Source organism: Salmo salar, chromosome ssa02, assembly GCF_905237065.1.
Source record: "Salmo salar chromosome ssa02, Ssal_v3.1, whole genome shotgun sequence".
Taxonomy (NCBI): domain Eukaryota; kingdom Metazoa; phylum Chordata; class Actinopteri; order Salmoniformes; family Salmonidae; genus Salmo; species Salmo salar.
The window spans coordinates 61,549,278-61,675,412 of NC_059443.1; the positions used below are offsets into that span (position 1 = coordinate 61,549,278).

General features: G+C 42.7%; 6 protein-coding genes across 12 annotated transcripts; 5 read left to right on the forward strand and 1 right to left on the reverse strand.

The window, feature by feature from the left end:
• Nucleotides 1-7,883: 7,883 nt before the first annotated feature.
• LOC106588752 (fibroblast growth factor 8b) lies at nt 7,884-13,349 on the forward strand. Its single transcript, XM_014178096.2, has 5 exons — nt 7,884-8,634; nt 8,764-8,800; nt 9,518-9,707; nt 11,925-12,031; nt 12,396-13,349. The coding sequence occupies exons 1-5, from the start codon at nt 8,576-8,578 to the stop codon at nt 12,687-12,689; spliced, it is 687 nt and encodes a 228-aa protein (XP_014033571.1). The 5' UTR covers nt 7,884-8,575; the 3' UTR covers nt 12,690-13,349.
• Nucleotides 13,350-15,404: 2,055 nt separating this feature from the next.
• On the reverse strand, nt 15,405-17,941 carry dpcd (deleted in primary ciliary dyskinesia homolog (mouse)). The gene is given in 6 exon segments (NM_001146513.1): nt 15,405-16,003; nt 16,473-16,575; nt 16,945-17,078; nt 17,294-17,418; nt 17,540-17,620; nt 17,854-17,941. Coding segments are annotated over 6 exon segments (612 nt in total). The 5' UTR covers nt 17,918-17,941; the 3' UTR covers nt 15,405-15,898.
• A 226-nt stretch (nt 17,942-18,167) lies between these two features.
• Nucleotides 18,168-26,140, forward strand: LOC106588764 (DNA polymerase lambda). 2 transcript variants are annotated; one of them, XM_014178118.2, is made up of 7 exons: nt 18,168-18,311; nt 18,469-18,890; nt 18,990-19,316; nt 20,671-20,844; nt 21,054-21,182; nt 25,101-25,269; nt 25,567-26,140. In XM_014178118.2, exons 1-7 carry the CDS (start codon nt 18,266-18,268, stop codon nt 25,899-25,901), a joined length of 1,602 nt encoding a protein of 533 aa, XP_014033593.2. In that variant the 5' UTR covers nt 18,168-18,265; the 3' UTR covers nt 25,902-26,140. The 2 variants fall into 2 exon arrangements, with proteins under 2 accessions (XP_014033593.2, XP_014033602.2); XM_014178127.2 differs by lacking the exon at nt 20,671-20,844.
• Nucleotides 26,141-26,596: 456 nt separating this feature from the next.
• Nucleotides 26,597-48,672, forward strand: LOC106588769 (WW domain binding protein 1-like). Its single transcript, XM_014178143.2, has 4 exons — nt 26,597-26,879; nt 40,016-40,118; nt 44,279-44,440; nt 45,155-48,672. The coding sequence occupies exons 1-4, from the start codon at nt 26,793-26,795 to the stop codon at nt 45,970-45,972; spliced, it is 1,170 nt and encodes a 389-aa protein (XP_014033618.2). The 5' UTR covers nt 26,597-26,792; the 3' UTR covers nt 45,973-48,672.
• Nucleotides 48,673-50,262: 1,590 nt separating this feature from the next.
• Nucleotides 50,263-59,499, forward strand: as3mt (arsenite methyltransferase). 2 transcript variants are annotated; one of them, XM_014178198.2, is made up of 11 exons: nt 50,263-50,400; nt 50,731-50,782; nt 51,556-51,716; nt 51,928-52,078; nt 53,923-54,059; nt 54,181-54,250; nt 54,567-54,648; nt 54,783-54,914; nt 55,099-55,238; nt 55,645-55,767; nt 57,694-59,499. In XM_014178198.2, exons 1-11 carry the CDS (start codon nt 50,375-50,377, stop codon nt 57,796-57,798), a joined length of 1,179 nt encoding a protein of 392 aa, XP_014033673.2. In that variant the 5' UTR covers nt 50,263-50,374; the 3' UTR covers nt 57,799-59,499. The 2 variants fall into 2 exon arrangements, with proteins under 2 accessions (XP_014033673.2, XP_014033682.2); XM_014178207.2 differs by having other exon boundaries at nt 51,556-51,683.
• A 2,546-nt stretch (nt 59,500-62,045) lies between these two features.
• On the forward strand, nt 62,046-120,230 carry LOC106588670 (metal transporter CNNM2). 5 transcript variants are annotated; one of them, XM_014177888.2, is made up of 8 exons: nt 62,050-63,863; nt 107,849-107,992; nt 108,413-108,550; nt 110,027-110,196; nt 112,909-113,002; nt 113,666-113,728; nt 115,450-115,628; nt 119,906-120,230. In XM_014177888.2, exons 1-8 carry the CDS (start codon nt 62,372-62,374, stop codon nt 120,158-120,160), a joined length of 2,535 nt encoding a protein of 844 aa, XP_014033363.2. In that variant the 5' UTR covers nt 62,050-62,371; the 3' UTR covers nt 120,161-120,230. The 5 variants fall into 5 exon arrangements, 4 of the variants coding, with proteins under 4 accessions (XP_045563153.1, XP_014033363.2, XP_014033380.2 ...); XM_014177898.2 differs by lacking the exon at nt 113,666-113,728 and adding an exon at nt 113,514-113,573 and having other exon boundaries at nt 62,051-63,863; nt 119,906-120,229; XM_045707197.1 differs by lacking the exon at nt 119,906-120,230 and having other exon boundaries at nt 62,046-63,863; nt 113,514-113,728.
• Nucleotides 120,231-126,135: the final 5,905 nt, after the last annotated feature.

The window sequence follows — 126,135 nt, forward strand, 5'->3', positions numbered from 1 at the left end:
TGTCTCTGATTGGGGATCATACTTAGGCAGCCTTTTTCCACCTTTAGTTTGTGGGATCTTGTTTTTGTACTGTTGCTTTCCAGCCCTACAGAACTGTTGCATTTCGTTTTTTTTGTATTTGTCGTTTTTTCGGTGTCATCAATAAAAGTAAGATGTAAGCCTACCGCGCTGCACCTTGGCCCGATCCTTCCATCGACGAACGTAACTGTAACGCCCTGGCCATAGAGAGGGGTTTTTTGTTCTTTATTTTGGTTAGGCCAGGGTGTTACATTGGGTGGGCGTTCTATGTTCTGTTTCTATGTGTTTGTATTTCTTTGTTTTGGGCCGTGTGTGGCTCCCAAATCAGGCACAGCTGAAGTTCGTTGTTGTTGATTGGGAGTCACACATAAGTGCATATTTTTCCGTTGGGGTTTTGTGGGTAATTGTTTCTGTTAGTGTTTGCACCTGACAGGACTGTTGGCTGTCGGTTTTCTCTTTTCTTGTTTTTGTATAGTGTTCACGTTGTTCTATTAAATTCTAATGATGAACACATCCTCTGCTGCACCTTGGTCTACTTCCACAGACAGCCGTTACAGAATTACCCACCAAACCAGGACCAAGCAGCGGAGGAGGAAGGAGCAACAGGAGAACAGCTTGATGGACTCGTGGACATGGGAACAGATACTGGACGGAGAGGGACCATGGACTCAGGCTGGGGAGTATCGCCTCCCGCAGTGGGAGATTGAAGCGGCGAGAGTGGAGAGGCAATATTATGAGGAGAGAGAGCGCAACGAGCACGAGAGGCAGCCCCAATAATTTTTTTGGGGGGGGCACACGGGACAGTCGGCGGAGCCGAGGTCGGAACCAGAGCCAGTCGGGTTGACATTGGAGGTGAGCGAGGGGTACGAGGCAGAGACTGTGAAGGAGTTAATGGGGAAATTAAAGGAGAGAGAGATGAGAGAGCTGCAAGTTTGGTGCATAAGGCACGGCATTCGCCCTACGGAGCGTCGTGGAAATGATGTCACCTGAGGCAGCTCTCCATACTCGTTCTGAGGTGCGTGCTGGTTGTCTGGTGAAGACTGTGCCTGCGCCCAGAAACAGGCCTCCTGCATGTCTTCCCAGCCCTGCACGTCCTGTGCCTACGCCCAGAACCAGGCCTCCTGCATGTCTTCCCATTTCCCATCCTGGTCAAGCCCTTGCCTCCTCCACGGACAAGTCCTCCAGTGGGTCTCCCCATCCTGGTCAAGCCCGTGCCTCCTCCACTGACCAGTCCTCCAGTGGGTCTCCCTATCCTGGTCAAGCCCGTGCCTCCTCCATGGACCAGTCCTCCAGTGGGTCTCCTCATCCTGGTCAAGCCTGTGCCTCCTCCAAGGACCAGTCCTCCGGTGGATCCCTCCACCCTGGTCTCTCCTGTGCCGCCTCATCAGACCAGGCCTCCAGCGGGTCTCCCCAGCCTGGTGAGTCCAGGGCCTGCGCCCAGAGCCAGGCCTCCTTCATGTCTCCCCAGCCTGGTGAATCCTGAGCCGGATCTGCCCGAGTGGCCCACCGTGCCGGATCTGCCAGAGTGGCCCGCCGTGCCGGATCTGCCGGAGTGGCCCGCCGTGCCGGATCTGCCGGAGTGGCCCGCCGTGCCGGATCTGCCGGAGTGGCCCGCCGTGCCGGATCTGCCGGAGTGGCCCGCCGTGCCGGATCTGCTGGAGTGGCCCGCCTGTCCTCCGGAGCTGCCGGAGTGGCCCACCTGTCCTCCGGAGCTGCCGGAGTGGCCCGTCTGTCCTTCGGAGCTGCCGGAGTGGCCCATCTGCCCGGATCAGCCGGAGTGGCCCGTCTGCCCGGATCAGCCATCGCCGCCCGCCAGCCGGGCGCGCCAGGGTCATCCGCCAGCCGGGCGCAGCCATCGCCGCCCGCCAGCCGGGCACAGCCATCGCCGCAGCAAGCGCCGCCCGCCAGCCGGGCGCAACAAGCGCCGTCCGCCAGCCGGGCGCAACAAGGGTCGCCCGCCAGACCTTCGGCGCGGCCAGGTGCGCCACCTAAGAGGGCGACGCCAAGGGTGGGGCAGAGGCTACGTCCCGCACCTGAGCCGCCGCCGTAAGAGGGCCCACCCAGACCCTCCCCTTCAGTGTCAGGTTTTGCGGCCGGAGTCGGCACCTTGGGGGGGTACTGTAACGCCCTGGCCATAGAGAGGGGTTTTTTGTTCTTTATTTTGGTTAGGCCAGGGTGTTACATTGGGTGGGCGTTCTATGTTCTGTTTCTATGTGTTTGTATTTCTTTGTTTTGGGCCGTGTGTGGCTCCCAAATCAGGCACAGCTGAAGTTCGTTGTTGTTGATTGGGAGTCACACATAAGTGCATGTTTTTCCGTTGGGGTTTTGTGGGTAATTGTTCCTGTTAGTGTTTGCACCTGACAGGACTGTTGGCTGTCGGTTTTCTCTTTTCTTGTTTTTGTATAGTGTTCACATTGTTCTATTAAATTCTAATGATGAACACATCCTCTGCTGCACCTTGGTCTACTTCCACAGACAGCCGTTACAGTAACACCATCAGTGTTTCATAGGCTTTGTCCCAAATGGCACCCTGTTCCCTATGTAGTGCACTACTTTTGACGAGTGCCCTATGGTCCCTGGTTGAAAGTATTGGACTATATAGGGAATAGGGTGCGTTTGGGAGGCAGGCACTGAGTTGGAAAACACAGCCCAGGAACAAAGTGGCTGAAGCGTTCCAGGTGCAAACTCTCTTGTTGGAGTATCCCTCTGGAACTTATAAGGCAGGTACATTTTCACCCTCTAAATCCCTAACATTGGCCAGAATGACTGATTTACTGCAAACAATTTGACTGAAATTCAGATAATTATACTTTTGACACTTGAACAGCTGTTGAGCTTGTTGAGCTGTTGAGCGTACAAAAAGTCCCACATTATTCACAGGTCTAAGGAGAAAGCAGGTCTAAAAGTAGCAAGTAAAGGACTTATGATTGGTCCTTTTCTGACATTGTGGAAATTACAGTAGAACATGTTTTATTGGTATGGCAATTAGCATGTTATGATGCCAGCCATATTGAAAGAGGTTAAATGGGTCTGTCTAGATCATTGAGATGCTCTTAAGTGACCTGAGGTGTTATAGTTCTTATGGGGTGTACTTGGTTTTCTGGGGTTTCCCAAAACACAATTACTTTGTTATTAACCACATTGGTGTTATGTTCTTACCATACAGTATACACTACCGTTCAAACGTTTGGGGTCACTTAGAAATGTCCTTGTTTTTGAAAGAAAAGCACATTTTCTTTGTCCATTAAAATAACATGAAATGTACAGTACAGTGTAGACATTGTTAATGTTGTAAATGACTATTGTAGCTGGAAACGGTTGATTTTTAATGGAATATCTACATACAGAGGCCAATTATCAGCAACCATCACTCCTGTGTTCCAATGGCACGCTGTGTTAGCTAATCAAAGTTTAGCATTTTAAAAGGCTAATTGATCATTAGAAAAACATTTTACAATTATGTTAGCACAGCTGAAAACTGTTGTACTGATTAAAGAAGCAATAAAACTGGCCTTTAGACTAGTTGAGTATCTGGAGCATCAGCATTTGTGGGTTTGATTACAGGCTCAAAACGGCCAGAAACAAATAACTTTCTTCTGAAACTCGTCAGTCTATTCTTGTTCTGAGAAATGAAGGCTATTCCATGCGAGAAATTTCCAAGAAACTGAAGATCTCGTACAATGCTGTGTACTAATCCCTTCACAGAACAGCGCAAACTGGCTCTAACCAGAATAGAAAGAGGAGTGGGAGGCCCCGGTGCACAACTGAGCAAGAGGACAAGTACATTAGAGTGTCTAGTTTGAGAAACAGACGCCTCACAAGTCCTCAGCTGGCAGCTTCATTAAATAGTACCCGCAAAACACCAGTCTCAATGTCAACAGTGAAGAGTCGACTCCGGGATGCTGGCCTTTGCAAAGAAGGAGTTGCAACGAAAAAGCCATATCTCAGACTGGCCAAAAAAAGAAAAGATTAAGATGGGCAAAAGAACACAGACACTGGACAGAGGAACTCTGCCTAGAAGGCCAGCATCCCGGAGTCGCCTCTTCACTGTTGAAGTTGAGACTGGTGTTTTGCGAGTACTATTTAATCAATTAGCCTTTTAAAATTATAAACTTGGATTACCTAACACAAAATGCCATTCGAACACAGGAGTGATGGTTGCTGATAATGGGACTCTGTAAGCCTATGTAGATATTCCATAAAAAATCTGCCGTTTCCAGCTACAATAGTCATTTACAACATTAACAATGTCTACAATGTCTAACAATGTCTACACAATTTGATGTTATTTTACTGGATTAAAAAATGTGCTTTTCTTTCAAAAACAAGGACATTTCTAAGTGACCACAAACTTTTGAACGGTAGTGTATATTATATATATTATATATCTAAAATGAAAAACAGTAGATCAAGGTTGGTCCAATGGGGCCATGAAAACACTACTAACCTCCAGTATGAAACAACCACTAACCTGCAGTATGAAACAACCACTAACATTCAGTATGAAACAACCACTAACCTCCAGTATGAAACAATCTTAACCTGCAGTATGAAACAACCACTAACCTCCAGTATGAAACAACCACTAACGTGAGGTAAGAAACAACCAATAACCTCCAGTGTGAAACAACCACTAACCTCCAGTAAGAAACAACCTATAACCTGCAGTATGAAACAAAATCTAACCTCCAGTATGATACAACCACTAACCTCAAGTATGAAACAACCACCAACATTCAGTATGAAACAACCACTAACCTCCAGTTTGAAACAACCACTAACCTGCAGTATGAAACAACTTCTAACCTGCAGTATGAAACAACCACTAACCTCAAGAATGAAAGAACCACCAACATTCAGTATGAAACAACCCCTAACCTCCAGTATGAAACAACCACTAAACTGCAGTATGAAACAACCACTAACCTGCTGTATGAAACAACCACTAACCTCCAGTATGAAACAACCACTAACCTCCAGTGTGAAACAACCTCAAACCTCCAGTATGAAACAACCACTAACCTCCAGTATGAAACAACCACTAAACTGCAGTATGAAACAACCACTAACCTCTAGTATGAAACAACCACTAACCTCCTTTAGCAAACAATCTCTAAACTGCAGTATGAAACAACAACTAAGCTCTAGTATGAAACAACCACTAACCTCCTTTAGCAAACAATCTCTAAACTGCTGTATGAACCAACCACTAACCTCCAGTATGAAACAACCACTAACCTCCAGTATGAAACAATCTATAAACTGCAGTATGAAACAACCACTAACCTCCAGTATGAAACAACCACCAACATTCAGTATGAAACAACCACTAACCTCCAGTATGAAACAACCACTAAACTGCAGTATGAAACAACCACCAAACTGAAGTATGAAACAACCTCAAACCTGCAGTATGAAACAACCACTATCCTGCAGTATGAAACAACCACTATCCTCCAGTATGAAACAACCACTAACCTCCACTTTGAAACAACAACTAACCTGCAGTATGAAACAACCACTAACCTGCAGTATGAAACAATCTCTAACCTGCAGTATGAAACAACCACTATCCTCCAGTATGAAACAACCACTAACGTCCACTTTGAAACAACAACTAACCTCCAGTATGAAACAATCTATAAACTGCAGTATGAAACAACCACTAACCTCCAGTATGAAACAACCACCAACATTCAGTATGAAACAACCACTAACCTCCAGTATGAAACAACCACTAACCTCCAGTATGAAACAACCACCAACATTCAGTATGAAACAACCACTAACCTCCAGTATGAAACAACCACTAAACTGCAGTATGAAACAACCACCAAACTGAAGTATGAAACAACCTCAAACCTGCAGTATGAAACAACCACTATCCTGCAGTATGAAACAACCACTATCCTCCAGTATGAAACAACCACTAACCTCCACTTTGAAACAACAACTAACCTGCAGTATGAAACAACCACTAACCTGCAGTATGAAACAACAACTAACCTCCAGTATGAAACAATCTATAAACTGCAGTATGAAACAACCACTAACCTCCAGTATGAAACAACCACCAACATTCAGTATGAAACAACCACTAACCTCCAGTATGAAACAACCACTAACCTCCAGTATGAAACAACCACCAACATTCAGTATGAAACAACCACTAACCTCCAGTATGAAACAATCTATAAACTGCCGTATGAAACAACCACTAACCTCCAGTATGAAACAACCACTAAACTGCAGTATGAAACAACCACCAAACTGAAGTATGAAACAACCTCAAACCTGCAGTATGAAACAACCACTATCCTGCAGTATGAAACAACCACTATCCTCTAGTATGAAACAACCACTAATCTCCACTTTGAAACAACAACTAACCTGCAGTATGAAACAATCTCTAACCTGCAGTATGAAACAACCACTATCCTCCAGTATGAAACAACCACTAACCTCCACTTTGAAACAACAACTAACCTCCAGTATGAAACAATCTATAAACTGCAGTATGAAACAACCACTAACCTCCAGTATGAAACAACCACCAACATTCAGTATGAAACAACCACTAACCTCCAGTATGAAACAACCACTAACCTCCAGTATGAAACAACCACCAACATTCAGTATGAAACAACCACTAACCTCCAGTATGAAACAATCTATAAACTGCAGTATGAAACAACCACTAACCTCCAGTATGAAACAACCACCAACATTCAGTATGAAACAACCACTAACCTCCAGTATGAAACAACCACTAACCTCCAGTATGAAACAACCACCAACATTCAGTATGAAACAACCACTAACCTCCAGTATGAAACAATCTATAAACTGCCGTATGAAACAACCACCAACAGTCAGTATGAAACAACCACCAACATTCAGTATGAAACAACCACTAAACTGCAGTATGAAACAACCACTAAACTGCAGTATGAAACAACCACTAACCTGCAGTATGAAACAATCTCTAACCTGCAGTATGAAACAACCACTATCCTCCAGTATGAAACAACCACTAACCTGCAGTATGAAACAATCTCTAACCTGCAGTATGAAACAACCACTATCCTCCAGTATGAAACAACCACTAACCTCCACTTTGAAACAACAACTAACCTGCAGTATGAAACAACCACTAACCTCCAGTATGAAACAACCACTAACCTCCACTTTGAAACAACAACTAACCTGCAGTATGAAACAACCACTAACCTCCAGTAAGAAACAACCACTAACCTGCAGTAAGAAACAACCCCTAACCTCCAGTAAGAAACAACCACTAACCTGCAGTAAGAAACAACCACTAACCTGCAGTAAGAAACAACCACTAACCTGCAGTAAGAAACAACCACTAACCTGCAGTAGGGGAAGAGGTAAATGCTGCTGTATATTTTCTTAAGTAGATTCCAGGGAACATAGGCTTGCTTTCTTTGCTATTCTGTTGTGTGATGCAGTAGGGCCAATATCTACATGAAATTAATATTTGTATTTAACTTTTATTCATGGTTTATTGGAAATGAATTAGTTGATTGATTAGTTGACAAATAACAATTAATAGGTTTTTATCGTGATTGTTCATGTTTTATACTATTAAGAATTGAGCTGAAACATTCATGTTTGATAACTTGTGAAATCGGGAACAATCCCAACACTGGAAGTAGCCTAATAAGCCTAGTCAGTGAAAAACCTCATCATGGTCAGGTGTCAATCAATACATGCCACTTTCAGTCCTCCTCAGCCTGTTACTATCTCCCACCAAAGGCTCCGCCTGCTCTCTGCAAGGATATTGCCTTTCTCGCAAGTGAAAGTATTTAAATGATGAGGGCAGGAGCCGCTGTATTCTGAAGTAAACGGGACCACAAGAAACACACGTGTGGGAGGTTGACATTGGAGCCCCGCTATACCGACCACGTAACAGCGTTTCTTTGAGAAGCAAACATCACCAGTGGCTACAAAAAAAATAGAACTATACATTTTGCAACCATTTTTTATTCATATCTATGCAAGATTCCTTTTTTTTATTGAATGGAGATGCATCTCCTCGCTGTCGCGCGTAAAATATGCATACAAATAGGCTAATCTCCATGCGCGTAATAATTCCATCCCACCAGTGCATTTGGATGTATTACAATTCCACGAAAGCAACCGGGATATACATTATCTCTACTAAGCAACATCAAAGAAGACCTTGAATTCTGCAGAGGAGGGATGATTGACACGAGAGGGAATTGACCGACTTGTGGAATAACGGTGGTCGCTTGATCACAGTGCGATCTCTATCCCTGGGACTTGTAATTCTGGATGGCCCCCTGAACGTCTTTAAATCGTCCCGGAACGTTTTATTGTGAATACTGTCAATGAGTGAATGTGAATCCTACCTGGAACATTGGACCGAACCTTCAGTTGTTTCTGGATCTCCATCGTCGGGCTATCCATTTATAAGTTGTAACAGAAGGGAGATAAAATCCAAGCTGAAATTCCCGCTGGGAAGAACTGTTATTTCCCAGAGAACTCATGTGGAATTGGAATAGTGGAATTCATGAAGAAATATTTGACTTATTTCAATATGAGGCTTAGAACATCGAGATTAGGCTACCTGTGAGTTATTATACTACTGAACTGTTAAGATTTAAGGAATTGGCTATATAGACCTACACAGTTACTTGACATATTTGGAAATGTATATGAAACATAAACATTATTCTTTTTTTCTTTTTTATGTTTCAGGTTACTTCAGTTCTTAGCGCTGTGTTTTTACACACAGGTACCAACTTGCATGCATTTTTATGAAGTTTGCAGCGCAATGGGCATACAATAACATTTCATAGCCCCTTAAAAAGATTTCAGTCCATCAATGCAACTAATTATACCCATTTACAAGCGTTTTTATCCTTATTGATATTAATCCAATTCGTTTGCATATCTGCAGTAAATGTGTAATAACAATGAAAACATTTTATTATGAGCCCTAAGAAGTTGGCAACAAGTCAAACATCTTGAAAAGACGTAAACGCGAGCCTAAAAGGTAATTGTTAAAACATATGGGGATGGCGTATGGCTGAATTGAAAAATAATCGTTAAGGGATATAGCTAAGGGAGATGGGGGTGAAAGATCATTCGTGGTAAAACAACCTATCATAGGCATGTCATCTCGAGTGAGGACAGCGGACTCGCTGCGTGCATCTCCCCAAACACTCACCGTGCAAGGGCACTTTTTCTCTTCTAAAAGCCATGTGCCCGCGATTCCCTTTGAAATGCCTATAGCCCAAGCCCATATGAAAAGCATATGATTGGTGTTCTTTGAAATATATAAATATGTTTTGGTTGGAAAATAACTTGATCTGCTTCTCATTCATTTAGACTGAACATCAATTAGCATTAAATATCAGTTCGGCTATGCTCTCTCATTGATGCTTTTATTTTATACTTCAATGCTTTTATTCATGCTTTTTTTATTGTATGTGTTTTTCTTGTTTGATAGAACACAGTGCAGTCCCACTCCCCACCTCCTAATTTCAAGCACCATGTGAACGAGCAGTGCCGGTTGTCTGACCGGATGAGCCGCCGGTTGATTCGGACCTACCAGCTCTACAGCCGGACCAGCGGCAAACATGTCCAGGTTCTGGGCAATAAGAAAGTGAATGCCATGGGCGACGACGGAGCTGTGCACGGTAAGAAACGAATAAATCACCCCCAGCATGAAATGGGAGCCTTCAAGTAGGCCTAGGCATCTTCGTAATAATTGTAGGATTTAACAGGCCTAGGCCTATTCCAGATTTTGTAATTACTTAAATCTACTTATGGACACGTCAATTTAAAAGTCATGTAGACCTATTGGAGAAGAAAATTAGGTATATTATGAAAATGTTACCATTTAAAAAGCAAACAGTTCTATTTAGCATGGAGAAGTCTAGGTTTGAGTAGGCGGCGGGAGGGAGAAAATGCATTCGAAATGGATTATATAGTATTGTTCTGGACTGGGATTCTCGGGAGAAACCCACTCAGAATATCTGGTAAACACATCAGATCTCGTCTTACTTTCTACCTTCTTAACATTTACTGAGTAGCTTACCCTCTCAGAAGCGGTTGAAAGAAAGAAATATGACTTCCAATTTTCATAACCTTGAGATGCCATATTTTTTACCCAAAGTTATTTGAGGCGAATGTGTTTTTGTTTAATTCTGTCCCCCATTGGTTTTTGATGGACACATGTCAATGAATATTCAAATACCGTAATATTTAAATGTTATAAATATACACTAGCTCTCTCAAGTCCATCCTTTGAACAAAACATAAATTCAATCATATCTGCTTAAACATACCAAAAAAAGTACGACATTTTTACACGCGATTTAGTGGTTTAAAATATCAGTAACTGATTGACATTTGCCACGAGAATGACAAAAATGTGATAAATGTCATTGATAAAACAGATTTGTTTTAACTCACTTATCCAGAGTGGTGCTGAATGGCCCTTAGAGACAATGCATTGTTTTTGGAAGGGTTTGGGTAAACTGCATTTCTGCCAAGTGTAATAATTAGCACAACATTTCTCAGTGCAAATTCATCGCACGGTTTCATCCACATGAAGTTAAAAAGTTGTATTTCTCAACAGTGGTGGTCTAGACGTATTCATTCACTATTTAAAAAAAGTGCTATCTAGACCCATAAAAGGTTATTCGGATGTCCCCGTAGGAGAACACTTTGAAGAACCCTTTTTGGTTGCAGATTGAATCCTTTCGGGTTCCATGTAGAACCCTTTCTACAGAGGTTTCTAGATGGAACCCAAAATGGTTCTACCTGGAACCAAAAGGGGTTATCCTATGGGGACAGATAAAGAACCCTTTTAGAACAAGTTTTTCTTAGAGTATAGCCTATGGACAAAGTGTACAATATAGACAGCTGTTTTGATGAAATCTATGAGAGGTTGGGAATTTTTTCTCCCCACAAGGAAAAGATTGTCTTCAATTTAAAGGGAGCAAATTCCTGTCACCAAAGTCTTTTTTTGGTCTGTCTAGCCATCTTTCCACCACAACCATCTATTTCTCCCTATGCCTGCTGCCTGCTTTTTGGAGTGTCATTTAATGAGGAATTTTCATTGCTTTACAACTCAATGTATGACTCGGTTTATAAAGAGCGGTGAAGTCAGCATCTTCATTTTATCCCCTTTTCTCTCTCTGTTCTTCTTTCTTCATCTCCCTCAAACACACACACACACCTCGCCTTGGCTCGAGCGTGCATGTCCTAAGTGGGTGTCACTCTTGTAGCAGGCCCAAATTTGACCACTGCTCGGTGCTTTTGTGGCTGTGTCGCTGACCGCTATGTTCTCTCACTCCCTTGTTCCTCCTTCCCCACCATCATCTAAGTGGAGCGTAGCGCGGCATTTTATAGCTGTTCAATGACAATGGCTCAGTGCGAAGTCAAAGCCACTTGCTGCTATTCTAAAAGACTTCAGTGTTTTTTGCCAATGTTTCGAATTTAATTTATGTTTGAAGGTTTTGCCATATTCAATAATTTTCTTTCCGCTGCATGCAAGGTTGATGCCATGATAACGAGTAGTACAACTCTGCTAAAGTCATTATAATATAATACATCACTTTTGGTTATTAGATCGAGGTTAAATGTAGTCCTCTGAACCCTTCATTACAATAACTTAACACCCTTTCTGATGTCATCACGTCAATACTACATAGTCTCACAGTCTTCAAGTTCAATTCAGTCTCAAATGATACCACTATTGGATTCTTTTTCACAAGGGTTTTAGCTCAAAGTTACGAATGCATGCATATCGTGTTCACAAAATAGAATAACCTCATAAGCTTGAGAACCATTGTGCATTATCTGAGCTGAATAAAGTTAAGAATATTATGTGTTTTATGTTTTTCTAGCCAAACTTGTGGTGGAGACGGACACGTTTGGTAGTCGTATTCGGATCAAAGGGGCAAAGACTGGCTACTACATCTGCATGAACAAGACGGGGAAATTGATTGGCAAGGTAAATATTAGATTTATTTATTAATCCTTTATTTAGGGAAGTCACATTAAAATGTACATCTCTTTTCATGTGAGCCCTGGAGGTCGGTTGAGTTCAATAAGTTATGTCATCATTTTGACTGTGACCATGAATACAACGTTTCAGGGAAAAGTCATGTCTGTCCTGTGTAAGGTTCTTCACTTGAGTTATGACCAGAAAAGCCCTTGTAGGGAGTTGGACATGATTTGGAAAGAAACATGAAGGATTGATAGGATATTTACTTGTCAAAACAATATTTTAACATCCTCAGAGACTGACCCCCTAAATCATTCCGTCATTCCGTCTCTCACCCTCACCCTCACCCCCTCCTCTCTCTCTCTAACAGCGGAAGGGTCGCGGCAAAGACTGCATCTTCACAGAGATCGTTCTGGAGAACAACTACACTGCTCTCCAGAACGCTAAATATGAGGGCTGGTACATGGCCTTCACACGTAAAGGAAGGCCCCGCAAGGCCTCCAGGACCAAGCAACACCAGAGGGAGGCCCACTTCATGAAACGCCAGCCCAAGGGCCACCTCCTGGGTGACACCCAGCCCTTTGATGTCCTCCCCCTCCCTGTGGTCCCCTTCCACCCTCGGAGGACTAAACATACCCATCACCACAGCTCAGGGGCCCACTGAGGAAAGAACAGACGAAGAAGAAGAGGAAGCATAGGGAGGGAGGGGAATACACCAAACAAAAATACCACTACCACATTTCTGCTCCTTGCAAGGAGTCCTTCTGTTATGTTTTGTACTGGATTGTGTCTAAAACAATGAGTAGGCTATCTAATCTGCTACGTCAGACCGAGGTTTATTCGTAGGAAAGAGTTTTTATAACCAGAGGACGATTTTAGTGCTCAAGCACTCGATGAGATTTGAATGAATGAAAGGACATCTTGGGCTTAGTGATAACCCTACTCAGCTATAAAGAGAGGATGTTATGAGAGAGAAATAATGAATACACATTACATGGCAGCTATCTTTGGATCATCATGTGGTTGCATCAACTAATTAACAGTGAATACATGTAAAACACATTATTTTGCATTTAGGAGGCCATTTTCGTTCATTTTCGTTAGTCTGTTTTCTACATATTTGAATATATTTTTAATTGGAAGATTTGTAAAATACTTTTAAATGATGGAAATATTTATTGTAGAGTGTATATTAAAATCACAAAAGAATTTTGAGTCAATGCGCCGTTTCTAACCATTTTTCTAGCTGGGTCACTTTGGGGTCCCAAAGGTTCTAACGTTGACAAAAAAACTGGAGACCCAGATAACTGAGGGGCAATATCTGTGACAGGCTACTGCAATTCAATGTGCTCAGCAAGTGAGACTTGGGCCTGAATAGTTGGGGCTATGCATTAAAAGCAGATGAGGTCAGCCCACAATTTTGTTCTCGAGACAAAGGTTACCACCATGTAGTTGCATTTCTCACGATCACACACCGTAACCCTGTGATCAAATGGGCCCTTTGTGGCCCTCATATAAAAGGACATGTTATACAATAGTGGGTTCGAATAATAACACGAGGAGGGGTCAGTTATCAAAAAGAAGCTAGTCTCACAGGAGGGAGGGAGGGAGGGAGGGAGGGAGGGAGGGAGGGAGGGAGGGAGGGAGGGAGGGAGGGAGGGAGGGAGGGAAGCGAAAGAGCACTAGGGCTCAGTGTGGCAAAATGTGGCACCGGCTGAAAGAGGGGGAATGGCTGGGAAGAGGCATTCGGGAATGAAAGGACGTGGCAGAAAGAAACCCTCCTCTCTTTCCCAGGAGCAACTGAGCATGACCGGCAGAGGCCAAATGACAGGGGGAAGAAGACCCGGTCGGCCTGGCCGCACAACAGAATCGGAAGACCCGGTCGGCCTGGCTGCACCACAGAATCTGATGACGGGGAAGAAGACCCGGTCGGCCTGGCTGCACAACAGAATCAGAGCAGCCCCTCTCTCTCTCTCTCTATTCCCTTCCTCTCTTTTTCTCACTGTTTGAAGTCTGGATGTCCTATTGGTTGTTTGCTAAAGGTCGGATTCCAAATATGAGGAATGTTTTTTCAGTATAGCTAAGCGCCAAGCGCCACCAGCTTTGAGGACTTGCAAACAAATGAACAACTAAAAGCTGTGATTAAAAAGGTTCAATAAATCTGAAAGGATAAAAACTCTGAACTTTTAGTGTTTTTATTGTTACTCCTATTGAGAAATGAATGGCTATCCTCATGGCTCAATGGCTACTAGGACCCATCATGCACTTTAATTGAAGCATTATCCTGCTCTGCCAAATGAGAAAAGACAGCAGTGTACGCAAATCACCCTCCAAATGGTCGTTTAATTCCGTGTCCAACATTTTATTTGGACAACACAAAGTCAAAGCAATCCAACAGCAACTCTTGATTTGAGAAAATAGTTGAGAATTTTTTTCTCAGATCTTGTGCTTTGGTTGGATCTGGTTCCCAAATCCCATGACATATCTCCTCCCCTTTAGGAAGTACGCAAAGCACAATAGTGAGTGACCTGTGGTTTAGTCGCCGTGTTTAGCCCTTGTACTGCTCACTTGGTTAGGCACATAGAGTCCCAGAAATGCAAAGAATCACCACTAGGTATTTAAATGGAATTGTTCCTTTTTTGCAGCATTGTTTTCTTTTCATGCAGCATCTATGTTTCATTTTGAACTGCTCTAGGTAAGCTTCTATACAATAACACATTGTGTTAAAAAGTAAATCAGTAAAATTTCACTTCAGTTTTCATTTCATTCAATCAAACTTTGATGGTCAAACCTCAGTCATATTAGCTTAGTCAGATATAATGTCTTGTTACTCATCTCCCTAGAGTTTGATGGTCAAAGTTATCAAGCATTCAGTCAGATAACGTTTCTCATTGTGGCTCAGTGTGGTACTCGATTTACAAAAGAGCCTACAACCTTTTTCCACTTTGCAGTAATTCAGTACTACTGTCATGCAAGAACCTATATTTACAAAGAAGCATACGACTTGTTCACTTCCTAGTAATATAGTGCTTCTGTCATCCAAGCTCCATACCTCTCCTTGGCTATCCCCAGTCTTGGGGTTTGCGAGAGGATTTGTTGGAGGACTCTGGGCCAGTAAAGTCACCCCCTGGAGGACAGGGCCAGGCTCAGGGGACCAGTAAGACCTGCTAGTACTGGCTAGCTCGGCCATAATGGCTTTCAGGGTGGCCTACTCTGGGCTGCACAATCATGAGCATAAGGGTATTCAGTTAACACAAATGGGACGTGCTTGTAAGGGCGACCCCGTCGAGAACAGTGTGTGTGTGTTTGTGTGTGTGGAAAGAATAGGGAAAAGGCATTGTGTGTTAAAGTGTTTTACAAGGGAAGGAGACCAAGAATTGTGGGAGCAGGATGAACTCTCTGCGTTTGGAGTATTTTAACAACTAAGAGTTTGCATAGTTAAGGGAAAGGAGAGATGTAAAGACAGTTGTTAACAATCTTATGGAATTGTATTCATCTTGAAAGGACAACAACGCGTATTAAACCCAATAAGTGTTCGTATCTCGACAACAACGATTCAGAACTTTTTACAGAACAGCAGTGGCATTTCTCAAATATCTTTTTGACAGAACAATTGTAAGTGTTCTATCAAAAACGAACAAGTTTAAACAAGTAACTATGTCTGTAATTCACTGTCTCAATTCAACATCCCCCCGCCCGACCGCAATAAACACAATGGAAAGTATGGACAAGGCACTGTGCAAAAATTTTCCAATAGTGGAATCCCATTGAGAACCAGAAATCAGAGTAGAAAAAAATACAGGATACTGCATCACCAGTGCAAATCAAAAATGACTTGTTTGAGTGACATCCCCTCAGATCCACACTGGGACTTCATTGAGTTTTGCAGTCGACGTCCCCTTCATTGGTTCCCTTCAGTTTCTTCACCTCCTGGAGTAGCTCGTGCTCAATGGTTAATATCTCCTTGGGCTTCTTGTACTTGAAAGGAAAGACAGAATATGTCATTACCTCTATAGAAACCCCTTTCCCTTCCATGTACATCCTGTAGTATAATGTTTGGCCTGAAGTGGGATAACACAGAGGCTTCTTATTCCCTACATAGTACACTACTTTCGACCAGTCAGGCTCAAATGTAGTGCACTATATAGGGAATAGGGTGCCAATTTTAACAAACACAAGGAATAGGAAATCGAATAGTACAGAGGAACCGATTATGATAGGTATACACATAAAGTAACGGTCAATCTCTTCATCAGATACTTAGTAGGCTATCCTAATGTTTGTTCTAAGTAATTCAATGATTCCCTTGAGTTTATAGGCGTGTTCTGATACAAGTGAGACGAATACAAAAATATAGTTTCAATCTAGAGATTAAAATCACCCAAGGTGGGATTTGAGAAGTACTGTAGTTGGTTTGTTTGTTGTTGTTGTTGTCAGGAGTACTTACACTGACAATTAACGTGTTATTGGCATGGGTGAAGTTGAGCGCGGAACTATCCAATGGCAGCTGGCTTCGGTCCAGATCAGGAACATTAAACTTCTTGTAGTACCTGCAAAGGATAACACACCGCAGTGAGAAAAGGGTTTCTTGAAGGCAAGAGATCAATATTTTTGTCAACAGTGCCACCTATAGGAGAGCCAGCCTCACTTACATTGCGGAACTGTAACAAGCACTGACAAAAGAAAATAAAGGAAAATATAGGAGGCCTTCTCCATTGTGAAGATGTTACAACTGTAGAAATTATATAGACTTTGAATGTGGTATCAATTTTCAGGGACCTGTAGTTAACGATATCTGAAGTGATATAGGCCTAGCAGTTTATCAGTAGATTTCTAAGAAGGGGAAACATATCAACTGTATGCTTAACTATTAAAGCCATTTTGGCATGAGAATGGAATAGAGGCTATTCGGATGTTACTTTTTGTTATTTGTTCGTATGATGCAGCATCGTTGATCAGGCTCCACTGAAATGTTGTAGACCTCTTTGGGGTACGGAAGGTTCCGGACTCTCCACAGGAAACTGGTCTTTGTGTCTTTGCGCATAAATACAGGCTGAGGAAATACAACAGAGCATTGTACTGTTAATTGCATACTGTTTATTGATGATTCATTTAATAGTAAAATGATGAAAATGAAGTTCATTCCACGATTGTAAAAGTATTAGTTGACACATTTGGATCAGTACTGATGGTGATACTAGAATCAATTAGCAATTTAGATCATGGCCTGAAATATAACAGATGTAAATATTGTATAATACACCTCACGTTTGAACAGTTTTCCTTGATAACATCTGATTCCAAACAGGCTACAGTAGATGGGACTGGCTCTCCAACTTCTATCTCCCATGGTCCCTGTCCCTTCAAGGTGCTTTTTGAACGCCACTTCCGTACTGCAAAGAAAGAATACATGTAACTAACAACAGCTGAGAGTGGAAATAATATAATGCACAGGAAGCAATGTAGCTAATGCAGGATACTTTTTAGAAGATGTCTAATCTGAAACAAGCTTACCAATGAGCTCATCTGTTGTCAAGTCATATTCTTCTGCCATTTCTTTCCCATCTGTAAAGAGATAGTGTATCTTCCTTTTCCCTGGAAAGAGGTTTGCAAAGCATTAATATAAATGCATTTAAATGTGAACTAGCAAGCTTTCATCTTTGCTAAACAGATTTTCTAGGCAAAGTGAAGGTTAGTGTTAGTTAGCGGCTAATGCTAGCGAGCTTATAATTGACACTGAAGTCTTACTAGTTGAATGCAAGGGTAAATGTTGTGATACAAAACACAATAATGATGATAACTTGCCTACACCTCTCTGTTTCACTCACCATCGTGTATTAAAGCGGTTTTCGTGGATGCTTTTAGGAGATCTGACCAGCTCTGCACAGCCATATTGCAAAAAACGGATACTTCCTAAAACATCACGTGTAGCCACGGCAACGGAGGTCATCGTGAAACGTATAATTCATTTTTCCTTTTTTTAAACTCCATAATCTGTCAAAAACATGTTTACATTTACTCAATAAATAATACATACTTTTGTACAATATTTTCTCGAAAAATATGTAACTTTGTCGTGCAAGAACTAAAAATAGGTATATAACGAACCGGAAGTTAAATTATTTTAAACCATCTGCATTGTCACATTGGTTTGTGTTTTGGTCGTCGAAAGGGGTAAAACATACGGAATTATGAAAGCTTTCCCCAAAGTGAAGAGAGCAGGGGCACGTGAGGGAAAGGATGCCCCCCCACCAAAGAGGAAGTCTGATGAAACTACCTGTTACAGGTGTGGGCCGTGTTTGAGAGCATCAAATTCGTAATGCATTTTGGGCAAATTGTGACTGATTGACAGATCTACAAATAATAATGATTTTATAACAGTAGATCAGTCGATGTTGAACAAGCCCTGTGTGTAAAACTACTTTTTCACAATCCCATTTCAGGGAGTGCTTTCCAGGGCGTCACCGTACACGTATTACCAGCCGGCATCGGGAGCGCCAGATGTCAGATCTTCCAGAGACAGATTGTCCAGAATGGAGGCCAAACTGAGAGTTCCCTCTGTCCCACAGTCACCCATGTAGTAGTGGATGACAGTATGGACTGTGACAGGGCTCTCAGGCTGCTCAAAGTGGACAGGCTGCCCTCTGCAGTTTATCTGTTGAAGTGCACCTGGCTTAGCACCTGCATCAGTGAGCAGAGACTGCTGGATACAGCAGACTACAGCCTACTCAACCCAGACAAAGACATGGAAACTACAAAGGACGGTGTCAAAGAAGACGTGCTCGACAGTATCCCACTCCCAGCCACACAGGACATGAAGCAGCCGATCTTTGATGAAACAAAACCAGATGAGTCAACAGAGACTGTAGGTTGACGACCACATAACCATTAACCATAACCCTGTCACTGCATGATAGCTTCTTCTGGCCCTAATCATACACTTCATTACTTCATGTATCCATAGGTCCAAGACACTAAAGATGACTTCAAAGACGAATATGGCGTCTCCCAGAGCGATCTGGAGGCTCTGATCAGTGGCTTGCACCCCAAGGACGAGACCCCCAGTACCGCCACTGCCCACTCAGACCCCCAACAGAAGCCTCTCTCAGGGAAGTGGGTGTGTGCCCAGTCCTCCCAGTCCAAGGTTGACAACCACAACAAGCACATCACAGATAAACTGGAGGTGCTGGCCAAGGCCTACACGCACCAGGGGGACAGATGGAGAGCACTGGGCTACTCCAAAGCTGTCAACGCCCTCAAGAGCTACCACAGGCCTATCACGTCCTATGAGGTAGTTTATTTAGTCCCATATCTGCATAGTTGGTGATTATGGTCGGTCATTTTGTATTTGTGTCAGCATAATTCATTCCTGTCTCTCGATTCGCACTATTGCAAACATTGTGAAATGTGGCTGATAGGTTGGTTAGTTGGTTGGTTTACGCAACTGCATCCCTGTTATTGACAAGATGGATGCATAAATCGTGTATTGATGGATGCATAAATTGATTGCTGGTGATTCAATTTCAGGTGGCCTGAAAGGAGTCCTTAAAGGCCCAGTGCAGTAAAAATTCTGTTTTACTGTGTTTTGTATCATATTGTACGACAGCTGATGAAGCCATTGAGGAAATGCTTCCTTTTAAATCAATGAAAGCTGCGTGTTGCATCAAGCTCAAGAAACGCGTTCATTCTAAATTGAAATAATGAGAAATAGTTGATTATTGTTGCATATGGCCTCAGCTATACACCGATGGTTATTTTACATAGATTTATGAAGTCAAGAAGCTGCTACTACTAGCTAGCTAGCTACATTGACTATCTAGCAACTTGGAAAATTAGAGGATCATTTAGTACAACCACTAGTACCTGCAAAAAACTGGGCCAAAACTATTGTACTTATGCATAATCAATTAATATGGTATAGTACAGTAGGAAAAATATAATACAGACACTCCCCATCTGCTCCTCTCCGCTCTCAAAACAACGTGCTCTGTGTAGCAAGTAAAACGTCACTTTGACGAGATGCTGATGGAAAAGCAACGTGACGTGTATGGTAGAGTTAAAGTGTGACAATGTGACCAATGTTATTTCCTGATAGTTGCTTCATTTGTTGAAAACACAATCTACACAGGACCTTCTAATCAGCATGTTTTTCATGGTTTGACAAGTTTTTTTAATAAGGTTGTGCTGCTGAGTACCGGCGGGGGGAGGCCTGGAGAAGGCTAGTGCCCCCCCCGTTTGAACTTAGAGATTTTTGTGTTTTTTTAACACTTGTAACTTCCATTTCTTGCAATATAAATACAAAAATTATAGCAATTAAAGTAACAAAAATAAAATATGCTGGTAAATTAGTTTCAGCTTGGTAAATTAGTTAGTAGACCAGTAACAGAGTTCCAAACCTCTCTGCCAATAACAGCTAGTTTTCTGTTTTTCCCTCCCCACGGTGACAGTCCTTGCTAAATTCTTGCTTCCGCAAATTAGTTTTTTGCTTAAAAGCAATTTTTGAATATTTTTGACCATTTGAATGGAAAACTATTACAGTAAGGTACATCATTTTTATCCAGAAAGATTTGATATTAGTATAAAAATGGCTGCAGTGGGCCTTTTAACTCCTTGTAATTTACTAAACCATGCCTGTCAAATTTCAGGAGGCCTGTAAGATCCAGGGCATTGGCAAGAAGATGGCTGACAAGGTCATGGAGATCATGGAGAGTGGGCACCTCCGTAAGATAGATCACTTGGGAGAGGCAGTGCCAGTACTGGAGATGTTCACCAATATTTGGGGGGCAGGGGCCAAGACTGCCCAGCTTTGGTACACACAGGTTAGATGGATTGATCTTAGAGTCACACAGTCAGTCTCTCTGTCTGTGTGTGTCTCTCTTTCTCGCTCTCTGATTTTGCATGCAACACAGCTATGACTGCGTAAGATTTGTTATTTTTGTATTGTGGAGTGTGCAGTTATTTTAGTGTTTGATAGTGTGATACAAATCGATTTGACATGAGCTAAAAAAATATATATTTTCCATCTTAGGGGTTCTGCACTTTGGAGGACATCTGCACTAAGGCCAATCTGAACCACAACCAAATAATTGGACTCAAACACTACGACGACTTTCTGGACCGGATGCCCAGAGAAGAGGCAGCCGCCATTGAAAAAACGGTAACACATCTCCCTCTTATTGTCTCAAGCACCCACATTAAAGGTCAATCAATGTTAAAATGTAACATTCCAACATTATATTAGTTATAGACTAAACAGGCCTCTTCTTCCCACTTCATCTAGTGGGGTTAAGAGAGTTTCTTTAGAAAAGTGTCTCCAGTCCAGTACTCTAACCCCCTTGCGAACAAGAGATCTTGTAAAGTGAAATGCTACGGGACCTCAAAGCCAAGTTCAGATGTTTTAAGTTTGCCTTGGCCCCTAAGCAGACTGTCAGTCCAGTCCTCCTAGCCTGGTCTGTGTGTGATGGAGAAAGCAGACATCCCACTCTCTGTCAGAGTCCTGCCGGCCGCATCCCTAAGGGGGGGAACTCACTCTTAGAAACTTGGCGCATCATATGTCAGCAGATACCAGGGCTGTGTTTCATTCCAGAAAGGTGTTTCCTCCCCCTCTGCCTCCGTTCACTCCCTTTCATGGATCTGAGAAAGCTGGGTGGGTGTAAAGCAAAAAACTCACCTAGATTACGCCCATAAAGATAGAGGACTCATCATGGATATAACCCGTTTTAGCATGGACACTGCCATTGAGGGCTTCCACCACTTTAAAGTAATCAACTGCGTGGGGACTCCTATGAGTTGGGAGCAATCAGCCAATGAAGAAGAAGAAAATGGACTACTTGAAAATGGAGATAGCTCCATACTGTCGCATGTATAATGGCACAGATACAAAGATGAGACCTCTATCTAGCTATGATTCCGCCTTATTGCTTTCACCTGTCCAGTCCTATCAGATCTGTGAAGGGGAGGGAACATAATCGTGGAATGAAACGCTGCCCTGGTCACTGGGAGCACCGGGTACAAAGCCAGTTGTTTTCATATAGTATTACTTGGATTTCCCTGTTGCTTTCGTGGCTGCCAGACATAAAGTGCAGATTAGAAAGATGACTATAGCATGTGTCCTTCTGACTTGTGGCTTGTCAAAATAATATGTAGTGTCGTCAAAATGTATCTGGCCTGCCTGAATACAGTTAATGCTTACCTGTTGACCGGCAAGGCTTTATGAAAATACACCATTTTCTTTTCTAATTTCAAGTAGGTAATATAAATAAAATTTGAGGACATGTCTTGAAGATTCAACACGCGTACAACATGTTATTTTGAGTCCAAATATGAACGAGAAACAAACCAACCTTTCTGTTATAATGAAGGCCCCTGAGAGAACATTACTGGGGAAAACTTTGAAACAGTCTAGAACCCATAACCATTCATTATAAATACATTGTATGCAAACTGGTCTGGGATCCAAGCTGAATTGCTCTTTTTCACAGTTGTTTTTTAACGGAGACTATAGTGAAACACAATAGTGTATCAGAAAAACAATAGGGAAACAGCGATTCAATTTGGATTCCCAGGCTATCCCACCCCACCACAGATTTGACTGTATTTCAAACAAACAAAATGTCCCTGTCCTGTTGTAAATGTTTAGGTGAGAGAGCCCCCACCATATATTGTATCCCAAACGGTAACATTATTCACTGTATGTGAAACAAAGTTAATTCAGTGTGGTCTAGAGTTGGGCGACTATATATGATTAAATTGAATATTGTGCTATTTGACATTGATGATATCATGATGTGCAAGACTATACTCTAATTGAGCTTTACAAATCAAAACTGTGCCATTTTCAGTTAGGTTGTATCAATATGTTGAAAATGTAGTCTAAATGAATGAATTAAGCCTTATTGTTTTTGCCATACAATGAATATTTAATGAGAATGCGACTACAATATCATAAATAAGCACAAAAATGGCCCAGTCTGGAATGATTTAGTCATTAACCCTTTACACTTGCGGGAATTGGCCTATATGGATAGGGCTAAATTGAAATGCTTCTTACAGAAGGAATATGAAAAGCACATTCATAACCATGGTAGCAATTGAAAGGGAACAGTTTGGAGTTAATGGGAAAATGATTAGACCAAAGGTGAGAACACAGCAGTTCACCTGACACAAGACTGAATCCAAACATTACACTGTTGATTTTATGTGCATTTTACATTTACTGTACTTTTCACCACATTTATTGATAACAAATCTGAAAATACTCTGGATACATACTCTAACATGATAACACTATTCCTGAAAAATGTGCGGTAGGTGCAACATAAGACAAAAACATGACAATGGTTTGAGTTAGTCCTCTAACTGGTGTCTCCAAGTGGACACACACCTGTCCAAAGTGTACACAGTTCCTCAGTCATTTCTATGCATTTTTATGACTCGAAGAAGTCTTCAACTCTAAGGTACTTTTTTTTAACCTCTCCTAGCTGTAACATTGGGAAACGAGAGCAAGCACACTTGTAGTTGTTTCGTTTTAAAACACAACCTTGCATTCCCGCCATCACACAATTATTGTTGCTGTTTACACAATCCCAAAACAGTCCATGCTTTATAAATCACAGTCTGGGTCAGGTGGGCATGATTTGAAAGCTTGTTCTATTGGCAACATGACTAGCTAAGTTATAAGTTAGGCTTTCACCAGGTCATTCAGAGAAACGGATTGGAATTTTGGTGCGCATAGAAAGGAGTCATGAGTGCTTTCAGGTTGCAAATTATCTTCACAATAAACAAACACAGGCTCATTCTGTTCAGAACAACCCAGGGTATGACCCCATGTCATCTTGTAACTGTACATCAAACAGTGATCATAAACGCTGACACTGTGTATGCCATGAGTTTCATGATATGGAGATGTGAAGTGCACATTTGGACTCACGGGTCTTTGGCTTGCTTGTGTGACATCAAAGTGGTATTTATTATAATAATCCTCATCGTCTCATCTTTCAAAGTACATAGAGTCCTCTTAACTTACAGCATTTCCCTCACTAAGGGAACAAAAAAATAGCAAACGTTGCCCTAGTACTGGGAGAGATGGGGGCAACTTCTTAACGCGCGCGGTGCTCAAGTTCAGAACGGCTGTCAGTCCAAACCCATACAACGCTGTGAAGCGCAGAGCCTGAGCTCTGACGTCATGTATAGTTACTGTACAGCTACTACGTCCCAATTTAGGCGCTTATTAGTGCCCAAATCTGCCATTTTCAACACGTATTCGGGTACAGGTACAAGTGTAAAGGGCTACCAACTCAAAACAATTATTGGATATCGCAAACTGTAACTTTGTTCCTCTCCTGTTGTACATGTGAAGGAGGCAGCCCTGTAATTCCATGACAAACTGTAACATATCCCTGTCCTTTTCTACTGTATAGGTGAAGGAGGCAGCCCTGTTATTCCATGACAAACTAACATATCCCTGTCCTTTTCTACTGTATAGGTGAAGGAGGCAGCCCTGTTATTCCATGACAAACTGAACATATCCCTGTCCTTTTCTACTGTATAGGTGAAGGAGGCAGCCCTGTAATTCCATGACAAACTAACATATCCCTGTCCTTTTCTACTGTATAGGTGAAGGAGGCAGCCCTGTAATTCCATGACAAACTGTAACATATCCCTGTCCTTTTCTACTGTATAGGTGGAGGCAGCCCTGTTATTCCATGACAAACTGTAACATATCCCTGTCCTTTTCTACTGTATAGGTGAAGGAGGCAGCCCTGTTATTCCATGACAAACTGTAACATATCCCTGTCCTTTTCTACTGTATAGGTGAAGGAGGCAGCCCTGTTATTCCATGACATACTAACATATCCCTGTCCTTTTCTACTGTATAGGTGAAGGAGGCAGCCCTGTTATTCCATGACAAGCTAACATATCCCTGTCCTTTTCTACTGTATAGGTGAAGGAGGCAGCCCTGTTATTCCATGACATACTAACATATCCCTGTCCTTTTCTACTGTATAGGTGAAGGAGGCAGCCCTGTTATTCCATGACAAACTGTAACATATCCCTGTCCTTTTCTACTGTATAGGTGAAGGAGGCAGCTCAGTTTCTGGACCCTGGCCTGTTGGCCATGGCCTGTGGTTCGTACCGCCAGGGGAAGGACACGTGTGGAGATGTTGACGTCCTCATCTCTCACCCAGACGGGAAGTCCCGCCGGGGTGTCTTTAGCAAAGTGTTACAGAGCCTCCACCAGAGCGGTAGGAGGACACGTCCAAATACAGGACATTTGATTTATTAACTGTCGGTGAATTCCCAACCAATTATAGCTACATTAAGTTTTTTTTCTCTCTTGTATAGACAATTCATCTTCTTTCACAATGATATTATTCATCGTTTATTTGAAATCTAAAGTATTTATTAGTGGGATAAGCTAAGGGCTGGATCATAATTCACTAGGCATGATCGTTGTGTTTTCTGTTTCAAAACATTTTGCTACGGTGTGCCCTAATGAATGCGACCCGATTCTTGTTCTTTTTTTCTTTTTTATTATTCAGGCTTCCTGGCGGACGACCTAGTGAGCCATGAGGAGAGTGGCGAGCAGAAGAAGTACATGGGTGTGTGTCGTCTGCCAGGACCTGGCCGACTCCACCGCCGCCTCGACATCATCATGGCGCCCTACGGCGAGTTAGCCTGCTCCCTCATGTACTTCACCGGCTTGGCACAGTTTAACCGCTCTATGAGGGCATTGGCCAAGACAAAACACATCAGCCTATCAGAGCACTCATTGAACAGCGACATGTTGAGACAAGGATGTTTGAAGGTGTATGAGAAGGATGTCTTCACCCATCTGGGAATACCTTTCAGGGAACCTCAGGAAAGAGACTGGTGACTGTTGATGTTTTTAACACTGGTGGTATGAGTCGATGCATAAGTTATATCTTTACAGAAAAATTATGATGTGGTGATAGTGGTGAGGTGAAGATCATGCTTATGTGATTTTAGACTTGAATTGTATGATAATCTAATTTTACAGCAGGAAAAACACTTAAGATGCATGGTGAATGCTTGGTATGTTTTTATGAAGATAATGGTGATTACAGAAATATTAAACACTACTTTTAACAATCACTTAGGTAATCCTTGTTTTTACAACTTTGTTGTGTTTATTATTGGTTTATTACTATAACGAATTGATTATTAAACCGCTGTTCTTTTTCATTAATGCCTGTCCTCGCTCTCAAATATTATTGGCTGAGGTAAGCTCTTTTTGCTTCACCATAGGTCAGCCTGCAAAGTGAGTGGTGGTGAGCAACGCAACTCAACACCCATCATATTTAAATGGACGTAGGCATATTGGCAGTTAATTTGCTACATTTATGGAATCATTCCTCTAAAACTGTCTGGCAAACACACATACAGTGCAGATAAATTCTTCACATTCATTGTTTTACACAATATCTTATCACAGCACTGGCAAACCAAACCATGGTCAAACAACTCCCTAATTCCCTGACCAACATGGCTGATCTTTGGACGATCACAAGAAGGTTCAACCCATTCTAGTATTCCAATTCTACGCTCGGTGTACCCCGGGCCAGATTCATCGAATTCGCTCAATGTGCCTCCTTGACATCAAATTACGCCGTAGCAAGGATGCAGCGCATGCGTGGTCTTTCAGTACGTCCGGTAGAGCAGTAAACTAGTTGGACATTTCGCTAAGTTTTGTGAAGTGAACAACAAACGTCTACGCTTATGTTTTTACACGAGTCCGGTCGGAGGAATGAACGAGATTTTAGGTGTGGGTCTTAAAATGGGATTGTTTTTGCACGTTGTCGCTGTCAGCCCCTCCGACGCGACATTAGACGAGGTAAGATTTGGACTCAAGTCTGCCAGGATTTGTTGATGGTTCGGGTCGTGCATGTTGTTTATTTGGGTAGCTAGTAAAGTTGCATATACGGCTAGCTACTTTGTTAGGTAGTTAGTTATTAATGTGGCCAGCTGTTACCTATACGTTTGCTGGCTAACTAGTCTCGGTTGGGTATATTGAGTATAACTTTAACTTCTAAGTTCGACCGCTGTAACTAGCTTTAGCTATCTTGCTAGCTAGCTAGTTTTTCAGTCAGCTATTTAGTTGGCATGACAGGCACTTAGCCATATTGCTAGCTAGCGTTGACGGAAATCGACAAAGTATGTGCTGCTTTAGTAACTACTAACGTTAGCTACATGGCTACTGTTGGTCACTAACCTTAACCTGAGTGTTAAGCAAACTTCTCTAGCCGCACCCATTGACAGCTGTCTAATTAAATCTTTGACAGTTATCAAATATCTGGCCACGTACTAGCACAGCATTATCATCCTACAAGCCAACAAGTCAGTAGCTGTCTTATTAAAAACAATGATTAGTTGATGTTTTGTTATATATTTGCATCGAAACTGAAACTGCAAGTGCTGTTTATAAAAGGGTTGGCTGTTGAAACGAAAATGATGCGCGTGCATCGATGTGATTGGAATCTGTGCGTTAATGATTCTGAACAGCCAGCTAGCGAGTAACAATGAGGGGATTCGGTTAATCTGGCACGGGTATGCTTGTTTTGCACAATGTGAAAGTTGATTGTATTGGTTTTAGAACCGGGCTGCCTCCCGAGCATGAGCCAGGTGCTCCAGTCAAAGCTCACTGTGAAGTCGGCTCAAATAAACGGCTTAATTATGCACGTGGTGAGATTGCGTTTTACATGCGAAAGTGTTCGCTTTTGATACATATATTTTTTATCTGCCTTCCCAATGAAAACTCGTTTTTAAGTTTAAACATATTTTATGGGAAAGAGGTATGTTTCTGGACGATTCACCATGACCGAGCAGCGCAGATTACTATTCCATTTGAGAAATATTCAATTTGCCCGTTCACGTCACCGGCCATAAACCGGTGCCCAGTGGCTCAGCATAATCGAATCCACCCAATCACAAGAAGCTACAGTGAAGGGAATCGTGAGTGTCTCGTTTCAGCTAGTGTTGTCTTGTTTTCATGTCAATGCTAATATGTACAAAACAATGCTTGCTAGCTAACCAACAACTGTAACGATGTATTTGAGAGAAGTGCTCATTGTGCAAATGCATTTATTTTCCAATTAACATGCCCCATAGTTGCGCACGCGTCGATTTTGTTGCTAAACAAGCAACCTGTCTGTACTGTAATTCACTTTATGGAATACACTGAAATTGTTGACGGGGATTCATCATCGTTCATGTCCCTGTAGTCATTAATACAAGAGGTTATCAGTGAAACAGATTAGCTATCGCTGGTCTTAATTCGCAGGTTGACGTTTATTGGGATGAGGCAGAACTGAGCTATTTCCGCTAGATGGGCCATCTGCAAAGGCAAAATTGTAACAATTCCTGAAAACAAAAATGTGTATGACTTTGTGGCTGTGCCAGCTAGTTACCACTCTGCAGAGCTGCCTCCAGAACAAGATTCATATCGAAAAACGCTAACCTGCTCTTGTCGTGCTTTCAAGACAACTGGAAATGCTGGGGGAAAAACGAGGTGAAATCATGACGTCAGTGATCTTCAGGTCGGAAAGTCAGAGCTCTAGAAAGATGCCAAGTTGGATGACCATTCAAAAAGATTTTTCCCAGTTGGAGCTCTTTTTTGTTGTTGTTCCCATTTGTCTTGAACACACTGAAGTTGGACATTTTAGAGTTCCCAGTTGTTTTGAACCTGGCTTAAATTCAGTCCGTCATGACACACAAAGTACCCCCTCCTATACAAGAGCATTGTATGCATTTTGTTATCATTAGATAATGAAAGATATCCCTGCAAAAGGTTCAGATAATTATTACTACCAGTAAAGTTATTTAAGTTATGGCCCATTTTATACAAAGAAACTGATATAGAAGCCAATCACAGCACTCCTTTTGGGTAATTCTCACAACTGACATTCGACCCCAAAAATATTAAATATTCATGTTTATATTTTTCAAATTTATATAATGTGAACATTTTAATTAAAGTACCACTCATATTACAGAGCAGGCGGTAAAGCTTTGACACCAATTTTTCCTTTGTAGTGCAGATGAAACATTATGGAGTCTTACAGAAGGCCTGGGTAATACCAAAATGTCACATGTTCCAACTTCAATTCATTATTTCTCAATTATGCTTTAAGATAAAATATCTTCCTAATATTGAGTTGCGCACCCCTCCCCCCTCCTTTTCCCTCAGCACAGCCTCAGTTCGTCTGGGCATGGACTCTACAAGGTGTCAAAAGCGTTCCACAGGGATGCTGGCCCATGTTGACTCCAATGCTTCCCACAGTTGTGTCAAGTTGGCTGGATGTCCTTGATACACACAGGAAACTGTCGAGTGAGAAACAAATGCAGCATTGTTGCAGTTCTTGACACAAACCGGTGCGCCTGGCACCTACTACCACACCCCGTTCAAAGGCACTTCAATCTTTTGTCTTGCCCGTTCAACCTCTGAATTGCACACATACACAATCCATGTCTCAAATGTCTCCAGGCTTAAAAGTCCTTCAACCTGTCTCCTCCCATTTTATCTACACTGATTTTAAGTGGATTTAACAAGTGACATCAATAAGAGATCATAGCTTTCACCTGGATTCACCTGGTCAGTCGGTCATGGAAAGTGTTCTTAGTGTTTTGTATAGTCATCTATATCAACAATCCTTCCTCTAAAGGACCCTTCTATGGATAACATTTTGTGAAAATCAAAAAAATCATGGTCCTGTTTTGTGAGGAATCACCCACAAGTCTAAAGTTCATTTAACAATGTTTTTCTTTATTTCTAGGAAGGGGGCTACAGCCCCTCGCAGATATCTGAACGTTCTCCCTGTTTGCTGCTACATCATTGACTTTCATTTTGTATCTGGCATCTTGCCTTAGTTCTGGGTGACTGAATATGGTCACCAGTTGCTGAGTGGAGGAGCCAATGTTAATCCCAATGTCTTGTTTAACCTCTGGATTTGTCCAGTTCTGTTTGAGCGAAATATTGAGTGACACAATACATTGATTGCATTGTCCTACTTGGTTTTGGCCTAGGCCTACATCAGTGACCCTCATTTTTCAAACTCCCAAACTGACCAGGTATCAAACCCAGGTTGTCCGTACATTGCATTTCAAGACTGCATTAGCCCCCTGTGCTACAGCTTAGACGTGTAGCCTAATATCTGTCTGCAAAGACAAGACTTCAGATCTCTTACAAGGTGGTTACTCTTCACGTGGGAGTATTGTTGGCGAACCATTAACCACAAATAGGCTAGTTTCCTGAGCACGTCCTCTTTTCCCTTTGAAAAGTAGTGCTGAGTGTGTGTGGTGGGCAAGAATGTTGTTTTTGTTGTCACCACTGTTCTGTTCAGCACTAACTGTCCAACCTTGAACTTTCTTCAGAACATATCTCTTCTAGAACACTTGCTGTACAGTCCCCTTGCCAGTCAGCTCTGTGTCGGTATTGAATCTGCAAAATAGGAAGTGAACTATGCCAGGGTTCTACACTAACTTTTTCCAGCTACCACCTTTTTCAGTTGGTGGCACCAGCACACGATTTAGTCACACCAAACTTTTAATAAAAAAATTATAAAAAAGATAATGGACAATGAATGAATGACCTGGCCGGTGTCCCATAATGACTGCGTTCTGTACAGAACCAGGCTAAAAATGACTAGTCATCTTTTAAATTAGTATGCCCTTGTTCTTTGATGTAGATAGATTTACTGTAACAGCAAAGAAAAGAGAATTAAAATATAATGCTAAATGTATTTATTGCAGATTTCAAAGTGCCATGTGTTCTGCGAAATCATCTAGAGGGCAGAATTTGGAAAAACGATACTTTAACCTCTTGAGGATACCCTAGGATAGGGGGCGCCACAGCGCATTTTGAAAAAAAAATCGTTCCCATTTTCAACGGCCTACTAATCAAACTCAGAAGATAGGGCATGCATATACTTATTATATATGGATAGAAAACACTCTAAAGTTTCTAAAACTGTTTGAATGGTGTCTGTGAGTATAACAGAACTCATTTGGCAGGCAAAACCCTGAGACATTTTCTGACAGGAAGTGGATACCTGATGTGTTGTATTGAGTTCTAACCTATCCCATTGCAAAACACAGGGGTTTAGGAATATTTTGGCACTTCCTATTGCTTCCACTAGATGTCGCCAGTCCTTTCACAGTGGTTTGAGCCTTATAGAGTCAAAACTCAGTGAATGACAGGAGTTTGAAATTGGTCACAGGGGATGGGCCATCACCATTATGACGCCGGCGGCCATGTCTGCCCCCACCTTTGGAAACGGTTTTAAAGGCAATGAATGCATCCCCCTCGAATCTTATTGGCTCTCTTGGTGTTAGTGGCCCTGAACATTTATTTTATACAACGTTTGACATGTTTGAACGAACCTACATGCGCGAGGATTGCTTTCAGTATGAAGTGCAGAGCTGCGTTTGGAGAGAGCCATAGGACGCGCTACCAACATCAGGCTAATGGAACGTGAAGTATGGACTTTTTGACCGAAAATACATCTGTTGTGGACCTGGGATGCTTTCTGATGAAGACAACTAAAGGTAGGCGATTATTGACAATATTATTGAAGATGATATGGTTCATACTGTTGCATCCAAGATGGCGCCGAGCACTGTATATTAGCTGATTTTCTGAGTATCGCATCTCCTTTTATCGCAAAGTGTGATTACCCAGTAAAGTTAATTTAAAATCTGGTATGACGGGTGTTCTCAAGAGATATTCATCTATAAATGTTAGATTGACAATATACATTTAAAAAAATCGTTATAGTATAGCAATTTATTGAAACGTAGCATTGTTTACCGGGACGCTTTTGAGGGGAAATTAGGTAGTCAACGTCAGACAGAGATGTAAAATGCTGTTTTTATATATAAATATGACCTTTATTGAACAAAAGAATGCATGCATTGTATAACATGATGTCCTAGGGGTGCCATCTGATGAAGTTTGTAAAAGGTTAGTGCTACATTTAGCTGTTTATTGATAATATGTGATGGAAGTGGTTGGTCGGGAAAATGGCTATGAAGCTGCTTTTTACGATGGACTCATCTAATATAATCTAATGATTTGCTTTTCCTGTAAAACCTTTTTGAAATCGGACGACGTGGGTCGATTCAGGAGAGGTGTATCTATAAAAAAAAAAAAAAAATATTTTTAATTTTTGTAAAAAATTATGATAATTTTTTAATGCTAATTGGCGATATGATTTTTCGCTGGATTTTGATCCCGCTAACGGGATCAGATGCTCAAGAGGTTTTAAACTGTTCCAAAACGATATCACGGTAAAAAAAAGTACATTTGATGTTCAAAATCCACAATTCTTTAAACATATTTGCGGACCAATGTTGAGAGAATTTTTTTAATTTAGATTTTTGTGAAGTTACCCTTTTAATTCAGGTGCTTACCAGCCAGCCAGTTGTGTTTGGCTAGCTGTGTTTCTGCAGCGCACTTGTGATGTTTTCAAAACAAATGGCCACTGGATTGATGCAAATAATCATGATTCTGCCAAGAAGGCATAGGCTACTTTGTAGTTAGCTTTTAATTGTCTTTCCATCTACCGTAAATTCCGGACTATAAGCCGCAACTTTTTTCCCAGGCTTTGAACCTCGCGGCTTAAACAATGACGCGGCTAATATATGGATTTTTCCCGCTTTCAATTAAAAAAAAAAAAACATTCTGTGAAGTGCTCAGTTTTTTGGCGGCATGAAGCTTTCGTTAGACCAATGAAATTGCCGAATGGGTTAAGGTCAAACAACTTTTTTGTTTACGGTTTCGATTAAATCGAGCGCTCTCAAACTTCCCATCATTCTTATTACGGTAGTCATTTTGTCACCCTTATCATAGCAAAGGCATAGAGAAATGCATATGATGCAGCTTTCAAGTTGAAGGCGATTGATCTGGCTGTTGGAAAAGGAAATAGAGCTGCTGCACGGGAGCTTGGTCTTAATGAGTCGATGATAAGACGTTGGAAACAGCAGCGTGAGGAATTGACTCAGTGCAAAAAGACAACTAAAGCTTACTACTAATTTTTTATTTTTTGTTGCAAGCCGTGTTTCGTTAAAGCCTATTTATTTTTGTTACAAGCCGTGTTTCGTTAAAACCTGTGTAAAGTTCATTTGTTTCAATGTACCGGTAGGCACCTGCGGCTTATAGACATGTGCGGCTTATTTATGTTCAAAATAATATATATTTTTTTAATTCAGTGGGTGCGGCTTATATTCAGGTGCGCTTAATAGTACGGAAATTACAGTACTCGAAAAACGGTAAGGGCATCATTAGCATCGCTAACGGCTACATAAAGTGGTAGACATATAGGTCCGACACGTACCACACACAGCAGGGCTCGACATTCAGGTAAATTTGCCAGTGGAACACCGGACCAATGCCAACTGAAAGCTACTGACCCAAATTAGAGAAATACCGACACGGGTCATGATCTGACAGGAAATCAAATGTTAAGTGCATCATTTCAATAGCAGCTGATTTTCATTCATTTTCGGCCTGAGCAAGTAGCCTATACAGGGTTCATACAGACAAATTCAATGACTTTTTCCAAGCACTTAAAGCTGCAATATGTAATAGAAATATGAGTTAAAGATCCCTCATTGAAAGCAAGTCTAAGAAGCGTTAGATCGGTTTTATGTGCGCTATTTCTTTGCTTCCCGTTTTAAGTTTTGTTCTTGTCTCTTTTACTTTCAGTTTTGTACACCAGCTTGAAACAGCTGAAAATATATTTTTGGTTATGGAAAATATTTTTCACAATGGTTTAGAATGTACAAGATTTCTCTACACTATACTTCTGTCACATAAACTGAATTTAGGTGAACTATTAGAATTTTAGCAACCAGGACATGCCAGAGTGATTTCTACGTAGTGCATCTTTAAATAAGAAATGTGAAGGACCTACATTTTATATTTAATTGTTGTAATGGCTTGTAGAAAAACATTTGTGCAATACCACTTTTTTAAGAATGATGAATTTATTTAAAGGCCTTGTGCATTGACATTTGGATTATTTTTACCTTCTAAAATATGTCAAAATAATGTGGGTTTTGCCTGACTAAATAGACATGTTCCCGACACACACGCTAATGAAGTCTGGCTGAAATCAACTACCATAACTTCAATGACTTTTCAAGGACCAAAGAGCATAGACATAGGGCTCTCCAACTCTGTTCCTGGAGAGCTACTGTAGATTTTCACTCCAACTCTGTTCCTGGAGAGCTACTGTAGATTTTCACTCCAACTCTGTTCCTGGAGAGCTACTGTAGATTTTCACTCCAACTCTGTTCCTGGAGAGCTACTGTAGATTTTCACTCCAACCCTAATCTACCGCACCTGATTGGAATAATTAGCTGGTTGATTAACTGAATCTGGTGAGTTACCTGGAATTGGAGTGAAAACATATAGAAGGGTAGCTCTCCAGGAACAGGGTTGGAGTGAAAACCTATAGGAGAGTAGCTCTCCAGGAACAGGGTTGGAGAGTCTTGCTCTAGAGGAAATATCTGATTTCTAAAGGCAGACTATTCCATGGTGACTGAATTGCACATGGCAAATATTCAACCAAGACTTTGAACTTTTTAAATGCCTGGTTTGCATACCCATTCTTGCCTTAGCATTTACTGGTAGATATCATAACTTGGAACATCTTTCTTACTGCTTTCCTACCCATACCGCTGTCGGTCTTGGCTCCACGCAACGACCAGCAATTTGAGCTCCGCAAGCTCCCTGCCCGACAGATTATCTATGGGTTATATGTGTGCAGCGTGTGTGTGGTAAGTAATCAACATATCGAACAAACGGCTTCGGAAATCCATCTGTTTTTTTTATATAGATCAATTATATAGCCTAGATCAAAATAGCATTATAAAAAAAGAATCACTGGCCCAAGCAAGCCACTGAGAGGGCTTCCTAATCCTCCCCTGTATGTCAAGCCCTGATACACAGACTGGGGCATTCCTGTGCCATTGTTGCCTCTTCAGAAAGTTGTTATATTTTTGGTCAACTGCACATTACTGTTTGAATAAATCATGATGATAAAAAATAATCTAATAGTGAACCTAATACTAAGGTTACCTGTCATGCAGCTTACGTGAGCAATCCATGATTCTATTGCAGGCCTAAGAAAGATGCACTTGGATTTTCTTTTTCATTCAAGACATTTTGTAGTTTTTAGCGATGGGCCTACTAAGAATTTGAAACGAACATGCTTCTTTGCATGAAAAGGTAGAGATCCTCCATAAATAATTTAGCTTAGACACTAGTATACAGCATCAATAGTCTGTCAGTATGGCAGGCTTTGTGCATATTCATGCCAGATCAAATGCTATATCATATGCACACGGTCAAGAATCCACTTAGCTACTTTTTAGCAGCTGTCCAAGAGAAAGAAATGTTCTGATAGTCAAGCAGTGACGCCGGAGTGTTCTTGTATGTCTGGTTGTTTCAGCACCTTCTCATTATGGTCGGTTTTACTTTTAATTAATCTCTATTATGCCTGTAGGCTCTGGCAGAGTTAGTAACACAATCCACCTGTCCCTAATCTTCTACTGTAGTACGAGAAGGGACGGTTGTTCCATCCTGCAGCTGCCTATTGTCGAAGGCTGAGAGACTGAGGAATCTTGTCTGTCGAGATTCTTTGTTGGGTCAATGTCTTGTCTGATACGTCTCCTAGGCAATAGAAAATTCAGACGCCCCAAAAAACGTAACTCTTCATCTCTTAACCTAGGCCTTTTCATCGCTTAACCTAGGCCTTTTCATCGCTTAACCTAGGCCTTTTCATCGCTTAACCTAGGCCTTTTCATCGCTTAACCTAGGCCTTTTCATCGCTTAACCTAGGCCTTTTCATCGCTTAACCTAGGCCTTTTCATCGCTTAACCTAGGCCTTTTCATCGCTTAACCTAGGCCTTTTCATCGCTTAACCTAGGCCTTTTCATCGCTTAACCTAGGCTTAGGCAATTTGTTGTCCAAATAGTATTCTTACATGGATTTGGCTTTAGTTTTTGTTTCTAGGCCTAGCCTATCGTGCTAACTGGACTGGATCCAACATCCTAGCACAAATACAACAAGTAACAAAAACATCACGTCATAGGCCTAAGGGTTATATCTTTGCACTTTGGTTCTCGACAACAGCCCCGAGGCTGGGAGCCAGGGAGTTCTTGATCTCCTCTAAAGCCAAGGGTCTCTGACCCGAGACTATTGTGTAATCTCCTCAGTGCAAGTTATTTCAGAACTGGAAATGCCTCCAAACCAAACAGTAGCCTAGTTTCTCTGCAGTTTGTTTTGTGATGGGCTTATGCCATGTCATACAATGTAGTTGTATGGTGTAAACTATTTGTGGGAGGTTGTTAAAAAGATACACTGCAGAAATGCTCCAGGCTTGCCTAGTGGAAATGCATTGTGTGTGTGTGTGTGTGTGTGTGTGTGTGTGTGTGTGTGTGTGTGTGTGTGTGTGTGTGTGTGTGTGTGTGTGTGAGTGAAGTTGATCTGTGGCTGGGTTTCACTATTCCTGTGTTTATAACTGTCCTCACACGGACACACACACTCCGCCTGCCGTTTTGAATACAGAGGGTGCTCCACTCTTCATTACCATGCAGTCCTCTACTCTGGCTGGCAGCTCACACTCCACTGCCGCTTGGACATTTCCTTAGAGAAATCATTGTCCCCTATTTTGCTTGGTGTGTGTGTGTGCGCACTTTCACTTCTTTCATCTGTGGACTGGAAGGATAACGACCCTTGAGTTGAAAGGACTTGCGTTCCTTGGGATTTAAGAATTTTGGACCGCTATGCCTCTCCAGCTGGAAAGGAAACGGGTATAGAAAACCTCGACTAACATTTCTCCTCAGGATTTAATCCATAATCTAATCTTTAAGATAATGTGTAGCCTGGTAGGGGTTGCCTGCTAAATCAATATACAATCTGAAGCAGTTTTTGATTAGAGGCTTCCTTGGCTGTCTTCCTTGTCTGGTTTCTGTTTTTTAGTTCATTCTTTATCAACGGCTATTCCTGCTGTCCCCTTGGAAAGTACAAACTGATTGATTGAAGGATAACGTGTGTATTGACACTGAATTTAAGTGTGTCTTTTGCTCTATCAGGTTCAAAGCTTCTGATGTAGGCTAACAGGCTAGTTCCTGTTTGACTGGAGGCATATTTAGGCCGTCATCTACGCAAACAGAAGCAGCTTGTCGCTGTACATTGTGTTTCTCTTGACTAGACTAACTTGGTGTGTTTGTTCCAGGGTGGGCCATGCCTGTCTGTCCACTCTGTTGTACTGAATGTTGTATGAGGCTGAGGCTACTAGCGCCTCCCCAGTCTACAGCTTGTGGTGCGTGCCCAGGTGTTCCACGTTATAATCCAAGTAATGAGTGATGAGAAAATCTGAGCCGTAGACATTCTAGCAGCTTAGCACCCATGTATAAGAGGGATGATTGAGAGGTTCAATACTACCACTTATGTCTGGACCTAGTTCTTCCAGACCCTATAGGCTACATTCAACACTAGTAATCAGTTATTGATCTATTTTTTTATTTTTTTTTATTTTTTTTTGACTTATTTCATTATTTTTTTATTCTGGTCAGGTACAGTATCTGTGAGTGCTGATAAAGTGACCTTGCCTAAACGCTAGAGGGCAACATGTAAATATGAGTGATCACTAGACTACCAACCGTCTGAACATCTTGATATAGGCTATAGGCTATACTAACTAGTTTTTAATCAGTTGTTTGATGAATAAATGTATTTGTTATTCAGGTCCCATACAGTATCTGTGAGTGTAGTACTCAGGTGACCTAGGTCTAATCCCCAGAGCAATTTCTGCAGAGATAAACATTTGTAGAATATTTACATGGAGTAGCTCAACTGCTGTATGTTGTGATCTTATAGTTGATGTTTCAGTCAGTGTTCCATAATGTTATCATGAGTTGAAGGTGCTACACACAGGCTTTATTTCTGCATTGGAATTTCAGAAGGTGTGTGTGTGTGCGTGTGTGTGTGTGTGTGTGTGTGTGCGTGCAGTAATAGTGGAATGATAGTGTTTCACAGTATTACTTACCCGCCAGTGTTGTGATCAGCTGTGATATTCACCCATTGATTTCTCCCGCGGAGCGACATCGATTGTCAAAATAGGAAAGCTGTTTTGACTTTGTGGCTATGTTATTTAGTGGAAATGGAGTCAAGTGTCCAATGTAGAAGTCACTATTTTCCTGGTTGCTAAAATTCTACACTGTTCTCTCTTTCAGTTTGTGAGAAAACAAGCACTGAAAAGTGTAGGGAATGTACAATCTAAATCGCTTTGAAATATATTTTCAACAACAAAATATATACACTGAAGAAAAATATGAACACGACATGTAAAGTGTTAATCCCATGTTTCATGAGTTGAAATTAAAGAGCCCAGACATGTTCCATAAACACAAAAAGCTTATTTCTCTAACATTTTGTGCACAAATTTGTTTACATGCCTGTTAGTGAGCGTTTCTCCTTTGCCAAGATAATCCATCCACCTGACAGGTGTGGCATATCAAGAAGCTGATTAAACAGCATGGTCATTACACAGGTGCACCTTGTGCTGGGGACAATAAAACAGCACTCTAAAATGTGCAGTTTTGTCACACAACACAATGCCACAGATGTCTGAAGTTTTGAGGGCGTGTGCAAGTGGCATGCTAACTGCAGGCATGTCCACCAGAGCTGTTGCCAAATAATTGAATGTTCATTTCTCCACCAGAAGTCACCTCCAATGTTGTTTTAGAGAATTAGGCAGTATGTCCAACTAGCCTCACAACTGCAGATTACTTGTTTAGTGTTGTGTGGGCAAATGGTTTTCTGATGTCAATGTTGTGAACAGAGTTCCCCATGGTGGGGTTATGGTGTGGGCAGGCATAAGCTACGGACAACCAACACTTGCATTTCATCGATGGCAGTTTAATAGCACACAGATACCGTGACGAGATCCTGAGGCCCATTGCCATTCATCTGCTGCCATCACCACATGTTTCAGCATGATAATGCACGGCCCCATGTCGCAAGGATCTGTACACAATTCCTGGAAGCTGAAAATGTCGTAGTTCTTCCATGGCCTGCATATTCACCAGATATGTCAGCCTTTGAGCATGTTTGGGATGCTCTGGATCAACGTGTACGACAGCTTGTTCCAGTTCCCGCCAATATGTATCAATGTTGCACAGCCATTGAAGAAGAGTGGGACAACATTCCACAGGCCACAATCAACAGCCTGGTCAACTCTATGTGAAGGAGATGTCTCACTGCGTGAGGCAGATGGTGGTCACACACAGCAGATACTGACTTTTTAATGCAGTCCCTACCTTTTTTTTTGTCATCTGTGACTAACCGATGCATATCTGTATTCCCAGTCATGTGAAATCCATAGATTAGGGCGTAGTAAATTTTATTTGAATTGACTGATTTCCTCATATGAACTGTAACTTAGTAAAATCTTTGACCTTTTACCATATTGTGATTATTATTTTTTTTTTTTTAAGATATATATTTTTTGTTGTTGTTCAGTATAGTTTTTCCAGCTGTTTGCAGCTGGTGGACCAAAACTGAAAGTAAAACGCTCGAGCGCGAGTCCCCGCCATGTTACAAGAGAAGGGGATGAGGGGGAGATTTGTTTTGAATGCAGCCTAGTGATGTTGCGATACACCTAGCTTCCACATAGGGAAGAAATTCTGAGGAATTCTAGGGGTAGCATCTTTTATTAAGATGCTGACTAACAAAAATTAACATCAGTATTTGAGTGGCGGGTGCTGGGTCATATTCACTAGGCAACAGACGGAAGAAAATAGACTGAAACGGCAAGCGACTACCTGGGCTTGTCCGATATGAAATGCTTATTTCCGTTGTCCATTGCAAAGGTTTCGCTACGTTGTGACTTAATGAACACGACCCAGGTGGTGGATATACGGTTTTACACTCCTGTTATTGACTTGTCTCTTCTTGTCTTCCAGAGCCTACTGCACTGTGAGGGGCTGAACAACCAGAGCTATGTCTGTGAATCGGGACACTGCTGTGGGGAGTCAGAGTGCTGCAGTTACTACTATGAACTCTGGTGTAAGCGCTCTCTATCTATCTCTCTCTCTCTCTATGCTACGCTATCACACACACCCACACACATGCTCTCTCAGTTTCACTCTCATTCTCCCGCTCTGAAATATATTAGCATTTTAGTCATACAGCAGTGCACCCTCACATTCACCTGTACACGTGAACAGTGGTGGAGAAAGTACCCAGTACATGTTCTGAATGCACACCGCACATTTTTCAAAAAGGCAGATCAGTTCTGACACTGGTTTAAAGCTTATTTACTGAACTAGGACCTTCCTCCCCATTCCAGGAGTTAGGTCCTCTGCATATCACTTCCTCCCCATCCCAGGAGTTAGGTCCTCTGCATATCACTTCCTCCTCCTCCCCATCCCAGGAGTTAGGTCCTCTGCATATCACTTCCTCCTCCTCCCTCATCCCAGGAGTTAGGTCCTCTGCATATCACTTCCTCCTCCTCCCTCATCCCAGGAGTTAGGTCCTCTGCATATCACTTCCTCCTCCTCCCTCATCCCAGGAGTTAGGTCCTCTGCATATCACTTCCTCCTCCTCCCTCATCCCAGGAGTTTGGTCCACTGCATATCACTTCCTCCTCCTCCCTCATCCCAGGAGTTAGGTCCTCTGCATATCACTTCCTCCTCCTCCCTCATCCCAGGAGTTAGGTCCACTGCATATCACTTCCTCCTCCTCCCTCATCCCAGGAGTTAGGTCCTCTGCATATCACATCCTCCTCCTCCCTCATCCCAGGAGTTAGGTCCTCTGCATATCACTTCCTCCTCCCCATTCCAGGAGTTAGGTCCTCTGCATATCACTTCCTCCTCCCCATCCCAGGAGTTAGGTCCTCTGCATATCACTTCCTCCTCCTCCCCATCCCAGGAGTTAGGTCCTCTGCATATCACTTCCTCCTCCTCCCTCATCCCAGGAGTTAGGTCCTCTGCATATCACTTCCTCCTCCTCCCTCATCCCAGGAGTTAGGTCCTCTGCATATCACTTCCTCCTCCTCCCTCATCCCAGGAGTTAGGTCCTCTGCATATCACTTCCTCCTCCTCCCTCATCCCAGGAGTTTGGTCCACTGCATATCACTTCCTCCTCCTCCCTCATCCCAGGAGTTAGGTCCACTGCATATCACTTCCTCCTCCTCCCTCATCCCAGGAGTTAGGTCCTCTGCATATCACATCCTCCTCCTCCCTCATCCCAGGAGTTAGGTCCTCTGCATATCACTTCCTCCTCCCCATTCCAGGAGTTAGGTCCTCTGCATATCACTTCCTCCTCCCCATCCCAGGAGTTAGGTCCTCTGCATATCACTTCCTCCTCCTCCCCATCCCAGGAGTTAGGTCCTCTGCATATCACTTCCTCCTCCTCCCTCATCCCAGGAGTTAGGTCCTCTGCATATCACTTCCTCCTCCTCCCTCATCCCAGGAGTTAGGTCCTCTGCATATCACTTCCTCCTCCTCCCTCATCCCAGGAGTTAGGTCCTCTGCATATCACTTCCTCCTCCTCCCTCATCCCAGGAGTTAGGTCCTCTGCATATCACTTCCTCCTCCTCCCTCATCCCAGGAGTTAGGTCCTCTGCATATCACTTCCTCCTCCTCCCTCATCCCAGGAGTTAGGTCCTCTGCATATCACTTCCTCCTCCTCCCTCATCCCAGGAGTTAGGTCCTCTGCATATCACTTCCTCCTCCTCCTCCCCATCCCAGGAGTTAGGTCCTCTGCATATCACTTCCTCCTCCTCCCCATCCCAGGAGTTAGGTCCACTGCATATCACTTCCTCCTCCTCCCTCATCCCAGGAGTTAGGTCCACTGCATATCACTTCCTCCTCATCCCCATCCCAGGAGTTAGGTCCTCTGCATATCACTTCCTCCTCCTCCCCATCCCAGGAGTTAGGTCCTCTGCATATCACTTCCTCCTCCTCCCCATCCCAGGAGTTAGGTCCACTGCATATCACTTCCTCCTCCTCCCTCATCCCATTAGTTAGGTCCACTGCATATCACTTCCCCCTCATCCCAGGAGTTAGGTCCTCTGCATATCACTTCCTCCTCCTCCCTCATCCCAGGAGTTAGGTCCTCTGCATATCACTTCCTCCTCCTCCCTCATCCCAGGAGTTAGGTCCACTGCATATCACTTCCTCCTCCTCCCTCATCCCAGGTGTTAGGTCCACTGCATATCACTTCCTCCTCCTCCCAGGAGTTAGGTCCACTGCATATCACTTCCTCCTCCTCCCAGGAGTTAGGTCCACTGCATATCACTTCCTCCTCCTCCCAGGAGTTAGGTCCACTGCATATCACTTCCTCCTCCTCCCCATCCCAGGAGTTAGGTCCTCTGCATATCACTTCCTCCTCCTCCCTCATCCCAGGAGTTAGGTCCTCTGCATATCACTTCCTCCCCATCCCAGGAGTTAGGTCCACTGCATATCACTTCCTCCTCCTCCCCATCCCAGGAGTTAGGTCCTCTGCATATCACTTCCTCCTCCTCCCCCATCCCAGGAGTTAGGTCCTCTGCATATCACTTCCTCCTCCCTCATCCCAGGAGTTAGGTCCACTGCATATCACTTCCTCCTCCTCCCTCATCCCAGGAGTTAGGTCCACTGCATATCACTTCCTCCTCCTCCCCATCCCAGGAGTTAGGTCCACTGCATATCACTTCCTCCTCATCCCATTAGTTAGGTCCACTGCATATCACTTCCCCCCTCATCCCAGGAGTTAGGTCCTCTGCATATCACTTCCTCCTCCTCCCTCATCCCAGGAGTTAGGTCCACTGCATATCACTTCCTCCTCCTCCCTCATCCCAGGAGTTAGGTCCACTGCATATCACTTCCTCCTCCTCCCAGGAGTTAGGTCCACTGCATATCACTTCCTCCTCCTCCCAGGAGTTAGGTCCACTGCATATCACTTCCTCCTCCTCCCAGGAGTTAGGTCCACTGCATATCACTTCCCCCTCATCCCAGGAGTTAGGTCCACTGCATATCACTTCCTCTTCATCCCAGGAGTTAGGTCCACTGCATATCACTTCCTCCTCATCCCAGGAGTTAGGTCCACTGCATATCACTTCCTCCTCATCCCAGGAGTTAGGTCCACTGCATATCACTTCCTCCTCATCCCAGGAGTTAGGTCCACTGCATATCACTTCCTCCTCCCCATCCCAGGAGTTAGGTCCTCTGCATATCACTTCCTCCTCCCCATCCCAGGAGTTAGGTCCTCTGCATATCACTTCCTCCTCCCCATCCCAGGAGTTAGGTCCTCTGCATATCACTTCCTCCTCCCCATCCCAGGAGTTAGGTCCTCTGCATATCACTTCCTCCTCCCCATCCCAGGAGTTAGGTCCTCTGCATATCACTTCCTCCTCCTCCCCATCCCAGGAGTTAGGTCCTCTGCATATCACTTCCTCCTCCTCCCCATCCCAGGAGTTAGGTCCTCTGCATATCACTTCCTCCTCCTCCCCATCCCAGGATTTAGGTCCTCTGCATATCACCTCCTCCTCCTCCCCATCCCAGGAGTTAGGTCCTCTGCATATCACTTCCTCTTCCTCCCCATCCCAGGAGTTAGGTCCACTGCATATCACTTCCTCCTCCTCCCTCATCCCAGGAGTTAGGTCCACTGCATATCACTTCCTCCTCATCCCAGGAGTTAGGTCCACTGCATATCACTTCCTCTTCCTCCACATCCCAGGAGTTAGGTCCTATGCATATCACTTCCTCTTCCTCCCCATCCCAGGAGTTAGGTCCTCTGCATATCTCTTGTTGCCATGATGAATGAGCTACAACGTGAACTGTGAACTCAGATTGGGATGTAGAATACCAATCGACACCATGGTACACTGTTCATACCAAAAGTTCCAATGCAGTTACATCCTTGCTATGGAACAACGTTTAGAACAAACCTGGAGGGTTGTTGGCCAATATCTATGGCTCTGCCTCCACGTTGTTACTGTGTAGTGGTGCACTATATCTCTCTATTGCATTCACTAGCAATTTGTCATTACTGGCATTCACTGTACAGGCACTAGATTTTTACAGTAGTAATGTACTGTAGCTCTCTGTTGCTTTCAAAAACAATTTGTCACTCCTTCCATTCAGCAGTACTTTTCCAGTAGTTTCACCATAGCGATATGAATAACACGTATTAACACATGTCTATGTTTCACAGTCTATCTACTGTGTCTCTGTCTCCGGCAGGGTTCTGGCTGGTGTGGGTCATCATCTTCATCCTGAGCTGCTGCTGCGTGTGTCACCACCGGCGCACCAAGCACCGGCTGCAGCAGCAGCAGCGCCAGCACGAGATCAACCTCATCGCCTACCGCGAGGCGCACAACTACACCTCCGTTCCGTTCTACTTCAGTAAGAGTCCCGCCTGTCAGAGCTCCCGTGTGGCGCAACATGAGAGAGCGCCGTGTTCTGTACACAGCGTCAGACTGGTGGTAGTCCATCATTGATGTCGTTAACATCATATTGCGTTATTGGACGGTGTGCTGCCCGTATTAACCGTGGCATGGTGTGATACAGCTTAGGAGGAGCTGCGCAGATGCACAGCGTTATGCTGGTAGTAGTCAACAAACATGGCATTATTGCGCAATGCCCTTCTACTTCAGTCCCATCTTTACCGTGGCGCAATGAAACACGAGAGCACTAAAGCTTCATACATACTCAACTTCAGTCTCAGGAGTTCTCTCCTTCTGCCTTTCTGTCTGACTACATTGCATTGTTATTCCCCAGTGCTGTAGCTTACTCAAACATTGCACCTTGGGTGAATTTTTTTGTGGTTATCCCTCTCAGCTAGGGGGGATATTTCTCAATGGCAATTATTGCATCAAACTGAGAGTTTAGTCACTGACTGGCAGCGCTACCTTGACTCAACTCCAGTCCTTTGTTTGAACTAGGTGTTGCAGTTTTGTTTTGGTGTGGGGTGAAACACAGCCCTGTTTCATGCCCCAGATGGCAGGAACCCTTAACCACCGGGTCTTGGTTTAATGCCAATGTTGCAACATGTTTTCCTTGCAATCATTTTCAGTTAATCCTAACTGTCCTTTGTGTCCCTCTCTTCTTCACTTCCAGGGTTTCTTCCAAATTCCCTCCTACCTGACTATGAGGAGGTGGTGAACCGCCCTCCCACCCCTCCCCCTCCCTACAGTGTCTTCCATACAGCCAGCCCCCTGCCCACGGACCCACAGGACGGACTGGGACACTGCCCGACCATCCAGACCACTCCGGTCCCCCCAGTGTCCGACACCCTCTGCTCCAGGCCGATCCTGGAAGAGCCCCACCGCACTGGGGCTCCCACCATTGGCTACAACAGACACAAGGCAGACAATAAGCCTCAGGAGCCCCAGGATGGTGGACCAGGGCTAGGGCCCCAGGATGGTGGACCAGGGCTAGGGCCCCAGCAGGCCTCTACAGAGGAGCCTGGAAGCCCAGAGAAGAATTGCAAGGAGCCTCTGTTACTCGGGGACCTAGGGGGGCCCGAGAGCGGTGCCCAGGAGGACAAAGATAATAGGGGGGCCCTTGGGCGGCGGCGCCGTTTCACTGGTGACTCGGGTATCGAGGTGTGCGTATGTGACCGTGGTGGTAGTACCCGTATTGGGAGCCAGGAGGGCAAGGAGCTGAGGGAGAAGGATAGCCTGATGGGGGAGCAGGAAGGAGGAGACTTCTGCGACGGATGCGGTCACCCCGCTCCGGGAGTGGAAGAGGGGCAGGCCCTAGCCCTGGATGGACCCGAAAGTAGGTCGGAGTGCGGGTCGGCGACAGGGTCCAACTCCCCGCCACCACCCGCCATGACGCAACCCACCCAGCCCCCGGTGTGCCTGCTCCTCCACACCATCAATGAGCTTGAGGGGCCCCCTCACCATGGCAACAGCACAGAGCCCCAGGGCTGAGCTACGCTAAGCTAAAGCACATCTTCACCGAGGAGGGAGAGGGAACCAGGAGTGGGAGTCAAGACTTTAGTGTGTGTGTGACTGTCTGAGATCGTGTGTGTGTGTGTGTGAGAAGAGTAGGAAGTTGTATTTTATCCCAGAGTCTGGACTTAAAGGCCTGATGTTGATAGCTAAAGCCCCTTTGGCATACTGTAATGGTGGCCTTAACTGCAATGTACAAGGAAACACCAACCTGCCTACAGACTGCTAACGGCATAAATGTCCTCCTTTGTCTGTCTTTACCAAGAGGAGGCGAAAGGAGATTGTGTTAAGACTTGTGCAAGCTGGGGGAGATTGATAGTCTGGTCAGTGGATGCTAACCTGACGTTTGGTGCGACTGCAGTATAGTGTAAATACACACTGGTGCAACTCTAGTCTGGTCCCAGATCAGTTTGTGCTGTCTTGCCAACTCCTATGCTCAGTGTACCAAGCTGGTGAAAATCACCGCAGCTACTTCCTGTGTCTGTTCACAGGAAGGAACATCCTGGACAAATACGCTGAAGAGGTACAGGAACATTGTCAAGCAGTGCAGTGTGGATCGTCATGGCGACGATGTGTGCTTATGTAATGTGATAGTCCCAGTCGGTATGTAATAGAACGTGGTGGCCCTGCCTGCCTGTGGGGAAAACAACCCATGGTTACTTTGGTTACCCCATTGGCTCACAGCAAAAACTTGACCTTTTTCCAAAAGCTATTTTCTTGTCTGCTTGTTTTAGTCAATTACAAAAATACATTTAAGAAAAGTACAATGTGTGGAAAGATTACTATTCAACTTTGCCTGCTCCTGAGCGTTCTCACTACTTAGAAAAATGTAATGTTGTTGGCGCTTCCCTCGTTTTCATGACAGCACTAATGTTAACCGGGTGAGTGTGTGCTAGCTAGCTACCAACCAGAACAGGACTCTCCAACCCTGTTCCTTGGTGAGCTATCCTCATGTAGGTTTTCACTCCCAACCCTGTTCCTTGGTGAGCTATCCTCCTGTAGGTTTTCACTCCCAACCCCAGTTGTAACTAATCTGATTGGGTTTATAAACAGCTCATTTTTTAGAATCAGGTGTGCTAGATTAGGGTTGGAGTGAACCCACAGGACGATAGCTCTCCAGGAACAGGATTGGAGAGCCCTGAACCAGAACATTAAGCTAGCCAACGCAAACAAACGGACTAGCTATAAAGCTACAAGTAGTGAGTGGAGTTCCAAACGGACTGTACTAAGCAAGTTAAATGTCTTACCTGTGATAAAATATTTTCCACACACGTAGCTAAAGTGTAGCCTACTTTGACACCGGGTCCCCACAATTTCTCACTCTTCCACACCGAATAGCCTGAAGCCACAGGGCTCTTCTCGCTGGCTCTATTTCCGTAGGTCGAGATTTTTGACCTAGTTACATTTGTATAACAAAAAATGTACTACGAAGTTGGCTCTTTTACAGTCGGGGTCAATGGGGAAAGAACGTTTGTTTTCCCCAATTGGTGGGCGTTGTCGAGGGCAATTAATTCTAATTACATGAATACTGACTCAGAGTATACTGTACAGGAAGAGCCTGATGCAAAACACTGCTTCGCATAAGACCTTTAGCCTTATGGTTTTTACTCTCCTACAACCCTGTTTTCACAGAGACCCAAGTGCATTAACACGTTTCGTGTGACACAATAATATTTTTATTTTGCACATAAATATATGTAACTAATAAGGGAGACAAAGAAATGAATCAAACATTAAAAAAAGTTCTATCTGCAAATCCTGTCTTTTTTTTTTTCCCCCCTCATTTTTATTTTACATTGAATCAGTTAATATTTGTTTTGTAAAGGATGGTTTTCTAATGTGTCGTTGAGATGAATTCTACATGGATAAAAACACAACACTTACCACATTCAGTATGGGCCTCTATCGGTGTCTAGGACGTGATTGGTTCCTCTCAGAGATATTGATTACATGATTGTATTGTGCATCTCTGAGAAACTGTCATGTTTGCGATAGCTCGCAATGATTGTGCATTAGTGAAACTTACAGGTCCGTAGGAGAAACGGGTACAAAAAAAAAAAACGTTTAGTTACGAGAACCAAGCTATCATAAGTGCTTTTTATAGGCCTATTATGCATTAGGTATAAACAAATAGAATATTCTATAATTGTGGTACAACAAAGGTAAACTTGTGCATTTTGGACGGATGTCTTTGTCAACTCGTAATGAAATTGTAAAGCTTTTGATCGACATATTGGAAAGTTGTGTATTATAATATCATACAACGCATTTCTGAACCAAACGAGCTACTTTTAAATCTGTCATAGCAAATTGTCAGTCTACAATCATTAGTTTTTTTTTAGTTAGTGAATGATTCATTTCTATTTTATTTTAATAAATAACTTACTATTGTTTTGTTGAGTATAGAATTGTTTTACTCTTGAAACATTCAATCTCCTTCAATCACCTTCAATCAATCAAAAGAAGGTGAAGATACAGGGAACTCAATGCACAGATTAAGTGACCTATTGAATGAGGTGACAATATTGTATTGTGAATAATGGACATCATGCCAAAGATATTATGCTGTTTCCACACGGGATGTAAGGTGGTTGTGCACATTTTCAGTCTTTTGTTCGTAAGCCATTTTTATTACAGCAGCGAAATCGACACATGTTCAATAAATGTAAACCAGAAAAACTTTTTGTAATTTTGTGTTTTTTGTTTGTGTTCCACACATGCTGAATTGATAAATGATTTGAAAGCTGCGTTTTAATCAAATGGATGAGGGAAGGTGAGTTGAAAATCAGTGCTATAAGAAATGATACTATCTGTAACATATGTATCATTTGTTCCGTTAACCCTGCTGTTGTGTTAGTTAATTCTGTGTTGCCGGTCCAAAATGACCGCCCCATTATAGCTGATTTGTAAATCCATAATAATACATATTTTATCACCTAATGTTGTGTTAGATCTTTTAATCAACTTAAGTTCTTGTGAACATTACCAGTTTTGAACTTCTACTTGCTATTTATGGCCTGTAGGCCTCATTGACCTGAGCTCATACAACTAAGCTTTTTATTACTCAAAAACCAATGTATGGATTATTTTGACTATAACAAATACTCAGATGAAACATATTGTGCTATTTATCACATCAACTGGTGGTAGATTAGTTTCTGGATCACACCAGCCAAATCAAGAGACCCACGTATGCTTTGACGTCTGTCTGGTCTACCTCCTTCCAGTTGTCTTTGTAAATGCGCCTCCCCTCCAACTTGGTCATGTTCATCACTATAGTTTCCATTGACTCTGTCAGGAACAGTTCGAAGCAGGATTTTTATGTCATCAACCCGGGATATGGCGTATCTTGTTGGCCCTGGGGTCATCCTGATAACATTTTCAGCTGACCTCTCCTCTCAGGTGGGGATGAAGACCAGGACAAATTCCCATTCTTTGACCGGAATGTAATAACCTCAGCAGGGCCCTCTTCCTCATCACTAGATTGTTCCACATCGGTTGTCTCTTGGTCTGGATCATATTCTGTGTTGTCTTCAACTTCTGACACGTCCTCCTCTAATGCATCTTCACTGTCAGTTTCCTTGCCGCTCTCCAGTGTCATGATCAAGAGCCTAACATGCAGGATATCGTTTGGTCATTGTGCTGCCACAGAATGAATTGTGAGCAGGGCCTCAAAAAAGCTTTATATGCCAGAGCTGCGAGAAATGTTCTATATATTATTGAAACAATGTTGCGATTGTTTGTGAGAATGCCAACTGGTGTGGTTCCCGTGGGGGAAAGATTCTATTGGGGAAAGGTTCCTGTGGGGGTTGCCATGGAAGCCAAGAAGGGGAGTTGAGCTGTGTGTGTGTGTGTGTGTGTGTGTGTGTGTGTGTGTGTGTGTGTGTGTCTCAAACACACATGCATGTGGGGGTCTGGGAGAGGAAGTGTGTCCATCTGATGAATGGGCATGTGCCTGAACTCAATTTTATACACCAATTGTAGTCTCACACATTTATTTCTAATGACTGGTCATTTCTGACCAGGAACACCAAAAAGTTAAATAAAACACCCAAAGTGTATTGAAAATCATCTAAATGTATTTTGTGTGTTCAGATGCCCTGTGTGGACAAAGTCATGGAATCTTATGACAATCAGATTCCATTACATTTTTTCAGAGAGAGAGAACTTGTAAATTGGTCCAATTCGACCAGAACACAACAGGAGTGTTAAAACCAGTTGTAACATTTTATTTTGAAAGAGACTTTTAATTTGAAGGATAGGGGGCGGTACAGAGAACCAGGAAGTTAACATTTTGTTATGACAGGTCATGTAAAATGAACTTTGAGTCCAATGTTTGTTTTATTAGACTTACGTAATAATTAGGGTCATTTGGACCACAATGGCTGAATGCAAGAAAGAACACGGGTAAGCTTCCACTAGTGTCAGTTGTAGATGTGTTGTTCAACTTGTTGGCCATGCCCCTCGCGGTGTCATTTCTTTCTACAATTGTAGTCACACTATCCAGCCAGCATATGCTACAATTTTTCATATTGTACAAAGTGAAAGACCAAACTGTTTCCCACGACTCGTTACAATCGCGACATCGTTACAATGGCCTATCGTGACAATATACTTGCAGGTTACTGTAACAAGGTCTTGTTTGACATGTTTGTCTTGACAATGTTTTTTTCTGTTGTGAAAATGTCTGTCCGTTAATTTAACTATAGCTAAATGGCATGTCTTACATTTTTATAGGGAATGTGGGAAAGGCTGTTTCGTTGATTCAGTGATTCATGTGGATGTCAAGGTATGACAAAGTTAAAGTATAATTTTGTTAGTACATTTTACATATATTTGTAGCCCATTGCTGACTAGTACAGTAGGTTTCTGCACTGAGTGTACAAAACATTAGGCTCACCTGCTCTTTCCATGACATAGACTGACCAAGTGAATCCAGGTGAAAGCTATGATCCCTTATTGATGTCAGTTGTTAAATCCACTTCAATCAGTGTAGCTGAAGGGAAGGAGACAAGTTAGAGAAGGATATTTAAGCCTTGATAATATTGTGACTTGGATTGTGTGCCATTCAGAGGGTGTTTGTTTAAACGGGGTATGGTAGTAGGTGCCAGGCGCACCGGTTTGAGTGTCAAAAACTGCAACGCTGCTGGGTTTTTCACGCTCAACAGTTTCCTGTGTGTATCAAGAATGGTCCACCACCCAAAGGACATCCAGACAACTTGACACAACTGTGGGAAGAATTGGAGTCAACATGGGCCAGCATCCATGTGGAACGCTTTTGACACCTTATAGAGCCATGCTCTGACGAATTGAGGCTGTTCTGAGGGAAAAGGGGGTGCAATGCAATATTAGGAAGGTGTTCCTAATGTGTTGGACATTCATCACAGTATGTCCAGGCAGTATGCTTATGGCTCCTGATAGCCTAGTTGAATTAATTGTTGAACATTAAGTTGAACATTAACCTGAGATTGATCATCGTGGAATGAGATGCAGCCAAGTAAAAAATGTGTAAGACTTTCATCATAAATCTTGATACAGTTGGTATTTTTAACCTTCCCTCAGGACTACTATGGGAAGACCCTGAAGAAAACGTCTGACCTGAAGAGTAATGCCTGCTTAGCCCCGTCTCAGGCCATCCCAGCCTTCATCCTCAAGGCTCTGAAGAAGATCCATCCTGAAGTCACAGCCAAGTGGGTTCACTGTTGTAACATTGTACTTACAATGTAATTACATTTTGATAACATCAGTGAGTCATTTTCACACAGTTGCATGTCTGTGTCTTTCTGTCTCTGTCGGTCTGTGTCTGCCTGCTTGCCTGTAGATTGTTAAGGATACGATTGTTGTGAATAAGATTGTTGAATCATCCATGAATAACTGTGATACTTGATTCAATACACTCACCATGTAGCCCTTGACCTGCTGTTGTTCTGTCAGGTACTATGGGTGTGGGCTGGTGGTCCCAGAGTGTCTGGAGGGCTGCAGACTGCTGGACCTGGGCAGTGGCAGTGGGCGAGACTGCTACATGCTCAGCCAACTGGTCGGGGAGAAGGGCCACGTCACAGGCATCGACATGACTGAGGATCAGGTACACAACAGTGTGCTGTGGTGGTGACCATTCAATTAAAATGTTTTTAATATCATAAGGGGCAATTGCTGAACACAACACTTTGTGTTGCTTGTTTACAGTGCCTTGCAAAGGTATTCATCCATTTGGCATTTTTCCTATTTTGTTGCATTACAACCTGTAATTTAAATGGATTTTTATTTGGATTTCATGTAATGGACATACACAAAATAGTTCAAATTGGTGAAGTGAAATGTAAAAAATTACTTGTTACAAAAAATTCCAAAAAATAAAAAATGGAAAAGTGGTGTGTGCATATGTATTCACCCACTTTGCTATGAAGCCCCTCAATAAGATCTGGTGCAACCAATTGCCTTCAGAAGTCACATAATTAGTTAAATAAAGTCCACCTGTGTGCAATCTAAGTGTCACATGATCTGTCACATGATCTCAGTCTATTTACACCTGTTCTGAAAGGCCCCAGAGTCTGCAACACCATTAAGCAAGGGGAACCACCAAGGAAGCGCCACTATGAAGACCAAGGAGCTCTCCAAACAGGCCAGGGACACAGTTGTGGAGAAGTACAGATCAGGGTTGGGTTATAAAAAAATATATGAAACTTTGAACATCCCACAGAGCACCATTAAATCCATTATTAAAAAATGGAAAGAATATGGCACCACAACAAACCTGCCAAAAGAGGGCCGCCCACCAAAACTCACAGACCAGGCAAGGAGGACATTAATCAGAGAGGCAACAAAGAGACCAAAGACAACCCTGAAGGAGCTTCAAAGCTCCACAGCAGAGATTGGAGTATCTGTCCATAGGACCACTTTAAGCTGTACACTCCACAGGGCTGGGCTTTATGGAAGAGTGGCCAGAGAAAAGCCATTGCTTAAAGAAAAAAAATAAGCAAGCACGTTTGGTGTTCGCCAAAAGGCATTTGGGAGACTCCCCAAATATATGGAAGAAGGTACTCTGGTCAGATGAGACTAAAATTGAGCTTTTTGGCCATCAAGGAAAACGCTATGTCTGGTGCAAACCCAACACCTCTCATCACCCCGAGAACATCATCCCCACAGTGAAGCATGGTGGTGGCAGAATCATGCTACGGGGATGTTTTTCATCGGCAGGGACTGGGAAACTGGTCAGAATTGAAGGAATGATGGATGGCGCTAAATACAGGGAAATTCTTGAGGGAAACCTGTTTCAGTCTTCCAGAGATTTGAGACTGGGACTGAGGTTCACATTTCAGCAGGACAATGATCCTAAGCATACTGCTAAAGCAACACTCGAGTGGTTTAAGGGGAAACATTTAAATGTCTTGGAATGGCCTAGTCAAAGCCCAGACCTTAATCCAATTGAGAATCTGTGGTATGACTTAAAGATTGCTGTATACCAGTGGAACCCATCCAACTTGAAGGAGCTGGAGCAGTTTTGCCTTGAAGAATGGGCAAAAATCCCAGTGGATAGATGTGCCAAGCTAATAGAGACATACCCCAAGATACGTGCAGCTGTAATTGCTGCAAAATGTGGCTTTACAATGAATTGACTGGGGGTGTGAATAGTTATGCACGCTCAAGTTTTCTGTTTTTTTTTGTCTTATTTCTTGTTTGTTTCACAAGAAAAAATATTTTGCATCTTCAAAGTGGTAGGCATGTTGTGTAAATCAAATGATACAAACCCCCCCAAAAATACATTTTAATTCCAGGTTGTAAGGCAACAAAATAGGAGAAATGCCAAGGGGGGTGAATACTTTCGCAAGCCACTGTATGTATGTGCAAGCCAAATTCCCCTTTTTTTCTGTTCTTGTTTTGGAGTGCTGTTTCGGTCCTGGGAACACATACGTTTTTCTTTCTTTATAGCTTGAGGTTGCCAGAAAGTACGTGGACCACCACACGCAGGAGTTTGGATACGAGAAGCCCAACGTGGACTTTGTTCAGGGCTACATCGAGGCTCTAAAGGAGGCTGGACTCAAGGAGAACTCCTTTGATATCATCATGTAAGATGCCATTGTTGGTTGTTTGTTTACCCTTGAAAGATTACAGTTCATTTTTACAGTAATATCATAGTGATTAGAGTACGGTGAGGGTTCATTATTTGCCCCTTTTGTTGTGCGACAGATCCAACTGTGTGGTGAATTTGTCCCCAGACAAGAGAAAAGTATTGAGTGATGCTTACCGCGTGCTGAAGGTACACTGTGTGCTATACTATATCATGTACAAATCAGGTAATTACAACCAACAAAACTTCAATGAACCCTTTCAAGCTTGTAAGGGAGGTCCATGTCATGTTCCAGTCCTTAGAAGTAAAATGCTGTTACTGTACTTAAACGTGTCAGTAAAAAGTAATTAAGAAAGAGAATCCTTGCTTGGTAACATTGAAACGCAGAAGACACATTTCAGTTGACTGCATCGTTGTACAACTGACTAGGTATCCTCCTTTCCCTTTCTTTCACTTCTTCTAAGCGTGCATACTAAAGATGTTTGCTACTTTCTCTGGTCGTCAGGATGGAGGAGAGCTGTACTTCAGTGATGTCTATAGTAGCAGTAAGCTCTCCGATGAGATCAAGAATAACAAAGTCCTGTGGGGTATGTATGTCTACTAAGCAGCTTCTGTATTACATTTCACACTGTTTTAGACTGGTTCTAGCTGCTATTTATATGTGTAGTACCATCAACAGTTAATGACCTAGGTGAACTGTAGATGTTAATGCTGTCGTTAGGGGAGTGTTTAGGCGGAGCGCTTTGGTGGGAGGACCTAGTGCGATTGGCTCAGGAGGTGGGATTCAGCCCCCCGCGGTTGGTCACGGCCAATGTCATCACCGTGGACAACATGGAACTGGAGGCCATCCTAGGTGAGATGTGTTGACTCGTCTTAAACATGAGACGGTGACATTTTTCCCATCAGCTCTTAACCATATAAGTTACCATATAGCGGTTACATTGTTATAACATACTGGGTCTATAGCATTGATACATGGGACCCCACATTTTTAAGATTGACTGTTCAAAACGTTGATATTTCCTCTGGAATTACAGGTGACTACAAGTTTGTCTCTGCCACCTACCGTCTCTTCAAGATCCCCAAAATCTCTAACAAAGGCTCTCTGGTCATATACAATGGCAACATCACTGGTTTTGAGGAGAGTCTGGAGTTTGACTCTCAGTACACGTTCAAGGTTTGTACAAGATACTGTTTTGTGTTTTTCTGCCAAATGGAGTTAGGCTTTGCTCCTCTCCAATATGAGTATGTTTGTGTTGTATGGGGAAGTTAAAAGCAGAGCAGAAAACACATTTCCCATGTAACAGTTTGGCAAATAGATATTGGATCATATTGATCCTAGATCTGTGCCCGGTGTGTTTTCCACGGGAGTGTGTTTTTCCACGGGAGTGTGTTTTCCACGGGACTGTGTTTTCCACGGCAGTGTGTTTTCCACGGCAGTGTGTTTTCCACGGGAGTGTGTTTTCCACGGGACTGTGTTTTCCACGGCAGTGTGTTTTCCACGGCAGTGTGTTTTCCACGGCAGTGTGTTTTCCACGGGAGTGTGTTATACGCAGTGAGTAATATTTGTGTGTCTCACCCAGGTGGATGAGGTAGTGGAGGTGGATGGAGAGGTGGCCAGCATCCTCAGCCACTCCAGGTTTGCTGAGGAGTTCACTTTCCAACCGCCCGGGTTACCTGCTGGATGTAGTGTAAGGAAACCCAAGGTTTGTACCAATACCAGGACAATTGCACCTAATGTGTCATAATACTCTGAGTTTTAGATGTGGTTGCAGGGTGTGTGTATAAATGTCATGATGTGTGTGTATAAAGTTCATGACGCATCCACTGACACCGTCCCACTGTGAATTCCAAATTGACCCCTAGCCCCTACGCATGCACACAGACACACACACACACACACACACACACACACACACACACACACACACACACCAAGGTCAAGCAGATGTGCTGCAGTCACAACTAGGCTGCGTTAAAGTCCTGCTGGGAACCTTTAACCAGGAAGGAATGCATGTCCTCCCGTCAGCCAATGGAATGTCTCAATGTCTTCTTATCATGGTCCCTCATGGTCACTGAAACCACACACACACATTAGCGCAAGCACAAAACACACACACACTGAGGACTATATTTGGTTTGATTATGTTTCCTACAATTTGAATCTTTTCATACTCCCTACACATTCTTCAGGCTGTGGGTGTTCAGTTTAGCCTTGGTCGTAAGGAGGCTGAGGCTGGTTGAGGTCTCAACCAGGTTGTATTCTCGTGACAAGTTTTACAATTCTTTATACACAGTATTATAACCGCATCATAATGCATTACACCTGTTGTCTCTCAGTAAAGGGTTACCAGTAGCTTTGAGACACAACATCAGTAGTCTGTGTATTGGTTGGACTCCCTGAGTTGTGCATCGTTCTGGTGGTTGGCGACGGACAATAACCATTCCACATTATAGCCGGATTCACCTACAACAAAACGGTTTCCTGTCAACAAAAGCATATGTATAATCTCCAGGAACTCTACTTACCAGACATAAAGTGAAATGTGTCCCTCGCTATCAAATAAACATCTGAATCCAACTTTTGTCCAAACCGCATCATATTCCTGCTGTGTGAACAGTGGTAGATTTCGTGGGAGGAAGTCTTGTGTGAAGGGAGGGGTCAAACTTGGAAGGAATATGGTGCGGTTCGAGTAAAAGTTGTATTCTGATGTTTATTTGATAGCGAGGGACTTATTGCACTTTATGTTTGGTAAGTAGAGTTCCTAGTGATTATACCTATGCTTTTGTTGACTGGAATTTTACGGGGGTGTAGCTGGCTATAATGTGGAATGGTTATTTTCTGTCGCCAACCACCAGAACGACAACTCAGGGAGTCCAACCAGTACACAGACTACTGATGTTGTGTCCCAAAGCTACTGGTAACCCTTTACTGAGAGACAACAGGTGTTGTGTCCCAAAGCTAGTTACCAGGTACTTTATTTAGTTTGCTCCTAACTCTAGTTTAGATTATTATTATCTCTACCTTTTACACTCTCTGTTGCAAGTGAACTCAAAGGGCAAACCGATCTGGGCCTGTATCCACAAAGCATCTCAGTGTAGTAGTGCTGATCTAGGATCTGTCCATATAATCTTATCTTATAATGACCTAAAAGGCAAAAACTGATCCTAGATCAGCATTCCTCCTCTGAGATGCTTTGTGGATACGGGCCCAGGTCATGATCTCATGCCGTAATAAACTGTATGGAAAGTATGTACAGCATCTACAAGCTACAGCTTCAGGCAAACGGTGAAAAGATAAACTAATGGCAGATAAAAAACATATTGCATAGTCACAAATACCGATCCAGGGTAGCTGACAGCAGTTGCATAATATGACTCAACATGGAGCTTGATATGTAATGTGATTCATATTATTGAAATGGTATTTCTCTGTAATTAACTTCAAATATTGCTGAATTGACTGGAGGTTATATGGAATGGACCCTAACCTTGTAAGATAGTAGAGTTATTATCATATAAGGTTCTTACATAACGCACTACCATGACGTTGTGTAAATATGGCATGCAGTGTTTTTCAGTGATTTTCCAGGGAAACCCTGTGCTGTCTGTCATGCTGTGTGTCATTGCAGGTGGGCACGGTGAATCCCTTTGAACTGGTGCTGCAGCTGGGGAGTGCAACTGTCTCTTCTGCCACAGGGGGGTGCTGTGGTGCAGAGTCATCCTTTTGCAAGTGATGGGGTAGCCAAGATATGAGAGAGACACAGAGAATGATTTTACTGTGTATGAATGAACAATAATTGTAATTCATGTCAAACTATGGATTTTTGTCAAGCCTTAAGTTAGGCTCATGTGTTAATTGTATAACTGTGTGAATATTATCATAATCCAAACACATTTCCGGCAGTGAAGAAGTGGTCAGCGTGTCTCTCTTTAATGAAGTTGGCCTTAGATTTCAAGATGGGTGTGTGGGAGAGAAATGCAAAAAATATATCCACGGCAGTGGAGGCTGGTGTGAGGAGCTATTGGACGATGTGCTCATTCTAATGGCAGAAATGGAATGGAACGGTATCAAACATCGCTAATATGGAAACTACGCTTGACTCCGTTCCATTAATACCATTCCAGCCATTACAATGAGCCCGTCCTTCTATATCTCCTTCTACTAGCCTCCACTGATCCACAGGGGAAAGCACACTCGGGATATCAGTTATATTCTTAGTATTTTCATTTCATTCATAAACACCCAAAGTTTCGACTAGGTATTTTTCAAGGGTGTGCTTTGTGAGGAAACTCCTGCAGTCTGTATTCATACAAGTTCAAGTGAACAACGGGTGGCAACAATTAGTCATTTCAATTAGACAATTGGTTAGCAATCAAGTCTCAATTGACAATATATTTCTATATTTCTATAAGGTATACATATTAGACAACACATTTAGACAGAATCATAGGTCAACATGATATACACTGAGTGTACAAAACATTAAGAACAGCTTCCTAATATTGAGTTGCATCCTAACAGCCTCAATTCATTTCGGCATGGACTCTACAAGGTGTTGAAGGCGATCTACAGGGATGCTGGCCCATGTTGACTTCAATGCTTCCCACCATTGTATCAAGTTTCTACTTGTGTGCATGTACTGACATGTATGTGTAACTGATAGACTCATACACCATACATGTTAATGTTCTTAAATGTATGTAAATTGTATTTTGTCTGTAATGTCTTTTTCATTGTCTGTCAGACCCCAGTAAGACTACCTGTCGCCATTGGCTATTTGGGATCCTAAAAAATCAACATCAAATCAAGTTAGCTGGATGTCCTTTGGGTGGTGGATCATTATTGATACACACAGGAAACTGTTGAGTGTGAAAAACCACCATACTTGCAGTTCTTGACACAAATCGGTGTGCCTGGCACCTACTACCATACCCCGTCCAAAGGCATCTTGTATTGCCCATTCACCCTCTGAATGGCACACATACACAATCCATGTCTCAAGGCTTAAAAATCCTTCTCTAACTTGTCTCCTCCCCTTCATCTCCACTGATTGAAGTGGATTTAACAAGTGACAATAAGGGGTCATAGCTTTCATCTGGATTCTATGTCAAGGATGGGAAACTTTGACTCATCATGAGGGGCTGCAGTGGCTAGTGGGTCTGCATCACAGGAGGTTGGTGGCACCTTCATTGGGGAGGACAGGCTCGTGGTAATGACTGGAGTAGAATCAGTGGAATGGTATCAAACACATGGTTTCCAGGTGTTTGATGCCATTCCATTTGCTCCTATGAGCAGTATTCCACTCAACAGCCTCCACTGGTCTGCATACCCACATCCATAACCCCCTCCCCACCTTTCGGGCAAAACATTTTATCAGCCCCATTCATGAGAGCTGAAGATAAAAAAATTAAATAAAAAATGTTTTTGAAGTTAATTTCCTGCAATTCTGCACGTTTTGCCATTGGGCGTAGAGAACACGTTGCCGTGAACGTATTGCAATTTTAGAACTAATTTCATGTAATTCTACTCATTTTGTCATGGGGTGGAGAGAAATTTGAAGTTTTACAGCTAATTTCCTGCTATTCTACACATGTTGTCATAGGGTGGGGCAAATGTTTAGCTGATGATCAATGTGCCCCACGCCGGTTAGTAATTCGACCATGCTTACAACACGTTTAGATAGCTGGCCACTAGACTCATTTAACAATCAAACAAACGGAGCTGACATGGGGTAAGTGAGTGACTGCTGATGCACAACCAAATGTCGAAATTGCACCTTGTGTGTTCTATTATTCTAACTCTCAACAGTATGTTGAGACCCCGACTGAGTTCTTTTTTTTAAACAGTTCCGCAGGCCTACAAAAGGGCCGCATGCAGCCAGTTGCACGTCCCTGGTCTATTTCATTGGAAGAGCAGGTGTTCATAATATTTTGTAAACCATTTTATCAAATAAAATAACATTGTATTGGTCGCATACAAATATTTAGCAGATGTTATTGCTGGTGTAGCGAAATGCTCCCATGACTTGTGCAAAGGCCAAACAATATTGATACAAATAAATCTAAACAAAACATGGCTGTGATACAGTAGGCTAAATGTTTTTTAAATCCAAAAGAGATCGACTTCCTCATTACGTCCTTAGGGGAGACAGTGTCCAGGTAGTGGATCAAGAAGCATTATCGTTTTACTAGTTTTACCATTAGCCAGTTCTTGAGAATTTGTAGGAACTGCTCATCCATATCTGTATGTGAGACAAACACTGCTGCTTTGTCCTCCCGCTTCCAGGAACAGGGATACAAGGACACCTGGATAAAGACGGCCTACAATCGGGCAAAAGACACAGAGAGATCAATTGCTGAGGCATGCACAAAATTGAGAAAAAAATATTTGTGTGTTTTCACTTCTACCTTTACACCGCTCTTTAGCAATTATGAACATTTTAAATAAACATTGGCACATATTGACGTCTGATTCCAAATTAAAATATGTAGGCTATTCAAAGACCCACCCCTGTTCGCCTATAGGAGAGCACGCGTTCTCAGAGATGCACTGCTCCAATCAGATGTGGGTGCGCGTCTACAGCCCAACTGCGCACTGTTGGACACAGTCCCTGCTACAACTACATCCACTGTCATAACACCTATAGACTAGTTAGCTGACAACGTCTAGCTGACAACGTCTAGAAAACTTTGCGCGCGCTTCAAAGGCGCAGAAGTCCATGTGTTGTTATGGTTCTGGATGGCCAGATAGCTAGCAAAAATGACAAGACACTGCCCTGTGGTGAATTGTAAGTGGCTCGTTTCTGCTAGTTGTTTCTTGTTCTTGATACCAGGTATTTTTGTTGTTGTTGGTTATCTGACTGTCACCTCAATGCTGACATGGCTACAATTGGCTATCTACCTAACCAACAACTGTAACAATGTATTTGAGAGATAACAAGTGTTCATGGAGAAACTGTATTTATGTTTTCAATAAATATTGGCGACTAACTGTAGTTTACACGTTGTCAACAATCTAAGCCAACCCTGTCGGTTTTCCCCCATAGTTGTGCAGGCGTCGGTTTTGTTGATAAACAACCAGCCCCTGAAGAGCACGGAAATATTCCATCACCCAAAAACAGGGGGAAAAAACATATCTGTAGTAGAAACATATGTGCTTCATCTGATGTTGTTTATTTGCTTTGTTCCATGTTCTGATATGTCAGGCAGAATAGGCCTATTATCCATGAGTTGACGTCTGTGCCTTTGTCATCATAATCCCCGATTGGACAGATAATGACTCGTCTACCTCAATGTGATATTGTAATACTATCCTACCTATCCCTCCGTTTTTAAAATGATGTCCAATGCCTACTTTGTGAAAGTAGCCCATTGAAATGTGATTCATGCATAACACCGCATCATGCGTGGGCTAAATTGCCTATTAATGATGGGTGATTAATTCATGAATTTGCACACTTTGTATGATATACCGAATTATGTTCACACCAGAACATTGTAGGCTACAGTATTCAAAATAAAATGTCTTATACATGCGTCTAGGCATTTTGCGTAATTATCTGTTTATTAGGCTAATATTACGCATGGTAATTACTGTACGTTTTGTCTATCTATATCATTTCCAATGCCTATCATGCATTTGTATTGGTTTGGTTGGTCAACCAACCCCCCCTACAATTAGGCTTTGCAGATCATCTTTAAATAGCCTACAAGACATACCATACCCTAAGCTAAAAAATGCATTGTGATTGCTTGTTTGGTCATCTTAAGGAACTCATCTAAAATGCACAAAGAATGTCACAGAGCCTAAAAGCATGCATTCCATTCAGCCCGCTGAATCAACTCTCTCCCTCTACCTCTCGCTCTCCTCTGCAATGGAGAGAACATTGCATAATGACGCACCATTCACTCCCCTCAGATAAATCAAATATTATGGATCTACCCACCAATTCATTATTTATTGGTTGCCTCTGAAATCCATCTGAAAAAGTCACGAGGAAAGTGTCTTGGGCTTTTTTTGCGTGAGGTGCGCTTGTTTTGGAATTTCATTCGTTGGAGCTGCGGCGAAAACTCCGCCCCCGTCCAACTGCCGCACTGGATTGGGTGCTACCGTCGTCTGTCTCCGGGACATCAGGGGAGGCACGAGTTCGCTCTAGGAGTAATCAGTTTCGGACTCGTAGTGGAACCAAGCGCTTGGGTCCCCGATGCTGCACAAATCACGGCGACCCCCGGTGGAGATGAAGGCGGACTCCGATTGGCTCTGATTTTTAAAAGCCCTTTTCATTCAGGAGGTTGCCCATTATCAACATGGCTGAGCCGTCGGCCCCAGTACCCTTTGCAAAAATGGCGTCACTTAGCCGGGTTCGAGCTCTGACGATGATTTTCTTAACTGTCAGCGGTTGTTTGGTCACCTCGATAAGTGGCAAGGAAGGAGGGGTAGAGTCGGACACGGTTATCATCGGGCTCCGGTTGGAGGACACGGACGACATTTCCTTTATGGATAGGGGCTACCTACGGGTAAGTGAACGGTCTCGTGTCAAATTGAGGGTCTACGGGCAAAACATAAACAACGAGACCTGGTCCAAAATTGCATTTACGGAACACGAGCAGATCCGACCAGCCGGGGACATCGACAGCTTGTCGGGGGACAACGGGAGCAAAGAGGATACGTCCGCGCATCCCTGCGGTATCAGGACCTCGGATATAATCATCTTGCCCAACATCATTCTAAGTCGCAGAACGTCGGGAGTAGTTGAAATCGAGGTCAAACCCCTTCGAAAAACCGAGAGGAGTAAATCTTATTACCTGTGCATCGCCACCTCAACACCTGCCCACCACGCCGCCGGCCTGCACGACCCATGGACCGAAAACACCTGGATTTACCACGACGGAGATGACACTAAAGTGATAGTTGTGGAGGAGAAGAGGTTTCTGCTTCCCTTCTGGCTTCAAGTCATCTTTATTTCCATGTTGCTGTGTCTGTCAGGCATGTTCAGCGGGTTGAACTTAGGACTGATGGCACTGGACCCAATGGAGCTCCAAATCGTACAGAATTGTGGCACAGAGATGGAGAAGAATTATGCCAAAAAGATAGAGCCAGTTAGGAGCCAAGGGAATTACCTGCTTTGCTCACTTCTCCTAGGCAACGTGCTCGTGAATACAACTCTAACTATCTTATTTGATGATATTGCAGGTTCTGGGCTGATAGCTGTGGTGATGTCAACTATTGGAATTGTCATCTTTGGAGAGATTGTCCCTCAAGCCATATGCTCAAGACATGGCCTTGCCGTTGGAGCCAACACCATTTTCCTCACCAAGTTTTTCATGCTGCTCACCTTCCCCGCGTCATACCCAGTGAGCAAACTTCTAGATTACCTTTTGGGCCAAGAGATAGGCACTGTGTACAACCGCGAGAAGCTTTTGGAGATGCTCCGAGTCACGGATCCGTACAATGATCTGGTCAAAGAGGAGTTGAACATCATTCAGGGCGCCTTGGAGCTACGGACTAAGACTGTGGAGGACGTGATGACCCCGCTAAGAGATTGTTTTATGATTCCAGGTGATGCTATCCTCGACTTCAACACCATGTCTGAAATCATGGAGAGCGGCTACACGCGCATCCCCGTGTTCGAGGGCGAGAGGTCCAACATTGTGGATCTATTGTTCGTGAAGGACCTGGCGTTTGTCGACCCAGATGATTCTACGCCGCTGAAAACCATCACTAAGTTTTACAGCCATCAGCTGCATTTTGTGTTCAATGACACCAGGCTGGATGCCATGCTGGAGGAGTTCAAGAAAGGTGAGAGGGGTTTCATTTTTTTATTGGCTCGACTCTATCCTGTCAATCAAATGATCATGCCATTTCAAGAGAAATGTGGGATGACTGTTCCATCATGGCTTTCATTTGGCATGTCTATCATCGGAACACAGACTGATTATATAGTAACCTGGAGAGACAAGTGTTGCTATGCATTAGTAAGCAGTAAAATTCACTGTATTACATCTCCACTGTAGATTTCTATTCATGTCAACGTATTTATGGCATTTTATAGTTAGGGAAAACATCACAATCTTCAATCAGGAGGTATTTGCCTCTGGGAACAACACTGTCCCAGTTCCAAAGCTGTATGTATAATGTCACACACTTGACATAATAATATCCAGGTCAGATCCCCTACTATGATAATACTATGACATCATAGAGAGCTCAAAGACCATTTCCCTCTGGAAGATGATCAAGTAATGTGTGTCTTACTGTCTAATAACAGATTACTGTCATTTAAAACTTGACTGAGACACATGAATGACCTCATAGCGCAGATGGCCTGCTGTCCTTGATGGTGTCTCCTTGATGCCCCAAGTGTCTCAAGTGTGTAAACAAAGATGTTAAGCCGAAAACCGACTTTCAGGAAGATGGAGTGTGGCGTTGCTCCATCAGGAAGGGTGTCACAAAAAATCCCAGATACAATAAAAAAAAAAGAGGTGAGGTGGGGTGGGGTGGGGAGGAATGGCATCCTAAAGTAGCTGGCTGCCATTCCTTGCCAGGTATGTAAGAGCGCAGTTGTTGTCACCTCTTGGGTCATTTCCTGCAAAGAAAAGGTGGAGAGGGGGAATGTTCATGTTATCTTTCACCATCACTTCCATTCCTCGTTAATGTTCACACAGTTCCCCCTCTCTCTCTCTCTCTCTCTCTCTCTCTCTCTCTCTCTCTCTCTCTCTCTCTCTCTCTCCACCCCTCTCCCCCTCTCTGGTTTGTGACTTGCATTAGGAAATTCATTCATGGGAATGGTAAAACCGCGTCAGTGCTAAGGTTATCAGGTGGGGGCATCTTGTTTGAGAACCTGCTTAAATCCCCTCCTCTCCCTACTCTAAGTTGTGTGCATTGCCTCTGAATGATGGTGGTGATAACTCCCTTCGTCCTGCCCACTAGAATGCAGTCGTGTGATTAATGAATAACTCCTCTCTCTTAACACCCACGGAGTTAGACTTTATGACATAGTTACTCACTTTGTAAAGTTTTCGTTTTAATGTGAGTTTTGGTTTCGTCACAGTCTGACAGTGACAATCACACCTGTCTGTTGATAGCAGGAACGATATACGTTTTGATCAGGCAGCTTCTGTGCACACGGTTGTTACATCATTACGGTTGTTACATCATTACGGTTGTTACGTCATTACGGTTGTTACGTCATTACGGTTGTTACATCATTACGGTCGGTTGTTACATCATTACGGTTGTTACATCATTACGGTTGTTACATCATTACGGTTGTTACATCATTACGGTTGTTACGTCATTACGGTTGTTACGTCATTACGGTTGTTACATCATTACGGTCGGTTGTTACATCATTACGGTTGTTACGTCATTACGGTTGTTACATCATTACGGTTGTTACATCATTGTTACATCATTACGGTTGTTACATCATTACGGTTGTTACGTCATTACGGTTGTTACATCATTACGGTTGTTACATCATTACGGTTGTTACGTCATTACGGTTGTTACATCATTACGGTTGTTACGTCATTACGGTTGTTACATCATTACGGTTGTTACATCATTACGGTTGTTACATCATTACGGTTGTTACGTCATTACGGTTGTTACATCATTACGGTCGGTTGTTACATCATTACGGTTGTTACATCATTACGGTTGTTACATCATTACGGTTGTTTCGTCATTACGGTTGTTACATCATTACGGTCAGTTGTTACATCATTACGGTTGTTACATCATTACGGTTTTTACATCATTACGGTTGTTACATCATTACGGTTTTTACATCATTACGGTTGTTACCTTGGCGTGATCCTGGACAACACCCTGTCGTTCTCCACTAACATCAAGGCGGTGACCCGATCCTGTAGGTTCATGCTCTACAACATTCGCAGAGTACGACCCTGCCTCACACAGGAAGCGGCGCAGGTCCTAATCCAGGCACTTGTCATCTCCCGTCTGGATTACTGCAACTCGCTGTTGGCTGGGCTCCCTGCCTGTGCCATTAAACCCCTACAACTCATCCAGAACGCCGCAGCCCGTCTGGTGTTCAACCTTCCCAAGTTCTCTCACGTCACCCCGCTCCTCCGCTCTCTCCACTGGCTTCCAGTTGAAGCTCGCGTCCGCTACAAGACCATGGTGATTGCCTACGGAGCTGTGAAGGGAACGGCACCTCCATACCTTCAGGCTCTGATCAGGCCCTACACCCAAACAAGGGCACTGCGTTCATCCACCACTGGCCTGCTGGCCCCCCTACCTCTGAGGAAGCACAGTTCCCGCTCAGCCCAGTCAAAACTGTTCGCTGCTCTGGCACCCCAATGGTGGAACAAGCTCCCTCACGACGCCAGGACAGCGGAGTCAATCACCACCTTCCGGAGACACCTGAAACCCCACCTCTTTAAGGAATACCTAGGATAGGATAAAGTAATCCTTCTAACCCCCCCCCCTTAAAAGATTTAGATGCACTATTGTAAAGTGGTTGTTCCACTGGATATCATAAGGTGAATGCACCATTTTGTAAGTCGCTCTGGATAAGAGCGTCTGCTAAATGACTTAAATGTAATGTAAATGTTACGTCATTACGGTTGTTACATCATTACGGTTGTTACATCATTATGGTGGTTACATCATTACGGTTTTTACATCATTATGGTGGTTACATCATTACATCATTACGGTTGTTACATCATTACGGTTTTTACATCATTATGGTGGTTACATCATTACAGTTGTTAAATCATTATGGTGGTTACATCATTACATTTTTTACATCATTACGGTTGTTACATCATTACATTTTTTACATCATTACGGTTGTTACATCATTACGGTTTTTACATCATTATGGTTGTTACATCATTACGGTTGTTACATCATTCCGGTTGTTACATCATTACGGTTGTTACATCATTACGGTTGTTACATCATTACGGTTGTTACATCATTACGGTTGTTACATCATTACAAGGCTTAAAAAAGACTACTTACACTTTGTGGCCTATCATACTTAACTTTAAGACTGGTTGTGACCATGGTCATCTAGTCAATATGACTATGATTTCACTGAACTATAATGTCAATTAGGCATTTTATATTCATTATTCAATCGCTAGTGTTTGTTTTGGTTTATTGTAAAATCCGATTAATGAGAAGTAAATTAATGGAAAAAAATAATTGTGCTTGTCAAAGTAGCCTTGTTTGAAGGCTAATGTATAATATGTTACATATTATGCATATTCATTAATTTGGTCACATTAATTTGAAGGTTTCTGTCAGTGTTGAAAATCTTTACAGAAACCATGGTGTGATTACTTCAAATTAGGTTTCTATTAATATAGTGGACAACGGTATGCATTTGCATTGCGTAATGGATTCATTAATACATGGATATGATTAGTCGACTAGAAGGTGGTCAGAACAGAACAGCAGCTGCATTGATAATCTTATCTATTATAGGATATTGCTGACCTATGGCCAGTCCTTTAGACATCATCAGGTATCCCAGAACATGACCCATAAAACCCCCATTATCTACCACCACAGCTCTCATTCACTAAAGCTAACGGCCTGGCTCTTTTGCCTTCAGTTTTAAATACCAGCTTTACACAGCTGAAAATGCTATATTTTTTCTTATGGAAAATATATTTCACATCGGTTTAGATGGTACAGTGATTCTCTACACGATTCTTGCTTGTTTTGTCACAAACTGAAATTAGCCGAACTATTAGAATTATAGCAACCAGGAAATGGTGGAGCGATTTCTGCATAGTGCATCTTTAAGAACGGGAAGCATAGAAATTGTGCACATAGAACATATCTACCACTTCTTAGACTTGCTTTCAATGAGAATAACAGATCTATAACTCCTATTTCTGGGTGAATTTGGTTGGCTCACCAAAAAAGTTATATATTGCAGTTTTAAAGTTCTATATATAACCTTTTTGTAGATTGTACATATAGGTAAGGTACGTCAGACTAAACCCTAGTCCTCCTGGTTCCAGCCTCCCAGCAAGGCCACGAGGCCAGGTGCCAGTGCGGTCTTTGGGTTCCTGTTCTTGGCTCTGCTCCAGAGGGAACTCGCCTTCCTTCCGTCCAACCTCTGGAGCGGTTGTAAATCCTGAGGAAGGGAGGTCAAAGTTTCTCGTCAATCTGCCTCTAGTCACGGCACCACACTCGGTTCAAAGTGCTTTGTATTGTAAGTCATTGTTAATTAATTTGACTGCCTCTTGTGGAGCTGGTTGCTGCACAGCCGTCTGAAGTTGGGTTGAAGTAAGAAAGAAAAAAGCCTCCCACCACATCTGCCCCAACAGCTACATACTTTAGAGATACACTGGGTGGAGAAAACATTAGGAACACCTGCTCTTTCCATGGCATAGACTGACCAGGTGAATCCAGGTGAAAGCTATGATCCCTTACTGATGTCACTTGTTAAATCCACTTCAATCAGTGTAGATGAAGGAGAGGAGACAGGTTAAAGAAGGATTTTTAAACCTTGAGACAATTGAGACATGGATTGTGTATGTGTGCCATTCAGAGGGTGAATGGGCAAGACAAAAGGTTTAAATGCCTTTGAACGGGGTATGGTAGTAGGTGCCAGGCACACCGGTTTGTGTCAAGAACTCCACCGTTGCTGGGTTTTTCACGCTCAACAGTTTCCCGTGTGTATCAAGAATGGTCCACCATCCAGAGGACATCCAGCCAACTTGACACAACTGCGGGAAGCATTGGAGTCAACATGGGCCAGCATCCCTGTGGAACACTTTTGACACATTGTAGAGTCCATGCCCAGACGAACTGAGGTGTTCTGAGGATGGGGGGTGGGGGGGTGCGCAACACAATCTTAGGAAGGTGTTCCTAATGTTTGGTATACTCAGTGTAAAGCACATGAAAAGCGTAATTGGTTTTACTTTTGATCTCAGGTTTTTGAGCATTCTGAATTAGCCGTTTCTTGCTGGCTCTGTTTGTGGTTGAAGAGGATGCTTTCACTTTCTGCACTGCAACTGTAAAGTAAACCAGCTTCCACCTGAAGAGTGAGAAGGAGCACAAGAAACTCAAAAAGCCAGTGGTGACGTTTCTTAATACTATGCCCCCATGCTAAGGTTCAGGTTGGTGGCTTGACCTAAGCCACTATCGTCATCCTAGACCTTTAAATCGAGACAGACAACCCCTTGCAAACTTCTGAACCCCTTTGTTAGTTTCTGTTGGATTGCAACAATTTGTGACAATTAGCGACTAGTAGTGACACTTAGTGACAGTGACAATTAGCGACAATTAGAGACTGCTAGCCATACAGGAGATTAGGTGGTCAAGCAGCAGGAGTAGTGTGTTAATGAGTGGGTCAACGTGTGCCCTTTGGGATGAACCCATGTAGCACATACAGAATGGGGCCATTCACACTCATGTCCAGTCTTGTTTTTTGAACGAATGAATGTCACTCACTTGTTGCACCCCCTTTAAGTTTTACTAGTCTTATGTTGTCATATTTCATAAACACGTGACATATTTACAAAGGTAGATCGAGGTTTGTCTTCTGCTTGTGTTTTGAATCACACACACAAAATAGTAAGAATAAATCCAACTTAATGTTTCTCAAAATGTAAGATATTTCATATGAGGATAACCAAAGATAGAGAAAATGTATGTATTTAACTAATCAAAAGTCTGGTTTTATTCTACTTGCATTTCCTATCTCAAATCAAATCAAATGTTATTTCTCACATACACATGGTTAGCAGATGTTAATGCGAGTGTAGCGAAATGCTTGTGCTTCTAGTTCCGACCAAGCAGTAATATCTAACAAGTAATCTACCAATTTCACAACAACTACCTTATAGACACAAGTGTAAAGGAATGAATAAGAATATGTACATATAAATATATGAATGAGTGATGGTATAGAACGGCATAGGCAAGATGCAGTAGATGGTATAGAGTACAGTATATACATATGAGATGAGTAATGTAGGGTATGAAAACATTATATAAAGTGGTATTGTTTAAAGTGGCTAGTGATACATTTAATTACATCAAGATGGTAAGATGCAGTAGATGGTATAGAGTACAGTATATACATATGAGATGAGTAATGTAGGGTTTGAAAACATTATATAAAGTGGCATTGTTTAAAGTGGCTAGTGATACATTTATTACATTAATTTTTCCATTATTAAAGTGGCTAGAGTTGAGTCAGCATGTTGGCAGCAGCCACTCAATGTTAGTGATGGCTGTTTAACAGTCTGATGGCCTTGAGATAAAAGCTGTTTTTCAGTCTCTCGGTCCCAGCTTTGATGCACCTGTACTGACCTCGTCTTCTGAATGGTAGCGGGGTGAACAGGCAGTGGCTCGGGTGGTTGTTGTCCTTGATGATCTTTTTGGCCTTCCTGTGACATCGGGTGGTGTAGGTGTCCTGGAGGGCAGGTAGTTTGCCCCCGGTGATGCGTTGTGCAGACCTCACTACCCTCTGGAGAGCATTACGGTTATGGGCGGAGCAGCTGCCGTACCAGGCGGTGATACAGCCCGACAGGATGCTCTCGATTGTGAATCTGTAAAAGTTTGTGAGTGTTTTTGGTGACAAGCCGAATTTCTTCAGCCTCCTGAGGTTGAAGAGGCTCTGCTGTGCCTTCTTCACCACACTGTCTGTGTGGGTGGACCATTTCAGTTTGTCCGTGATGTGTACGCCGAGGAACTTAAAACTTTCCACTCTCTCCACTACTGTCCCGTCAATGTGGAAAGGGGGGTGCTCCCTCTGCTGTTTCCTGAAGTCCACGATCATCTCTTTTGTTTTGTTGACGTTGAGTGTGAGGTTATTTTCCTGACACCACACTCCGAGGGCCCTCACCTCCTCCCTGTAGGCCGTCTTGTCGTTGTTGGTAATCAAGCCTACCACTGTAGTGTCGTCTGCAAACTTGATGATTGAGTTGGAGGTGTGCATGGCCACGCAGTCGTGGGTGAACAGGGAGTACAGGAGAGGGCTGAGAACGCACCCTTGTGGGGCCCCAGTGTTGAGGATCAGCGGGGTGGAGATGTTGTTACCTACCCTCACCACCTGGGGGCGGCCCGTCAGGAAGTCCAGGACCCAGTTGCACAGGGCGGGGTCGAGACCCAGGGTCTTGAGCTTAATGATGAGTTTGGAGGGTACTAGGGTGTTAAATGCTGAGCTGTAATCGATGAACAGCATTCTTACATAGGTATTCCTCTTGTCCAGATGGGTTAGGGCAGTATGCAGTGTGATTGCGATTGCGTCGTCTGTGGACCTATTGGGGCGGTAAGCAAATTGAAGTGGGTCTAGGGTGTCAGGTAGGGTGGAGGTGATATGGTCCTTGACTAGTCTTTCAAAGCACTTCATTATGACGGAAGTGAGTGCTATGGGGCGGTAGTCATTTAGCTCAGCTACCTTAGCTTTCTTTGGAACAGGAACAATGGTGGCCCTCTTGAAGCATGTGGGAACAGCAGACTGGGATAAGGATTGATTGAATATGTCCGTAAACACACCAGCCAGCTGGTCTGCGCATGCTCTGAGGACGCGGCCGGGGATGCCGTCTGGGCCTGCAGCCTTGCGAGGGTTAACACGTTTAAATGTTTTACTCACGTTGGCTGCAGTGAAGGAGAGCCCACAGGTTTGGTATCGGGCCGTGTCAGTGGCACTGATTGTCCTCAAAGCGAGCAAAGAAGTTGTTTAGTCTGTCTGGGAGCAAGACATCGTGGACGGGACTGGTTTTTCTTTTGTAGTCCATGATTGATTGTAGAACCTGTCACTTACCTCTCGTGTCTGAGCCGTTGAATTGCGACTCCACTTTGTCTCTATACTGACGCTTAGCTTAGCTTGCTTAGCTTCCCACGTGGCTCAGTTTTTAGAGGATTGTGGGTAATTCAACATTTGAGATTTTATGATTATTTTACACAATGTTGTATGCATGTTTGAAGAAAGAAATGTATACTTCTATATTAGTATTAAGCAACTTGTTATGCCATGAGGTGTAATGGATAATAATGAACAGATATCAAATTTGTCAGGCAATATTACGTTCAATAATGAAACTTTTTACGGTAGAGGCAAATACAGTATCCTGCAATGTTTGATGCAGTGTAACCCCCATGCCTGCCATAATTCTGCACTAAACAGAACTTGAAACATCAAAAATAGTGTTTTCAACCTTTTCCGGAAGTGACCCCAGCCCCTGGCAAGGTGTTGCACAATGCTTGATCAATTGGTGTTACAACACACTGTGTCATGTTTCAAAACATCTCAGGTTGATGTGTTTCAATACCCCAGAAAAGTTAAGGTTTTGTCTCCTTTGAGTTGGTGGCAGCACAGTTGCCACTAGTTTTGGTATTACAAAGCACTTCATTTTAACGGTGTACTAGAGACTACATGAGCCCTGGCACGTATTGAACTAGTTCGCCCCTTTCCTGCAATATAGGCCAATCTATGCTTAATTCAGATTCAGCAGCCTCCACAGCCGCCTTTCTCCTTCCTTTTTGTCTTAAAGTGAAACTAACCTAGTTGATATTTAAGTATTTTAACACTTTCAGGGATATTTCTTCAGCGGACGCTTTTCGAATTCATATCATTTCACAAAAGTGGTTTTTCAATTCTCGGCAGCAAATAAAGCTGTGCTTGAGTGTTTGTTCACCTGGTAACAGTCCTTGTGCTTATAATGCCGAAGTAAGAGGTGGGATTAAATGGCATCATGTTGGCAGTTGGACAGGAAGGGCTCCTGGTGAGGGATACCCCTTTGAACACAGTGTGACTTTTCCTTCAAGACTCTTTACTTTATCTATTGATTACATGCTTCACCTTAATGTGGATTGGTTGTCTCGGTTTTAGTCACTCGTGTCTCACTAAACAAGAGTTCATTTTACCTCAGTTTTTTTTCTATGCAACTCAAACTAGGCATGTTTTGGCAGGCTTGAAGTGTTCAATGAAAGCATAGAACATACTGTAGCTAAATGATCGGTTTGAAGTAGTTCTGAGAATCAGACCTCGGTTCAAATACTTTTTGTTGTTTTAGTACTTTGAGTGTTTTCTTTAGCCTGCCTGGAGTGCCAGATTGGCATGGTTTGCAGTTATTGTGACTACTCTGTTGAACACAGGTCTGTTGAGAATAAATACACTTCTGTGATCAGTTTGTTTGAGCCGGTTGTGTTAAAAGCCAGGCTTTTCAAATGGCCTACATTCCTCAAATTCTAGTATAACATGGAGTAGACTTTTTAAAGGCCAGGTGCAGTCAAAAACTTGAGTTTCCTGTGTTTTATATCATTTTGAAAACGATGATAATGCCCTTTTAGTCGTAGAGCTGTTTCAATAGACCGCCTGAAATTTCATCCTGTTCTAGGGGATGGAGTTTTGACCTGCCTGGTGACATCGCCATGCGGTAAATTGGTTAAAAGACCAATAAGAAAGATAGTTCCAAACCTCTCTGCCAATAACAGCTAGTTTTCAGTTTTCCCCTCCCTGCCCAGACCACTCCCAGACAGTCCTAGCAAAATTCTTTCTTGAAAAACTTTTGCCCATTTGAATTGGAAATCTCTTACAGTAAGGTGCTTAGTTGTTAGACAGAAATCATTTGATGTTGAGATAAAATTGCATTGGACCTTTAAAACTGATTAGCAGTGTCACTGTTGAGGAGTATGGATCCAGCTTCCAGCCTCAGTGTGTTTCTGACTGCAACGTCTGTCTGATCTGCTATCACAACTTGTCTTCTTCATGTGTTTGAACACATCTTAAATGACTTCTCGTATTACAGTATTAAGGGCAGACGCAAACTCATACATTTACCGCTATTTTGTGTAGTCACGATTAATTGCGCTCTTTCCTAAAAAGCCATCCTTACCCAGAAGGCACTTGAGTATTGTTCCATTGTTGTTCCGTTGAAATATGTCAGTTGTTACTTAATGTCATTAATTACACAATAAGGTATTACTACTGTTCTTGTGATCCACGCATATAAACAGTCGTTAATCGGTCGTTAACCTGTGAAATTTGGCATGGGTTGAAAAAGCGTGATACTCCAAATTCGTCCTACTTGGCAGGCCTGTATTAGAAGCTGAGTTAGAAAATGAACATAATGCTTTAGCACTTCCGTACAGTACCTCCGCCGGCTCTTGAGAACGGTGGCGTACTCCCGTTGGAGATTCACCAATAGGAAATAATAGACAAGGGTATGATATGGCATATCTCATTTCCTCACCTGCTTATCCTGAAGGACTGGATAGATGCAGGCAATATGGCAGAGCCATACCGTTCCTGCCACAAACCAACTGAACTGAACCCGCGGTTGTCTATGTTCAAATGCCTTTTGATCCTAGCCTCTGTTGCACTTCCTCAAGATGTGGTCAATCCTCAAAATATTAGGGTTCTGCTTCTGTTCATTCCATTTCTTTTGATGCTGATGCATCAATGGAATTATTTTTATGGGATTGTAAGAGTCCGTCTCATGAATCAGACATTGTTCCTGTGTAGTGAACGGGGGTATTGAAACAGGTTTAAAAAAAAAAATAATGTCAGTAGCTTTGCTGTGGAACGTTTTAAAGTTGGCTTTTGAAATGAGCTCAGAGAAGTCTGGAATTGTAGTCTGGTCGGAGTAAGGCTAACTCTTTGATTTCATTGAGCTGGCATAATGGCAGTGCTACTTGCGTTCCGTACAACTCGGCCAGAACAAATATCGTTTCACAGATGCAGCTAGTTATTTTGACCAGCAAAGTGTAATGATACTGTTTCTGTCTGTAGTCTCTTGAATGCTATTAAAATGAAACAGAAACTGAATTAGCAGTTGTAATTCCTTCTAATACGAATAATTGTGTAAAAGGCAAAGTCGTGTGGTAATGTGAGGTCATGATGACAGTGTGTTGGGCACACCACACATGCATCATGGAATTTGGCTCTTGTGATTCATATCCGTAGGTCCAGTAAGCTTGGTTTTGTCTTACCAAGCTCATGACATGAATTCCAGTAATGTAGCTTATTATAAAGTCTGAGCGCATGTTATTCCCAGAAGTGTGACTTTAGCGGTTGTGAGTCTGATGATATGTAGGCTTATCAAGGAAGCCTACTTCCCACAGAAGGTGGATAGGCCGTTGTACAGAGAAAATTATTATATTACGCAAATCAAACCCTTACAGGCAGTCTCTCTCTCCAGTGCTTTCGGAAAGTATTCAGACCCCTTGACTCTTTCCACATTTTGTTACTTTACAGCCCTATTCTAAAATGGATTTAAGAAAAACATTTCCTCAGCAATCTACACACAAAACCCCATAATGACAAAGCGAAAATAGGTTTTTATACATTTTTGCAAATGTATTAAAAATAAAAAAACAGATACCTTATTTAAATAAGTATTCAGACCCTTTGCTATGAGACTTCGAAATTGAGCTCAGGTGCATCCTGTTTCAATTGATCACCCTTAAGATGTTTCTACAACTTGATTGGAGTCCACCTGTGTTAAATTCAATTGATTGGACATGATTGAGGTCCCACAGTTGACAGTGCATGTCAGAGCAAAAACCCGAGCCATGAGGTCAAAGGTATTATCCGTAGAGCTCTGAGACAGGATTGTGTCGAGGCACAGATCTGGGGAAGGGTACCAAAACATTTCTGCAGCATTGAAGGTCCCCAAAAATGCAGTGGCCTCCATCATTCTTAAATGGAAGAAGTTTGGAACCACCAAGACACTTTCTAGAGCTGGCCGCCCAGGCAAACTGAGCAATCAGGAGAGAAGGGCCTTGGTCAGAGAGATGAACAAGAACCCGATGGTCACTCTGACAGAGCTCTAAAGTTCTTCTGTGGAGATGGGAGAACCTTCCAGAAGGACAAACATCTCTGCAGCCCTCCACCAATCAGGCCTTTATGGTAGAGTGGCCAGACAGAAGCCAATCCTCAGTAAAAGGCACATGACAGCCCGCTTGGAGTTTGCCAAAAGGCACCTAAAGACTCTCAGACAATGAGAAACAAGATTCTCTGGTCTGATGAAACCAATATTGGCCTGAATTCCTAGCATCACATCTGAAGGAAACCTGGCACCATCCCTACGGTGAAGCATGGTGGTGTCAGCATCATGCTGTGGGGATGTTTTTCCTGCGGCAGGGACTGGGAGACTAGTCAGGATCAATGCAAATATGAACGGAGCAAAGTACAGAAAGATCCTTGATGAAAACCTGCTGCAGAGCCCTCAGGACCTCAGACTGGGGTGAAGGTTCAACGACCCTAAGCACACAGCCAAGACAACGCAGGAGTGGCTTCGGGACAAGTCTCTGAATGTCCTTGAGTGGCCCAGCCAGAGCCCGGACTTGAACCCGATTGAACATCTCTGGAGAGAACTGAAAATAGCTGTGCAGCAACGCTCCCCATCCAACCCGACAGAGCTTGAGAGGGTCTGCAGAGAAGAATGGGAGAAATTCCCCAAATACAGTTGTGCCAAGCTTGTAGCGTCATACCCAAGAACACTCAAGGCTGTAATTGCTGCCAAAGGTGCTTCAACTGAGTAAAGGGTCTGAATACTTATGTAAATGTGATATTTCAGTTTACATTTTTAAATTAAGTAGCAACACTTTCTAAAAACCTGTTTTTGCTTTGTCATTATGGGTTATTGTGTGTAGATTGATGAGGGAAAAAAACTATTGAATACATTTTAGAATATGGCTGTAATGTAAGAAAATGTGGCACTGTATATGTTTCGATACATTTTTTCATCATAATCAGGGTGGAAGCTTCAACAGGCTTTATAGACTTAGAGGTTCAAGTAGAGAAGAAAATTCCATCAGGAAGGTCCCCACCTTCCCACTAACCAGTGGTTTGTCACCATCTACTACTACCTTGACTTGTACTATGTACACTATTAAAAAAAAAGGTGCTGTCTAGGACCTTAAAGTGTTCTTTGGCTGTCCCCATAGGAGAACCCCTTTGAAGAACCCTTTTGGGTTGCATGTTGAACCCTTTCTACAGAGGGTTCTACATGGAACCCAAAAGGCTTCTACCTGGAACCAAAAAGGGTTCGCCGAATAACCCTTTTGGAACCCTTTTTCTAAGAGTGTACCCAGTGGGTCATTAGTTAAGCAGAACTAGGGTTGTTGAGGTGGGACTCCCTAGTAATGATAATACTGCTGTTTGCAGACGTTTACATACGTATGTCTATCCCAAACCTTTGCTTTCTGAATCCGGTGACATCCCGGACGAGCCCCCAATTGATGTTTACTATTTCTGTAATGCAAACCTTGTTTCTGCACAATGTGTACCACAGACACTGTCTGTGTTTGGTCTACTGTTGGAGCTTTGTTTTTGCTCATAGACCAATACCAAGCCCCTCTGTCCTCTGTCCTTACAGCCTACGTCATACCATGGCTATATTGTTTGTGTGGATTGCATTACGGCCCAGTCAATGTTTCCAGAACCCGTACAGTTTTCTGCTTCAGGATCTACATTTTGGATTCTTGATATTGTGGATCTAGTACCGGATCAAATGGCTTGATCCTGCCCTGAGAGAAATGTCTCTGGGATTTTTTTTGGGCGGGGAAATGTTTTTGTGCCCTAGATTATACCATCGCCTAATGTTTCTCTTGGGAGGAAAGATGTGGACGTGTTTGTGGTTATGAATAACCATGTGGTTATGGCTTGAAGATATTATCATTATGGCAGGTTAGATTTTACCCCATCATTATCAAAGAAGGCAAAGTCTATGATGGTGATTATTATCATGTACTATCACCTTTATGGAATTGTAACACTTTGAATAACATTTGATTCTGATCTCAGTTGGTTTTGTGGTGTTCACAGGAATCACCTTGATTTGCTGACCTTTTCTTCTTTAATGCAATCAAATAACAATATACTTCACACAAACACTTCCGTTATTCTAACTAAAGTAGATGAAAGTCCAAACATTGCATTTGTCCTTATTCTAGAAAGACTTTCTATCAATTTTCTCAGAAATTGAGAGCCAATACTTTTTTGACTTTCTTCACTTTCCAGTTGAGCAGCCAGCCACAGAACAGTCATATTCCGTCAGCCAGCCACAGAACAGTCATATTCAGTCAGCCAGTCACAGAACAGTCATATTCAGTCAGCCAGCCACAGAACAGTCATATTCCGTCAGCCAGCCACAGAACAGTCATATTCAGTCAGCCAGCCACAGAACAGTCATATTCAGTCAGCCAGCCACAGAACAGTCATATTCCGTCAGCCAGTCACAGAACAGTCATATTCAGTCAGCCAGCCACAGAACAGTCATATTCAGTCAGCCAGCCACAGAACAGTCATATTCAGTCAGCCAGCCACCCACAGAACAGTCATATTCAGTCAGCCAGCCACCCACAGAACAGTCATATTCAGTCAGCCAGCCACAGAACAGTCATATTCAGTCAGCCAGCCACAGAACAGTCATATTCAGTCAGCCAGTCACAGAACAGTCATATTCAGTCAGCCAGCCACAGAACAGTCATATTCAGTCAGCCAGCCACAGAACAGCCATATTCAGTCAGCCAGCCACAGAACAGTCATATTCAGTCAGCCAGCCACAGAACAGCCATATTCAGTCAGCCAGCCACAGAACAGTCATATTCAGTCAGCCAGCCACAGAACAGTCATATTCAGTCAGCCAGCCACAGAACAGTCATATTCAGTCAGCCAGCCACAGAACAGTCATATTCAGTCAGCCAGCCACAGAACAGTCATATTCAGTCAGCCAGCCACAGAACAGTCATATTCAGTCAGCCAGCCACAGAACAGTCATAATCAGTCAGCCAGCCACAGAACAGTCATATTCAGTCAGCCAGCTACAGAACAGTCATATTCAGTCAGCCAGCCACCGAACAGTCATATTCAGTCAGCCAGCCACAGAACAGTCATATTCAGTCAGCCAGCCACAGAACAGTCATATTCAGTCAGCCAGTCACAGAACAGTCATATTCAGTCAGCCAGCCACAGAACAGTCATATTCAGTCAGCCAGCCACAGAACAGTCATATTCAGTCAGCCAGCCACAGAACAGTCATATTCAGTCAGCCAGCCACAGAACAGTCATATTCAGTCAGCCAGTCACAGAACAGTCATATTCAGTCAGCCAGCCACAGAACAGTCATATTCAGTCAGCCAGCCACAGAACAGCCATATTCAGTCAGCCAGTTCTCCAGAGAGTAGCAGTATCCAGAAACCAGCACTTCACTTCAGCCTGTGTGAAACATACTCACACTCTTTACCAGAGCCACTTGCCTTGCCTTGGGATTCTGCAATCCCTTCTCTCTCTCTCCCCTCCGCCTCCCCCCACTCCCTCCATATTGTCCTCCTGCCCGTTCCCCTCAATGTTATAAATTACAAACGACACAAACCGCGGCCTAATGCCCTGCCGTGGACGCCTTCCAAGCTGCAACTTTTTGGAAGGAACCAAGGGCCCTGGTTCATTGATAACACCAGGCACACTCTCTCTCTCTCTCTCTCTCTCTCTCTCTGTTTCTCTCTCTGTTTCTCTCTCTGTTTCTTTCTCTCTCTCTCTGTTTCTCTCTCTGTTTCTCTCTCTCTCTGTTTCTCTCTCTGTTTCTCTCTCTCTCTCTCTCTCTCTCTCTGTTTCTCTCTGTTTCTTTCTCTCTCTCTCTCTCTCTCTCTCTGTTTCTCTCTCTTTCTCTCTGTCTCTCTATCTCTCTGTCACTCTCTCTTTCTCTGTTTCTCTCTCTCTCTCTCTCTCTCTCTCTCTGTCTCTCTCCTCCATTTAGAGGAAAGGAGGAAAAACACCCTCAACAGAGGACGGGTGCTAGGGAGGGCCAAAAGACACTGCTTTAGAAATCAGCTGGGAGCTGAGAAGGCCTTGCTCACTATTTTAGCAGTGAAGCAGCACTATCCTTCCACACCATCTTTGTAAAAGACTAATAGTATCCAAAAGTATCAAGACTAAATAAAGGATTGAAGGAATGTATGCTACGTCTTTTATTCCAGTCTAGACATTGCTTAGGATCCCATTTTCCCAAGTTTGTGACTCGCACATGGGACTATTTTCTGAGGCGAAGGCACACAAAAAGCACAGAACATGCGAGATGTTCTTGGTTGCTTCAAGGTCATTATTTGACCCCAACAGCCACATTCCCAACACAGCTTAGCGGGCACGGCCATGACTGAAAGCTGTTTTATTGGTGCTTAGCTCCTTCTAGCTTTAAGGATTTCTGACACGGCTAATTGTTTTTATTGAGGTATTAATTATTATTACAGAGTTATAAAGCTGTAAACAGGCCGAGCCAAGAATGTGCATGTTCTCAGGTGTTAGATTGTAGTATTGCTTCTGTCTGTATCAGCCCATTCAGACTAATTAACCCCGTTCTGTGTACTATACCCCCAAATTGCAATGGTTGAAAAGGTGTATCTACAGCATTTACTCCAGCCTTATCATAGTGTTTTCTACAACTCCCCCAGAGAAGTTGGACTATTATTTACTCAAGTCAATTAGTACGGTGTCAGTGTTGTCCACAAGTTACTGAAACAAAAGTATCGTCGAAGGAATCCATTTGTAGTGAGTTGAAGAACGACGTCGAATGGAAGAACTAATGAAAGAGAGAGTTTCTCTTTGGGAGTTCCCGTTTGACCCTGACTGTCACTGATAAGTGCAAAGAGAGCCTCCCTACACCTCACAGGATACAATATGCTCTGAATAGTGATGATCTGCAACGTGATGTCACTCTGAGACATCTCAACTACTGTGATTTCGTTGCCAGAGGGCTGAAACTCCAAGGACATTGGCCAAAGGGCAATCTGTACTTGAAAAGAGTCCAGGAAGAGAAGAGAGGGGGGGTTAACAGTGATAAAGGTGTTAAGGAGTCAGAGTCACTGTCTGTGAACTCACTGGATCAGGTGGAGGTGCTAAATGAAAGTTATTATTCCAACCCTGTCACAGACTCAAAATGCAGATATTCTCCAAAAAGCCATGGCACTCTAGATGCATGAACACAGCCTCAGAGTTAGATTGCAGTGAGGATATCAACTGACACTGGCCATAGAGGGCAGTTTAAAATATATATACTTATATCTCAAATGTCCCTGACTATCACTGTCTTGTGATAAATCAAATCAGATGTATTGGTCACATACACGTGTTCGGCAGATGTTATTGCGGGTGTTGCGAAATGCTTGCGTTGCCGCTCACTGATTCACATCTTTGTAAACCAAAGCACCACCTGACTATCTATCTGGCCGTTCATTCATTGTCATTCATCTCTCATCACAAGTTTCCCATTGATGCTTCTCTTGCTCCCATGACTGAAAGACCTTGGAATCTCAACACTCATCACAGGGTGTTTTAAACAACAAACGCAGCCAGCTGAGAATACTCCCTGTCTGGCCTCTATATGAATGAACAACAATGCCAATTCAGTGTGTTTGCTTAGAGTGTAACGCCACCTACCACTACCGCCACAGATGTAGGATCTTAATTTGATCACCCTGTTGCAGGGTTAAAAAAAACTTCTGATGTTTATAATTTCCACTTTGACATTTCAGACTTCATTTTCTCTTATAAAAAAAATCTACCAACCCCTAAACACATGTACATTAATTATGATCCACATAATAATTCACATTTCCTTTTGCTGCATTATTTTCCTGCGGTAGTAAACTGGCTCAAATTAAGATCCTACATCTGTACTGCCCCGTTCAAACAAACAGAGAGAGGTCTGCGTCCCAATAATCTCCCATTTCTCCCAAAGTGTGTACTTGTTCCCTTCTTTCTCCCAAAGTGTGTACTTTTTCCCTTCCCTTCATGGATTCATGGAAGGAAAATGCCTGGTATAATAAATATGGTGGAAACTCCTTCTAGCACACACCAATACATCTGTGGGGAGTAGTGAACAAGGGCACAATCCAGGAGAAAGGGGTGGTTTTTGGGATACAGGGGGAGTATGTACCTCCTTGCTCCCTAAGACCCCCAATGACCGGCAAGAGGCTACGACTGTGAGAAGGCTTAACCATAGTTATAGATTTACTAGAACGGGCACCCCAATTCAAGTCAATGAGTGTCGTCTAAGGGGCTTTGCCCGTTCTAATAATTATATTTCTAATGGAATTAGGCTCCCAGATGAATCCATATCATTCTAAATGCCAGAATGTTGGGACAACAACACTAAACTGGGCTTTCAGTTGAGAGTGTGGGCTTTTGGTTGAGATTGTGGGCTTTAGGTTGAGAGTGTGGGCTTTAGGTTGAGAGTGTGGGCTTTAGGTTGTTAGTGTGGGCTTTAGGTTGAGAGTGTGGGCTTTAGGTTGAGAGTGTGGGCTTTAGGTTGAGAGTGTGGGCTTTAGGTTGAGAGTGTGGGCTTTAGGTTGAGAGTGTGGGCTTTTGGTTGAGAGTGTGGGCTTTTGGTTGAGAGTGTGGGCTTTAGGTTGAGAGTGTGGGCTTTAGGTTGAGAGTGTGGGCTTTTGGTTGAGAGTGTGGGCTTTTGGTTGAGAGTGTGGGCTTTAGGTTGAGAGTGTGGGCTTTAGGTTGAGAGTGTGGGCTTTAGGTTGAGAGTGTGGGCTTTAGGTTGAGAGTGTGGGCTTTTGGTTGAGAGTGTGGGCTTTTGGTTGAGAGTGTGGGCTTTTGGTTGAGAGTGTGGTTGAGAGTGTGGGCTTTAGGTTGAGAGTGTGGGCTTTAGGTTGAGAGTGTGGGCTTTAGGTTGAGAGTGTGGGCTTTTGGTTGAGAGTGTGGGCTTTTGGTTGAGAGTGTGGGCTTTTGGTTGAGAGTGTGGGCTTTTGGTTGAGAGTGTGGGCTTTTGGTTGAGAGTGTGGTTGAGAGTGTGGGCTTTAGGTTGAGAGTGTGGGCTTTAGGTTGAGAGTGTGGGCTTTTGGTTGAGAGTGTGGGCTTTAGGTTGAGAGTGTGGGCTTTTGGTTGAGAGCAGAGTTACGCACTGTTTGTGGGGATATTCTTTGAAATATAGATTTTCTGTTTGATTTTCTACATTTGGAACGGAAGCTGCTACTTAAGCTGCTACCTGACTTGTACATGTGTTTGACATTGGCTTGAGTATGATGATGGCCGTTGACAATACCAAAACAGACACAGTGTTGGAATGGTTATTTGATGTTTGTGTGTGTGTGTGTGTGCGTGTGTGTGTGTGTGTGTGTGTTTTGCGGAGTTGCCCCCTTCAGTTTCTGTTATCATTGAAGTGTTTGAGTCATTAGGGTAGCAGTAGCCTATTACCCAGTCCTGATGAAGTCAGCCAATCCTTTAACTTAAAGGTTTAGGCGTATTTTCTCAAATGAACCAGGAGTGGGTAGGAGACATGGGAAAAGAGAATCTGGTGGTTTTGTGATATAGGGTCAATTTGAGTTTGTTGTTGAATGTTACTGATGAGTAACCCTACTGATAATGGCGGTGCTCCAATGTCCCCTTACCGCGTAGAAGGAAGTACTGTGTTGGGTATGCATTCTAAGTGGTAAGGGTATTGGAATGTAGCCATGCAATCTGGAGGCTGACAATTGCCTGTCTTTACAGTGTCTTTATGTCTGCCAAAATAAAGCTATTCCTTATGCTAAATTATCCATCCAAATAGCTGAAAGTACTGTAAATACCCATACCATTGTTTTTTCACATCTACTTTTTCTGTTGTGTTGACATTATGTAGGAACGTATGACAGAGGAACATATGATTGTATCTTACCAGTATCATCTGCCAACATGAAGCTATTCGCTGTATTAAACGATCCATCCAAATAGCTGAAAGTATACCCTTACCCAATACCCATACATTTTTCATATAGCTTTCTGTCTCATTGGATTTCTGTCAGCAAGGCTTTTAAAGGTCCAATGCAGCCATTTTTATCTCAACATCAAATCTTTTCTGGGTAAGAATGAATTACCTTACTGTGATTGTTTTCAATTAAAATGGTCAAAAAGACACAAAAATGGTTTCTTAGCAAAGAGAAATTTCTAGCTGTTGTTGGCAGAGAGGTTTGGAGCTCTCTTTCCCATTGGTCTTCTAACTAATTTACCACCTGATGATGTCACCATGCAGGTCAAAACTCTGAAGTTGAAGTTTCAGGTGGTATTTTTAAACAGCTCTGATGCTAAATTATCATAATTTTCAACATTTCACAGTATTATTCCAACCTGCTAGTGTGGAAATATATATAAAACAGAAAAATCATGTTTTTGACTGTACTTTGCCTTTAAATCCAATAATGAGATTCATTATCATGACGTCAATATAGAAATGCCTCATATGCCAACCTAATATTTAATTCCTCCTATCAGTGGGAACTTCCAGGTGAAACGCACACAAAAGAGGCTGATAAGCCCAACATCGACCAATAGGCTTCTGAAAGTACCTCAAACTACTGCCCTATAATATCCTATTATGAGATGCACAAAGTTGTAGCCTAAATATTTGCCTAGTGAGATACTAAAAATATGCTAAAAATAGTCCATTTATAGCTACAACTCCAGAGTTCAACTGTCTTCTTAGCTATCCATGTCAATGGAAAAATGGGTCAAAACTCAAGATGGCTTAGCATGGAAACTCTTGTCTTTTTTTTCTAGGCTGGATTTCAAATAAAGGCGTTGGTTATCCAATGGGTTCCCATCGCCACAGAGATTACACTATATTTGTCAAAGCTGAAATATTTGGAGAGAGAGCGAGAGAGAGGTCTGACCGTTGTCCAGGACAGATAGACATGCCCTGCAGCTTTACGGCATGTATTTATAGGGTAGAAATTACGCTATGGAAAAATATGACAAACTGCACCTTCCATAAATAAACCTGGGAATGGTGGAAAAGAGCACCGAGTCAGTCTCAGAAGACCCAGGGAGAGGTTCTCACAAGCCTGGGAGGCACGACAGTGATGGCTGGGGGTTGTGGCGGTGGCTCCATGGCTTGGTCACTGGGCAGCCATCTTGGAGACCCCTGGAAGCTACTGTGGAACGTGGGTCATGGGCCGAATTGTGTTCGGGTCAGTACTCAGTATGTTGACGGTTCATGTTACCTGTGAATGTTTGGACAGTTTGCAGGGGGGGGGCAACCCTCCCTCTGAAGAGCTATCCCCCTGTAGGATTTTGTTCCAACCCTCCTCCAACACACCCAATTCTACTAGTCAGCTGCTTCTCAGGAGTCACATACTAGGGCTGGATCTGATTGTGTTACATCACAGAGTTTGAATGAGGTTGTTTGAGAAGGTTTGAATCCTAATCAACCTGCATACACATAGGTTGAAGTACAATACCAACATAGCTGCTGCAGTAGGGCATGTGTGGAGTAGGCATAGTGGTGCTCATATGAGTTTCATTGTTCACAATACCTACTCCTTATTTAAAACTTTGTTTTTGTGTTTAATGGTCATCCAGCAACTAGACTAAAATAGAATGTTTACAGTTAGGCAAAATACATAGTTTGTCCTGCTTTTCCCTTCATGTGTAGATGTGTACAGTATGTGTAGATGTGTACAGTATGTGTAGAGGTGTACAGTATGTGTAGAGGTGTACAGTATGTGTAGAGGTGTACAGTATGTGTAGAGGTGTACAGTATGTGTAGATGTGTACAGTATGTGTAGATGTGTACAGTATGTGTAGAGGTGTACAGTATGTGTAGAGGTGTACAGTATGTGTAGATGTGTACAGTATGTGTAGATGTGTACAGTATGTGTAGAGGTGTACAGTATGTGTAGATGTGTACAGTATGTGTAGAGGTGTACAGTATGTGTAGAGGTGTACAGTATGTGTAGAGGTGTACAGCGTGTGTATGTGTGTACAGTATGTGTAGGTGTGTAGATGTGTTCAGTGTGTGTAGAGGTGTGCAGTATGTGTAGGTGTGTACAGTATGTGTAGGTGTGTAGATGTGTACAGTGTGTGTAGATGTGTACAGTGGGTGTAGATGTGTACAGTGGGTGTAGGTGTGTACAGTATGTATAGATGTGTACAGTGTGCATATGTGTGTACAGTATGTGTAAATGCGTACAGTGTGTATAGATGTGTACAGTATGTGTAGATGTGTACAGTGTGTACAGTATGTGTAGATGTGTACAGTGTGTACAATATGTGTAGATGTGTACAGTGTATATAGATGTGTACAGTATGTGTAGATGTGTACAGTGTGTACAGTATGTGTAGATGTGTACAGTATGTGTAGATGTGTACAGTGTGTACAGTATGTGAAGATGTGTACAGTATGTGTACATTATGTGTAGATGTGTACAGTATGTGTACAGTATGTGTAGACATGTACAGTATGTGTAGATGTGTACATTATGTGTAGATGTGTACAGTATGTGTAGATGTGTACAGTATGTGTAGAAATTGTACAGTGTGTACAGTATATGTAGATGTGTACAGTATGTGTATTTTATGTGTAGATGTGTACAGTGTGTACAGTATGTGAAGATGTGTACAGTATGTGTACATTATGTGTAGATGTGTACAGTATGTGTACAGTATGTGTAGACATGTACAGTATGTGTAGATGTGTACATTATGTGTAGATGTGTACAGTATGTGTAGATGTGTACAGTATGTGTAGACATGTACAGTGTGTACAGTATATGTAGATGTGTACAGTATGTGTAGTTTATGTGTAGATGTGTACAGTGTGTACAGTATGTGTAGATGTGTACAGTATGTGTAGACATGTACAGTGTGTACAGTATGTGTAGATGTGTACAGTATGTGTAGATGTGTATTTGTGTCTGTTTTTCTACTCTTGCCGGCATGGATCATTCTCCCCTCATTGTGTGTATGTGTGTATATGTGTGTGTTTGAGCATGTGTGTGTGTTTGAGCATGTGTGTGTGTGTTTGAGCATGTGTGTGTGTGTGTGTTTGAGCATGTGTGTGTGTGTGTTTGAGCATGTGTGTGTGTGTGTTTGAGCATGTGTGTGTGTGTTTGAGTATGTGTGTGTGTGTTTGAGCATGTGTGTGTGTGTGTGTGTGTGTGTGTGTGTGTGTGTGTGTGTGTGTGTGTGTGTGTGTTTGAGCATGTGTGTGTGTGTGTTTGAGCATGTGTGTGTGTGTGTTTGAGCATGTGTGTGTGTGTTTGAGCATGTGTGTGTGTGTGTTTGAGCTTGTGTGTGTGTGTTTGAGCCTGTGTGTGTGTGTGTGTTTGAGCGTGTGTGTGTGTTTGAGCATGTGTGTGTGTGTTTGAGCATGTGTGTGTGTGGTTGAGCATGTCCGTGTGTGTTTGAGCATGTGTGTGTGTGTTTGAGTATGTGTGTGTGTGTTTGAGCATGTGTGTGTGTGTGTGTGTGTTTGAGCATGTGTGTGTGTGTTTGAGCATGTGTGTGTGTGTTTGAGCATGTGTGTGTGTGTTTGAGCATGTGTGTGTGTGTGTTTGAGCATGTGTGTGTGTGTTTGAGCATGTGTGTGTGTGTTTGAGCATGTGTGTGTGTGTGTTTGAGCATGTGTGTGTTTGAGCATGTGTGTGTGTGTTTGAGCATGTCCGTGTGTGTTTGAGCGTGTGTGTGTGTGTTTGAGTATGTGTGTGTGTGTTTGAGCATGTGTGTGTGTGTTTGAGCATGTGTGTGTGTGTGTTTGAGCATGTGTGTGTGTGTGTTTGAGCATGTGTGTGTGTGTTTGAGCATGCATGCCATGCCTCTTAAATGTTTTCTCCAGTTTGATGCGTGTCCCGGGAGTTCTTTTGTGCTTTTAGTTTCATCCTCCTCCGGCTCTAGAAGAGGTCCCGTGTGTATGACCGTCCCCACTCTGTCCAGGCTAGACAGCCCCAGCCAGATCCACACACACACACACACACACACACACACACACACACACACACACACACACACACACACACACACACACACACACACACATTCTAACACATACATACCGCTGTGTCTTATGAGGGCCTGGACAGCCAGTCCCCACTTATCAGACCTGGGTTCAAATACTATTTGAAATCTTTGTGTTTGTTTTAGCCTGCCTGGGGTGCCAGTTGGATGGGACTTTTTCATTAGTTCCATTTCAACTGACAAACACAGTCAAGCCCAGCTAAAGTACTTGATTTTATTTCAAATAGTATTGGAACCCAGGTCTGCCAGAAATACACACTCTTTCCGAGGCTGTCTGCCAATCTGTAGATTCCACAGGGTCAAGAGGTCACCCTGCCTCCCCACTACTTCCCTAACTCCTAGCTCCTAAACCGGAGTGTACCACACTAATTATAGCAGCCGAGGAGCTATGAATAAACAGTTTGTATTTGTCTTCAGCGTATTTATGGAAGACACTAGTCATCTTGTTTGATAACTGTCGTCCTGTGCTGTTTTTTTTTGTGGGAATTCAGGCTAAGTGGAAGCTATGTAGTCATCTATTGCGGGACAGTAACCATGTTTCCATCCACAGTGTTTATGCGAGTCAGGTCATGCCGTATAAAAATCACGATAGGTGTGATGGAAACATGAAGTGTCAGTACAACTTCATAAATGTCGACAGACACTTTGTTCGTTCGACGTTGTAGGATCTTTTTTTGTGTTTGTGAAGTTGATGATGCGACAATTGCGGTGGAAATATTGACAAAATAAATCGCCATGTCAAAGTAAACTTGGAGTCATGTGATGATATGCTACGTTGTACTACCGCTACCACATGGAAAAGCACTAGGAGTTTATAGGCAGATGAAATATGTTATGATGTACGTCATGGTGGTAAAGTGATGGACGGTGATGAGCTTGATACACCTTTTCTATAAATATTGAGGGTTTTATTTGAATGCCGGTGACGTGGTGATCGATGCTTGGCTGCCAATTGTTACGGGATTCAGGAAGCTGGGCATTTGCCGTTAGTTCCTACTTCACAGTAGGAAGTAGGAACTAACTGCACAGTAGGAACTAACTTAAATGTCTTCTTGAACATTTGAACTTTGACGTGCCTTAATAATAAACTTGTATGTGATCTGTAAAAATGAATACAAATGTTAAATTACAAGCCTAGTTTAGCCAAGGAGAAAACACTGAGCTATATAGGAAAAAGGACAGGATCCTTCCTGGCTAGCCATGATTGGCTGAGATCATGGAGGGCTGGACATACTGAGAGATGAGTCCTGATTGGTCTGTCATGTGACAGGTTTCTGTCAATAACAGAATCGGGGCTTCCCTGGTCAGTACATAGATAATCTTTGCTACTACATATGTTTGGAAAGATATAGCTAAGGACAACTGTAAAAGTGTTGCTACAGCTGTCAACAACATTGCTGCCCTGAATTGAGCTAGTCCTATCAAAGCTCAGTGGGAGAACATTTAAGTAGAGAGACTACTTTCTGGAGGAATTTCAGTGTTTGAACTTATAACGCGGCTGCATCAACTTCTAACTCGGCTGCATGGGATTCGTCGGATTATAAAAATCGGGTGGTTTAGTTGCATCCAATGTTGGCATCCACGATAAGCTAATGCAAGAAGCCGCTTGTGGATTTGACTGCTCTAACGCAGTTCCACATCCGACACGGCCAAAACAACCGCTATGCGGGTGTTGGCTTGTGTGGATTTGATAGAATCTAGTCCTTACTTGATGTACTGCTTAATGTAGCTGGTTAAGAACCTGCTCGGTGAAATTGGACAGACCACGTAGACATAAATGGTAGCGTAGATCTGTCGTGACCCAACGCGATGCGTGAGATAACGAGCAGCAGCAGTTCCGACGCTTAGATTTTCCATCACTGGTTATTTGGACAAATCATGACTTCGCAGGTGTTAGCTTCTTTCGAGTTTTGGAAGGGGACATTTGGCCCATAGACTTGCCCGTAATTTGCTAAGTGAGAGGGAGAAAGAAGCCAAACAAATGAAATGGTTGGTGGAAATGTAATGGTCTATTCTAAGCACTAAGGTTAAAAGAGTCTATGAACATTGTTTCCAGAGAAAAGTGATATATTCTTTATCTGGAAGTGTGACCATTTAGATTCAATGAAACTCTAATGTTCTATGACTGAGTGGAATTGAATTGCACTGAATGAAATTATACTACCTGTCACTCAAACTCAAATTCTGTGGGGTGTAGCCAATTCAATAGAATTTTAACTCATGAGTTGAATGGGAGTCAATTCCACAGTTCTGAATTGAATTGAATTGAATGGGAGTCAATTCCACAGTTCTGAATTGAGCCCCACCCTGCTAGACAGAGAGCTAAGCCATAGAAGTGTAGGGCTCTGTAGCAATGCTGCAGTAATGCAGAAAGAGAGACAGAGAGGGAGAGTAGACAGGAACAGGCTCACAGAGCATTATACAAGACCGTGGACGGAAACATGAAAGAAAAAAAAGAACAAATCATTTAACAATCCCTTCTCTACTGTTTGCAAAAGTGAAGGAACCAGCAAGAGAAACAACGTCCTGGCAATGGAAAATGCCTCAGCTGATTCGCAGAGCCATGGGGATGTTCTCTGCGTCACACTAGGGCCAAAGTCCGAGACCATCAACGTGGTACAGGAGAAAGCCACAGACCCCAATGCAGCTCTCTTTGCAACCGTGCTGGTCAATAAAAAGGCTGTCAGATTTCAGCTAGATGTAATGTTGTAATTAGATGTAATGTAATGATGTAATGTTATCCCTGCAAACCTCTCAAAAGACTCTATACCTAGAGGCCTACAGTCGGCTGTCGGTGATGTAACACATGTACTCCGGCTACAAAAGGCTACAACACATGCTCATGAGACTCCAAGCCTCAATTTTCTTAACTAACTGCCTATTGGAGGAGAGATGTACGCTTGCTCTTGCTTGCTGAATGTGAAATAGGCTACGTGCTATAGCATTAAGAACGGGTGGGAGTTGGAAAGGAGAAGCCCATATTTTCACCAATTAGCCTGGAGCTAGCCTATGCTAGGCCCATCTCCCGGCTAGCTGAAGAGGATCATCAGCCACTCCTTGGGCTACAATACCTATTTTTCCAATTGGCCTGGACCCCTTTTATTGCCGATACGGAGCCCTGCCGATCCATCACGACTGGACTACCGACGTAATCCGCCCGAGGAGGTTTTTCAACTGGCTCCTTCGTCACGACGTCCCCTGAATGCCCATCTGCTAGCATGCTAGCCGCGGCCCGCTAGCTATCTAGAGCATACCGGACTGTTAGCTGTAGTGGTCCATCAGCCAATTTCTTGGGCTACAATTCCTATTTTGCCAATTGGCCTGGACCCTTTTACTACACGGACACCTGCTGATCCATCACGACTGGTCTGCCGACATAACTGCATGAGGGGGCTACAACAACAGACTTCTTCCATCGCGACATCCCTCTAAGGCCCTTCTGCTAGCCTGATGGCCCCGGCCCGCTAGCTGTCTGAATTGCCCGTCCAGCTACTCATTGGACCCTATGATCACTCGGCTACGCAGAGATAGCCTGCAGAGATCTGTCTTACTATCCAGGTCTGTGCCCAAACAATTTGAGCTTCTACTTTTAAAAATCCACCTTTCCAGAAACAAGTCTCTCATCATTGTGCCCTGGACACCATATGTGAATTGATTGTCCCCCATCTATCTTCAGAGCTCATGCTGTTAGGTGACCTAAACTGGGACATGCTTAACACCCCAGCCATCCTACAATCTAAGCTTGATGCCCTCAATCTCACACAAATTATCAATGAACCTACCAGGCACAACCCCAAATCCCTAAAAACAGGCACGCTCATAGATATCATCCTAACCAACACCTCTGCTGTCTTCAACCAGGATCTCAGCGATCACTGCCTCATTGCTTGCGTCCATAATGGGTCTGCGGTCAAATGACCACCCCTCATCACTGTCAAACGCTCCCTAAAACACTTCAGTGAGCAGGCCTTTCTAATCGACCTGACCCAGGTATCCTGGAAGGATATTGACCTCATTCCGTCAGTAGAAGATGCCTGGTTATTCTTTAAAAGTGCTTTCCTCACAATCTTAATTAAATAAGCATGCCTCATTCAAAAAATGTAGAACCAGGAACAGATATAGCCCGTGGTTCACTCCAGACATGACTGCCCTTGACCAGCACAAAAACATCCTGTGGCGTACGGCATTATGGAACTTTTCAGGGAAATTAGGAACCAATATACACAGGCAGTTAGGAAAGCAAAGACTAGCTTTTTCAAACAGAAATTTGCATCCTGCAGCACAAACTCCAAAAAGTTCTGGGACACTGTAAAATCCATGGAGAATAAGAGTACCTCCTCCCAGCTGCCCACTGCACTGGGGCTAGGAAACACTGTCACAACGATAAATCCACAATAATTGAGAATTTCAATAAGCATTTTTCTATGGCTGGCCATGCTTTCCACCTGGCCACCCCTACCCTGGTCAACACCCCTGCACCCCACACAACATCTTGCCCAAGCCTCCCCTATTTCTCCTTCACCCAAATCCAGATAGCTGATGTTCTGAAAGAGCGGCAAAATTTGGACCCCTACAAATCAGCAGGGCTAGACAATCTGGACCCTCTCTTTCTAAGATGATCAGCCGCAATTGTTGCAACCCCTATTACTAGCCTGTTCAACCTCTCTTTTGTATCGTCTGAGAACCCCAAAGATTGGAAAGCTGCCGCGGTCATCCCTCTTCAAAGGTGGAGACACCTCTAGACCCAAACTGCTACAGACCTATATCTATCCTACCCTGCCTTTCTAAGGTCTTCAAAATCCAACTTAACAAACAGATCACTGAGCATTTCGAATCCCACCTGTTCTTCTCCGCTATGCAATCTGGTTTCCAAGCTGGTCATGGGTGCACCTCAGCTACGCTCAAGGTCCTAAACGATATCATAACCGCCATCGATAAGAGACAATACTGTGCAGCTGTTTTCATCGACCTGGCTAAGGCTTTCGACTCTGTCAATCACCACATTCTTATCGGTAGACTCATCAGCCTTGGTTTCTCAAATGACTGACTCGCTTGGTTCACCAACAACTTCTCAGACAGAGTTCAGTGTGTCAAATCGTAGGGCCTGTTGTCCGGACCTCTGGCAGTCTCTATGAGGGTGCCACAGGGTTACATTTTCGGGCCGACTCTTTTCTCTGTATACGTCAATGATGTTGCTCTTGCTGCTGGTGATTCTCTGATCCACCTCTACGCAGACGACACCATTCTGTCTACTTCTGGCCCTTCTTTGGACACTGTGTTAACAAACCTCCAGATGAGCTTCAATGCCATACAACTCTCCTCCCGTGGCCTCCATCTGCTCTTAAATGCAAGTAAAACTAAATGCATGCTCTTCAACCGATCGCTGCCCGCACCTGCCCGCCCGTCCAGCATCACTACTCTGGACGGTTCTGACTTAGAATATGTGGGCAACTACACATACCTAGGTGTCTGGTTAGACTGTAAACTCTCCTTCCAGACTCACATCAAACATCTCCAATTCAAAGTTAAATCTAGAATTGGCTTCCTATTTCGCAACAAAGCATCCTTCACTCATGCTACCAAACATACCCTCGTAAAACTGACTATCCTGCCGATCCTTGACTTCGGCGATGTCATTTACAAAATAGACTCCAACACTCTAATCAGCAAATTGGATGCAGTCTATCACAGTGCCATCCGTTTTGTCACCAAAGCCCCATATACTACCCACCACTGCGACCTGTATGCTCTCATTGGCTGGCCCTCGCTTCAAATTCGTCGCCAAACCCACTGGCTCCAGGTCATCTATAAGTCTTTGCTAGGTAAATCCCCGCTATATCTCAGCTCACTGGTCACCATAGCAGCACCCACCCGTAGCACGTGCTCCAGCAGCTATATTTCACTGGTCACCCCCAAAGCCAATTCCTCTTTTGGCCGCCTTTCCTTCCAGATCTCTGCTGCCAATGACTGAAACGAATTGCAAAAATCTCTGAAGCTGGAGACTCTTACCTCCCTCACTAGCTTTAAGCACCAGCTGTCAGCGCAGCTCACAGATCACTGCACCTATACATAGCCCGTATGTCAATAGCCCATCCAACTACCTCATCCCTATACTGTTATTTATTTAATTTATTTTGCTCCTTTGCACCCCAGTATCTCTACTTGCACATTCATCTTTTGCACATCTATCACTCCAGTGTTTAATTGCTAAATTGTAATTATTTTGCCACCATGGCCTATTTATTGCCTACCTCCCTTATCTTACCTCATTTGCACACACTGTATATAGACTTTTTCTCTATTGTGTTATTGACTGTACGTTTGTTTATTCCATGTGTAACTCTGTGTTGTTGTTTGTGTCGCACTGCTTTGCTTTATCTTGGCCAGGTCGCAGTTGTAAATGAGAACTTGTTCTCAACTAGCTTACCTGGTTAAATAAAGGTGAAATAAAAAAAATATACATTTTCCTATAGTAGGCCTATCTTAACAGGCTACATCCTGACAAAATACACCATATGAGTGGCCTGCTAATGGACCTTTCTTGTGCTTGTTAACTACACGTGTCTAACTCATTCCACGGAGGGCCGAGTGTGTGTGGGTTTTCTCTCCTCCCTTGTACTTGATTGATGAATTAAGGTCACTGAGTAGTCAGGAACTCCCCTCACCTGGTTGTCTTGGTCTTAATTGAATAGAAAAAACAAAAACCTACAGACACTAGTCCCTCCATGGAATGAGTTTGACACCCCTGTTCTAAACTGTTGATAATAGACCCAAACTGATCCAAATGGTTGCATATTCAGGCCTATAGGCTGTAGACAGTTATTTTGGCATGAAACAAAACAGGACGTTTGAGCGGTTATTAGCCTACATCACTGCAGTTCACAGCCTATAGACAATAATTGCGTACTCACTTCATAACGATAATACACTCCTCATTGCACTGTTGTTGTAGCCCAGGTGTGATAATGATCTTGTCTGAAAACGTAGGCCTAGGCCAAATCAATAGTGAAGCTTTGCGTACCCCGGGACCACAGAGCCCAGCCTGGAGGAACGCACAGATCTGACATTTCATAATCTGTTAACCTTTTTTCTTGCACCCTGACAGGTAAATATTTAGCCTATAGCCCTAATATTTAGCTAATGAATGGACTAATATCTAGCTAATATTTAGCTAATGAATGGCCTAATATCTAGCTAATATTTAGCTAATGAATGTCCTAATATCTAGCTAATATTTAGCTAATGAATGGCCTAATATCTAGCTAATATTTAGCTAATGAATGGCCTAATATCTAGCTAATATTTAGCTAATGAATGTCCTAATATCTAGCTAATATTTAGCTAATGAATGGCCTAATATCTAGCTAATATTTAGCTAATGAATGGCCTAATATCTAGCTAATATTTAGCTAATGAATGGCCTAATATCTAGCTAATATTTAGCTTAATTACTTGGGCTACACATCACTAGCCTCTCCCTTCCAGCTGAGCGGCAGGTAGCCTAGCGGTTAAGAGCGTTGGGCCAGTAACCGAAAGGTCGCTAGTTCTGAGCCGACTAGGTGAAATATCTGTCGATGTGCCCTTGCGCAAATCGCTTAATCCTAATTGCTCCTGTATGTCGCTCTGGATAAGAGCATCTGCTAAATAACTCAAACGTCCCTTTGTGCTGTAGGCTACAAAAGCTATAGGACGTTCATACTTTATATATATTGTTTAGCCTATTCGGGGAAAGAAGCAGGCTTGCTTTTACTAATTGCTGAATGTAAAACAGGCCTACAGCATAGACAATCCATTTTGTGGAGAGTTGAGGAGAGAAAGTGTGTTGGTGTGATCACTTTTGGCCGATTATGATAACATTGTTGCACTGATGCATTTTAAACAGTTGCACTGGACCGACAGAGAGATGAGCAGAATGAAAAAGATGACGCAAAGGAATTGACAACCATCAGAAAAATGGGAATTATTTGCAAACCATTTGAGCAACGAGGCAATGAGATGCTGTAAAAGATATGCAGGCTAAACGTTGTTTGTTGTAGAATTGCTACATTTAAATTAGGAGTTACTATATCATTTTTCATTAGGCCTACGTTTACATTGAAGTGTTATTTGAAAGTTGTCACTATGACAGTGAACACACCCTGAAAAGACTGAATGGTCTTGTGTCTTATTAATAGGCCTACAGCGTGCAGTAGGATGCGTTGATCAGTTGATTGACAGGTGTAAGACTGTAGAACGGTATACTGTCCTCTAGTGTGGATGCTCACCAACATTTTTATAGTTATGTAGGCTATAGTTTATCGTTATAGATATTGGCTTGGTGGATGGCCCTTAACTCTGACAACAGAACTACCAGTAGGTATAGCTAACGTTAGTGAACTTGAATTAAATAAATATAAAAATACATTTATACTTGTTTACTTTACTTTTATGCTCTATAAATTAACTCCTTCGAATAATTAACTCTGTCAAGTTTGCCACCGGCGTGCTGCAGCAGGGAAGTAAAGCGGAAGTGGAATCCATCACTTCCGTTGTTTGGCTGTGCTCATAGAAACTTTTGACAATTAGGTGGATACACTGTCATAGCCTGCTTTATCATGTAAGGTTTTTGGTTACATTGGAACAACACTAGCATTTATTGTCTAATTTACTGAAGTATTAGACCATACAGGTACAGTAAAGTAAACACTGGAAGGACATTGGAAATTGATAAGAGCTTCTTGCTCAATGTCTCTCTTTACTTCAAATGATTTTCATGAAAAGTGTGGAGACATCCTCAAGGGAAATATCAAATAGGATTTCCTCTTCATCCTAGTGGTGAAATATGTGTCTCTTTCTACCCTTACACCCAGTCGAACTAGCTTAAACCTGGTATAAACACATACAACAGCATGAACATGTTTTTCTCTAATATACTTCATCGGTATCTAGTGGAGCTGGAGGAGATGGCTGCCGTTTTACGGTCCCCTAACCAATTCTGCTATTGTGTGTGTTTTTTCGCTTTATTTGTAACTTATTTTGTACATAATGTTTCTGCCACAGTCTCTTATTACCGAAAAGAGCTTCTGGATATCAGGACAGCGATAACTCACCTCATACTGGAAGAATACGTTTTTTTTCTTTAACGAGTGGGACGCAAAGGATTTACTCCAGACACCCGACAAGGCGCTCATCCCCGTCATTCGCAGGAGAAAGAAATGGAGATATCGGGGACGTAGGTCTGGGTGCCTTGTAAGCATCCGACGGCGAGTGGGTAATCTGCCTTTACCATCAATCCTATTAGCCAACGTACAATCACTGGATAATAAAATAGATGAGCACTTATATCGTACCAACGGGACATTAAAAACTGTAGTATCTTATGGTTCACCGAGTCGTGGCTGAATGACGACATGAATAACATACAGCTGGCAGGTTATACACTGTAGCGGCAGAATAGAACAGCAGCCTCTGGTAAGATAAGCGGTGGCGGTCTATGTATATTTGTAAACAACAGCTGGTGCACGAAATCTAAGGAAGTCTCAAGGTTTTCTCATGATATCTGTAGACCACACTATTTACCAAGAGAGTTTTCATCTATATTCTTTGTAGCTGTCTATTTACCACCTCAAACCGATGCTGGCACTAAGACCTCACTCAATGAGCTGTATATGGCCATAAGCAAACCACTCATCCAGAGGCCGGCGCTCCTAGTGGCCGGGGATTTTAATGCAGGGAAACTTAAATCCATTTTACCTCATTTCTACCAGCATGTTAAATGTGCAGCCAGAGGGAAAAAACCTCTTGACCACCTTTACTCCCCCCTCTTTTACGCTGCTGCTACTCTCTGTTTATTATCTATGCATAGTCACCGCTACCTACATGTACATATTACCTCAATTATCTCGACTAACCGGTGCCCCATGTATATACCCTCGCTATTGTTATTTTACTGCTGCTCTTTAATTATTTGTTACTGTTATTTTGTAATTTTTTTTACTGTCCAAATATATATGGAGGGGAGAGTATATGACCATGCATATACACTCCCCTCCATATATTTACTGGTGGTGGCTTGTAACTTATAGGGTCTTTGTTTAAGTCATAGTACTTATGGAGTTGGTCAGTATAAAGCTTGACCCTATCTAAGCTAACCTGGTCGCAGATCTGTTTGTGCTGTATAGCACAATGGCCATAGCAGTTGGCAAGAAGTCACAACCAGATCTGGGATCAGTCTATAACTAAAAAGATAGATTTTGTTAGGGGTGACAACAACCTTTTTAACCCTTGCCACATAGGAACGTAGCCCTTTCCTTCAGTCAAATGACTAGTGACCTCATGGGTGGAACGTTATTCATATTCTTCTTCATTTAATCATTAATAAACATTAACTCTGAAAATCTGGTGTTTCTATGCCAAACAGTTTTGTTATATTTCAGTCTTCTGTGATGTATATAAAGTATAATATTGGGATGAAAACTCAAAATGTAATCATTTAAATTCTATATCTGACACGGTACAGGTGTCTTCTGTTTTTAAGCCCATAACCATGTGTGTGAGGTGTCTACTTTTGTCTCAAAGTAGATTTGTTTAAGACGACCAAGAAACACTCTGTGTGAGCCTGATTTAGCTCACTGCAGTAAAAGGATAAAGGGATATGAAGGTGTGTGTGTGTGTGTGTGTGTGTGTGTGTGTGTGTGTGTGTGTGTGTGTGTGTGTGTGTGTGTGTGCGTGTGCGTGTGCGTGTGCGTGTGCGTGTGCGTGTGTGTGTGAGTGAGAACATGCATGCATGGTCATATACACTACTTGGTTCCATATTCCTAGCACTCAATGACTACATCAAGCTTGTGACTCTACACATTTGTTGGATGCATTTCAAGCTTGTTTTGGTTGTATTTCGGATTATATTTTGCCCAATAGGAACTAAATTATGACTAATGTATTCTGTCATTTTGGAGTCACTTTTATTGTAAGTAAGAAAATAAGGTGTTTCTGAACATGATTACGGATAATCACGAATGAACTGTGAATAATGACGAGTGAGATGGAACATAGATTATCCCCACCAAAATGCTAATCTCCCCTGTTATTGGTAATAGTGAGAGGTTTGCATGCAGGTTTTTTTCTGGATAAAAAGAGGCTTAGGTGGTGGGCATGGCAGGGGGCGTGGCAGGGGGTGCGGTCGGCCCAACTGCAAGGCTGAATTTCAGAGAGAACTTTAGTGGCCCCCATCTTGTCGGTGTAGAGAAACATTTGCTTTTTAAAGCCAATTCCCTGCAATTCTACATATTTATCTTTGGAGCTGAGAGAAATGTTAGCAGTTTTATAGCAAATTTCCTGCAATTCTATGCATTCTGTCATGGCTTAAGCTGTGTTCTTTTGCTTAAACATAATAACAAAATCTATACTGCTTAATTCATTGTTTTTGGAATTTGTCGTTCTTCCTGACTGTCTAGATTTTATTCCTGGTGAATGTTAGTTCTCAAAGATTATAGTATTTGGTAACAATTTACTTTTACTATTATTACACATCTATAAGCATTCATGAACGTGTTATAACAGTTCCCAACCGCATTACTGAAAAATATTGAAATATAACCATAGTATATCTATAGCGCATTCATGTCATGCTATGGAAGAGCTCATATTTAGGCATCTTAATAGATGCATCATTACAATGACAGCGTAGTGTCATCATTATGGCTGTTTTCAAAAGTGTGCTTCTGCCATACCAGTATACACATGCTAAAACTCCAAACCACGTTTGGAAAAGTATGCTGATATATAGCCTGCACCAGCCCCATTTCCCCCACAGGCCGGTAAAGGCCCATCACTTACCGTAATTTCCGGACTATTGAGCGCACCTGAATATAAGCCGCACCCACTGAATTTAAAAAACAATATTATTTTGAACATAAATAAGCCGCACATGTCTATAAGCCGCAGGTGCCTACCGGTACATTGAAACAAATTAACTTTACACAGGCTTTAACGAAACACGGCTTGTAACAAAAATAAATAGGCTTTAACGAAACACGGCTTGTAACAAAAATAAATTGGCTTTAACGAAACACGGCTTGTAACAAAAATAAATTGGCTTTAACGAAACACGGCTTGTAATAAAAAATTAGCAGTAAACAGTAGCCTACCAAGAAAGTCATTGCTCCAGACCAAGCTCCCGTGCAGCAGCTCTATTTCCTTTTCCAACAGCCAGATCAATCGCCTTCAACTTGAAAGCTGCATCATATGCATTTCTCCGTGTCTTTGCCATAATGGGGGTGACAAAATGACTACCGTAATCAGAATGATGGGAAGTTTGAGCGCGCTCGATTTAATCTAAACAGTAAACAAAAAAGTTGTTTGACCTTAACCCATTCGGCAATTTCATTGGTCTAATGAAAGCTTCATGCCGGCAAAAAACTGAGCACGTCACAGAATGTTTATTTTTTTATTTTTTTTGAAAGCGGGAAAAATCCATATATTAGCCGCGTCATTGTTTAAGCCGCGAGGTTCAAAGCCTGGGAAAAAAGTAGCGGCTTATTGTCCGGAAATTACGGTACCTTCTGCTTCTTCTTCTCACTGAGGTCAATGGTGCTTGAAGATCACCACAGGGTTGAATCCTCAGGGTAAATTGTATGCATCAAATCGTGTAGTTGAGGATCATAACTCTTTTGTAACTTATTAACAGTCCTTCACCACATTAAGTTGGTGTCTATTTATGAATTTATACATGGACACTTCGTGTGTGCGTTATAGACCAGTATTACCGACTTAATTGTGATGTGGAGAAGGACTGTTAATGAGTTACGAAAGAGTTATGACCCTCAACTACACGATTTGATCCGTGAAATATCCCCTGCGGATTCAACCCTGTGGTGATCTTCATGCACCATTGACCTCTGAGAAGAAGAAGCAGAAGGTAAGTCACGGGCCTGTACCGGCCATTGGCCTCTACCAATGAGGCCAATGGTGACTTTAAAACAGTTACAAAGTTTAATGGCTGTGATAGGGTAAAACTGAGGTTGGATCAACAACATTGTAGTTACTCCACAATACTAAGTAGGCACTTAAGTAAAGTAATACTAAAAAATGTGACAAAGCAATTCACTTTTTGTCCTAAATACAAAGTGTTATGTCTGGGGCAAATCCAATACAACACATTATTGAGTACCACTCTCCATATTTCCAAGCAGAGTGGTGGCTGCATCATGTTATGGGTATGCTTGTAATTATTAAGGACTGGGGAGTTTTTCAGGATAAAAAATCTACTGAATGGAGCTAAGCACAGACAAAATCTTAATGGAAAACCTGCTTCAGTCTACTTTCTATCAGACACTGGGAGATTAATTCACCTTTCAGCAGGACAATAACCTAAAACACAAGGCTACACTGGAGTTGCTTACCAACAGTGGCCAAGTTACAGTTTTGACTTAAATCTGCTTGAAAATCTAAGGCAAGACTTAAAAATGGTTGTCTAGCAATGATTAACAACAATTTGACAGAGCTTGAAGAAATTTGAAAAGAATAATGGGCAAATGTTGCACAATCCAGGTGTGGAAAGCTCTTAGAGACTTACCCAGAAAGACTCACAGCTGTAAATGCTGCCAAAGGTGATGCTGCTAACATGTGTGAATACTTATGTCAATGAGATATTTCTGTATTTAATTTTCAATAAAATGCAAAGATTTCTAAAAACATGTTTTCACTTTGTCATTATGGGGGTATTGTGTGTAGATGGGTGACAAAAAAAAGCTATTGAACCCATGTTGAATTCAGGCTGTAACACAACAACATGTGGAATAAGTCAAGGGGTGTGAATACTTTCTAAAAGCACTGTATGAACACACCCTCAAATAAAAACTGACGTTCTATACTGTCGCCTCATATGAAACATTTGATCTCAAATCCCAAAATGTAAGTGTACAGATATACAATTTTAAATTGTAGCTTCACTGTCCAAATACATATGGAGGGGAGTGTATGTGTATACCACAGGAGGCTGGTGAGGGGAGGACGGCTCATAATCATGTCTGTAACGGAGCAGAATGGAACGGCATCAAACATCTGGAAACCATGTGTTTGATACCATTCCACTGATTCTGCCCCAGTCATTACCACGAGCCCTGTCCTCCCCAAATTAAGGTGCCACCAACCTCCTGTGGTGTATAGGTGTGTGTGCGTGCGTGCGTATCTCTCTGTCTGTCTCTGTCCCTCTCTGTACTGTGTGTGTGTCTCTCTCTGTCTCTGTGTGTGTGTATGTGTGTGTGTGTCTTTCTCTGTCTCTGTCCCTCTCTGTACTGTGTGTGTGTCTCTCTCTGTCTCTCTGTGTGTGTGTGTGTGTGTGTGTGTGTGTGTGTGTGTGTGTGTGTGTGTGTGTGTGTGTGTGTGTGTGTGTGTGTGTGTGTGTGTGTGTGTGTGTGTGTGTGTGTGTGTCACTATCCCTCTCTGTGCTGTGTGTGTGTGTGTGTGTCTCTCACTGTTTCTATCTCTGTCCCTCTCTGTGCTGTGTGTGTGTGTGTCTCTCTGTCTCTGTCCCTCTCTGTGCTGTGTGTGTGTGTCTCTCTGTCTCTGTCCTTCTCTCTGTGTGTGTCTCTATCTCTGTCCCTCTCTGTGCTGTGTGTGTGTGTATCTCTGTCTCTGTCCCTCTCTGTGTGTGTGTGTGTGTGTGTGTGTGTGTGTGTGTGTGTGTGTGTGTGTGTGTGTGTGTGTGTGTGTGTGTGTGTGTGTGTGTGTGTGTGTGTGTGTGTGTGTGTGTGTGTGTGTGTGTGTATCTCTGTCTCTGTCCCTCTATGTGCTGTGTGTGTGGCTTACTTGTTGTTGTCACCTTAAACCTGGCCTACCTAGATCTATCTGGCTTACAGGGGTTATATTGGTGTGTTGTGTTGGGAAGGCACGGTTAATACTGCAGTGGGCTAAATCAGGGTCACACAGAGTGTTTCTTGTTAGTCTTAAACAAATCTACTTTGAGACAAAAGTAGACACCTCACACACATGGTTATGGGCTTAAAAACATGTCAGTTATAGAATTTAAATTATTACATTTTGAGTTTGCATCCCAATATTACACTTTATACACATCGAAGAAGACTGAAATATACTGAACAAAAATATAAACGCAACATTCAACTATTTTTTTGACTTACAGTTTATATAAGTAAATCAGTCAATTGAAATAAATTCATTAGGCCCTAATCTATGGATTTCACATTCAGGGCAGGGGCGCAGCCATGGGTAGGCCCACCCACTTGGGAGCCAGGCCCAGCCAATCAGAATGAGTTTTTCCCCATAAAAGGGCTTTATTACAGACAGAAATACTCCTTAGTTTCATCAGCTGTCTGGGTGGCTGGTATGTCTGGGTGGCTGTTATCAGACGATCCCGCAGGTGAAGAAGCCGGATGTTGAGGTCCTGGGCTAGCATGGTTACACGTGGTCTGCAGTTATGAGCTGGTTACACTTACTGCCAAATTTTCTAAAACGACGTAGGGGGCTTATGGTAGAGAAATTAGCATTAAATGCTCTGGAAACAGCTTTGGTGGACATTCCTGCAGTCGGCATACCATTTGCACGCTCCCTCAAAACATGAGGAATCTGTGGCATGGCGTTGTGTGGCAAAACTGCACATTTTAGAGTGGCCTTTTATTTCCCCCAGCACAAGGTGCACCTGTGTAATGATCATGCTGTTTAATCAGCTTCTTGATATGCCACACCTGTCAGGTGGATGGATTATTTTGTTAAAGGAGAAATGCTCACTAACAGGGATGTAAACAAATTTGTGCACAAGATGTGAAAGAAATCAGCATTTTGTGCGTATGGAACATTTCTGCAAACTTTTATGAAACATGGGACCAACACTTTACATGTTGCGTTTATATTTTTGTTCAGAATATAACACAACTGTTTGACATAGAAACACCATATTTTCTGCTTTTTTAATTTTTATAATGAAGAGAAATATTAATAGCATTCCACAATGAGATTAGTAGGTCATTTGACTGCAGGAAAGGGCTATGATAACACACATTCCAGGGCTGGTTTCTACTCGACCTGCAACACCTGTGTATTTGGAGTGCTTTCCCTCTGATCAACATGGAGCCGTTCTGTTTTCCAACTACCTCAGGTGCTCAGAGTAACACAGTGTAGAGTGATTGTTGCTGAAGTACTTGACTGGATCCATTTACCCCATTGAGGGACCAGAGTGAGAGAGGGAGAGAGAGAGAGTCCTTAGTATTTAAACTATGCCCTATCTGCATCTAAACGACCCCACAAGCTCCAAGACAATCTGATCACACAGTAGTGGCTTCGGTCAGTGAGAATTTCGCCCGGGAGGGCGGGAACGGAAACTTCATTTTCTGGGCTAATATTAGCCCGGGCCGGGCCTCCTCTGGAAAATTCCTTTTAAATGATCACTCGCTGAGAAAAGGCAAAGAATTTGTTTAGCGTTTTGGTTGACAGTATTTTGCATGGAGGGGTTTTTGCAGACAGTGGCTGTGTAGTAGAGGGTCCTGGGAAAGCAGATGTGGGTGAAGGTTTCTTTCCATCAGATGACCAATGGAATGATTGTTAATGCTGTGTGCCAGACAGTAGAACTTTGTTTCTTATTTTATACTGATTGATACAGATCAATACAGTCACGTTATAGGCCAAGAGCTTGATATCATGTCATGGTACAGCATCACAGTAGGCTACTGTTACTACTGTATTACTAGTGTTACCATCTCACTGTTACTACTGTATTACTAGTGTTACCATCTCACTGTTACTACTGTATTACTAGTGTTACTATCTCACTGTTACTACTGTATTGCTAGTGTTACCATCTCACTGTTACTACTGTATTACTAGTATTACCATCTCACTGTTTCTACTGTATTACTAGTGTTACCATCTCACTGTTACTACTGTATTACTAGTGTTACCATCTCACTGTTACTACTGTATTACTAGTGTTACCATCTCACTGTTACTACTGTATTACTAGTGTTACCATCTCACTGTTACTACTGTATTACTAGTGTTACCATCTCACTGTTACTACTGTATTACTAGTGTTACCATCTCACTGTTACTACTGTATTACTAGTGTTACTATCTCACTGTTACTACTGTATTACTAGTATTACCATCTCACTGTTACTACTGTATTACTAGTGTTACCATCTCACTGTTACTACTGTATTACTAGTGTTACCATCTCACTGTTACTACTGTATTACTAGTGTTACCATCTCACTGTTACTACTGTATTACTAGTGTTACCATCTCACTGTTACTACTGTATTACTAGTGTTACTATCGCACTGTCACTACTCTATTACTATGTTACAATCTCACTGTTACTACTGTATTACTAGTGTTACTATGTTACTGTTCATGCTGTATTACTAGTGTTACAATCTCACTGTTACTACTGTATTACTAGTGTTCCTATCTCACTGTTACTACTGTATTGCTAGTGTTACTATCTCACTGTTAATACTGTAGTACTAGTGTTACAATCTCACTGTTACTACTGTATTACTAGTGTTACTATCTCGCTGTTACTACTGTATTACTAGTGTTACTGTCTCACTGTTACTACTGTATTACTAGTGTTACTATCTCACTGTTTCTACTGTATTGCTAGTGTTACTATCTCACTGTATTACTAGTGTTACTATCTCACTGTTACTACTGTATTACTAGTGTTACTATGTTACTGTTCATGCTGTATTACTAGTGTTACAATCTCACTGTTACTACTGTATTACTAGTGTTCCTATCTCACAGTTACTACTGTATTGCTAGTGTTACTATCTCACTGTTACTACTGTATTACTAGTGTTACAACCTCACTGTTACTACTGTATTACTAGTGTTACTATCTCGCTGTTACTACTGTATTACTAGTGTTACTGTCTCACTGTTACTACTGTATTACTAGTGTTACTATCTCACTGTTTCTACTGTATTGCTAGTGTTACTATCTCACTGTATTACTAGTGTTACTATCTCACTGTTGCTACTGTATTACTAGTGTTACTATGTTACTGTTACTACTGTGTTACTAGTATTACTAACTTACTCACTGTTACTTTCTGCAAGCTTTTATTAAGTTGCAAACCTCAAAGCATATACCCAGTATGTTCATATGTATTATATGGTAAAATAAAAAATACAATAAAAAATGTACTATTTGTCATTTGTATAAGTATTCAGACCCTTTGCTCAGTACTTTGTTGAAGCACATTTGGCAGTGAGTACAGCCTTGAGTCTTCTTAGGTATGATGCTACAAGCTTGGCACACCTGTATTTGGGGAGTTTCTCTCATTCTTCTCTGCAGATCCTCTCAAACTCTGTCAGGTTGGATGGGGAGCGTCGCTGCACAGCTATTCTCAGGTCTCTCCAGAGATGTTCGATCGGGTTAAAGTCCGGGCTCTGGCTGGGCCACTCAAGGACATTCAGAGACTTGTCCCGAAGCCACTCCTGTGTTGTCTTGGCTGTGTGCTTAGGGTCATTGTCCTGTTGGAAGGTGAACCTTTGCCCCAGTCTGAGCAGGTTTTCATCAAGGATCTCTCTGTACTTTGCTCTGTTCATCTTTGCCTCAATCTTGACTAGTCTCCCAGTCACATTCCGCTGAAAAACATCCACACAGCATGATGCTGACACCACCATGCTTCACTGTAGGGATGGCGCCAGGTTTCCTCCATACATGACGATTGGCATTCAGGCCAAAGAGTTCAATCTTGGTTTCATCAGACCAGAAAATCTTGTTTCTCATGGTCTGAGATTCCTTTAGGTGCCTTTCGGCAAACTCCAAGCGGGCTGTCATGTGCCTTTTACTGAGGATTGGCTTCCGTCTGGCCACTCTACCATTAAGGCCTGTTTGGTGGAGTGTTACAGAGATGGTTGTCCTTCTGGAAGGTTCTCCCATCCCCACATCGGGTTCTTGGTCACCTCCCTGACCAAGGCCCTTCTCCCCTGATTGCTCAGTTTGGCCAGGTGACCAGCTCTAGGAAGAGTCTCGGTGGTTCCAAACTTCTTACATTTAAGAATGATGGAGGCCACTGTGTTCTTGGGAACCTTCAATGCTGCAGGACATTTTTGGTACCCTTCCCAAGATCTGTGCCTCGACACAATCCTGTCTCTGAACTCTATGGACAATTCCTTCGACCTCATGGCTTGGTTTTTGCTCTGACATGAACTGTCAACTGTGGGACCTTATATAGACAGGTGTGTGCCTTTCCACATCATGTCCAATCAATTGAATTTACCACAGGTGGACTCTAATCAAGTTGTAGAAACATTTAAAGGATGATCAATGGAAACAGGATGCTCAATTTTGAGTCTCATAGCAAAGGGTCTGAATACTTATGTAAATTAGTTATTTCTGTTTTTTAAAACCTGTTTTAACTTTGTCGTTATGGGGTATTGGGTGTACATTGATGAGGGGAAAAAAATATTTAATCAATTTTATATTAAGGCTGTAACTAACAAAATGTGGAAAAATGAAGGGGTCTGAATACTTTCCGAATGCACTGTATATGCCCTGATGAAATATCCCAGATGTGAAATCTGGGATATGATGTATGATGATGTATGATGTGTGATGTATGATGTGTGCTTTATTACTTTATGCAATGTATCATTAAGCAATAAGGCCTGTGGAGGTGTGTTATGTTGCCAAAATACCACTGCCAAGGGCTGTTCTTTTGCACGACGGAACACAGAGTACCTGAATACAGTACGCGGAATACTGGCCATATACGACACACCTCTGAGATGCCTTATTGCTGTTATAAACTGTTTAACAATGTAAAAAAAAACTTTTTTTGTCATACTTTCAGCCAATCAGCATTCAGGCCTCGAACCACCCGGTTTATAATTAGTGATATATTGCATGAACAGAGAGTACTTGACCTCTATCCACTGAGTGTTCAAAAAGACCACAGTGCTCATAAGTTGACCTTTATAGCGTTGGACACAGAGGCTCTTGCTGCACTTTATCACTATGACCCAAACTTTACAACCTCTTAAATGTGTGTTCTATCGCTCTATCTCTCTCTATCTCCGTCTCTCTATCTCTCCTTCTCTGCGTGTGTGTGTGTGTTAGGTAAATCCCACCTGGCCATAGTTCAGAGGGTGAACAACGAGGGTGAGGGGGACCCCTTCTACGAGGTCCTGGGCATCGTCACCCTGGAGGACATCATCGAGGAAATCATCAAGTCAGAGATCCTGGACGAGACAGACTTGTACAGTAGGTGCCCAAACTATTTACTTCATGCACATTTTACTGAAATGAAGTGGTATCAATGTTTTTATTTTGAGTAACTTGAACCTGTTACCAGACTAGTAGCACTTTATTATCTGCTGTAATGTAACGTGCTACCGCAAAAGGTTTAGCTTCCAGGCATTTTATATTGTTTTAATGTTATGTTATGTCCAGTAATGTTTCAACAGCAACTCTGTTTCCCCCATTTTTTACATTTTAAATTTGTACATACATTGTCCATAGGGAAAGAATATATTTGCTTGAAAATAAATTCCTTTGAGTAACTAAAGTTTATTCACCCTTGTACCTAGGAAATGCACTATCAAATTCAGCTTACAATTTCTCCCCTTTCCCAAAAACAATTCCTCCCCTTTCATCCCATTCCCCAATTCTTTCTCCCCTCAGCTGACAACAAAACGAAGAAGAAAATCACCCATCGTGAGCGGAAGCAGGATTTCTCAGCCTTCAAGCCCAACGACAGTGAAATGAAGGTTAAAATATCACCTCAGCTTCTGCTGGCAACCCTGCGTTACCTAGCAACAGGCAAGTGTGCACACTGCGTTGCTGCTTGACTTCCCCCAGTGTGCCCTCAGAACCCTGACTGTGGAACAAGTGTGTGTGTGTGGAGAGGGCGAGAGTGTGTGTTTGTGTGTGTGTTTGCGACGAGTGAATGTGTGTGTTTGTGTGTGTGTGTGTGTGGCGAGAGCGTGGGTTTGAGACGTGTGTGTGTGTGTGTGTGTGTGTGTGTGTGTGTGTGTGTGTGTGTGTGTGTGTGTGTGTGTGTGTGTGTGTGTGTGTGTGTGTGTGTGTGTGTGTGTGTGTGTGTGTGTGTTTGTGATGTACACGTGGGTGATTGTCTGAGAGGAGAGGAGACACTAGGCCTCTGGGGAGCGCGGCATGGGATGTCTGCACAGACTTTATATGGCTCAGTCTGAAAACATGGCCGACTATTTGCTTGCGTGTCATGTTCTCAGCGGTTGGGAGACTGTAGCATTTAGCATTTAGCTTGGAACACACATCACAATTTGGTTACACTACTTTCACGATGACATCACTTTCGACAGTTTGGCTGATTGCTGGGGTTCTCCCAGAAAGCATGTCTACATGTCTGCATGTCAGACCTGCATTCACATATGTTTGAAATTCTTGATTGAGCTTGCCTAGGGCAATGGGTCGAATGGAATAGTCCCCAAAGTGCAAACCCCATCCCATCTGGCACTTCAGGCAGGCTAAAGCAAACAGGCTAAAACAAACAGGCTCAAGCTCAAAGCAGAACATTAGATCCAGATCAATGTATGGCTGTGGTGCCAAGTGTTTAAAAGATTTGAAATACTATTAGAACAATCCCATGGAACGTACAACCAGAACCACCGTGGAATGTCCCAGCTAGCTACCAGTAGTAGAGCACAGGTGATTCAAATATGTTGCATTTGTAGGGGATTTGGTGAGAACTTTGACCTAGCGAGCTGCTAAGCATCACTTAAAGCTGTGGCCCCGCTGTCCCCTCTAAAGGAACTTTGGCTATTAGCAGGGCCAGTCCCTACCGTAGTGTGGTGGAGCAAGCTGCCAACTGAGACATATCACCACACTCTGGTGTCAGGGGCACGATTGGTTAACCTTTTTTGCCTTGACCAATGAGAATAATGATAGAGTATGGGGAGAATCAGGTTGAGCCTGTGTGCAATACACGTGATTATAGTCAATTTACCGTAGATAAGGTGATAATGAGGTGATATGGTAAAGGCAAGAGAGTGTTTTTACATGGAATTCTATTGTTGATATGGTATTGTAGGGTATTACATCACAACGTCTTGTGTCTTACCACTGCATCATATTGTCTTGTACAATGTTGTATCTTACTGTATTGGTCAATTTGTTCTTAAATTATGTCTCTCTCCATCTCTCTTTCTCTCTCTCTCTCTGACTCTCTCTCTCTCTCTCTGACTCTCTCTCCCCCCTCTCTTTCTCTCTTTCTCGTTCTCTCTTGCCATCTCTCTCTCCATCCTTCCCCCTCTCCAGAGGTGGAGTCGTTCGGGCCGGTGCAGATGTCAGAGAAGATCCTGCTGCGTCTGCTCAAACACCCCAACGTGATCCAGGAGCTGAAGTACGACGAGAAGAACAAGAGAGCACCGGAGCACTACCTCTTCCACAGGAACAAGCCTGTGGACTACTTCATACTCATCCTGCAGGTCAGTACCGAGCCACGCCATTGGGCCAGGGGTTAGTACGGGGCCACGCTATTGGGCCAGAACCAGGAAGATACAACACTACAATCACTTAACTGTTGTATTTGTATTTTTTGCACTCGCAAACACTGATTTTGCAGATAGCAGATATTTTACTTGCAGTGATTGTGATGCTGTATGTAGTTGTACAATGACAGCAATGACAAATGTAGAGCGGGGCCACGCTATCGGGCCAGGTCAGTAATGGGCCACGCTATCGGGCCAGGTCAGTAATGGACCACACTATCGGGCCAGGTCAGAAATGGGCCACACTATCGGGCAAGGTCAGTAATGGGCCACACTATCGGGCAAGGTCAGTAATGGACCACACTATCGGGCAAGGTCAGTAATGGACCACACAATCGGGCCAGGTCAGAAATGGGCCACACTATCGGGCCAGGTCAGTAATTGGCCACACTATCGGGCCAGGTCAGTAATGGGCCACACTATCGGGCCAGGTCAGAAATGGGCCACACTATCGGGCCAGGTCAGTAATTGGCCACACTATCGGGCCAGGTCAGAAATGAGCCATGCTATTGGGCGACGGTCACTACACTCTTCAGCTGTGGTTACACCTTGCATTAACATGTAGTTGTCATCATCCGATCTAGATGGAGATTTGTTGCGTCTACACGTGGTAATAAAATGTCTGTTATCTGCCCACTACGTCCGTATTGTGACCAGATTCCCTGGTCCCTCCCTAGATGCAAAATTATCCAACCTGACTTGAACCTCCCCTTACGACACGAGCTGTATAAATCGACAGAAAACAGCTAACTTTTTATACTCATCATTACAGCCCAATACCTTGTCCAGCTCTGAATAAAATGGGCATTGGGGTTTCCCGTTCCCACTCCCACTCCAGTAGGCAGTTAGTTTCTAATGAAGTCCATGATGTTAATTCTGTAGGAATTGTCGAGGTATCGTTGCCCATAATTACTACCTCAACAGGCCAGTGCGATTTTTTTTTTAGAGGACGGGACAACCGTGACGTTGGACAAACTTCTAAGCTTTCATGGTGAGGATTCGTTTATACACTTCAAGGATATCCGTACAAGATGCATCTTTGACTTCCTCCGGTTGTCAGGAAGGTCCAATCACAATCACTTCACAATGTGTCTTTTGATTGTCTACACCTGTCGACAAATGTGGGAACAATCAGGATGTTGACAAGATCAGGACAACTGACGCATGTTAGAACCAGGTATGAACCCTTTTTGGTTCCAGGTAGAACCCTTTCCACAGAGGGTTCTACCTGAAACCAAAAATAGTTTGTACCTGGAACCAAAAAGGGTTCTCATATGGGGATAGCTAAATAATCTTCTGGAACCCTTTTCCTAAGAGTGTAGGCCAGGAAGGGGATTGGCAGCTATTAAACAAAGCAAGGGGATTTTCCACGAGTTATAAACAAGAGTGAGATTTGCCCTCGAGTCAGGGTGGCAACATGAGGGTGATGTAAGTCGGAAGTGATGCTGCAAGTACCTGTTTTAAAGGCCCAGTGCAGTCAAAAAAGTGAATTTTCTGTATTTTATATATATTTCCGCACTATGAGGTTGGAAAAATACAGTGAAATTGTGAAAATGATGATAATGCCCTTTTAGTGTAAGCGCTGTTTGAAAAGACCACCTAAAATGTCAGCCTGTTTTGGTAGGATGGAGTTTTGACCTGACTGGTGACATCATCAGGCAGTAAATTAGTTAATAGCCCAATAAGAAAGAGAGATCCAAACCTCTCTGCCAATGAACAGCTAGTTTTCAGTTTTCCCCTCCCCACTCAGACCACTCCCAGACAGTCCAAGCTAAATTCTTGAGAAATTGCTCTTTGCTAAGAAGCTACTTTTGTTTCTTTTTGACCATTTTAATTGAAAACAATCACATTAAGGTACTTAATTGTTAACAAGAAATGATTTGATATTGCATTGGGTATTTAATCTTTAAGAGAAAGTTTTACAGATGGATTGGCTGAAATAGTTGCAGCATGCAAATAGGAAATGTACTTTGCGGACTTAAAAGTACATTTTTATATCAATATCAAATCATTTCTGGGTAACAATTAAGTATCATGCTATAACAGTTTTCCATAAAAAAAAAAAAAAATAAACAAAAATAAATTCTTTGCAAAAAAAAAAATCTAAATCAAGAATGTTTCTAGGACGGTCTGGGAGTGGTCTGAGTGGGGAGGGGGAGGGCACCTGAAAACAAAAAACGAGCTGTTATTGGCAGAGAGGTTTGAACTCTCTTTGTTATTGGTCTATTAACTTATTTACCGCCTGGTGCCCTAACCAGGCAAGCCGAAACTCCACCCATGCTAAACCTGCTGATGAGATTATATTTTCAACCAGTAACTATCAGGAAATAACACTGATCACAGTTTCATCAGCTGTTGTACAATATGATACAAAACACAGGAAAAACAGAACGCACTGGGCCTTTAAAAGAACGTGAAGTAGATAGTAATCTCACTGCGAAGGAGAGATTTGTCTGGAATATTGTTTGAGGTGTGAATTCTGAAATGTTACGCGGTTCAGTCAATGCCCTCAACAAACAAAATGCTGCTAAAACCAAAACACAGTGAATTTACTGTAGCTGATGATCACCCTCTATACCCTGCAGTACTTCTCAACTGATCTGAGTCTTCTTCAGACTCTTACGGAAAGTGTGTTGTGTTCCTCTGCAGGGGAAGGTGGAGGTGGAGGCAGGGAAGGAAGGGATGAAGTTTGAAGCAGGAGCGTTCTCCTCCTATGGGATGATGGCTCTCACCACCTCTCCAGGTAAGACTTCCTTGTATACCGACGTCTCAATGGCTGTGTCTAAAATCACGTCCTATAAATATTCACTGCAGTACACAGCACTTTTGTCCAGAACCCTACGTCCCTGTATAAAACTACTTTACAAAAATACTACATTGTAGCCTATAGGGATCTACCATGTATATATCAGATTTCCCCAATTCCCTCCTACCCATCATCCATCGGCAGCTATTGAGACATGAGCTAGGTTCAGGATGACTGGTTTACAAATTGTAAAGAAACAGTTTATCAGTAACCAAGTGAATTGACTCATATTGAAATAAGGTATGACACATTTTTTTGTGACGCAGCCTCTGTATTTTCTCAGTTCATTCACAAACTTCCAGTCAGGCGCTAGTAGGATCTCAGAGACACCTGCTGGTGAGAGGGCAGAATTACACCCTCCTCATCAAAACGTTGTCACTGTAGTTTGGTTTATGGAACATAGAGTACATGCTTATGAGATGGTGTATTTTGTCATATTTTATCACAGACCCTCTTTCAATGTGCTTGGATGGCACGTTGGTTGTTTTTCAGGACACGCTGTACGACGGTAACGTTATACAATTATTTCATTTTGTGGGCTTTGGTGATGGATTTTTCCGTGTGTGTCTCCCCTCTCTGTCGGCCATCTCTCTTCGCCAGTCCCTCTCTCCCTGTCTCGTACCTTCGTTGTCAGTAGGGCTGAGTCCCTAGCAGGATCTCCAGGTATGGTAGCCCTCTCTTTCCTGTCTGCCTGTCTGTCTGTCAACCTGTCTGTCTGTCCATCCATCCCCCTATCCCTCTATCTCCATCTCTCCTCACATCTAATATAACTCTTCCCATTGGGATGAGTGTACACTTCACCTAAGCCTGCTATTTCCCGGCATTATAACTGCATGGTGTGTTGTGGACATAGTAATGAATTCTGGTCCTGTTGCTCATGAGCTTAAATTCTTTGAGAGTGGAATTCTCTTGTGCCACATCGCAAGAATACTTCGCATGTTTGTGTATTAATATGCATTTCCTACTTACGCTGTCCTTACGTTTGCTTTGCATATTAAACGTTGTTTTGCATGGACGTTTAACAAGGCGGGACTTACCTATTGTTTTGGACTCTGAAGGATGTCTGTTACTGTGTACTGTGCATGTGAAGCGTCCATTCCCCTGTGTGTGTGTGTGTGTGTGTGTGTGTGTGTGTGTGTGTGTGTGTGTGTGTGTGTGTGTGTGTGTGTGTGTGTGTGTGTGTGGTAACCAGTGCCATAACTCAGCCAGTGAATAGTGTAGTAGAGGCCCCCAGAGTGAGGCATAGCCGCCACTAGAGACAGGCTCCACCCCTCTAGCCCCGTAACCCTCTGACTCCATAAACAAGGCTATGAGTTACAGCCCCCCGCAGGGCCGCTGACTGCAGCACACACACACACACACACACACACACACACACACACACACACACACACACACACACACACACACACACACACACACACACACACACACACACACACACACAGCTCAAGCCTCTGATCCACCCCATATTTACTAAATTCCCTCCTCCTTCTTTTCCCCCTTGTCCCACTCCACCCTCTTCCACTCCATCCCTCCATCCCCTACCGTCCCCCGTCGGCCCCGAGAAAGTAGAGTACTAATCTCCCAGGGTTCACATGCCTGGGCCTTGGCCTACTGCGTGGGACCACACTGCTTTATGCAGACATCCAAACCCAGGATTACATACATTCCAGCCAGAGTAGTAAGCATTAACGCCCCACCTCTCTGGAAGCCCAGGTCTTTTCCACTTGGTTGTGTGGTTTTTCTCTCGTCTGCTTTTTAAGAAGTGGAAAACATAAGCTGAGTTTAATTAAAATAAAGAGAAAGTATTCTAATTTGAGAAGTGGGGAAAAAGCGGCATCACGCTAGACCACCGACTCAAAACCTGTGAAGCAAAGCCCACCCCCCCCAATGGGAGGACTTAAAATGTATATTAGATTTCCATACATTGCACCAAGGATTCTTGGCCTATATGTTACCTAATCATTCAATTAAAGAAATAGCTTTTCATTCTGTGTAGAATTCAGTAAATAGATGATGCACAATCAGTTTGTGTAGATGGAGATTAGATGACAAACATAAATTATACAAAGCTATGGTTAGGTACAGCAGTACAGCTATAACTGATTGTGGATCCCATATACAGTGTCTCTGGGACATGTTCTGTGGGTTCTGCATTTATTCTGTTCTCTATTCTGTTCTCAGATCAGGGCTGGGGTCAATTCCATTTCAATTCCAGGTCTCTTCAATGCTTTTCAATGAGGAAAAATGTAGAATTGGATATTGGAATTTGGTTGACTTTCTGAATCGACTGTTATAGACATGGAATCGACCCCAACCCCAGATGTGTATTTTCTGTGAACAGAAGCCGAAAAACTTCTATTCTTCTCTATCCCGTGCAGAGAACAAGTCCCCCCCGCGGCCGTTTGGCCTGAACCACTCAGACTCCCTGAACCGGAGTGACCGCATCGATGCCATCACACCCACGCTGGGGAGCAGTAACAACCAGCTGAATGCCTTCCTACAGATATACATGCCAGACTACTCTGTCAGGGCTGTGTCTGACCTGCAGTACATCAAGGTGAGAGGATAGTCAGGATGCACACACGGACAGACACGCATACACACACTACACACACATTACACTATACACACACACTACAGATACAGTTGAAGTCGGAAGTTTACGTACATTTAAACTCAGAGTAGAAATTCCCTGTATTGGGTCAGTTAGGATCACCACTTTATTTTAAGAATGTGAAATGTCAGAATAATAGTAGAGAGAATTATTTCTTTCAGCTTTTATTTCTTTCATCACATTCCCAGTCGGTCAGAAGTTTACATACACTCAATTAGTATTTCGTAGCATTGCCTTTAAATTGATTAACTTAGGTCAAATGTTTCGGGTAGCCTTCCACAAGCTTCCCACAATAAGTTGGGTGAATTTTGGCCCATTGCTCCTGACAGAGCTGGTGTAACTGAGTCAGGTTTGTAGGCCTCCTTGCTCGCACACGCTTTTTCAGTTCTGCCCACAAATGTTCTATGGGATTGAGGTCAGGGCTTTGTGATGGCCACTCCAATACCTTTACTTTGTTGTCCTTAAGCCATTTTGCCACAACTCTGGAAGCATGCTTGGGGTCATTGTCCATTTGGAAGACCCATTTGCAACCAAGCTTTAACTTCCTGACTGATGTCTTGAGATGTTGCTTCAATATATCCACATAATTTTCCATCCTCATGATGCCATCTATTTTGTGAAGTGCACCAGTCCCTCCTGCAGCAAAGCACCCCCACAACATGATGCTGCCACCCTGGTGCTTAATAGTTGGGATGGTGTTCTTCGGCTTGCAAGCCTCCCCCTTTTTCCTCCAAACATAACGATGGTCATTATGGCCAAACAGTTCTATTTTTGTTTCATCAGACCAGAGGACATTTCTCCAAAAAGTACAATCTTTGTCCCCATGTGCAGTTGCAAACCGCAATCTGGATTTTTTATGGCGGTTTTGGAGCAGTGGCTTCTTCCTTGCTGAGTGGCCTCTCAGGTTATGTCTCGTTTAGGACTCGTTTTACTGTGGATATAGATACTTTTGTACCTGTTTCCTCCAGCATCTTCACAAGGTCCTTTGCTGTTGTCCTGGGATTGATTTGCACTTTTTGCACCAAAGTACGTTCAACTCTAGGAGACAGAACGTGTCTCCTTCCTGAGCGGTATGACGGCTGCGTGGTCCCATGGTGTTTATACTTGCGTACTATTGTTTGTACAGATGAACGTGGCACCTTCAGGCGTTTGTAAATTGCTCCCAAGGATGACTTGTGGAGGTCTACAATTGTTTTTCTGAGGTCTTGGCTGATTTCTTTTGATTTTCCCATGATGTCAAGCAAAGAGGCACTGAGTTTGAAGGTAGGCCTTGAAATACATCCACAGGTACACCTCCAATTGACTCAAATGATGTCAATTAGTCTATCAGAAGCTTCTAGAGCCATGACATAATTTTCTGGTATTTTCCAAGCTGTTTAAAGGCACAGTCAACTTAGTGTATGTAAACTTTTGACCCACTGGAATTGTGATACAGTGAATTATAAGTCAAATAATCTGTCTGTAAACTACGTGTGTCATGCACAAAGTAGATGTCCTAAACTATAGTTTGTTAACAAGAAATGTGTGAAGTGGTTGAAAACGAGTTTTAATGACTCCAACCTAAGTGTATGTAAACTTCCGACTTCAATTGTAGACATGCCAGACTACACTGTTATGGCTGTCGGACCTGCAGTATTTCAAGGAGAGTCTATACACACTTCTACACACACGTGTGCACGCACATACTGTACACACACACACAGACACACACATTTGTGACCAACCGCCTTGATTCGGTCTTATGGTTTAAAATTTGAAATGGTGTTTTTTACATTGGATAAAAGCAGAGACACAGAGCTACAAAATGGTATATCATACGCTGCATTTGAGGAACAATGGGAAAGTAATTTTGCTTTGAAAGTTGATAAACTTGTAAACTCACTTTTGAGAAAAGGGCCTTTGAATGTTTTGCTACCTACTGGGGAGCTCTTCTTTGTCTACACCCATTCAGCATCGTTCACACCCTTTTAAGCTTTAGCTCCCACCCATCTCTTTATCTGAGCGTTTTGTCCTAAGAACAGCAGTCAAGCACCCAAGCTAACAGTTGTCACAGTGACATTCTATTAAAATGTACATTTGCATAGTGGAGTCTTTTGTTAACCTCTCTAGGGTAGGTGGCACCAAATCGTCCCACCTACGTAACAGCCAGTGGAATCCTGTGGCGCGTTATTCAAATACCTTAGAAATGCTATTACTTCAATTTCTCAAACATATGACTATTTTACAGCATTTTAAAGACAAGACTCGTTAATCTAACCACACTGTCCGATTTCAAAAAGGCTTTACAACGAAAGCAAAACATTAGATTATGTCAGCAGAGTACCCAGCCAGAAATAATCAGACACCCATTTTTCAAGCTAGCATATAATGTCACATAAACCCAAACCACAGCTAAATGTAGCACTAACCTTTGATGATCTTAGATTTCGTAGATTTCTAAATATTCCATTACCGTACTTCGAAGCATGTCAACCGCTGTTTAAAATCAATTTTTATGCCATTTTTCTCATAAAAAGCGATAATATTCTGACCCGGAATCTGCGTTTAGGTAAACAGACGAAAGAAAATAAAGCATGGGGTCGACTCGGGCACGCGCCTAAGCCCATAGTACTCTGATCGGCCACTTGCCAAAAGCGATAAAGTGTTTCAGCCAGAGGCTGCCTCGATATCGTTCAGCTTTTTCCCGGGCTCTGAGAGCCTATGGAAGCCGTAGGAAGTGTCACGTTATAGCAAAGATCCTCAGTCTTCAATAAAAAGAGCCAAGATGAAACACAACTTGTCAGATAGGCCACTTCCTGCATGGAATCTTCTCAGGTTTTGGCCTGCCATATGAGTTCTGTTATACTCACAGACACCATTCAAACAGTTTTAGAAACTTTAGGGTGTTTTCTATCTAAAGCCAATAATTATATGCATATTCTAGTTACTGGGCAGGAGTAGTAACCAGATTAAATCGGGTATGTTTTTATCCGGCCGTGTCAATACTGCCCCCTAGCCCTAACAGGTTAAGACATGTAGCTAGCTAGCTAGCTAAACAATGAACCATAATCCCAACTCATGACGTTACTACCTTGCATGAATCTGCAGGTAGCTAACCAACCAGGTTCAATGTTAGCTAGCTAACATTAGGCTATAACTAGCCAAGCAAATTGCTCTGAGATACGAATAATACGATCATACACGTAACGTTAGGTAGCGAGCCAGCCAGCTAATGTTAGCTATCTAGCTAACAGTACACTTCAACTTGAAATGAAAACAACTGTCAAAATTAGAAATGTGTAATATCTGAAAATGTAGCTAGCTAAACTATCTTACATCATGGTTGGACGCTTCTCCCTGTCACAGATGCCATGGTTGCCCTTAGTTTGAAGATGTAACCCGGAGACCGGTGTTTTCTCCATCTCCTTAGCTATCATACTCTAATTCCAATGATTTCAAAACTCAGTCCTCCAGAAAGTGGAGAGCAACACTTTTGCAGTTCTACTAAGCAATATATATTTTTTAAAGCAGCGGTAGACATGATTACCTACCGATATTGACCAGCTCAAATAGACAGAAGTGTGCTACATGGCATGCCAATCCGAACTCATCTCCCGTTATGTCCAGCCCACTCATTATCTCAGCCAATCATGGCTAGCGGGAAGGTTGCTGTGTTTTTCTGTGGCAAAACCAACTAGACTCGCAATTTAACAATTGTATTCGTTTTTACAGATGACATACAAGTTTGTTATTAAGGCACATGAAAGTTCACGTTCCAGAAGGCATTTCTTCAAAAAAAAAAAAACATTTTGATAAATAAAAAAAAGATTATGTTCAAATGGCTGTCCTGTGAAGTAGTGACCCGCGACATACGCCTAGTTTCCTGAAACGGGTCACATTTGGGTGTCGCTTGTATAATAGCGGAGGTTGAGGTTGAATTGGCTGGCATAGGATCTGTCCAAGTGGGAGGATGTAGATAATGAAAAAGAGGGGCCCTAGCATGGAGCCCAGAGGCACACCCTGTGTGACTTTAGTGAGATATATGTGTCCGGTTGGTGAAACATGATTGAAACCAGGAGAAAGTGGATAAGAATGTTCTGTTGGAAATGTAGCTATGCTATCATTCAAGATGATCATGTAGATATCCACATCTGCCAGTTCAACTGATGCCCAGGGATGCTATTTAATATACTGTAATATCGTATAACCTGATATCATGTAACTGTATTATCCTCCCGCAGGTGACCCGTCAGCAGTACCAGAACGCCCTGATGGCGTCGCGCATGGATAAGACGCCCCAGTCGATGGACAGCGAGTTCACCAAGATCGAATTGACTCTGACCACTGAGCTCCACGATGGTGGAGGGGGAGGCGTGCTGGAGACGCCAGGTATGGCCCACCACGAGACAGCCAGCCTGCTCAACCTCAACACACAGCCCCAGAACTGTCTGGCCCACAGGGTCAACCACACTGCGCACAATGAGGGACCCATCTAGCCCACACTGGGGTGGTGGGGACAGAGGGAGTGGAGGGAGAGGAGGGAGGAGGGGTCTGGGGACAGGGGGAGAGGAGGGAGGAGGGGTCTGGGGACAGTGGGAGAGGAGGGAGGAGGGGTCTGGGGACAGGGGGAGAGGAGGGAGGAGGGGTCTGGGGACAGGGGGAAAGGAGGGAGGAGGGGTCTGGGGACAGGGGGAGAGGAGGGAGGAGGGGTCTGGGGACAGGGGGAGAGGAGGGAGGCGGGGTCTGGGGACAAGGGGAAAGGAGGGAGGAGGGGTCTGGGGAGAGGGCGAGAGGAGTGAGGAGGGATGGTGTTAGTACCCTCTGGGCCAGGGCCTGGGCCTAATCCCCCGACATCCAAGGACCTCTAACCCCTACCCACCACCCCCTTATGGATTGAAGACCCTGGGGGAATTGAAGGGAAGGACCTCTAACCCCTACCCACCACCCCCTTATGCATGGAAGACCCTGGAGGAATTGAGGGGAAGGGGGCTACGGAGATGTGTATACTGAGCCCCAGCCTGAACCTCTACTCTCTACCCTCCACCACCCCTGGCCGATTCCACAGCCTGGAACAGAATACCCTTTGGGGTAGTGGGGAAGGGGGCTAAAGGGATAGCACTCTGGGCCCTCACCCACATCACACACCTCTAGAAGACCCTGTTAGGGTGGGCTTGGACCGTCCTCGGCCAATCCATCCTCTTAAATACCCGGTAACCTGGTATTCCAGTAGCTCGGAAAGATGGACAACAGTGTGCATGCCCCCCTCCCCCCCATTCCCCTGTCCACACACAAACACTTACACATAGGTACACACACTTTCCAGTCTGTTCTTGTTCAGGGATTGGCAGTGGACTGTAGTACTACTTTAGTACTACAACGAAGGACTAAAACGCACGCAGACAAAATGGTTAGTCAAAGACTGTACCAAATACCGCTTTGAAGGAAACCATGGAACCATGAACCAAGAATGTTTTTGTGCATTTATTTATTATATATATATATATGTGTATATATGTATGTGTGGAGAAGATATGACATATACTGGCGCACAAACATGCATGGGCATGTAGATGTTTGTGTGTGTCTATGTGATATTGAAATACATGCTACATATATTTATATATATATAACTCATACAGTACCAGTCAAAAGTTTGGACACAACTACTCATTCAAGGGTTTATCTTTATTTTTACTATTTTATCAAATATATTTTGATTTGTTTAACACTTTTTTGGTTACTACATGATTCCATTTCATAGTTTTGATGTCTTGACTATTATTCTACAATGTAGAAAATAGTAAAAATAAAGAAAAACCCTTGAATGAGTAGGTGTGTCCAAACTTTTGGCTGGTACTGTACATCCGTGTATATGAGTAGGTGAGGGTCTTTTAAAGATGTGTATATTACAGATCTTGTTATTTTTACTATTCTTCTCAATCAGGCTAATGGTACCGTATCTTTTCACCTTTTTAAAATCACACTATTGCCTTTAAAAAAATCATATTAATTATTTTAACAAAGTGCAATGGGAAAAAAAACAGTATATTTAAGAGATGATTATGAATTAAAAAAAATCACTTTATTGTAAATTGAGACAGATATATTTGTATGTATGTATGCACCGTATGTATGTGTATATTTTGGTTCAAAGATGCTGAGTTGCAACCGTCCACAAGGTTATCCAGGCTTAAGTTAACAGACTTAAATCAGACTTAATAATAGAATCCAGACAAGTCTTCCGACTGTGGTTTAGGAGTGGGGCCCAGGATGTATTGACATTGAAAAGTGCTAACTTGGCACTTATGAATGCATGTGGAAATGTGTCTTTTATTATTAATAATCAAACGTGATCATTGGCCAGTATTAATGACCTCATCTAACATGTTGAGCATCATGAACTTCCCAAAAGCAACCTCGACATTAAACTATTGTCCATGAATGACCCTCTTGTATGGCACGGCACTCTCCTTTCCACTGTGTGTGTTGTGTGGCATGTTAAAGAATGTTCAGTCGCCTTCAGCTCATGTTGAGCTTAGAGTGTAAGCTTTATTCAATCAAACTCTTTAACTGGGTTTTGGGGTTAAAGGCAGACTATGCATTATTACATACACTGAGTGTACAAAACATTAGGAACACCTTTCAGTCATTTTGAGTTGCACCTTCCCTTTTGCCCACAGAACACCTCAATTCGTCGGGGCATGGACTCTACAATGTGTCGAAAGCGTTCCACAGGGATGCTGGACCATGTTGATCTAATGCTTCCCACAGTTGTGTCAAGTTGCCTGGATGTCCTTTGGGTGGTGGACCATTCTTAATATACACGAGAAACTGTTGAGTGTGAAAAAACCCAGCAGCGTTGCAGTTCTTGACACAAACCGGTGCGCCTGGCACCTACTACCACACCCCGTTCGATGGCACTTATTCTTTTGAGTTGCCCGTTCACCCTCTGAATGGCACACATACACAATCTATGTCTCAATTGTTTCAAGGCTTAAAAATCCTTCTCTAACTTGTCTCCTCTCCTTCATCTACACTGATTGAAGTGGATTTAACAAGTGACATCAATAAGGGATCATAGCTTTCACCTGGATTCACTTGGTCAGTCTATGTCATGGAGAGAGTAGGTGTTCTTAATATTTTGTCCACTCTGTGTATAGCATACACAGCGTGGCAACTTCCTGCTTAAATAAATTGACACCAAAAAAACTGAAATTGACTATTGCATTGTGGGAGGGTGCAAATTCAAAAGAGCCAATAGTGGGGAGCCTTGGCAGATTCAAATGTTCTTGTTGTTGTTGTCAGGATGTCGCCCCGCTGTGAATGATGTCATTTCTTGGAGAGTACCTTTGAGATTAAGGTAACATTCTTCTTGCAATGTGAGAATGTAATGAAAAACAATGTTTACTGTGTGAAACAAAAATAATAATGCTTCAAACATGCTCTCTTTCAGTGCAAGAAGAATGTTTTTTCCCAACAATGCCCCAATCATCTGGTTAGCGAGTTTAATCGAATAGTGTGGGCTTGAACTGAAGCCTTTTTGTATTTAACCTTTATTTAACTAGGCAAGTCGGTTAAGAACAAATTCTTATTTACAATGAAGGCCTACAGCGGAACAGTGCCTTGTTCAGGGGCAGCACGACAGATTTGTTTACCTTGTCAGCTCGGGGATTCGATCCAGCAACATTTCAGTTACTGGCCCAACGCTCAAACCACTACCTGTCACCCCAAGCTTGTTGATGTTTTACACCCTTTAACTTGGTCACTTGGTCACTGTTGGAGATGAACAGAAATGGTTGTGTTTTTCTGTGACTGACTGATCTTTTTTGTAAGGCTCAAGTTCATACCAACTTAAAACACTTTAAAGTGAAAACATTGCCAAATTAACACTTAAGTGCTTGTTTTCACATGATAGTTTTTCATCTTTATAGTCTAATATTAATTAATTGAATGACCATGTGCCACTGAAGCTAAAAACCTTAACATTCAAATGCTTACTATTATTATAATTATTTATTGTAAGAGGAAAACATTCCCTTCCCTGGTTACTATAGATGCTAGTTCTTTGAATTGTGATGACTTGAATCATAGCAATGCATAGTTTGGGGAAAGTTTAGGAAAATATGAAATCTCACCATTGATGTACTGTATTGAATGTATGCAATTACAGTATTAGAAATACTAATGTGTTTTTTGTATCTTAGCCACACATATGTTGTATATTTCTTATCACAATTCTCCTATAAGCCTGTAAACAAATTATTCTCTGTTTTTCTTTGTGATGGATCATTCCGTATTTTGTTATCATTTGTCTCTTGGGAAATATGTATGAAGAACCAAGCCAGGGTTGGGTGTATGTACAAGACGTATGCCTTCTGTTGAGTATATTAACTTCAAGTGCAAACTTATTTCTAGGGTAATGTAATGTTGAGTTTACTTTTTCTTTGTATCAGTTTGTATATAAATGGTTTTATATGAATCAAAGCTGAACTTAAAGTAGAAGTCCCAAAAATAACTCTCCTATCCTAAATCTCTGTAGTCGCAGCATCTAACCGTAAAGCATGCTGACGCAGTTTGTGGTCATCCTAGATAGTTGTCATATCTGCTTGCTAAAGCAAAGATATTCATTGCAGAATGTAGTTCCAAATAGTATGGGAGTGCAATTGCAACTTTTGACCACTGGTGGTCACCATTTCTCTTCGTGTCACAGTATTCCCAAATTACTGTGAGCATAAACAACTTCTAAAAAAACACATGGGTTGGCAACCTTCCCACATACACCAAGGGGCTTCCGTTTCAAAATGACCAGACTATGGAAGAGATTAATAACACTGACCAGATATTGTTGTTTTTGTTGTTTTACTTGTAAGTGTTCCTATGCATCAGGTGAACTCTGCTCTGCAAGGACAATCATTCCAGAGATAAGCGATGATGATGATGATATAATACGATTGTATTTGTACTTTACCATCTAATACACTTATATGAAAAAAAGAAGTACCTCCTTCAAAATAAAAGTCCTTCACATGCAGATGAGGGTTTTTCACATGTTCATGTCAGAATGTTGAAAATAACATATATGACTATCCAGTGTAGTCTTGTGTTGGTTTTGGAGCCTTGTTGTGACCTATATCTTGACCCATGTGGTCTTTACCCCTGCTTCCTGAACATTCACAGGAAAAGAAACACCTGAAAAAAGAGATCCCTCTTTCTTTCTATTGCTCTCTCTTTTCCACCCCTCTTTCTCTGAGGACTTTCTCCTCTCTAAATATAAGACACACATCACCAATGAACGACCACAGTATTTGTCAAGACACTTTTAGATCCGTTGAAAAATACTTCACTTGCTACTCTCCATTCTATCGTTATCTGAGTCACTCGGACCATGTCTATCCTCATGCTGCTATGTATAGGTGCCTGTCCACATGTTTGATACTCAACACGACAAAAGCATTCCCATATTCTGCTCTGGTTGGTGTTGGTGGTTCAATAAAAAGTGAATTATTAACAGAAAGAGTATTAGTGATGGAATATGTTATTTTTCCCCTCCTCAACACAAGGTGCTCAGATTAAAGAGATAGGCAGTTCAGAACATTGTATGGAGGCAATTTCAAGGACAGAATGATCTATTGCAAAGATGATTTACCCTTCTGTTAAAATACAATTTTCAGTAGCTGGTTTTCTTGTTTTATCTTCCTGAAAAGTATTTAAGGCTGGAAAAACATAACTGTTTCAAAAAAATACTCATCCCATGTCTGTTTCAAATATTTCCATGTTTTCATTTACCTGCTATTCTTGATTTGTGTTAAAACCATTGCTGCAGAGCATTGCTGCATTATAAACAAAAGTTGCTGAGTCAAGAAATGCAGCTGATGCTACTGCAAATATTAGCCCTTGACCTTGCATGTTAGCGTACAAGGATCTGCCAAACGCATTGACGGGTTGTGGACATTTAACCCTTGGATCAAAGCATTAGGAGATGTACATTTATTTGTGTACCTATTCATTACTTTTTCCACTATACTGTATACATTTCCCGTTGTGTAGCCTAAGTCCATCTGTTAACTGTAACCACACAAATGTTTGCGTTGTAGTAAGTCTCAATGTACTCACAGTATGTAATAGAAATGCCATCAGTTTTAAAATCTTATTACAGTGTAACACGAATGGGGATTTGATGCTTGTTCAGAGAAAATCCTACTTTTAGCTGGATTTGGGATTACTGGATATATTTTATTGTGTAGTTAAAATAGAATTGTAACAAAATATGGGACGTTTATATATCTTCCAACTTTGACAGGACTTCTATTCTTGTATCATGTTTTGAGTCGCCTTTTGGACACCCAAATGTCAACCCTTTTAAACTGTGAGGGGGAGGTAAAATGACAAATGTAATCCCCCCATTTGCTTGATATTTTGTCAACAGTGGGATGGGAGAGGAGAATTCTAGGCAAGTGCCCTGAAGTTCAGT

What these genes read in the sequence shown, in the direction of transcription:
- LOC106588752 (XM_014178096.2), top strand. Translation starts at nt 8,576, where the DNA reads ATGAAGAAATATTTGACTTATTTCAATATGAGGCTTAGAACATCGAGA. An exon ending in CGCTGTGTTTTTACACACAG is followed by an intron (nt 8,801 to 9,517) that starts GTACCAACTTGC and finishes CTTGTTTGATAG; the next exon opens with AACACAGTGCAGTCCCACTC. An exon ending in CGGGGAAATTGATTGGCAAG is followed by an intron (nt 12,032 to 12,395) that starts GTAAATATTAGA and finishes TCTCTCTAACAG; the next exon opens with CGGAAGGGTCGCGGCAAAGA.
- LOC106588764 (XM_014178118.2), top strand. Translation starts at nt 18,266, where the DNA reads ATGCCCCCCCACCAAAGAGGAAGTCTGATGAAACTACCTGTTACAG. An exon ending in GGCCTATCACGTCCTATGAG is followed by an intron (nt 19,317 to 20,670) that starts GTAGTTTATTTA and finishes GTCAAATTTCAG; the next exon opens with GAGGCCTGTAAGATCCAGGG. An exon ending in CCCAGCTTTGGTACACACAG is followed by an intron (nt 20,845 to 21,053) that starts GTTAGATGGATT and finishes TTTCCATCTTAG; the next exon opens with GGGTTCTGCACTTTGGAGGA.
- LOC106588769 (XM_014178143.2), top strand. Translation starts at nt 26,793, where the DNA reads ATGAACGAGATTTTAGGTGTGGGTCTTAAAATGGGATTGTTTTTGCAC. An exon ending in CCGACGCGACATTAGACGAG is followed by an intron (nt 26,880 to 40,015) that starts GTAAGATTTGGA and finishes CTTGTCTTCCAG; the next exon opens with AGCCTACTGCACTGTGAGGG. An exon ending in CTCCGTTCCGTTCTACTTCA is followed by an intron (nt 44,441 to 45,154) that starts GTAAGAGTCCCG and finishes CTTCACTTCCAG; the next exon opens with GGTTTCTTCCAAATTCCCTC.
- as3mt (XM_014178198.2), top strand. Translation starts at nt 50,375, where the DNA reads ATGGCTGAATGCAAGAAAGAACACGG. An exon ending in TGATTCATGTGGATGTCAAG is followed by an intron (nt 50,783 to 51,555) that starts GTATGACAAAGT and finishes ACCTTCCCTCAG; the next exon opens with GACTACTATGGGAAGACCCT. An exon ending in GGAACTGGAGGCCATCCTAG is followed by an intron (nt 54,915 to 55,098) that starts GTGAGATGTGTT and finishes CTGGAATTACAG; the next exon opens with GTGACTACAAGTTTGTCTCT.
- LOC106588670 (XM_014177888.2), top strand. Translation starts at nt 62,372, where the DNA reads ATGGCTGAGCCGTCGGCCCCAGTACCCTTTGCAAAAATGGCGTCACTT. An exon ending in GTCCCTAGCAGGATCTCCAG is followed by an intron (nt 113,729 to 115,449) that starts GTATGGTAGCCC and finishes TATCCCGTGCAG; the next exon opens with AGAACAAGTCCCCCCCGCGG. An exon ending in CTGACCTGCAGTACATCAAG is followed by an intron (nt 115,629 to 119,905) that starts GTGAGAGGATAG and finishes ATCCTCCCGCAG; the next exon opens with GTGACCCGTCAGCAGTACCA.